Source organism: Homo sapiens, chromosome 11 (assembly GCF_000001405.40).
Source record: "Homo sapiens chromosome 11, GRCh38.p14 Primary Assembly".
NCBI lineage: Eukaryota > Metazoa > Chordata > Mammalia > Primates > Hominidae > Homo > Homo sapiens.
The window spans coordinates 38,577,869-38,722,047 of NC_000011.10; the positions used below are offsets into that span (position 1 = coordinate 38,577,869).

A 144,179-nucleotide genomic window follows, 5' to 3' on the forward strand; every position below is an offset into this window, starting at 1 on the left:
AACTTTCCCTCATCTTTCTGTCTTCTTGTAAGGCCTTTAAGCTCTTCTAACCTCTGCCCATTACCCAGTTCCAAAGTTGCTTCCACATTGTTGGGTAGCTTTATAGCAACATCCCACTCCTGGTACCAATTTTTTATGTTAGTCCATTTGTACACTTTAAAGAAATACCTGAGACTGGGTAATTTATAAAGAAAAGAAGTTTAATTGGACCACTGTTCTGCAGGTTTTAGAGGAAGCATGGTGCTAGTATCTGCTTCAGATGAGACTTCAGGGAGGTTAAAATCATGGTGGAAGTTAACAGGGAGCCAGAATGGTGAGAGTGAGAGCAAGAGAGTGAAATGGAAGTGCCACACACTTTTAAACAACCAGGTCTCATGAGAATTTACTATCGTGAGGACAGCACCAAGCTATTTGTTGGTGATCTGCTCCCATCATCCAACACTCCCACCAGGCCTCACCTCCAACATTGGGGATTGCATATCAACATGAGGTGTTTGGAGGAGACACATATCCAAGCCATATTAACCCTGAAAATACACACCAACAATATTTAATGAAAATATCTATGAGTCTAGAATCCTTCAACTAGTTCTTTAGCCTTTGACTATATTTCTGTTTAGATGTAACTCCTGTCTGCATGTGTTTCCATTTTATTAGAGAGAAGTATTCATGACTCAAGGCCAAGGCTGATATTCAGTTGTATGTGCTAATATGGCCAAATTCTTTTTTAAAATACTAAAAACTGGGGTAAATAACTGTATCCCTGAAGTTCATATGTTGTCCACACAAACACACATGCACGTTCACACGCACTCACACACACACACACACACACACACACACACACACAGTTTTTCTTGTGATCCAGTAAATAACCAATGAATATCTAGCAAATGAGAGGATGTTTAGAAACCAGTAGTCAATTTTACCACAGGTGAAGGTCTAAATTTTATGACTTAAGTTATTACAGAAGATAAATAGTGTTCCTGGCAAGGCCATTTGATTACAGTGTTGTGGCCTGAATATTACCATAAACAATGGAGTTAGGAACTCTAGCACTGAGATTCCAAATTGAATGCAATACATTTTGGACCTAAAGTGATTTAGGATTTTTGAATGTTTCTGTTTCTAATGCCAGGAATATTTGGATTAAATATGCTAGAGAAATAAAAACAAAAGAATTTCTCTGATTACAAACACTATACAGTATAGTAGTGTACAATGAACTACTTACACTTTTTAAAATATGTTTTGCATTACTTAGAAATTAGATAAGTTGAAAGTAAAATTTTGTAAGAAAATTTGGAGATGTTAGTTAAGTACAGGCAGGCTCAGGAGTGTGTGGCATCTGTTAGCTAAGTCAATAAAATGAAGTAGAAAAAATAAGTAAAATAAATAGTAAAGAGAAGAAAAATATATAAATTGAGGGAATACAGTATGAAAAGTTTTAAAAGAGAAAAGTAGGGATAATAGGTCTGATTAAAAGCACAAAAATGGTGCTCAATTTGATTTTCAAATATTTCTTGATGGCATCGTATTAGAAATCTCTCATAGAATTTTTATCAATTGAAAGAGTCACTCTAAAACTCCTAAATTTGACTCTACTAACATTTCCTTTGAAAGGTTTAAATACTCTTTCTGGTAACTTTTGTGCATATATTTCTTTTTCTTTTCATTGTTATACTCTTTTTAAAACAACTTTAGTGTCAGTTTTGAAGTTGAATTCTAAATTATATATTATTACTATTATTTTGATTTTTGTTTTAAATTTTTCTAGCTGTCACAATGAACCTGTAAATTTCTCAAGTTTAGGGGCTCTTTTGAGAATTTAATGTTTTTCCCATAGGAAAACAAAATTAATTTGTCCTGGTTGTTGATAAAAGCACTTAAGTTAAATATGAGTGCAGCCAGTTTTTTTCACTTCTCATTTTTTCTTATTCTTTTTTTTATTTTGCTTTAAATTCTGGGATACATGTACAGAACATGCAGGTTTGTTATGTAAGTATACATGTGCCATGGTGGTTTGCTGCATCCATCAACCAGTCATCTAGGTTTTAATCTTCACATGCATTAGCTTTTGTCCTAATGCTCTCCCTCCCCTTGCTCCCCACTCCCAGACAGATCCCAGTGTGTGATGTTCCCCTCCCTGTGTCCATGTGTTCCCATTGTTCAACTTCCACTTTTGAATGAGAACGTGCAGTGTTTCGTTTTCTGTTCCTGTGTTAGTTTGCTGAGAATGATGGTTTCCAGTTCATCCATGTCCCTGCAAAGGACATGAACTCATCCTTTTTTATGGCTTCATAGTATTCCGTGGTGTATATGTGCCACATTTTCTTTATCCAGTCTATCATTGATGGGCATTTGGGTTGGTTCCAAGTCTTTGCTATTGAAAATAGTGCTGCAATAAACATATATGTGCATGTGTCTTTATTACTTCTCATTTTCAAACTTTATCTAATAATAAAATATTACTTGCAGTTAATATTTAGTTGGCAAACTATTTAATAATAAATCCTTAATAAATACTTTAATAATAAATTCCTTAAAAATTTGAATATTCTAAGTATGTTTTCCCAAATCTCACAATCGTATTTCAAAGCTCAAATATCATTGATATATTTTTCATTGATATAATTTTCAACTATTATTGATATCATGGATATAGATAACACTGTATGTATGGCAGATTACATGAAAAACCTTATGTTTCTGAAAGATAAATTTGCTGTTGACTTTGAGAAACATTGTCTTTTAGGAAATATGTCCTTGTTAGTGACCACTTTATTTTAATTACCATGAAAATATTAAAGTTAATTCAGATTTCCATTTATCTTTCAGATAGCAGAACATATTTTCACTCCCACATCCTATCATTACTTTTTCTAACTTAATATGTGTATAGATAAGTGTATGTGTAATTCATATTTCTTAAGGAGATTGCAAATATGTAATCTATGTAAAACAATTAAAACAGCCAGTTTGAGATTCATCTTAGTCCTTCAAGGTAAATATATAATTCTTTAAAGTACATAAATGCTGAAATATCAATTTTATGTATAGTTAATCCAAGGACCTGAGATGTTGTTTGGGAAGTCAGTGGAAATATTAAATGCAAAAAACTTATGAAGTTTTTAATTCCATTCTTCCTTACCATTTCAAGGTGATGCAGATTCTTTCTCTCACATCAGTGATTCCAAACCTAGAATGTTGAGAAGTTAGAACAGGTAATAAGCAGTGATGTCTAACCAATAATAGTGGCAGCCAATGGATGTTGACACAAATAGGTACTGTGAGGCCAGGAGAGGGTCACCACTTAGCTTTTTCTTTTATTGCTCTAATTTCACATTTAAATGCCCTTAAGGACATTTTTACCCATGGAACTCTGGCAATTTTATTTATAGCATTTAAAACATTTTGCAGTAAGTATGTCTTTCTATTAATCAACCGTTGTTTTTCTTTTCCAGAGGATCTGTGAAAAATACTGGTGCTAATTACTTGCAATTTCACATCAATTAACTAATTTCTAGCCCAACAGGACATCTCCTGTCATAAAAGTGCCAAGAGTATCTTCTAATATCCTTGACCTAACTGGCTGTTCTTGGGATATAATTACATATAATATATTTTAAAAATCTATTCATGTACTTATGCTCAATGCATAAAATTCAATGAAACATTTCATAATGCTACTAACAGGTATATACATTACCCCAGAAAGTGTTACTAGATAATTAAAAAGATGATATTGTTAGAAAGTAAAATGTATGAAATTACCTTAGAACCACTCAAACTTAGAGAATGGAATAAAGAACCAACATAAAGGTCACTGATTTTTCCTAATATTCTTAGAGTATTTTTCAAGAAATTATCTAATTTGTATAATAGTCAAAGAGATGGAGAAATAACAATATCAAAAAAGCTCACACATATGACATTAAACATTTGTACCTTAAAAATGCTTCTGACTTGGTTAACATTTGGGACACTGATTGTGGTAAACCTAATTCAACCTCATGTAAAGTTAACCATGGTAATCAATGGTCAAAGCTTATGGTACAACATTATACTCAAGCATAGAAAATAAGGCAAATAATAAAAGAATACAAATTTATTAAGATATTTTAATTTGGATTTATAGAATACTTATTTGGCATGTGAAATTTTGGAAAAAATATACAGATTACTCATTATTGTATTTTATGATACAGCATAACTCTAAATTCTTTATAACATACCTTTAAAAGTTATAACTAATTTGTCACTGAAAGTATTAAATACATAAATATGTGTAGTTACCACCCCTCAATAACTCTCTAGAACCTTAAAACTGATGCAAATGACTTTTTACAAGGTTTACAAAGGTCTTACTCATAGACAAGGACTTACAATTTATATGAACACTGAATGTTTTTAGACACTGAAAAATATGTTCTCCCAGAAACTATGAATTCTTGTGGTGGGGAAAAATAGTGTTTATCTACTCTATCTCCCTTGAAAGTAATCCAAAAAAATAATCCTACTTGGCAGCAAAAGGGCTTTATGAGATCTGTGCTTTAAACCAATAAGGCAAATTCCCCCAGAGCATCCTTCAATTCCACCTCCAATCCTACAGTGGGGATTAATGTCCTTATCCTCTGATAGACAGATATACCTTTCAGGATGTGGAGACAACATTTAATAAACAGGATCCGTGCAATTGGCTGGAGCTAACATATACTGTCAATTTCTATAGTGAAGAAGAACCGTATGTTTGTAATTTCCTTATAATAAGAGGTTTGTTAAGCATATTATAGTGGATTTACTCTCTCTGTTTATATTTTATGCACCCAGGGGCTGGATTGTATACAGTACCCATAGTTTCACTAGAATGATCTTCATTTAGAGAAACACAAGTTTAAATAAAAAGTAGTGTGATATTAGAGCTATGTATATTTCTGCACTATGGAGGTGGTAGACACTGAGTACCTTCTGGGACAGTCAGAGTGGTTCTTCAGCCATACAGAGGCCTTCAACTAGAAAATCTAACATATGTGGTTTGAAATTTGGAGATCGTGAAAGTGATTCCGTTAATAACAATGCCTGAGCTAATGAAAGTGAAGAATACTTCTAAGATGATGCTATGCAATAAGAAACTAGGTGGAATGTCTTGCAAATTACTGAAAGGCTAACAGCACAGATTTCCCTTTATGTCAGCGATGTCATTCATTGTTATACAGAAATGTAGATGAGAATACCTAATGGCAGTTTATTCTGTCTTGATTGAAGGCAATGAGCTCATTGGTCAGAACCCTACTGTTTGTCCTTTTTGTTTAATAACAATTGAAATTCTGGTTTTGTTCCAGATGCTGGGCTAAGTGCGGAGTCATACTCAGTTGCTCTAGATTCATCCCGTTTGGTGTTGGAGACAAAATATAAATAATCATATCAACAATAAAAACATAATTATCTTTACTTAGCATGTATAGAGCACATCTATTGTGCTGACATTAAAGCTTCACATGAATATTTTCTTAGTCTTCATAGCGACTCATTTAAGTGAAGACAAAATAAATGGACAAAAAAATTGAGGATTTTTGATAGGTTTCAATTATGAAACAGTTTTTACTTCTTAAATAAATTTGAACTAACATTTAACAAACACAAGGCAAATCCATTTTCTTCAGCTATGTTTTAGTAAATTTACTGCACAGAAATATGACCAAAATTCAGGGATTGAAGTAAAATAATGCTCACTTCACCTTGACAAAATGTGTTAGCTTGTGCTACAGTTATGTGATATAGTTGGGTAAAAGGTACTAATAGAGTAGAAATAAAGGGTGAGGTACAAATTCCTGAAATACTAAGAAGGTGCAATTAGAATGATTTAGCAATGAACTAGAGAAGAGAGAGGGAAAACTCCAAGATGAATCTCAAGTGATGGTCTTGCCATAGACAAAGCAATAAAATACAGAAAAAAAAAATGATAAACAGCAAGAGAGCGAAAAAGATGAACTCACTTTTGAAGATGTTGAAAATCAAGTGTCAGGAGCTGGTATATAGTTGCCCCTCAAAAATGGTTGTTGAAAAAATAGCAAACTAATTGACCCTGCCGGGAATTCAAGGTATGACTCTTGACTTTGAAGGTGAAGTAAGGTGAGGGGAAAGGGAATTATATATGGGGCAGTTACATCTAAACAAGTGATGAGAGCAAATAAGTAGTAAATATTTGTCATTTGGGCTTACTCAACATTTATCTACTTTTCTTATTTGGAGGATATCCCATCATATAAAATCGTGAAGGGACATAGTAACATAACTCTATTCATAAAGTAAAGTAGAAAGATCCTCCCATTGTCTATCTTCTGGAGACACCTGGCCAAAATTGAATTACTTGAATTGTCCTACATTAGATTTTATTTATGGAATATTTTTTATTACTGAATTAGTGACACAATAGTGAAGATTTGATTTCTGTAACTACAGGAGTGTACAGAGATGCCTTGTACTGCAGCATCCTGATCACCTGGTTGTTTTTGAAAAGCTATCATTATACCACCTAAGCTTTGGACATGCCCTAGAACTGCCTCCGTTCCTGTTCATTTTCCAAATAGGTTATCTAGACTCTGCTGGATTCCATGAGCTCTTGAGATGCAAAAAACTGCTTTTATTCTTAAAATAGCTCATTTCCTTTTTCTTGCAAGCAAGAACCTTGACTGACATCAGAAGCATACAGAATGAGAGTATCAGCGGGATAAGAACCCTTTGGAAAACTCTACTGACCACAGCCAATTAAAGTGAAATCTCATGAACAAACAGAACAGCAACTGAGAGCTGAACATAGTCAGACCAAAAATATTTTTGTTGTTTTTGGTTTGTCTCAGTCCATATGTTAGCAAGAGATAACCCATATGCAAATGGGTCAGACTACTTTATTGGTCTTGAACTAGGATAAGCATAATTGTACATGTACATATATACATACATAAGTGCATATATGTCCACCAATAAGAAGTGCAATGTCAGATGTGTTAGACTTGTCTTACTATACATATACACAAAAATATCTTTACAATGAATACCTAAATTCAAGTTGCCTTCCCTTTATGCTTCTCCCTAGACCCTGTTTTTCTCTTCCTTGGAATAAATGCAGGTTTCTTATTATTCTGATTCTTTACAAGCCTCATAAAAGCTTTATTACAAATCAAATTTAAATACCAACAAACAAAATGGCTGTTAATTGAAAAATGACAATAATTTCTCAATCATATCTTTCAGCATAAAGCATGCTAAACCATGGTCCTGACTCCTGAATATTAGAATCAATTATTTTCCTCCTAAGATTAAATAGAAATGATTAGACATCAGGAAGAATTCTAATTTTCCTTCAAATGTTATTCAAAATATGTTTCTTCTTATTAACCACATCTCCAGCTATCTAGGTGTAAAATTAGCTTCCTTGAAATGTAAAATTTCATCGCGAATATAAAATAATAAAAAATGGGTTGACACTTTTACCTGGGAGAATCCATCATCTGACTGTTAATAAAGATTAAATTGTGGCTTGGAAATGTTAGGGTGTCTCCTCAAGATCTTGTTTCTCCTATGGCTAAGATGATCATTCTTTTGAGCCTTAATTATAGGACTGATATCTATATCAACTCATCTATTCCTAACAACCCTGATCACATAGCTGTAAACATAAAAAGCTTGCCCAGGCAATGAGCATGAAGCAAGAACAAGCACAGATCAGTGGACAGATAATCAGGACACAGAGGAAAACTGAGAGGCAACAATAAAGCTCTATGAGATAACTCAGTGGGAAATAGTGACTCTCAAATTTCCAGTATAATTAGAATGTTTATTTCACCTATACATACACTTTCTTAAGTTAAAAAAACACAAACAAAAAATCTTAACTAGAACATAGGCTTAGTACCACCTGAACGAGGTGTCCCTGCCCTTTCAGGGACAAGACTTTGGCTTTGTTTTGGTTGTCTTCTACCGTGGTCAAGGAGTCCAAGGAACCACAAGGTTACGGGTACTCAGTGTGCATGCCTGCCTTTCTAGACTATGCTCTGATCACCCAGGTCTGGAATTCTGCCACGTGCTCCAAATACACTTCCAAGTCTGTGAGGTCCTGCTCTGTAGAGCAGATTTCATTGTATATATGGGAAAATTCTAGGACCATGAGGGTGCCAAGTGGAGGCATTTTTCAGCGGTGGGGTGGTGGTGGGTGGATAGTGTCTGTATTGTGCCTAATAGAGCTGGAAAGGACAGGAGATCCCTCTCCCTGTATTGTCACATTTGATACCCTGACAAATCTGAAAATTCAGAATCTGAACTGACTTTTCCTGTTATTAAGTTTATTTGCTTGATGTATAAATTAAATATTTGGACAACGGTATGCAGATCACTTTTTTAAACCTGCACTGCGCTCCACGAGTTTTATAGGCAGACTTTCAGTAGTGTGCATATGACCAAGTGGTAATTTTAAATCAAGATCCTATCTGTTTACTGAATCATGGTGTAGTTATGCTCTGCCATAATCTAATGAGTCAAAATCATTTATTTTGATTTAAACTAATTACCAATTGGTAGGTATTGCTTGATTTAAAATGAACTCTGGAGGATGGCAAAGTCTGATCTAGGCTAACTCAAACAGAAATAACGATCCTCTTGAAAATAAATGAAGAAAATTTAAGAAAGAGACTAGAAAATATCAAGAGAAAGAGAAAAATAAAATATTTACAAATGAGAAGTCATACAGTGAAAGGAACCTCATAAAGCATCATTCTGGGTACCTAGGATGAGTCACATGTCCAGAATGGAAGGTGGGAGATATGAGCGCAAGGTGGGAGAAGGAGGGTAGGACAAAGAAATGCTGGATTTCAAGTAAATAGGGAGGTCTGAATTTTAATGAGGGAATATAATGTCCCACACCCACACATCACAACATATTTTACATAGTAAATTACCACTATAAAGGAATATTTTTAAAGTTTTTGTTTTGTTCTAAGAGAGCTTTGATTTTGTAAACTCTCCTTCAGAACAATTTTATAAATTTATAAATTATATGTATAGAAAATTTTGAACCTACTGAGCTCTATGAAGAAAGTAACCTGTAGTATTTTACAGAAAAAAGTTAGTAGAGAATTACAGTTTTTTTATAGAGAGAGGAAATTATATCACATCTGTATCTTACATTTTACTTATTTTCTGTCATGTGTCATAAATTTTTTCATATTACTTGATGAATTTATAATAAATATCAAAAATTAATTGAGTAGATGAAGATTTCACAGTTTTTATGTTTTATAAAACTTCTGATGAATTGATATTTAGATGATTTATCAAAATTCATGAAAAGGTGAACATATTTGTTCATAAATTTTTAAGTAGGTTTTCTGTTTTATAATTTCCTTAGCAAGGATGTCTGAACTTAGCTCCTTTGATTGAATTTTATAAATATTTTAAAGACTCTTTTTACAAAGTCCTAAATGATGTTCCCCAAATTCCTACCATTTTATGTTCCACACAGTGAATTCTTTTTTTCTTTTTTTTGTTTTTTTTTTGAGACGAATCTCGCTCTGTCGCCCAGGCTGGAGTGCAGTGGCTCTATCTCGGCTCACTGCAACCTCCGCCTTCTGAGCTCAAGCAATTCTCTGCCTCAGTCTCCCAAGTGGGTGGGATTACAGGCACCCACCAACACACCCGGCTAATTTTTTTGTATTTTTAGTAGAGACGGGGTTTCACCATCTTGGCCAGGCTGGTCTTGAACTCCTGACCTCGTGATCCACCAGCCAAAGTGCTGGGATTACAGGCGTGAGCCACCTTGCCCGGCCCACACAGTGAATTCTTGTTGCACTACAAAGTTTGGGAGTAAATTAATAGACAGAAAAGACTGTAGTGTCAACTTTTTTATTAATGAAGTCTCTGCGTCTAGGATGCAAAATAGATACTAGCAAAATTTCAATAGAAAAATGTTTTTCATGATAAAAACTATATTTATCCAATTCAAAAAATGTCCTCATCAGAAATTACTTTCTTATTTTATCCTGATTGTATCTCATAATGCCAACTCATATTTTTTACATAAACCTTAATTTTTTTTTTCGAATTTTTAAGAAGATATAAGAAATTCTGGTATCAGAAATTTCAGAAGGATTCTCAAGAAAAGAATCTACCTTCAGAGCAGGTGTTGAACATAAGCCATTTAAACTGATGTTACAGACTTTGATAAGAACGAAAGAAAGAAACAGAATGAACTCAACCTATCAGCTAAATCTTCTGATACTGACAGGATATGTGAAACTAGTACTGAAGCTCTGATTTTTCCTAAATTCCTTCTAACCCTAACTTTCATAACTTCAAAACTTAAAAAAAAATACACTCAGTGTTTTCAAGTTGTATCACATTACACTTTGCCTCTATTTCTTTGCAAATCTCAGGAATGTTTCAGATCACTTATTTGTTACAGTTTTCAGCACCTTTGAGTAGACAATCCTTGAAAAAATGTCACTAACTCTAGAGTAAGGTGCCAACAGTCTGTTTATTGAAGTTATCTTTCTTGCCTTTGGTGACAGTTTCAAGTTCACTTGGACAGACTTGAGATAGAAAATGTTGCTCTTTAGGATTTTGTTAACTTATGTGTTCCTTCCTCATAAATAATTTTCTGTCTTGAGAATAAACCAGGAACTTGCAGTAGTAGGATTTTGCTTTTGCTTTCTTTTAGAGAGGACATTTTTAGTTTGGAAACCTAGGGCTCTAATGTGACTTGTTCACCAAATGCCCTGCTTCACTGAAGGAAGTGAAGCATCCAAGGGTTTTATTATTCTTACTGTTTTTGCCAAATTAGGACAAGTTAATGTAGGGAATGAGAAAGACTAAAACTTGTATGATGTTTCACAAATTAATCATAACAATTCTAATCAATAGTGTTAATGGGCACCTGATATGTATTGAATGTTGCACTTTATGAATACATTCATTTTATACTCCCAGAATCTTTAGAAGATACATGATATCATTATTATCATTATTCTTCAGATAGAAGTAAGTGTTAGTTAACTAGCTTAATGGACAAGCTATTAAGTGACAGAGCAGGAAACTGAAGCTAATTCTCAAGAATTCAAAAGTCCATGCTCTTAACTACCATGGTGAACTTCATTGTTTAAGAAAATATAATGGTTCCCCATAGTCATTTATTGATTTTTGCAAGTCTTGATGCATGCCTGTTTTGAAGAGTTTATCGCTGTAGGAAGGAAAATTATATATTCAATCCTTAGAATTTCCTGGGAACTGGAAGCACCTAGAATAGCACCTGATCCAACCAATTATATTTAGATAACGAACATATTTCCAGAACATTTAAATTACTTGGTCAGGAGCTGTGGTTAGTGAATGACATGATAAGAATTAACATTTAGACCTCCTGGATTCCATTACAGTGTCTACACATAGTAATACCAGTTTCTAAACAAAATCACATACAAAGTTTGCTTTTCATGTGGCTTAAAAATGAATCACAAATGTAATTTTTGTGCGAGTAAGCAAAATGGTAGATATCTTTCTAATACTCATATAGAAAGAAAGAGTTATGAAATATTCCTGACAAATTCAGCTAAAAATTGAGAGCAGTTTAAACCACTCAGGAGTCAGTAATATAACATTGTGGGTGAATTTTGCTCCAGGAAATGCTGTAATTTGTTTTCTTTTAAATGCAATCCAGTTTCAATTTTAGTTCTTGCTAAAATCTTGCTAAATACAGCAGGAGGACTAAAACAGTAATGGAGGTTTTCACCATCTTTGTGTCAGATCCTCTGCTCTGTAAAGAATCACAAAAATTGTAATTAAAATCTCCCTTTCCAATTAGAAAATCTGATTTGTTGTTGGACATTTGGGTTGGTTCCTGGATCAAGAAAATGTGGCACATATACACCATGGAATACTATGCAGCCATAAAAAATGATGAGTTCATGTCCTTTGTAGGGACATGGATGAAGCTGGAAACCATCATTCTCAGCAAATTATTACAAGGACAAAAAACCAAACACCACATGTTCTCACTCATAGGTGGGAATTGAACAATGAGAACACATGGACACAGGAAGGGGAACATCACACACCAGGGCCTGTTGTAGAGTGGGGGGAGGGGGGAGGGATAGCATTAGGAGATATACCTAATGTTAAATGATGAGTTAATGGGTGCAGCACACCAATATGGCACATGTATGCATATTTCAGTAAAATATAATGGCTGAAGTATTTTTTCAAATGGACAGTTAAGCCAACCAACATCACTCTTAAAGAAAGCTCATCTTACTATTGGCAAAAATAAAACCAGCATTAAACTCTGTTTTCTTACAAATAAAGGGGAGACAATTGTTTCAAAACTGGAGCCAAATATTTTCAAGATGGAACAATTAACTTAAAAACATGAGACATTACATTACAAAATAGAAAATTCTGTATGCAACCTAATTATGAACCCATTATTTTTCAAGGATAAGACTGCATATAATGTTATTTTCTAGATTATATATTTTGAATTGTTATTTTCTAAAAAGGAAAGAAAGATTAAACAAAACCTCAAAATCAGGAAAAAAAAAAGAAAAGTAAATCTGATTTGTTAATTTCTTAATCACCCAGTCAAAATTTGGTCACACTTAGAAGGGCAGAAAAATACATAGCTGAAGTTTCAAAGGACAAGGAGCAAGCATAGATTTTAGGTTTCATTTAGTATTGTTTGTGAAACTTCTGGCCTGGTTATAAAACATGCTGGCAAATACAGTCTGATTTGTAAAGATGTTAATTTTCTTTATGACAATCTACAAATACAGTCTGATTTGTAAAGATGATAATTTTCTTTATGACAATCTAGAAATAGCTATCAAAATTTAAAACATACAAAATTTGATCTGGAACTATATCTTTAAAAATTTATTCTACAGAAGTGTGAATGAAGATGCTTGTATAAAATGCTCACCATAGCACTGTTTGCAATGTAATGTAATATTTTTAAATCATATAACAGTGAATCAATCAGTGAATTACTAAATAAAATATATGACATGTATATTATGAAACATTATAAGCCTTTAGAAAGATGGAAGTAAAACTATGCTAATATAGAAATACCTCCAACATATCAATTTTATGTAAAAAATATATATTCCAGATAAAATATAATTCAATTTAGGTTTTGAGTACATGTAGACATGGACAAATAATACATAGACTGATAAATAGATAGATATGGATAGTTACTTACAAAATTATTTTTTGGTAAATTTATAGGAGAAGGAATGCAATTAGAAGAAATTTCACATTTTAACCTCTCTGTATTTACATTTTGCTTTCCTAAGTAAAATAATTTTATTTGGTTCTTAAAGGATTTTTCAAGGCAGAATTAATACTATGTTTAAGAAATCTTAAACTTTGAAACTTAATTTGAGGGAACCATTATATATGTTATCACCAAAGGAAGTTATGTATTGGAAGTTATGAAAAATAAAACATTATAAATAGCCCTCATTAGTACATACTTCTTTTTGCTGAGAATTCTAGGAGTCCATAATTGCCCTTAGATGACAAAATTAAATACAACCAGCTAAGTAATTGTTTCAAAAACATTGTTTCCGGAAGATAACCTTTGGAAACCCTTTCCTTTTGAAACTTCATTTCAGTAGCTACCCAGTACATGAAGTTCTGCTTCATCTGCTGGAGAGAAGCACTTGTCTTCAGCTTATGTATGAGGTAAAGTTGTGGAACATGAACTTTTTCATTTCTTCTATAGGAGACATAAATCTCAAGGTGCTTGAATGATTCGATTACCTACTTCAACAAAGAGGGTTGATAATCACTGAAGATAGATCTATTGCTGGTGAATGAAGGTCTACCAATGATTTATTAGTGCATTGAAACAGCAGTGAAATAGTTATGGCTGAGTGGGCATTTCCATTAAAAATATCTAGTTTGGAGCTTTCATTTTATGGCAGAAAACATCCATGAGACTAAAGTTTTCACTTTAAGCCCAGTGTATAATTACTTATTCAAAACTATTGGTCAGAAATTCGAATTAAGATCAGTTTGTGTTTTTCATTTTTATTGTGGTTTTTTGATGACATCAAAATCTCATTTTTAAAAACTTCAAGCATTTTATGGCATGTTGTATACCCTGGAATTTCTAAATACTCCAGAATTTTCTCATGCTCTGACTTCACAAAAAAAGTCATGTCTTTTGAAAAATAACACAAAGGAGGCCATTTCAATTTGGGCCAATAAAACTATGACAGAGGAAGGAAAGTCATTTGCTTTAGAAATCATTCTCCATTAATCTAACATCATCTGAGAATGTTTTCTTTTAAAAAATTCTGAAATCATTAGTTCAAGCTGATGGTTCTCAGTGACTCATGTTTAATGTCTGAACTAAACAAGCTTTGTCTCAATTGCTTTCTACAATACTGACTGATTTTGATAAAATTTTATGTAACACTAATGAATATTAAGAATTTTTGGATGCAGACTTTTTAAAGTCTGTGTGGATGCAAGTTTAAGACCAATATATTTCTCAGATGAATGTATCTTTTTTTACTTTAAGGGAATTTGATGCTCAAAGGTAGGTTACAGATATATGTGAAAATACTGATTAAGATATATAATTTGCAGAACCATTTGTGACAAATTATTATGTAATCATGGCCAAAGGATATTAACATTTGGTGAAAATCCTACTTAACATCAGGAAGTTTATAGCATTAACTTATTTATTCTTTACAATAACCTAATGTAATAAGAAACTGAGTCTGACAGATGGTAACTTGTCTAAGATCAGAAACCTATTAAATATGAACGTTAGGAATTCAACAACAGACCATCACAAAACTTGTGCTCTTGTTATGCCATGACTTTCTTTTTCTGTTTTACCTTTTAAAGTAATAATGGCATATTCATGCTTATATATATATTTGTGTTTCAGAGCAGAACTTTTATTAGCTTAGCATATATTCAGCTAGAATGCAAGCTTCTTGAGGGCAACAGCCAAGTCTTTTATGTTCCCCAGTGTATATCCAGCTCCTAACTTAATGCCCTTTGCCAGTATACCACAGTGAACATTTAGTAAATGTGTGAATAGAAATAAAATGTAAATAATATCTACTCAAAAGAATACTAATAACATAAGTTATACATGTGCATAAAATAGATAAATAATTTGCATGCTATGTTTTAATATTTCAGAGGTCTCAGTTTGTCAGCAGTAAGCAGTAAGTCACATGGCAAATACTTAATTACTTATCACTACTCACATTTCATCCCTAAAGTAGATGGTCATACATTCATAACAACACTAGCTGCTGAGCCAGAACATAGCCATGAATTCCTACACAAATAGTACTTTGAAACACAACAGCAAATTGACCCAAATAGGTTTAGTATTGAAAAACATCTGCCACCTCTAGCTTAGTTTAGAATTGGTGATTTTGGTCTGCCTTACATTCTTATATTTATTCATATTTAATCTTTAGCAAAGGACCTTTATAACTATTACCCTTATCTGATCTCACATAACCCTGAAAAACAAGACAGATATATTGTTAACTATTTTAGATATAAGCTTCAAATGATGAATATCTTAGTTTGTTTGGTCTCCTATAACAGAAGACCATAGATTTGGTGGCTTACCAACAGCAGAATTTATTCTCAAATTTATGTAGGCTGGGAAGACCAAGGTTGAGGCACTGACAGATTCGGTGTCTGGTGAGGACCACCTCCTGTTCCATAAATGGCCCCTTCTTGCTGTGTCCTCACAAGGTTAAAGGGGCAAGAGAACTTTCTGTAATTTCTTTACAAGGGTACCAGTCTTATTCCTGAAGGCTCTACCCTCATGATCCGATTAGCTTCCAAAGGCTCTACCTCCAAATAGCATCACAAGGGAGGTTAGGATTTCAACACAGGAATTTGGACAGGCATAAACATTCAGTGAATAGCAATGAGTCAGTATCTTATAGTGTTTAGCTAATTTAGACAAAAGTAGAATTCAGGTCTTTTTACTGTAAGTCCAGTGATCTCTTCTTGGTGACTTGCTGCATCCAGCTCAGGTTTCTAGTTACATAATCTAAAAACTGCTGAATTTTGCCATAGTCAAATGCAAATTTATATGACTCACTTTTCTAAATGCTTAGTTGGAATGTATGAAAGACACTGTAGAATTGCTTATTGTCTAGTATAATGTCAATATTTATTAATTTAGAAAGCAACTTCTATATTGCTGGCATACTTGTAAGAAAAAGTAGTTTCTATACAGTAAAGAAAGTTAAAATATCATGTCTTAGTTGTGTCTAAAAGTGAGTAGAATTATTCATTTAATAACTTTCCTTAAATGAAATACAAAGGAATTTTTCTTTTAGTAAATGCTGTTAGAGTCATAGAGAATAGACTCCTGATGATGTCCTTCATGTTAAGAAACAAAGTATTTTAGCCTAATGAAAACAAACACATAACATAGCTACTTTAAAAGGGCCTACTTGGTTAAACGGTATATCCCAATGTTCATGTCCCATGCAGAACTTCAAAATGTGACCATATTTAAAAATAGGTAGGCTGGGCACAGTGGCTCATGCCTGTAATCCCAACACTTTGGGAGGCCAAGACAGCTGGAGCACTTGATGTCAGGAGTTCAAGACCAGCCTGGGCAACATGGTGAAACCCTGTCTCAACTAAAAATACAAAAAATTAGCCAAATGTTATGGTACTTGCCTGAAATCTCAGCTACTGGGGAAGCTGAGGCAGGAGAATCGCTTAAACCTGTGAGGCAGAGGTTGCAGTGAGCCAAGATCACACCACTGCACCCTAGCCTGGGCGACAGAGCAGAACTCTATCTCAAAAATAAATAAATACATAAATAGATAAAATAAAAATTAAAAAATAGGTTTATTGTAGATATAATTTGCTAAGATGAGGTCCTAATGAAGTAGTATGAGCCCTTAACTGAATATAACTGGTGTCCTCAGAAGAACAGAAGACACACCTACACAAACAGAATACCATGTGACAATGAAGGCAGAGATTGAATCTACTGATGAATCTACAAACTAAGGAACTCCACTGGCTGGCAACACCAGAAGGTAAGGGAAAGGCATGACAGAGACAACATCCCCCAACCCCCACCTGATAAAGGCAGGAGGCAGAGAACTCTCCTAGGCAGATAAAGGAGGGTACCCAGAGAGTCGCTGACCTTTCCCACAAGGGCTTACACCAGATGTTTTGTGCAGTTAAGGGAACTTGCACAGGGGGCTTGCCTGAACATGCCTGCAGCGGACTAAGGGCCCAACATGCACACTGCAGGGAGGGAGTGGAGCCACTGGGAATTTGTGCCTTATACAAATAGGGAACCCAACCCCATCCACTTTTACATAAAAACTTTTATTCAACTGTGACGGGGGCAGCTGGGAACCTGCTTTCAGGACCCCATTCTGCTGAGAACTTTCCTTTCACTTAATAAATTATAATCCACTCACTCTTCGATGTCCACATGCCTAATTTTTTTCCTGGTCTTGAGATGAGAACCTGGATCTAGACTAATTAAGGAGTACAAAATCCTGCATCAACCCCACTTGTAGAGCCTCCAGAAAGAGCATTGTCCTACTAATGTTAGCAGGGAGTCCTTGCTCCCAGAGCTCCCAAGATGGTGGTGGGCCACTTTCCAAGATGGCGGTGGGCCGCTTCCAAGATAGTGGCAAGCCTCTTGTTCTCTGACCTGGGGTTCCAAGGAATGGAATCTTGGGCCATGCGGTGAGTGTTACAGCTCTATCAGAAGCTGTGGGTCATGGAAAAGAATCGTGGAACCCAGCAACTAGTGTTCAGCTCGATTAGGATGAACCCAGGCACTTAGCCATGTGGGAACAATAGCAAGCCTTTAGCCCGACTGGGAGCGGCAATGGTCACCTCACTGGATCAGGAGCACAGCGGACACCCTGCTGGATCCAGAGGGATGGAAGTCAGCAGCGGGCCTGCAATGGCAGCAAATAGCAGTGGTGGATGGCGAGCAAAAGCTCAGCTTGAGCCGTAACAAACACGGACCAGAAGAGTGTGCAGTTGCAAGATTTAATAGAGTGAAAACAGAGCTCCCATACAAAGGGAGGGGACCCAAAGGAGGTAGCCATTGCCAGCTCAATTGCCTGGGTTTATACACTGATCATTTTCCTCCCTCTGTGCTCTCAGGTGATAGATGATTGCCTATTTCTTTACCTCCCATTTTTGCCTAATTAGCATTTTAGTGAGCTGTCTTAACTACTTGATTGGTCGGGTGTGAACTAAGTTGCAAGCCCTGTGTTTAAAGATGGACGCGGTCACCTTCCCAGCTAGGCTTAGGGATTTTTGGTCAGCTTAGGAAATCCACCTCATCCTGTCTCTCACTAACACCTTGATTTCAGACTTCTAGCCACCAGAAACAAGTGAGAGAAAATACTTTTCTCTTGTTTCAAGCCAATCAGTTTGTGACAGTTTGTTATGGCAACCTTGGGAAACCAACACAGATGCTATTGAAAACAGAATATAACTGAGGTATAAAAATAGGTGGCAAAAACCAGAAGCAGAAATCATAAACTCTGTTATTTTTTAGGAGTGGGACTTTGCTTTGTTGAGGTTTCTTATTTGGGAGGGAGAAGAAAATTGAAAAAGAATTGCCTATTACTGTAAGCAAATTTCTGTGTGACAGAAAAGAAAGATGTCAAAGTGAAAAGAAAATTTGTAGTATTTATGGCATGTAGATAAAGTTACCCATCCACAATAAAAGATTTAGTCTCTCTGATTCCTTTTTATCTACATTTGAGAGTTCAATTGAATTGCCCTGATCCTATAGCTCCAACAGACATCCCCCTGTTTTTTCTTGTGTGATTAGTAATGTTTCTTTTTCATAAAACCACTGATGAACATAGTTAAGTGTGATTGAGATCTCACTCAACACTAGGCTCTATTTTAGGTACTTTTGCATTAATTTATTTAATCCTGACCAAAAATGCAGCAGCTTACATCACTCTCTCTATTTTAATGTAAACTTTAGAAACATTAAAAAAAAATTGTCACTACCCCATAGCTAAAAAGTCATGGAACCAGGGATCCAACACAGACACGCCAACTCAGCCGAGCTGTGATCTATTAGGTGATGCTTGTATCACAATGGGCATTTAGTCTACGTCCATTCTGACTTCTAACTAATCTAGAATCTATTGTTTAACATATATAGGAGTTTCCTGCCTTGGAAATGTGGGGAAGTATGACTAGATGATTTGAGTTTTTTGGTTTGGTAATTTTTTTTTAGTAATATTAAGTTCCTTATGATTGGTTGAGTATATTCTTGAATCAAGTTTTTGAAAAGGTGTATTCTCTTGTAACCTGCTTTTGCTCCATCCCTGACTTGGTGTCTACTACCTTATGAATTGCACTGACCTAGTGCATCACAGGTTTGTCCTCTGCTACTGTTTATGGGGAGCTGCCTGTTCCTTTGGCAGAACCTCCTGATGTCTTTCGGCCACTATACCTGTACTGAGCAGGTATACCTGTACTGAGCAGGTATACCTGTACTCCTGAAATTCTCTGGCAGCACCACCCCGCTGGGAACACTAAGAAACCCTTAATATTCTAAAAGGAGTTAATAGATTGCTGTAGGCACCTCATGTCAGCCCGTTGTTCTTATTTATACAAACTGGCCACTTGCAGATGATTTGTGAATGGTACAAAATTATGCAGTGTTTGGGGGCAAATAAGTAAACATCTTTACTATCTGAGAGTCAGGGACATTTTCTACTTTTATCTCAACAACTTCAATGACTTGCACTGAGGTTGGGACAACAATTGAAATAAATTTGGATAATAAGTGAATGCATGAAAGTTAGTAATGAAAGCATCTTGAATGACTTTTCTACTTATGAATTCATTTCTTATATAAAACAATTCCATTGCATTAGTAAATTTATTAATCAAAATCTAAGAAGGATGTAAATGACATGTGATCTGTATTAGCTATGAGATGTTATGTGTATAAGAATGAATTCTAGAGCCAGACTGGTTTTTAATCCAGTGCTTACAAATTATGTGACTTTTGACAAGTGACTTAGTTATCCCTGTCTCTCAGTTAACTCATATATCCTCATAATAAAGAATTTAAAGTTCTAAAAATGTACTTGGCAGAGAGTAAGCATTACTGTATATACTTTTTAACTACTAATGTCAGAGAAAAATAGCAGTAGGTATAATCATTTTTTTCTTATAAATCTAGCTTGAAAACCTGGAGACAAGGGAAATATCTCCAGACTGTAAGTGAAATATTAACTTGAATAGCTGCTTTGCAAAATATGTGTTTGTTAACTGACTGAAGTATAAAGTAACATTTAATCACATAAAAATAAATAAATTATTATTATTATTGTTATTGTTATTATTACTTGCCTATACTTTGTTAGAAATTCTAAGTTTGCAACAGGCATCATGAATCCCTTTCTATCAACTTGAGCTTTAATTCACTTGGGGCTAGTTTTGGGATTTTTAGCCCTGAGCTAGAGATTTTTCATCTAGGTATAGAAAAGTTGTGGAAGCCACAGAGAATGAGGACAGAACACTTCTGAGAATCACCTGAAAGAAAAGGGGGCTTGCAGATTTCATTCAAATGTGACACCAGTTAGGGGGAGCATCCTGCAATCATAACTACACACTGCATCTATTGACTTCAGTTCTCTGACTGTTTCCCTGCGGAACGAATTCAAGCACAAAGCTCCCTCTGTCTTCAAAAGGAAGCTTCGTGCTTGAATGGGCTCGGCAGGAAAAAGATGAGAAACTGACCCTTGAGTCCTGTTCTTTTCTCAGATGCATTTGCCCAGGAGATACTGTGCTAAGATATAAGAATGCCGTACAATTTTTAAGACGTTCATATGCAGGCTTCTTAAGAAATGGCAGTTGATGTGAATTTTAGATTTCATTGTGTGGAACTATATTATGATATACATAGAAATAGTCTTTCAACTGAACCTTCCACTTAGTTACTGTGATAAAAGTTATTGTTAGACTAAGTCAAATATTTTTTCAGAAGTTTTGGAAGCTGTTACACAGAGTTTATTTTCAACTGTATGAAGAAGTGACCTGAATACTCCTGAACTAACCAAGAAGCTTCATGACATTTTGGCTTGACTTTTGAATACATTAAATAAGAATTTTGGATATTGTGCATATTCTTACTCAATTCCTCTTTGATTTCAACTCTACAAGGGAAAACATAATCACATCTCTTAGGTAAAATCCCGTGTTAAGTTTACAGTTTAGCTCACTTTAAGTGCAAACGTTGTAATCAAGATTTTCAAGTATGCATATTGCCCTGAGAAATTCCCTTTTTCCAAAACTTTCTTGTTTGTGTGTGTTTCACATTAGCTCTTTCATGCCATCCTTATATTCCAAAATGATTAATTATTGTTGGTGGTTAGATTGCAAAGCAGAAAAACCAGCTGTAATTGAGAAATTTTAAATTGATTTTGTGTTGTGTATTGGTTCCAAATGCAGTAAGAGACACTGGACCAATTCTATAAAGCAGCAGCATTTCTACATGCCACAGTATTGCATTCTGAGCATGACTACAATAGCATGCTGTAATCATTGAGATAATTCAAACACCCTCACATATTCCATATGCATTGGTGGTATTGGAGGGAGCTAGTACCAACCTGATAGAAAACAACTGGACTGTATATTTAGAACAATGAAGAAAATTTTATCAAAGTTGCTTTAAGCAATGAGTTTGTTTTTGAGGATATATTCAATAACACCTATGGTCTTTTTTTTTTTTTCCTTACAGTTCTTTAAATTACTAAAGACCACCCTCTATGTTTCAAGTCTGACTGAAATTTGTACTTTTTGCCCAAGGTAGTTTTGAAAGGCAATTCAATCTTTGAAGGATTCAAAGAAAAATTTCACACCACACACACACACACACACACACACACACACACACACACACACCACAGGACTTCTAAATTTGAACTTTATATTTGTATATAGTGTATTTTATATCTGAATTATATTTCTCTCAAGCAAAGAAATACATATTTGCATACACTCAACTATACTAATAAACTGGTGGAATTCTGTCAATTAAAATTGCAAAATAGTAGAATGTCTCCAGTATTTATTGAGAACAAACAATAAACACACACACACAACAAACATTGTGTGCCTTGCTGCTCTGTCTCAGAGAAAGTAGGCACAGTTTACTTTAAAAAGTCGGAATATAACCTTCATTCTATTTTCTAAGAAATAAACTCGATGAGACACAGTAGATTTTTGGGATAATAAGGTTAAGAATTGAAAGACGTACTATTAGGAATACTCTGAATAACAGTTACTCATGGAACAGCAGAAGGTTTTCAACAGTTAAATATTTCTCTTCCTTATTCCTTTTTTCGTGATAGGTTTTGTGTTTAATATGTCATAATTAAAAATCCCAAATATACAGAAAATGAGATGATATAGCAAAGCCCATTGTGATTGTCATCAATCAAATCTGTAGCATAATTTTTATCATTACCAACCCCTTTTCTTCTCTTTATCTGTTTGTTTGTCAGTTCATTCTTTCTTTCTTTCCTTTTAACAGGAGATTTCTAAGACAAAACTCAGATGTCATGTAATTTTACCCATAAATAGTTCAGGAAGTATTTAGAAAACATTATGTAAAGTAAAATTTGGAAAAAAGTATAAACCATTATGATAATATAATGCTTTTGAACATCACAATATTTTTTAATATCACCTAATATTCAGTCTTTAATAAAATTTCCTTGTTCATCTAAAAATGGTTTTTGTACAGTGGTTTGTCCTATATATTTTAAAATTTATTTTGGTGTGTTTTAATCTATATAATACAGAAAAAAATATGATGTAATGAGTTTCACAAAAAGCTAGTTTTATGACTAGTTTTGGAAGAAAAACACAATTATTTTACATATTAGTCATTCTAGTCAATTAGTTAAATATGTCCTCTAAATATGAATGTAGTTTCACTCCATGAGCTTTTGTTCATGTGTCTGTATCCTCATGGAATGTTCCTTGCCTTATTTCCTAACTTCTAAATGTTTGCTCGTTTTTTAAGGTCCACTCAGATGTAAACTGTTCTCTGATTTCTTTTCTGGCTCTCACGAATAATTTCAGGTAGAATTTGTCAGTCCTTTTCAATTCTTTCACAGGATTTTGTTGATGTCAACAATAAAAATTAGATAATCTAATTGCATTTAGATAAATGAATGTTATTAATTTTTATGATTTCCTACCAATTAGGTGTCTACTATTTGTGACATACTCGTTTAACCTTATTCAATGTCATAAAGATGTTCTTTTAGAATTTCTTCTAAAAGTTTATTTGTTTTACCTTCATATAGAAATCTACTCTATTTCTGTACTCCAGAAGAACTTTGGGTTGTTTTGTTTATGTTTTTCTTTAGAGACAGGGTCACACTGTGTCACCTGGACCCTAGGCTGACAGGAATGTTTCACCTGCACTGCTGGTTGGAGTGCAGTGGCACAATCACAGCTCACTGCAGCCTCAAACTCCTAACTCAAGCTATCCTCTTGCCTCAATCTCCCAAATAGTGGAACTACAGGCACACACCTCCACACCTGGCTAATTTTTAATTTTTTGTACAGATTGCATCCCATTGTGTTGCCCAGGCTTGTCTCAGACTCCTGGCTTCAAACAATCCTCCTACTGAGAGACAGGACTAGCTGGATTTCCCAGGCCGACTAAGAATTCCTAAGCCTACCTGGGGAAGGTGACCTCACCCACCTTTAAACATGGGGCTTGTAACTCAGCTCACACCCGACCAATCAGGTAGTAAAGAGGGCTCACTAAAATACAAATTAGGCTAAAAGCAGGAGGTAAAAAAAAAAACAGTCAAATCACATATCACCTGGGAGCACAGGGGGAGGGACAATGATTGGGATATATACCCCAGGCATTCGAGCCAGAAGTGGGCAACCCCCTTTGGGTCCCCTCCCATTGTATGGGAGCTCTGTTTTCACTCTATTAAATCTTGCAACTGAACACTCTTCTGGTCCATGTTTGTTCCAGCTCGAGCTGAGCTTTCACTCACTGTCCACTACTGCTGTTCACTGCTGTCACAGACCGGCCATTGACTTCCACCCCTTTGGATCCAGCAGGGTATCCACTTCATTTCTGATCCAGGAAGGCACCCATTGCTGCTCCTGTTCAGACTAGAAGACATTGTTACTGTGCGGCTAAGTGCCTGGGTTTGTCCTAACAAAGCTGAACACCAGTTGCTGGGTTCCATGGTTCTCTTCCATGACCCACAGCTTCTAATAGAGCTATAACACTCACCACATGGCCCAAGGTTTCATTCTTTGGAATCTATGAGGCCAAGAACCTCAGGTCAGAGAACAAAAGGCTTGCTGCCATCTTGGGAGTGGCAACCACCATCTTGGGAGCTCTAAGAACAAAGACCTGCTGGTAACATTTGGTGGCCTGTAAGGGGATTCTCCAAAGCAGTGAGTAATATCACTCCACTTTTGCTTGCTATTCTATCCTGTCCTTCCTTAGAATTGGAGGAAAATATCAGACACCTGTTGGCCAGTTAAGAACAATTAGCGTGGCTGCTGTACTAAAGATTCTGGTATGAGGCTTCCTGGGAAAAGGCTTTCTAACAATGCCCAACCCTTCTGGGTTGGGAGAATTGGTCTGCCTGGAACCAGCTTCTGCTTTCACAATTTTCCTGGGGAAGCCAAGGGTTGACTGGAGGCAGAAAGCTGTCATCCCAAACTTCCGGCATTGGCTGGTCAAGATCATGGCACAGCCAGAAATCTCTACTCAACAGTCGCCCATATGTGCGCCCTTACCTCTCCTTCTGATCCATACCTCCTGGGTTCTGACCATGACTTTCTTGAAAGTGTAGCCCCAAAATTATCCTTACCACTGAATCTACTTCCTCCAATCCCTGCCTCCTGGATGCTAATGCTTCAGACTTTTGCTTCCTCTCCCAAGTATTAGATCAGGTTGTATCTCCAAAGGGATCTAAGGAAGTTCTACGCTGTGTCCTTAGGCACCTAGGCTATGAACCCAGGGAGTCTTGTCCTGGTGTCCCTCCAAATTTAAGTATATAGTTCTCAACATGGGCAGTTATGTGGGACCCATTCCCCACCACCCTTGCCAGGGCCCAAGTTCTATTATAAGCCATGTCCCCAAGTTTGTAAATGGCTAGGAGGATTGCTCCCCCATTGTGTAAGATGCTCTCCTCCCCCAATTTCTACCCAGCTTACCCCTCTGCAGTATAATCTCCAAGCCTTGGCTCCATGGACAGGGCCTTAGAACTGATGACCCAGTACTTTAACAACTGGAACTGGGTCTGCGACAAAATAATACATCAGGATGAAAGCGAATTGAGTAAATTAAAGGGATGGCCCAAATACATTCAATCTGTAGCAGCAACTGCTTTGCTAACAGAAGAAAGTAGAAAAATAACGTTTAGAGGAAACCTCATTGTGAGCACACCTCACCAGTTCAGAACAATCCTAAGTCAAAAAAAAAAAAAAGTAACTTACTAACTCAAAAATCTTAAAGTATGGGGCTATTCCATTTGAAAAATGTGATTTAACATTAACCACTGAAAATTCCCTTAACCCAGCAGGTTTCCTAACGAGGGATTTAGATCTTAATTACCATACAAAGTTTTGACCAGACCTAGGAGGAACTCCCTTCAGGACAGGAGATAGATGGTGTCTTCCAGGTGATTGAGGGAAAAAAACCACGATGGGTATTCAGTAATTGATAGGGAGACTCTTGTGGAAGCAGAGTTAGGAGAATTGCCTAATAATTGGTCTGCTCAAACATGCGAGCTGTTTGCACTCAGCCAAGCCTTAAAGCACTTACAGAATCAAAAAAACTCTATGTCAATCCTGACTCAAAAGGTTACCTACACCCTCTCTGAAACGAATTTGCATAAGAACGGTTGTTTATGGGAATGCATCTTGATGGGGTAGCTGGGTTGTCATGAAATACTCAGGAACCCAGCCCAGCTCTAGGACTCACCCCTGAGCACAAAGGCAATGTTGAGCATGCTGGTAAAGGACCACTAGAATCCAGCAGCTGGGACCCCTTTCTTTGTGGTCAAGAAAGGCAGGAAAAGGGGTGCAGGACTGCTACATTGATGAGTGTAATTAATCCGATAAGCAGAGGTCCATGGGTGGTTACGCACCCTGGAAAGGAATAAGCATTAGGACAATAAAGGATGCTCTAGGATTAATGCTCATCGGAAAATGACTAGAGGTGCTGGCATCCCTATATTCTTTTTTCAGATGGGAAACATTCCCCCTAAGGCAAAAACGCCCCTAAGATGTATTCTGGAGAATTCGGCCCAGTCAGAGTATATGTGCCTTTTTCCCTGTTAGACTTGAAGCAAATTAAAATAGACCTAGGTAAATTATCAGATGATCCTGATGGCTATTTTGATGCTTTTACAAGGGTTAGGACAATCCTTTGATCTGACATGGAGAGATATAATGTTACTGCTAGATCAGACACTAACCCCAAATGAGAGAAGTGCTGCCATAACTGCAGCCTGAGAGTTTGGCAATCTCTGGTATCTCAGTCAGGTCAGTGATAGGACCTGTGGCTTCAAAGAGGACAACAGAGGAAAGAGAACAATTCCCCACAGGCCAGCAGGCAGTTTCCAGTGTAGACCCTCATTGGGACGCAGAATCAGAACATGGAGATTGGTGCTGCCGACATTTGCTAACTTGCGTGCTAAAAGGACTAAGGAAAACTAGGAAGAAGCCTATAAATTATTCAATGATGTCCACTATAACACAGGGAAAGGAAGAAAATCCTACTGCCTCTCTGGAGAGACTAAGGGAGGCATTGAGGAATGATACCTCTCTGTCACCTGACTCTATCGAAGGTCAACTAATCTTAAAGGATAAGTTTATCACTCAGTCAGTTGCAGACATTAGAAAAAACTTTAAAAGTCCACCTTAGGCCCAGAGTAAAACTTAGAAACCCTATGGAAATTGGCAATCTCGGTTTTTTATAATAGAGATCAGGAGGAGCAGGCAGAACGGGACAAATGGGATTAAAAAAAAAGGGGGCACCACCACTTTAGTCATGGCCCTCAGGCAAGAGGACTTTTGAGGCTCTGGAACAGGGAAAGTCTAGGCAAATCAAGTGCCTAATAGGGCTTGCTTCCACCTCGGTCTACAAGGACACTTTAAAAAAGATTGTCCCCTTGTTCGTGCCCCTTTATGTCAAGGGAATCATGGAAGGCCCACTGCCCCAGGAGACGAAGGACTTCTGAGTCAGAAGCCACTAACCGAATGATCCAGCAGCAGGACTGAGGGTACCCGGGGCAAGCGCCAGCCCATGCCATCACCCTCACAGAGGTATGCTTGACCATTGAGGCCTAGGGGGCTAACTGTCTCCTGGACACTGGCACGGCCTTCTCAGTCTTACTCCCCTGTCCTGGACAACTGTCCTCTAGATCTGTCACTATCCGAGGGGTCCTAGGACAGGCATTCACTAGATACTTCTCCCAGACACTAAGTTGTGACTGGGGAACTTTACTCCTTTCACATAACTTTCTAATTATGCCTGAAAGCCCCACTCCTTTGTTAGGAAGAAACATCCTAGCAAAAGCAGGGGCTATTATACACTAGAATTAGGAGAAGGAAAAAAGGTTAAATATATATACAGACTCTAAGTATGCTTACTTAGTCCTCCATGCCCACGCAGCAATATGGAGAGAAAAGGAATTCCTAACTTCTGAGGAAACACCTATCAAACATCAGGAAGCCATTAGGAGAATATTATTGGGTGTAGAGAAACTAAAGAGGTGGCAGTCTTACACTTCCGGGGTCATCAGAAAGGAAAAGAAAGCTAAATAGAAGGGAACCTCTAAGCGGATATTGAAGCCAAAAGAGCCACAAGGTGGGACCCTCCATTAGAAATGCTTATAGAAGGAACCCTAGTATGGGGTAATCCCCTCCAGGAAACCAAGCCCCAGTACTCAGCAGAAGAAATAGAATGGGGAACCTCAAGAGGACATAGTTTCCTCCCCTCAGGATGGCTAGCCACCAAAGAAGGAAAAATACTTTTGCCTGCAGCTAACCATTGGAAATTACTTAAAATCCTTCACCACACCTTTCACTTAGGCATTTGATAGCACCCATCAGATGGCCAAATCATTATTTACTGGATGAGGACTTTTCAAAACTATCAAGTAGATAGTCAGGGCCTGTGAAATGTGGCAAAGAAATATTCACCGTCACTTCAGGCCATACATATCAATCCCTGTATCTTTAACCTCCTTGTTAAGTTTGTCTCTTCCAGAATCAAAGCTGTAAAACTACAAATCATTCTTCAAATGGAGCCCCAGATGCAGTCCATGACCAAGATCTCCCGCCGACCCCTGGACTGGCCAACTAGCCCGTGCTCCAATGTTAATGACATCAAAGGCACCCTTCCTGAGGAAATTTCAACTGCATGACCCCTACTACGCCCCAGTTCAGCAGGAAGCAGTTAAGAACTGTCATCGGCCAACCTCCTCAATAGCACTTGGGTTTTCCTGTTGAGAGGGCGTACTAAGAGACAGGACTAGTTGGATTTCCTAGGCCGACTAAGAATTCCTAAGTCTAGCTGGGGAAGGTGACCTCACCCACCTTTAAACATGGGGCTTGTAACTCAGCTCACACCCGACCAATCAGGTAGTAAAGAGGGCTCACTAAAATACAAATTAGGCCAAGAGCAGGAGATAAAGAAATAGTCAAATAATATATCACCTGAGAGCACAGGGGGAGGGACAATGATTGGGACATATACCTCAGGCATTCGAGCCAGAAGTGGGCAACCCCCTTTGGGTCCCCTCCCATTGTATGGGAGCTCTGTTTTCACTCTATTAAATCTTGCAACTGAACACTCTTCTGGTCCATGTTTGTTCCAGCTCGAGCTGAGCTTTTGCTCACCTTCCACCACTGCTGTTTGCTGCCGTTGCAGACCCACCATTGACTTCCACCACTTTGGATCCAGCAGGGTGTCCACTGCATTTCTGATCCAGGGAGGTGCCCATTGCTGCTCCCATTCAGGCTAGAGGCTCACCTTTTTTCCTGTGTGGCCAAGTACCCGGGTTCATCCTAATCAAGCTGAACATTAGTCGCTGGGTTCCATGGTTCTTTTCCATGACCCACGCCTTCTAATAGAGCTATAACACTCACGGCATGGCCCAAGGTTCCATTCTTTGGAATCTGTGAGGCCAAGAGCCTCAGGTCAGAGAACGAAAGGCTTGCTGCCATCTTGGGAGCCGCCGCCACCATCCTGGGAGCTCTATGTGAGCTCTAAGAACAAAGACCTACCGGTAACACTACCTTGGCCTCCTGGCAGAACTTGTTTTTGTAAGACTTATGCTGTCACTTTCATAAATACTGGGTAGAATTTACTGCCAAAGAATGAATTCTGCAATTCTTGAATGTAAATATTTTAACTCAAGTGGTCCCCAACCTTTCTGGCACCAAGGACTTGTTTTGTGAAAGACAAAATATTTTCCATGGACAGGTTTGGTGGATGGTTTCAGGATGAAACTATTCTCCCTCCGATTATCAAGCATTAATTAGATTCTCATAAGGAGTGCGCAACCTGGGTTCCTCACATACGCAGTTTATAATGGGGTTTGCACTCCTATGAGAATCTAATGCCACTGCCACCCATCTGACAGGATGTGGAGCTCAGGTGCTAATGCTCCTTTGCTGGCCGCTCATCTCCTGCTTTGTTATCCAGATCACAAACAAGTACCTGTCTGCAGCCCGGGGGAGTTGGGGACCCCTGTTTTAACTAATGAATTGAATTGTTTAAACTAAATTTAGTAATGCCCAGATTTTCTATTTTTTATGGGTTAGTTTTGATGTCCTGTTTCTTAAAAAGTTGCCCAGTTTGTCAAATATTGTTCTTAGTATTCTTTCCTTATTTTTAAATATCTGCATGACTTATAGTAATCTCTTGTTTTTTTATTTTTTCTCTGGATAATTTATATTTTCTAAATGTTTTTCTTGATCTTATATTAGTATTATTATTTAAAATTAATAGATATTATTTTATGTATTTATGGTATACAACATGATCTTTTGAAGTTTATGTGCATTTTGAAATGACTGAATCTAGCTCATGTAAATTTAACATTGGTATACTCAGAATCAGATATTGGCATTATTTATTTTCCTTATGATCCCATATTCCATTTCAATAATTTATACTTATACTTAATTATTTCTCATTAATTTTGTTGAGGGTTTCATTTTCTCTTCTTTTTGGAACTTCCTGTGATAGATAGATTGTTTTTAGAGTATTTTCATTTCTGACATATCAACTGAAGGCTACAAATTTCCATCCAATCATTGATGTATATTCATCCACCAAATTTTCATATATCATATCTCCATTATTCAGTTAAATAAATTCCGTGTTTTCCATGGGGTTTCCTTTATCCTATGGCTTATTTAGAAGTGTGTTGCTTAATTTTAAAATAGGAGGGAAGTTTTCTGTTTATCTTTCCTGAGTTTACTTTTAGCTTCATTTCACTGTCATCAGTGAAGATTCTCTGAATGATTTTGGTGTTTTAAAACGTCTTGAAAAGTGCTTTATGAACCACGGTATTAGTCCGTTGTGTGTTACTATAAAGGAATACCTGAGACTGGATAATTTATAAAGAAAAGGGGATTATTTGGCTCATGGTTCTGCAGGCTGTACTGGATTCTGCTTCGATTCTGGTGAGGCATCAGGAAGTTTTTACTCATGGCAGAAGGTGGAGGGGGAACAGGCATGTGACATAGCAAGAGAGATAACAGGAGAGATGTCAGGCTCTTTTGAACAACCATCTCTTTTGTGAACTAAGTGAGTAAGAACTCACTCATTACAGTGGGGAGGGCACCAACCCATTTATGAGGGATCCACCCCGATGACCCAAACACCCCCCACTAGGCTCCACCTCCATCACTGAGGATCACATTTCAACATGAGATTTGGAAGAGATAAACATCCAAACCATATCAAACATCATATTGTTAATATTATTATTATGTTGTTATATTGTTAACAATAACAGATATGCCTTAAATTGTGTCAATACAATAGAGTATTAATTTTTCCTTTCAGTTATTTCAAATTTTATCTTTACATTTCAAATATATATTTTGGGATGCATGTGTATTTAAAAGTGTTATATGGAGTGAATTGGCTCCTTTATTATTTCAAACTTTCAACTTTGACATTAATACTGCATCTTGCCTTAAACTCCTCTTTGGATGATATTGGTATAGAAAGGCCAACTCTTCTAGGAGTGCTGTGGTATGGCATATCATTTTCCTTCTTTTACTTTCAACTAATGTTTCCTTATACTTAATATGCCTCTTATAAATGGCATATGTAGTTTGGTTTTACAAATTTTTTATACTTTTATTCTTTAATGTATAGTATAGTTCATATACATTTATCATAACTAACAATATGGTTGTGCTTATGTCAACATCTCTCTATTTTTTTATTTGACCCAATTTCTATACATTCTTTTTTCCACCATTTGTCCCCTTTTTATTGGTGCATATATATATATATTTTTGTTAATTAACTTCATAGAATACTTTTTCCCCTCTAAGATCTTACCCGAGATAAAAATATGTAGTTCTTATAACATTCTAAATGCAACTTCTGATACTGCTAGTATCTTAGAATACTTTTCCTCCATTTACATCCTTGTGGCATTTTACATTACTGTTATCATGCATTTTGATTTTACATAATTTTTAACGTCATGAGATATAATTAACATTGCTTTCTGTACTCATACAATTATCCTTTCTGATATTTGTTTTTCTTGCTGCACTCACAGGACAAGTAAAATTTGCCTTTAGTTCTGAAGAATGTTTTCACTGGGTATAGAATTTTAGGTTGACAGCTTTTTTTTCCCGTCTTTTCTTCTCTCATCTAAAGTTTAAAGGTATCCTTCCCTTTCCTTGACTTCTGTCACTTCTGTTGAGTCTTTTGCTGTGTTTTTTATGTTGTTATGATGCTCTACCCTGCCCCACTCTGTTTTGAATATTTTCTTTTCACTTTAGCTTTAAGCAGATTGCCTCTGGGGTGCCTATGAATGGCTTCCATTATATTTATTCTGCTTAGAATCCACAAGGTATTTGGCTCTACAGAGTAATGTTTTTCATCAGTTTTTGGAAACTTTCAAAAATATAACTTTAAATATTATATCATCCCCATTCTCTCTCTACATTATTTCTGAAATTCAAATTTCAGTTATTTTAGAAGATTTTATTTCATCCCACATATCTCCTAAACACTCTTTAAAAATACTTTTTATGTTTTATTTTTGAATTTCAGTTTGGAACCTTCCTTCACTAATTCTCTTTGATATGTTAAGTCTGTTAACCCTATATATTGCTAGAGCTACACCCAGCTTCTCCTATCTTCCATAATCATGGGGCACTTATCACAACTAAGAAATTAACATTTGTAACATTAACTAAACTGCAGACTTTAATCAGATTTCTACCGGTTTTATACAAATGTTTATTTTTTCTGTTCCATGATATAATTCACAATATCAGATTGCATTTTGTCCCCATGTCTCCTTTGTTCCCTCTAATCTGTAACCGTTCCTCAATCTTTTCTTGTTTTTAATAAACTTGAGAATCTCAAAGACTACTGGTCAGTTATTTTAAAGAATGTCCCTTTTTTGGATATATCAGATGTGTTCTCATGATTCAACTAAACGTAAGAAGAATAGCACAGAGACAAAGAGTAACTTTCGCAGCATCATGTTGGAAGGGCACACATCAACATGATTTATAACTGGTAATGTTAAAGTTTATTACGTGGTTAAAGCCACAGAAGGGTTCTCCACATAAAAAGTACTATTATCCCTTTTTTATTCTAAGTCTTTTAACTGCAGAATCATTAGCAAAATAAATAATTAGTTCCTTTATGTCTGAGTTTTGAGATGCTTATTTATACAACATTATTGTCACAAGGGATAATTTTTATAAAGACAAATCCTCTTCCTTTATGGCCATAGATTTTGCCCTTCTGGTTTAACATGAGTTCCTGGGGATTTATTTTCTATAAGAGAATATTAGCTTAGGCAATGCTCCTACATATTTTACTTGGCTGCATCAAGCCAAACCCCTAAAGATTATTTTTTTGTATGACATCACTCTTCCATTAGCTACAGGCTTAATATTGTTGCTACTTTTCTATTTTTATTTTTTGAAAATTTTGAACTGTGGTTTTACCCTACCCTCTACCATGCTAAACAAGAAGTCCCACAATTATGTTTATAGTGATAGTATCTGTCTCTTCATACATGTAAAAAATCATAAAAATATTATGAAGCTTTCTCAAATTTTAAGTAAAATCTATTCAACAAATTGTATATTTTGTGCATTTTTAAAATCTGTAGTTTTTAAAACAAAGGTTCATAGGCCAGGCATCTATCCTTCCAAAAATGACAATAGATAAATTCACAGTATATTGGCCATTCTCTTAGCATATGTTTGTAGTTAAATCAAGTAAAATGTAAAACTACAGTTGATTTGCAAAACAGTTCAGTATGTAATGTTTAACTAAATATAATTTTTCTTATAAGTTTTTTATCACAGTTTATTTTAGTAACTATTGTAAATGTTGGTTTAAAAATTCTTGCAGGATTCAGTCTCTCATTTTTCATGTCATGGTCAAACAACATTATTTAAAGCAATCTTACAATGTTTCTTCTACTCCACCACATGCCTCCCACCTTTGAATCACTACCTGTGCAAACTCCAAAGACAATACTCTGTCAAACGACATTTGATTAACTAGAATGACCATCTATCATCAGTGCACCATGATTAAAACGTCCTGTTATCAGCACCATCATCCATTAGCTAAAGGCAGAATTCATTGCAGCAGTGAAAAAATATAAGCAACCAAATGAGGTGCTACAAATTTGATTAATCAGCTTCTAATTACCTGAGACTCATACAGTGTCTCGCAAAGGCAAAAAAAAAACATAGAAAAATATCTAAAGATGAACCAAAATATAATGGCTAACATTTGATGTTATTGAGTGTTCAGAGTGGCTTTTGTAGACTTCGTGAGATGTCAGCAAAGCAATGCAAACCTTTTCTTAGCATTCTGCATTTGACTTAAACCTGTTTCAATCAAGATAAAAAAAATCCCTTTTGCTTAGAGAAATAATGTTTAGGATAGAAAAAAAAAAGATTAATATTAGAATGAAATCTTATAAACCTTCTAGAGTTTGATATCATGTGATTACACACTTCTGAAAAGTTCTGAGTTGTGGAAAAACAGGTATATTATTACATGCTGAAGAGGGATTCATGAACTGAAGAAGAGGTTTTGATATGTTTTCATTATTCCTCACCCTATTTCTTCCCCTACCATAAGAACAAGGAGAATAACAGTGTATATTTAGTATAAATATAAATTGATTTCTTATGAAGATTAACTTAAGTTAAATTTTAAAAATAATAATTAAAAGACCTAATTATACATTTTTAAATTTCTTGGAAATTAATGTCAACTACCAAATTTGTGCACGTCAGGCATCTGGATTCACAAATATATAAATTTTAAGGCTATGTGTTCCTAATGCAAAGCTGTAAATATGTTGTCTGCAGAATATAATCCAACCCTTCTCTCATAGTATGAACTGCAAATAATTTACATTCACAGTGCTTACTCCATGCTGCCATACATTGAATATTTAGTATCACCATTCGAGACTCATTATTTACCAAACGTAGTTGGCAGTTTTCAAATGCAATGCTTTGTTCATCATGTTTTTTCTTGCCTGGAGCTCTTTCTTCTGTATATGCTGTGTTCCACAGAACAACTTATTTTTAATATTTCCATACTATTTCTTCCAGGCAGCCTTTCCAAATCCACTTGAAATCACACTATCAGTCACTTCATTTTGTACCTCAATTAACCTTCTGATTTGCCACTTTCTTTCTCCACTGTGCTTTGTCAGCATTTGTGATAAAACTTATGTTTGTCAAGAAGCTCTCTTAAATGTTTGAACAAGGCAGCTAGCATCTTTTCTTTTTGCTAAAAGCTCACACACACAAACACCCACACAAAAGCTCTCATTGTTTAAAACTAGTGAATTTACTTTATTTTTCTAAAATTCTAGCAATTTTCTCTAACTGGGATAGAAAACAAAATAGCTAAAATGTAAGTTTCATGATAATTATTGAGTTCATGAAGATATGCTACCGGGCTGGAGATGGTTTTTGACCTGGAGCTATTGGTTAAGAGGTTGCCTATGAAAATTTACACAATAGTAGGCTCCAAGCAAAGTATTTAACTTGTTTCTAAAAATTTGGGGCTGAGAGGCACAGGATCAGGTATTACTCAGTGACTTTCTTATCAGAATAGTTTCTCTGGTGTTTTAATAAAAGTCAACATTTGATTCACTGAGACATGTATTTTCTTTTGCTTTTGTACAATGGCAATAGTAGTATTGGTGGATTACTGAAATGGCAGAAGATGAATGATAAGCCTGAAAATTTCCAACCCTCAAGAAAAACTGTTCTAGAGCATAAGGAAGACACTTTATGCCATGTTAGGACACTTTTTACAATTTAACTTAAATTATAAATAGCTATGTCAAAGTTATCTTACTGAATAAACATTAAGCAACTTAAATGAACATATCGTATGGTCTTTTATGTAGATAAACACATGGTATAATATTTTACATATGCCAGGTGCTTAAGTGTTTGAGTTGCATGTCTTCCTAGGATTATTGTGTAGCCATGAATTAACTGATTAATTAGCTCACCAGATCAAATATTCGTATACTTATGATATTTATTTTGGCTGTGGGTTTGTAGGCCATGTACTTTGTTTTTTCAATGGTTGTTATCAAATAGGCCGAGTATTGGCATAGTATTGTACAAATGTGGCCAAAGGATAAAGAAAGTTGAATTAAGTACTATGAGTTTGCAAATGTTAGGAATACAACACAATGGAGATGAACTAGTTCCTCTCTCTCAAAACACAATTTTCCTTAACCTTAGCACATGTTACTGAATCCTTTACCTAAACATGATGTTACCATGATTATGTTGACTTTTTCAAACCCAATTGGATACCATAACTCATTTTTTTTGTATACACCACAGCAGCAGTTAGGGACTTCTCTTCAGTAAGTATTTAATAGTACATTGATAGTCAGCTTTATGATGATGAACAAAAGCAAAACAAATAAGCAAAAATCTTATAATATTCTTACCTCCCTATTCTTGGTTTTTGGTTTAATGGAAGATCACAAAGACAAAGATGCATAAAATGTGGTGAACACTAATGCAGATATACAGATAGGATACCCAAAGGGAAGCCCCCACAAAAGTAAAATTATAACCCTGTAAGAAATAGGAGTGCAAGAATCTTGCATTGGTAACATTTTATACAAAATTTATCCTAGTCAGAGGAAATGTGAATTTTTCTTGAGGAAGTAAGATATAAAAAAGAGATATGATGTTAATTAACTGAGAAAACATGAAATAAATTAGTAATATGGTTAGAAGGATAGCTAAATCTCCATGTGCACAAGATTATGGCAAACCAAAAAACCTAAATGGTTCTGTGTATGTCTGAAAACATAGAGACAGGGGAATATCACAAGAGTTGTAGCTGGTGAAGTAGGAAAATGCCAAACCTATAATAAAGCAAACATTGCAGTAAAGTGAGTAAAAAAAAACTTTTGGATTCCCCAGCAAAGTGAGTAACAAATCTGTGGGTTCCCCAGTGTATATAAAAGTTATGTTCACACTATACTGTAGTTTATTGTGTGCAATATCATTATATCTAAAAAAAGTACACTTTTATTAAAAATGCTTTCTTACTAAAAATTGCAAATGATCATCTCAGCTTTCAGCAAGTCACAATCTTTTTGCTGGAGAAAGGTCTTGACTTGTTGTTGATGGCCGGTGACTGATCAGGGTGATGATTGTTGAAGGTTAAAGTGGCTGTAGCAATTTCTTAAAATAAAACAATGATAAAGTTTATCACATCAATTGACTTACTTTCAAGGAAGGTTTCTCTGTAGCATGCAATGATGTTTGATAGTGTTTTATCCACAGTAGAACTTCTTTCAAAATTGGAATAAATCCTCTCTAACCCTGCCTCTGCTTTATCAACTAAGTTTAGGTAATATTCTAAATTATTTGTTGTTATTTCAACAATGTTCACAGCATCCTCACCAGGAGTAGATTCCATCTCAAAAAACCACTTCCTTTCCTCATCCATGAGAAGCAATTTCTCATCTGTTTAAGTTTGATCATAGGATTGCAGCAATTCAGTCACATATTCAGAATCCACTTCTAATTCTAATTTCCTTGCTATTTCCACCACATCTACAGATATTTTCTCCATCATCATGGAGAAACCCCTCAAAGTCATTCATGAGGGTAGAAATGGACTTCTTCAAAACTCCTCTTCATGTTATTTTGACCTCTTCCCATGAACTACAAATGTTTTTAATGACATCTAGAAAAGGGAATTACTTCCAGAAAGTTTTCAATTTCCTTTGCCCAGATCCATAAGCAGAATCCCCATCTATGGCAGCTACAGCCTTATGGAATGCATTTCTTAAATAATAAGACTTAACATTTGAAACTGCTTCTTAATCCAAGGGCTGCAGTTTGAATATTGTATTAGCAGGCATGAAACCAACATTAATCTCCTTGTACATCTTTACCAGAACTCTTGGGTGACTAGGAGCATTGTCAATGAGAGATAATATTTTGAAACAAATCATTTTTTTCTGAACAGTAGGTCTCAATAATGAGCTTGAAATATTCAGTAAACTTCACTGTAACGAGATATGCTATCATCCATCCTTTATTGTTCCCCTTATAGAGCACAGGCAGAATAAATTTAGCATAATTTATTAGGACCCTAGGATTTTCAGAATGGCAAATAAGGATTGGCTTCAACTGAAAGTCGCCAGCTGCGTTAGTCCCCGACAAGACAGTCAGCCTGTCCTTTGAAGCTAGGCTTGACTTCTCTTACCTAGCTATAAAAGTCCTAGATGGGATCTTCTTCCAATAAAAGGCTATTTCATCTACATTGAAAATCTTTTGTTTAATGTACCCACCTCCATCAGTGATCTTAGCTAGGTCTTCTGGATAACTTGCCGCAGCTTCTTCATCAGCACTTGCTGCTTCACCTTGTATTTTTGTGTCATGGAGATGGCTTCTTTCCTTAAACCTCATGAACAAAACTGCTAGCTTCAGACTTTTCTTCTGCAGCTTCCTTGTCTTTCTCAGCCATCATACAATTGAATAGAGTTAGGGCCTTGCTCTGGGTTAGGCTTTAGCTTAAAATAATACTGTGGCTGGTTTGATCTTCTATCCAGATCTTCAAGACTTTCTCCATATCAGCAATAGGGCAGTTTCACTTTCATTTTTCTTTTTTATTGGGGCTGGGGTGGGGGGTGGGGGGGGAGGGGAAGGAGTCTCACTTTGTCACCTGGGCTGGAATGCAGTGGCGCAATATTGGATCACTGCAACCTCTGCCTCTCAGGTTCAAGTGATTCTCCTGCCTCAGCCTCCCAAGTAGCTGGGATTACAGTTGCCTGCCACCATGCCCAGCTAATTTTTTTTTTTTTTCATTTTTAGTAGAGACAGGGTTTCACCATGTTGGCCAGGCTGGTCTTCAACTCCTGACCTCGTGATCCGCCCGCCTCAGCCTTTCAAAGCCCTGGGATTACAAGCATGAGGCACCACACCCGGTCAGCTGTTTCACTTTCTTACCGTCTGCGTGTTCACTGAAGTGGCACTTTTAATTTCCTTCAATAACTTTTCCTTTGCACTCACAACTTGGGTAAGTAACTGGCACAGAGGCCTAGCTTTCCGCTTGTCTTTGCTTTTGACATGCCATCTCACTAAGCTTAATCATTTCTAGCTATTGATTTAAAGTAAGAGACTTGTGACTCTTCCTTTTTACTTGAACACGTAGAGGACATTGTAGAGTTTTTAATTGGCCTAATTTCAATACTTTTGTGTCTCAGGGAATAAGGAGGCCTTAGGATAGGGAGAGACAGGGCAGAGTCTGGTTGGTGGAACAGTCAGAACATACACAACATGTGTCGATTAAGTTTGCCATTATATATACACAGAGTTCCTGGTGCCCCCAAACAATTACAGTGTTAACATCAAAGATCACTGATCACAGATCACCATAATAAATTTAATAATAATGATAAAGTTTAAAATATTGTAAGAATTACCAAAATGTGACACAAAGACATGAAGTGAGCATATGTTGTTGGAAAAATGGCTCTGATAGATTTATTCAATGCAGGATTGCCAAAAACTTTCAATTTGCAAAAAAAAAATACAACATCTGTAAAGTGCAATAAAGTGAGGCCCAAAAACTGAGGTATGCATGTATATTTTCAGTTGGCATGTGGCACAATGTATTTTGTGTTTTAAAAAGTTTACTTTAACTGCAGTGCTAGTAAATGACTTCAGGCAAATAAAAACACCTGCAATTGGAAATATCTGGGCTAAGGTGGTATCAGTAACATCCATAAATTAGTAGATTTGAAACATCTGAGTCTAGGAATGATGGCTCAACTCCTGTTATTCCAGCATTTTGGGAGGTTGAGGCAGGAAGATTGTTTGAAGCCAGGAGTTCCAGACCAGCCTGGGAAACATATTGAGACTCCATCTCTAAAAAAAAAAAAAATTAGCCAGGATGTTAGCATGTGCCTGCAGTCCTAACTACTCTGGAGGCTGAAGTGGGAGGATAGTTTACGCCCAGGATTTTGAAGCTGCAGTGAATGATGATTGCACAACTGCACTCCAGCCTGAGCATCAGAATGAGACCCTGTCTCTAGAAAAATAAAAAGAGAAATAAAATAAAAGTAAACATAATTGAAGAGGCAAAAAATACAGGGATAAGCAATAAAGTGAATATGAAATATTAAAGGGGAGGGAGCTTTCAAGAATGACTCTTAGATTATTAGCTTGCCAAACTATTTTCACCAAAAGTATAGAAAAATATAAGCATATGCAGTATGGAAGTGAGGTTTCAAGATGGCTCCAATAATCCTCACTATTTTAGTGCGGTGACTTCTTGTGCCCTGCCAATTATCCTCACATTCTGGAGACCTGCCTTCTCCTTCTGCATCATGACTGACCTGGGTAACCAATAGAATTCTGTGTAGATAATTTTGCAGCATCCAGCTTTGTCTCTTGGATTTCTCACTCTGGAAGAAGTCACCCGTTGTTATGAGGATACTTAACCCTCAAGAAACGTACTTGTGGAGAGTATCTGAGGACTTCTGATAACTGCCGGCACCGATTAGTCCATCATGTAATTAAGGCACTTTGGAAGAGTATTCTCTATCTGCAATAAAGCCTTCAAATGGTTGCAGTAATGAACAAAATCTGAAGTGAATCTCCTGAGAGTCCTCAAGCCAAAATAATCTAGTCAGGCCATTTTCAAATTTCTTAACTAGAGAAACTGTGAGAGAAAATAAATACATAAAGATTTTTACTAATCCACCCAGTTTGGTGGTAATTTGTTGCATAGCGATAGATAACTAACAAATGAATAAAGTCTGAAACCTTGGCTTCTGGCATATTAAGTTTCAGCTGCTGTCAGGCATCTAAGAGGAAATTGTAAACTGGCAGTTAGATAAATTGAGAGAAGTCTATATTCGTTATGCAAAATAAGGAGTAGTCATCTGCTTATAATTGGTAGTTGAGATCGTCTACAGGGAAAATACAGAATAAGAAATTAGACCTATGAGAGAACTTTGAGGACTCCAACATTTCATGACTGGGAAGAAGAGGATGGGAACAAATAGGAATATGGGCAAGAAATGATGGAGAGAGTAGGAAGAACACAAACTAAGATATTCAGAGGTAAGGGTGATTTAAGGAGGGAATAGCCAATATTATCAGATGTTGATAGGTTATGTGATAAGGAATTTAAAAAGTATTTTGCATTTAGAAACAGATTTGTGATCTTACTGAAAATTGCTTAACTGTAATATCATGGAAGGAAGACAAAGAAAAATGAAGATAGTGGAGAGAGTGAGTGAAAAATAACTTATCTGTTTTATTCAGAAGCTTCAACTCTAATAATTCAAAGTGTTTTCTAATCTGGCCATCCGCAAATCATGCTGGATCATTTTCATGGTTCATTTGTACAATCAAGTAGAGATCAAGTCACATTTATTACTCTTGAATCATGATTTAAAATGATGATCACTTAATATTAAAGCCATCAAAATAAGTAACCCTAATATAAATAGGCAGAGTTGATATTTTGTATTCTTCAGTGTGATCATATAGAAAAAAATACATGCCCAACAGATTCAAAAAGCTTCATAATACTGGGAGAAAAAAATGTAAAAAAAAACCGTAAAAGAATGAGAAAGGAAAATCAAGGAATTATTATTTTCCACAAATTTGGGAGACAGACACATTTGACTAGAAATGAGTGGCAAAATAATCACAAGAGAGAGACAAAAATACATGGGAAATGCAACGTGAATATTCATGAATAGCCATGAATAAGCAAAATGGAGATGTGCCATGATTCAAAGTTAATTTAAAAGAGAGATGCTTAGGAAGAGTGCAATAATATAGCCAAAATGCCACAATGGAATGTTGGGCAATGACAGGCCACAATGATGGTGGTTCCATAAAATTATAATGGAGCTAAAAGATTCCTATCACCTAGTGACATTGTAGCTATAGAAAAGAAATGAGCAGGAGGGCACAGCACAATGAGTTACTCACATCTAGAAATTCCACATGTTGATTCCAAATATAAGAGTAATTATGCCATATAAGAATTGAGTGACTTCATTTCCTTCCTTCTTCATCTGCTACTCATATCACAGCACACTGCTGCTTCACAAAAATCTATACTGCCACCTGCCACAGTGCACCCGGGATCAGCCTCCCTTAAAAATAGAGATGAATATTTGTTATTTCTTTTAATCACTTTTGCAATAAAATGACCTTTATTTTTATTTATTTCCTTATAAAGAGGAAATTTCTTAAATATTTAAGTCCTTATTAAGAGAAATCTTAGCATGAGGCAACTGTAGATCAAAAGTACCATTCTTTTTCTCATATGTAAGTGCAAATAAATTAGATACTTAATAAATAATATGATGGTAATTTAAAGAAAATATAAACTCAGAATTTATATTTAGCCACATGTTGCATTTTGTCATATATTGATAAGCCTGACTACATAAGTCAAATATATTTTTTTGAAATACTCTCTCAGTTTAATACTTAATATGCAAAATAAAGATATATGTGTAGTCATGTGTTACTTAATGCCAAGGATACAGTCTAAAAAATGTACCATAAGGTGATTTTGTCTTGGTGCAAACATCACCAAGTGTACCTACATGAACCTCGATGGTACAGCCCACTACACACCTAGGCTACATGGTACAACCAGTTGCTCCTGTGCTGTAAAGCTATACAGCATGTTACTGTCCTGCATACTGTTGGCAATTATAAAGGTAAGTATTTGTGTATCTAAACATATCTAAATGTAGAAAAGGTACAGTAAAAATACAATATAAAATATATTTTTTAAAAAAGCTATACCGTATAGACCCCGTGAATGGAGCTTGCAGAACTGCTAGCTGCTCTGGGTGAGCCAGTGAGTGAGTGTTTAGTGAATGTGAAGATCTAGGACATTACTGTGCACTACTATATAGTAGATGTATAAAAAAAGTTTCTTTTTCAATAATGTATTAACCTTAGCTTACTGTAAATGTCTAACTTTATAAACTTGATTTATTTAACTTATTTACTCTTTTGTAATAAGAGCTCAAAACACAAACACATTGTACAGCTGTACAAAATATTTTATTTATGTCCTTATTCTATAAGCGTTTTCCTATTTAAAATTCATATATATATACATATATATCTTTTTAAATATTTTTTTAAGAACGAAGACACAAACACATACAGGGTCAGGATCATTCAAATCACTGTCTTTCACCTCCACATTTTGCTTCACTGGAAAGTCTTCAGGGACAATAATCCACATGGAGCTGTCATCTCCTATGACAACAATGCCTTCTTCTGCAATATGTGCTGAAAGTCCTGCCTAAGGTTGTTTTACACTTATGTTCTTTTGTTTATAAGTAGAAGGGGTACACACTAAAATAATGATAAAAGGTAGAGCATAGTAAATACCTAAACCAGTAACATAGTCATTTATTGTAATTATCAAGTATTATATGCTGCACATAATCGTATGTGCTAGACATTTCTACGACCAGCAGAGCAGCAGGGTGTTTACATTAGAAAAAAGTGAGTAATGCATTGTGCCGCGACCTCACAACAGCTACAGTGTCACTAGGTGATAGGAATCTTTGAGCTCCATTATAATTTTATGGAACCACCATCATTGTGGCCTGTCGTTGACCAAAAATGTCATTATGGCATTTTGGCTATATTATTGCACTCTTCCTAAGCATCTCTCTTTTAAATTAACTTTGAATCATGGCACATCTTCATTTTGCTTATTCACAGCTATTCATATTTTATATTTAAAATGATATTTAAAAGTCCATAATGTAGGCATTTAACACATGGCAAGTGTTTGATTTTTGAGCTTTAATAAAACCAATAATTTTTTCTCTAACGTTATTTTTTCAAAGTCAGAGTTCCATAAGTCTAAAGTCTAGAGGTGGGCTTGCCTAAGTTCTATGTTCAGGGTCTTACAAGTTCAAACTCAAGTTGTTCGTCACATGGATTCTCATGGGAGAATTGTTCAAGTTCATTCCATTATTGGCATAATTTAGTTCGTTGCAGGGTATGGCTGAGGTTCTCCTTTGCTTGCTGGCTTTTAGCCAGTGATCCTTCTCAGTTCCTAAAGCCACCAAATTTCTTTTCACGTGGTCCATTGAATCATCAGTTCATCAGCTGTACATCTAGTCCTTCTCATGCCTTAAATCTCTCTGACTTCTGCCATCAGATGAAGAAAGTTCTCTGCTTTTAAGGGCTCATGTAATTATATACAAAAGACCAGGAAGATAATCTCTCTATCTTAACATCAACTGCGACATAAAAACTAATACAATCATGGGAGTTATAGCTCACCATATTCACAGAGAATTGAGTTATTTTTTGGAATCCACTTTAGGAACTCAATTTACCATGCCAGGAAAATACCATGCCAGGAAAAATATATTTTGGATTCCTTCAAAAATAAAAAGCAAATCTACAACAGTTCTTCACCTGAGGCATCTCACCACAGCTGTTTTCCTTACCTATGTTGTCCAAAATATAAGGCCAAGTTATACAGTTGTCCTCTATGTCATTCTCACCACAAATATCTGTCTTTGGGTAGCATTTAATGTTAATCACATTTTGTTGCTTTCCATTAGAGTAATTGTTTACCTCTCTCTCTCCTGTGGAAGATTATTATGTCTACAATCTATCTACATAAGAGTTATGGGCTGTAAATGTATATCTTCTCCCCGGGTGACTATTATATACATAATCTGTTACCTTTTTCCATTAAGCTAATGAATGGTTGACACTTGTGATTAGAACAATCAGGCATCTTTAAATGTTGTCTTAAAAGTAAAAAATTAAAATGGTCCAGAGTCAAACTCACTGAACAACATCTGTTTTGCATTTAGCTTATAAGGTAAGATGTGCCTCTTGCTTTTTACTGAGAGCAGAAGACATTAAATTGATTATAACTTCATTCTTCTTTTATTTTAGTCAAAGCAAACTTCCTGATTCCACAAATTAGACTACAAGCTTTATTTCCTTAATAACTAAAGACAATTTACAAAACAGAGATTTTGGATAGCTTAAATTCTTAGGTACCATTGATTTGTACAAAACAACAAATTTAATCTAAATAAAGACAACACAATTATATATAAATAATAAGTTGGATTCCAGTCATTGGAATCACTCTGTGAAAATGCATTTTTATTCTTTTCAGCAGAATTGGTAGAATTAATGAAAGTGGCAGAATTGATAAAAGGAGATCTAACTAAAGGAGATATTTTAAATGAGCATTCCTTGACTTGAAATTCAGAAGTCTAGTGTAATTTTCAGGTTTGGCATTGAAATATATGAAATACGGGGGATTTCATTGAGATGCTCTAGGTTTGACCTCTCACATGGGCCTCACTCCTATATACATAATCTCCTATGTATATAAATCTCAGCTTTTGCTGAAATTTCTCCATTTTAAACTTCTTCATTCAAGAATCACAAGTTCAGCAATTAAAATTGGCATTCACTCTATAATATTAGCTTTTCTCTCCCTGCACCCGTCTATATTAGTACTACCATAAATTTTTACATACTAAACTAGAAATCTCAGAAAAATGATTGTCTGGATATTTTCCCTCCATCTTCTAAATTCAGTTTCCCATGAAAGCCTGTCCTTGATTGTTTCTGCTTGTACCACTGCACTACCTCAGTCCACTGCTCTATCACCCCAACCCTAAATTACTATAACCATCTGGCAACCAATTCTTTTAACTTCTGCAGTCTCTGTCCATTTAAGCCAGACCAATCCTTATAAAATTCTGATTATATCATATCAGTAGAGGACTCAAGGATTTATTTGGCTCCCCTCTTGGAATCAAGTCCAATTTTCTTCTCTTAACCGTGATGCCCATCTTTCCTTCAATTTCATTATCTACTACTTTTAAAGCATATTACAAATTGTAGTTTTGTTATGTTCTCACTATTCCCATATAAACTTTTTTGTCAGTTTATTGCACCAAACTGCAAAGTTCCATGCTGCTTAATATTCTTTAATTTAAATTATCCCATTTCTTACCTACTGAAATCCTGTTGTTTCAATTTTCCCTACTATATAAAAACTTCAAATTAAAAAAATTGCCTTCTCTTCCCACATACACACATTTTGGCTGTAAGTGTGTATATCCAAACACACACTTACACACACATATTTATCTATATTTATCTAATAGGTTAATAAATGTTAGACTATCTAATGGAACATAACACTACATTCAGCACACCACACATGTATTGTATATATAGTAAGCCCCCAGATACTGATTCAAATATTGGAGTGTGCTAATGCATACATAAACATATTTGAGGCTGGGCACCGTGGCTCACACCTGTAATCCTAGCACTTTGGGAGGCCGAGGCTGGTGTATCACGAGGTCAGGAAATCGAGACCATCCTGGCTAACACGGTGAAACCCCGTTTCTACTAAAAATACAAAAAATTAGCCAGGTGTGGTGGCGGGCACCTGTAGTCCCAGCTACTCGGGAGGCTGAGGCAGGAGAATGGCGTGAACCCGGGAGGCGGAGCTTCCAGTGAGCCCAGATCGCACCACTGCACTCCAGCCTGGGCACAGAACGAGACTCGGTCTCAAAAAAAAAAAAAAAAAAAAAAAAATTTTGAAATTCGATGTGAACATGTTTTGGTTCAGTTAGGATTGACCCCACTTACAACTCTAGGAATGGGCTGTGATACATTTTTTCATCCTAGTCAGTGATTCAAATGTTTATACTTACAGTAGTTAGTTAGGGATCATTACAAAGATTTGTTTAGCACAGTAAAGAGTACATTTTACAATTTAATGTTAATTTAAATTTAAAGTTAAGTTTCTGCCATTTATGAGAAGAAAACTGCAGTCTTATCTGCTAGAAGGTATTGTAGGAAGATGTGAAGTCCCAAGTCATTAGTCATTGTCAGGATCATGATAACAATTGAGAATCATATTTTATTCTTCTATGGAACTTACATTATGTCAGACATTGAGAACTTTGTATTTGTTACTAACTAAATTTTTATAATTATGTGAGGTAGATGCTAGTATTCCACTCCCTTTTGGATAAGGATCCTGGGGCCCAGATAAGGAAACTAAGGCAGTTATAAGAAAGTCAAGGCTGCATAGTGACTCAAATGTAGTAGTTGATTCTAGTCTCAATTACTAAGTGTACTCAATATGGGATGTGTCATCATATGGACTTGTAGTCCTAATGTAAGGATCAGAGGAAAACATAGAGAAGGATTCCTGTAAGACATTAATTTATTGCCTCAAATCTTCCCTGAACCTCCAACCAGTTAAGGCACAAGAACCAGCAGACATCTTATTGTTTATGATTTTTATTTTATTCTGTGTCCTGTTACCTTTACCTGTTCTATTCTGTTTGTTTATGTGTTTGGCAGGTGGAACTCATTATCTTAATATTATCACAGTGTATTCTTCAAGAGAATAGAATATATCTACTATGATCATCAAAAGTTAGGACCTTGGAGGCTCATTGGAAAATAAAAGCATAACCCACAACTGTACCTTCAACAAATGCAATTTTTACGCTTCATGATGATTGTCATTTTTGTGTTTTGATTCAAAGAAGTAGCTGATTGCTCATGATTTTCAAACTCACAACATGATAAATCTTATTTCTATTTTCTTTATATCACCTATTCATAGAGTATTGATAATATAATTAGTACACAGATATTGCAAGGTAAATCATTTAAATACTATTTGCTTTACAACATCATTAGTGATTCAACACCACACAGTATATTTTTCTTACTTAAACACATCAATCCCAGAGGGTTGGATGGCTTGAAAGACTGTTATTGGCAGCTGATTTATCTATCTGCTGTTTGGTTTGTTGGCTTAGGCATTTATTACCTTTAGGTCACTGAGCCTGATCAAATTGTGGTGGGAAGTTGTTATTATAAGATGGGAGTCTCCTTATTTGCATGAGTGACCTGGTTATACTAATAGTGTTCTTTCAAATAAGATATGAACATTAATATTGTGAATGTAGATAGTCGCACTGAGACACTATTTTAGGGTAGTCCATTAAATTAAATTTTCACATCTTTTTCAAGCACACCACCTTTCCCAGGCTGATGAGGGTATTTTAACTGTAGATTAAAATGCTTTCTTGCATATCTGGAGTAGGTCTAAGAAAAAATCATAAAAATATGAGTAATGTCCTTTTTTTAACCACTGCTTTCCAAGCCATTTTCTGCCCTTGTGATAACCTGAGTAATTCCACTACAATTTATTATGATTAAAATAGAATCATTATGTACAATTTTACTCTTTAGTGCACTCTTTTCTGTTACACAGCTTTCTAAATTTGTACAGATGTGTTCTTTTCAAATTATCTTACTAAAGTCACTTAAATACAGTGATACATATTTGGGGCTGTTAATGTTCTGGACAGACATGAAGCATCTAGCTACCTATATATTTAGTTATATTCATTATATTCAGTAAGATATGAGTTCCAGTGCTTGTCATGTAGTGGAAGGTCAGACATATAGCTTTTTATATAATAGAAGTCAATAAATATTTGTTAAAACAATTTCTTATATTGGGCATACATTTGAATGTCATTATTATGAAGTCTATATAATATACTATTATAAATTTTCCTAAACTTTTACTATTTTAAAAACAATAATATATTGAGATAGTTTTAAGTTTTTGCATGTGCTAATTGTACTACTTGACAATTATCCTTTTATGTGACAAGCATCGATCCCTTTTACTTCAGAGTTAAAGAAGCTTCTATTTGGATTAAACTGATAAAGAGATAATTATTTTGTTTTCATTACAGTTTTGTGGTAGGGTGATAAAGCATGGCTTTTTCCCTACATTCTAAAATAATATCACAGACATGGTCGTCTTCCTCTTTGCTTAAAAGAAGCTTTAATATCTATTGTTCCAGATACGAATGCTTCATAATGCACTCATTCAAAGTTTAGTGACATAAATACATGTTCCTTTTATCTCCCAATTAAGTGGGTGAAGAATTCAAGTTGTGCTTACTTGGACAATTCAATTGCTCACTTGGGATTAACTGGGGTGATTTGGAGAAGTTCAGCTAATAATTTTTCTGGTCTGGAATGTCCAAGATGACTTTACACAAATGTGTGGGATCTTGGAGGAGAGAGCTAGCAGGCAGGGCTATCCTTTCCCTGTAATCTTAGTGCCTTTCCATGAAATCTCCAGCAATATAGTCAAACTTATATTTTAGCTCAAGGCTCCACTTAGACCAAGGAAGAAACTATAGGTCCCTTTGAATTCTAAGCCCAAAACTTGTATGGCATCATTTCTTCCACACTGTATTTGTCAAAGCAGTCAGAGACCAATCCAGACTTAAGGGGAGAGGACATAAAACTCACTTTTTGATGCTATTTGTAGTCATCTGTAAGTTACCAGAGTTATAATAACTAAATCTAACATTTTTGTTTTATACTAAGAAAAAAGAATATAAACATTACCTGGAAATGAGACATGTGATATGAACTTCTCAATTTTTAAACTTTGGTCTCATGCAGAGTACAGAAATAGATTGTGTTAAAGAAAGAAGCTCTAGATTTCACCTTTGTGATGGTTACTACTGAGTATTAACTGGATTGGATTGAAGGATGCAAAGTATTGATCCTGGGTGTGTCTGTGAGGGTGTTGCCAAAGGAGATTAACATTTGAGTCAGTGGACTGGTAAGGGAAGACCCACCCTTAATCTGGCTGGGCACCATCTAATCAGCTGCCAGTGTGGCCAGAGTATAAAGCAGGCAGGAAAATGTGAAAAGGCTAGACTGGCTTACCCTCCCAGCCTACATCTTTCTCCCATGCTGGATGCTTCCTGCCCTCGAACATCGGACTCTAAGTTCTTCAGCTTTGGAACTCAGACTGGTTTCCTTGCTCCTCAGCTTGCAGGTGGACTATTGTGGGACCTCGTGATCGTGTGAGTTAACACTACTTAATAAACTTTCCTTTATTTACTTATATATATGTGTTATTAAAATCACTTAAATAATATATATGAAAATATATATACCCTGTTACTTATTTTATATATATATATCCTGTTAGTTCTATTCCTCTACAGAATCCTAATACAAATTTTGGTACCAGGAGTGGTTCTAGAGGAACGGAATATTAAGGATGGAGTTCTTTTTTTGTTTTGGGTGTTTCTGGAGTTGGCTGCTTAATATGACTAGACCCAAAAATGCTAAGGACTGTACTTCTAATAGTATGGAGAACACTGATGGCCCTTGGTGTGACCTGTGTGGAGAGTTATGCAAAATAAATGCATTTGACATTCATGATTCACCGCTCATGAGAGGCAAGAAATTTAGTGACTCTATACATAATACCTTTGACTGTATGTGGAGAACCAAGGAACATATGAAGCTTGTTGGTTGCTCCTAAGTTCATTGGACAAAGTGACAAAAGAAAATGATGAACTCAGGGATTCTAACTCCTGCCTTCAGAAGCAGATACTGAGCCTCAAATCTGCTAAGATTGCCCCGAGTGAGAGTCTTATCTCCTGTAGAGAAAGAGCTGAAGAGCTGAAATTGTAGAAAAGCAGACACAAGCTCTTATCGTGTGAGTGGCTGATCTGCAATGAAAGATGCATGCACAGCTTCACTAGGTGCCTACTGTTAAAGTGAGGGCATTGATTGGAAAAGAATGGGATCCTGCAACTTGGAATGGGGAAATGTGGGTGTATTCTGATGAAGCTGGGGACACTGAGCTTGTAAACTCTGATGAACCTTTTTTGCCAGAAGAAACAGCTTCCCTATCTCCAGTAGTGGCAACATCCCCTCCCCAACCCATGCTGCCATCAGCCTTTCTACCTTTGTCTGAGGAGATAAACCCCGCACTGCCTGAGGTAACAGTAATGGCCTCCCCTGAGGCAGTTGCCTGGCAAAATAATGTTGATTCTCCTCAGGAGCCACCCCCAACACCTCTGTTTGCTTCTAGACCTATATCTAGACTAAAGTCCTGGTGGACCCCTAGAGGTGAGATTGAAAGTGTGACCCATGAGGAGGTGTGCTACACTCAAAAAGAACTGTTTGAGTTTTCTAATTTACATAAACAGAAATCTGGAGAGCAGGCATGAGAATGGATATTAAGGGTATGGGATAATGGTGGAAGGAACATAGACTTGGATCAGGCTGAATTTATTTATTTGGGCCCACTAAATAGGGACTCTGCTTTTAATGTTGCATCTTGGAGAATTAAAAAAGGTTCTAATAGTTTATTGGTTGGGTTAGCTGAAATATGGATTAAAGGATGGCCCACTGTGAGCAAGCTGGAAACACCTGATCTCTCTTGGTTTAATATAAAGGAAGGGATCCAAAGGCTTAGGGATATTGGGATAGTGGAGTGGATTAGTCACTTTAGACCTACTCATCCCAGCTGGTAGAGTCCCTTGACCAATGCCTTGTGAAACAGATTTGTGAGGGCAGCACCTGCATCTTTGAAGAGCCCTGTAATTGCTCTTCTCTGTATGTCAGATCTAATAGTGGGAACCTCAGTCACTCAACTACAAAATTTAAATTCAATGGGAATAATTGGGGAATAATTGGATCCCAAGGTGGCAGGGGCAAAGTAGTGGCACTCAATCATCCAAGGCAAAGTTAGTGTTGCTACTGTAATGAACAGCAGAGCCAAAGCGGCAATCAGAATAGTCTTACTCTTATAGAGCTTTGGCATCGGCTGATTAATCACAGTCTTCCTAGAAGTGAAATTGATACAAAGCCTACTGCATTTCTACTTAATTTACATGAGCAGAAAACTTCCAGGTCGAATAGACAAAAGACTAATTTGAATTATTAAAAAAGAGAATTATGGCTCCTCAATCAATTTCCAGACTTGAGCCCGTTTACACACCCAGAGCCCCTTTAATGCAGGGAAGGCCGAGTCCCATTGAGGAAGGACCCCACTATGCTATCCATAATTTATATGCTGTTAATCTTTCTCCCAACCTTCTCCAGGGAGACCTCTGGCCTTTTGACAGGGTAACTGTGCACTGGGAAAAGGGAAATGATCAGAGATTTCAGGGACTACTAGACACTGGCTCTGAGCTGTTGATTCCAGGGTACTCAAAATGTCATTGTGGCCCTCCAGTTAAAGTAGGAACTTATGGAGGTCAGGTAATTAATGGACTTTTAGCTCAGGTTCAATTCACAGTGAGTCCAATGGTTCCCTAGACACTCCCTGTGGTCATTTCCCCAGTGCCAGCATACATAATTGGCATAGATCTAATTAGCAGTTGGCAGAACCCCCACATTGTCTCCCTGACTGGCAAGGTGAAGGCTATTATTGTTGGAAAGGCCAAATGGAAGCCATGGGAGCTGATTCTACCTAGAAAAATAGTAAATCAATAATAATATCCCATCCCTGGATAGATTGTGGAGATTACTTTCACCGTTAAGAACTTGAAAGATGCAGAGGTGGTGATTCCCACCACATCTCCATTCAATTCTAGTATCTGGCCTGTGCAGAAGACAGATGGATCAGAGAACAATAGTGGATTATTGTAAGCTTAACCAAGTGGTGATTCCAATTGCAGCTGCTGTACCAGATGTGGTTTCATCACTTGAGCAAATTAACACATTTCCTGGTAACTGGTATGCAGCCATTGACTGGGAAATGCCTTTTTCTCCATTCCTGTCCATAAAGCCCACCAGAAACAATTTGCCTTCAGCTGACAAGGCCAGCAATATACCTTTACTGTCCTACCTCAGGGATATATCAACTCTCCAGCTTTGTGTCATAATCTCATTCCGAGATATTTGATTGCTTTTCGCTTCCACAAGACATCACACTGGTCCATTACATTGATGGCATAATGCTGATTGGATCCAGTGAGCAAGAAGCAGAAAACAAACTGGGCTTAATGGTGAGATATTTGCTTGACAGAGGATGGGAAATAAATCCGACTAAAATTCAGGAACCCTCTATCTCAGTAAAATTTCTAGAGGTCCAGTGGTGTGGGGCCTGTCGAGGTATTCCATCTAAGGTGAAAGATAAGTTGCTGCATTTGGCCCCTCCTACAACCAAGAAAGAGTTACAACGTCTAGTGGGCCTATTTGGATTTTGGAGGCAACACATTCCTCATTTGGGTGTGTTACTCTGGCCTATTTATCAAGTGAACCAAAATGCTGCCAGTTTTGAGAGGGGTCCGGAACAGGAGAAGGCTCTGTAACAGGCCCAGGCTGCTGTGCAAGTTTTTCTGACACTTGGGCCATATGACCCAGCAGATCCAATGGTGCTGGAGGTATCAGTGACAGATACAGATGCTGTTTGAAGCCTTTGGCAGGTCGTGATACGTGAGTCTCAGTGGAGGCCTCTAGGATTATGAAGCAAGGCCCTGCCATCTTCTGCAGACATCTACTCTCCTTTTGAGAGACATTTCTTGGCCTGTTACTGGGCTTTGGTGGAAACTGAACATTTGACCATGGGTCATCAAATCACCATGTGACCTGAACTGCCTATCATGAACTGGGTGCTTTCTGACCCATCTAGCCATAAAGTTGGGCATGCCCAGCAGCATTCCATCATCAAATGGAAGTGGTATATATGTGATCAGGCTCGAGTAGGTCCTGAAAGCACAAGTAAGTTACATAAGGAAGTGGCTAAAATAACTATGGCCTCTTGGCTGCCACCCTGCTTCTCTCTCCCAGTCTGCACTGATGTTACATGAGGAAGTAACTCAAATGCCCATGGTCTCCACTCCTGCCATTCTGCCTTCTTTCCCAGCCTGCACCAGTGGCCTCATGGGGAGGTTCCTATGATCAGTTGAGAGAGAAAAAGAAAACAAGGGCCTGGTTCACAGATGGTTCTGCATGATAGGCAGGCAGCATCCCAAAGTGGACAGATGCAGCACCACAGCCCCTTCCTAGGACATCCCTGAAGGACAGTAGTTAAGGGAAATCTTCCCATTGGGCAGAACTTCGAGCAGTGCACCTGGTTGTGCACTTTGCATGGAAGGACAAATGGCCAGATGTGTGATTATATACTGATTCATTGGCTGTAGCCAATGGTTTGGCTGGATGGTCAGGAACTTGGAAGAAGCATGATTGGAAAATTGGTGACAAATAAATTTGGGGATGAGTTATGTGGATGGACCTCTCTGAGTGGTCTAAAACTGTGAAGATATTTGTATCCTATGTGAGTGCTTACCAATAGGTGACCTCAGCAGAGGAGGATTTTAATAATCAAGTGGATAGGACGACCTGTTCTGTGGACACCACTCAGCCTCTTTTTCCATCCACCCCTGTCATCACCCAATGGGCCCATGAACAAAGTGGCCACGGTGGCAGGGATGGAGGTTACACATAGGCTCAGCAACATGGACTTCCACTCACCAAGGATGTCCTCAGCACATCTCTATATTATGGATGTTTTGACTCTTTGGCAACTGTAATTTTGTAGTTCAGATTCTCATAGATAGATTAATTTAATTTTCTTAAGTCTATCTGCTGTTTAATAAAAGATTGGTTTTAATTAAAATAATACAGAAACCTACACATCATCATCATCATCTTCCTCAACATCAATTGTGATATTTGATAAATGTAGCAAAAGCTAAAAGGAAATAAGCTGATATGAAAGTAGAAAGGGCACTGCAGCACACAGACACGTACAACAGGGAAAAATATTCAACATATTTATTGAAAGGCCTAGTAAAAACTGCAATTGCATCAAAGAGAAATCCCATTATTGAGATAAGTAGGCACTAGTGTCTCCTCAGTTGTGGAAAAAAAGAAGAAAAAACAGAGGAGACCCTCTATTTCAGGATATACCCAGAATTAACTTCAAGGAGCCTTTATGAATTATCCCACGGGAATCTGATATGCAGACTTCAGTTGAATGGGAGACTCTTTTCTGAGGGCTGGAGCAGTTGTTTCAGGCATGGAGCATAGCGTTCATTCGAGCTGGGCAGTATTTGGCCTCAGAGAGATTTGGATCCACCACATCGCAGCTGTGAGTCAGACATGTGACCTATGCCTTAAAAGCATTTATTTACTATGCAGATAATTACAAGTGTGTGACATAGGTAAAATAACTCTTGTTAAAATGTCTAGCAAGAGACATGGCACATATTAATTGCTTGATTAAGGTCTGTTGTTGCTGTTGCTGCTATTACTTGGGTTGCCCTCAAATTGCCAGGTTTACTACTGCTGACCACGCTGAATGTTGAGAATTCAAAGGCAGTAGCCATGTTCTTTTGTAATTAAAAACAAATCTGTACTGTCACCATGTGTAAACTCAATATACTTTCATCTGCCCAAAAGAGAGATCCACATCTAGAAACACAGGTTTAGAAAATATTAGTCAGTTTTTAATTTTTTCTTTTTTTCCCTCGTGGTGGTAGGCTAAATGGAAGGTAACTATTGAGGCTAAGAAAAGTAAGAACAGCCAAAGGAAAGGCAATGGAAAGGGTCTAGTGAAAAAGAGCATAAGGAAAAAATTTCAAGAGTTTGATCCTTGATGTAAAAAGCAACTGTATGTTTCATGGTTACATTTCAGGCATATACAGAGGAGTTATGTTAAGCAGTGCTTTCCCAGACCAAATAAATAATGTCCAGTCTGTCTACTCATTATTATGGTTCTAGTTATTGTTATTGTAAAAGCGGGAACTTCCTCAAAGGAAACATCACTGGTGTCAAAAATAATTTCATTACATTGGTGAAAAAGTCTCACACTGTTGCCAGGGCTGGAGTTCAGTGGTGTGATCTCGGCTCACTGCAACCTCTGCCACCCAGGTTCAAGTGATTCTCCTGCCTCAGCCTCTCGAGTAGCTGGCATTACAGGTGCATGCCACCATGCCTGGCTAATTTTTTGTATTTTTAGTAGAGATGGGTTTCACTATGTTGGCCAGGCTGGTCTCGAACTCCTGACTTTGTGATCCACCCGCCTCGGCCTCCCAAAGTGTTGGGATTACAGGCGTGAGCCAGGACTTTTTTAAAAAATCAGGATAGAGCATTGAATAAAAACATTTAACATTTTGTAGAAATTACCTTCTGTATATTTTCTCATCAAATGTTGGGATCTTCTTTCTACTTTAGCAAGTAAAAATCCACTGCAATAAAAATAGCATGGGATTAAAATATGTGAGCAAAGTAAAACTGCTAGTATATTTGCTCTTATAAAAGAATCAGATTAAAGAGGAAGTTTGATACAAGTCAAAGTCCACAAGTGCTTAATATGCTTTGCACGTGAATTTAGTTGGTTCACCATTAATCATGTTTAGTTGCACCTGATTATTTTGGAGATTTTAATGTATCAGTTTTATTAGAGTGACTTCTCAGGATGTTTATAACAATGATTACAGCTCTGTTAATTATTCCACCTATTTTGGGATTGTTTCAAAGTCAATCTAATTTTTTTAAATCTAAGGTTATAATGGGTAAAGACTAGATGACTTGTTTAGACAGTTTCCATTGTGTTAAGAAAACTTAAATATGATTTGGCTATTTTAATGTTTATAATATATAGTTCATTGCTACTTATGATTTTCTAAAAAGAAATATTTTTATATGATAATGTTTTCTATAACTTCCGCTTTATTTGAACATGAAAAACAATTCTTTTTTTTTTTTTGAGATGGAGTCTCGCTGTCGCCCAGGCCGGAGTGCAGTGGCGCCATCTCGGCTCACTGCAAGCTCCGCCTCCCGGGTTCACGCCATTCTCCTGCCTCAGCCTCCCGCATAGCTGGGACTACAGGCGCCAGACACCTCGCCCGGCTAATTTTTTGTATTTTTAGTAGAAACGGGGTTTCACCGTGTTAGCCAGGATGGTCTCGATCTCCTGACCTCATGATCCGCCCGCCTCGGCCTCCCAAAGTGCTGGGATTACAGGCGTGAGCCACCGCGCCCGGCCGAAAAATAATGCTTTATTAATACAATTGTCCTCCTTCATCCTTCCAAAGAGTGAGCCTCCTTAATAGAACCAAGGGCATGAGTAATAAAACCCATTTCAAACCTCCAGACTAATAAAGGTGCAAATTGTAACATGCTGGGTTCTTGTATACAAAGTAATTTATGCAAAAATAGTAATTTCCAGATGTTTATATGAGTGAGAAATTAAAAGTCAAATGTATGGGTACAGTGAAAACTATCTCTCAAAACCTCAATAAACTTCCAAATACTCTATCTTGTTGCTAACCATCAAATTTAAACTATGATCGTTATAACAAAATATTTATGTTCATAGACATTCAAAGATCACATTTATGGACTGACCAGGGTGCATTAAAAATAATTGAATCAGGCAGCAGACAAGAATTGATTCCGAAGTTTGGCCCAGAATAACATCATTGCAGTAGTATGGTCAGTGGAAAGTCATCACAGCTCAGGAATCAACTGTGCTATTATAGATTGAAAAGAAGCCAAAAGTCTGGGTCAATTTTTTTTTATAATTAATTTTTCACTTGGTGAGTACATAGTAGGTGTATATATTTATGGGGTACATGAGATATTTTGACACAGGCAAACTGTGTGATAATCAAATCAGGGTAAATGGGATATTCATCACTTCAAGCATGTATCCTTTCTTTGTGTTATGAAAAATCAAATTATATACTTTTTGTTATTTCTAAATATAGAATAAATTATTTTTGACTGTAGTCACCCTGTTATAGTCAAATACTAGATCTTATTTATTCTATTTAACTATTTTTGTACCCAATAACTATCCCGTCTCTCCCTGCAACTACCCTTCCCAGCCTGTGGTAACCATTATTCTACTCTCTATCTCTATGAGTTCAATTATTTTAATTTTAGCTTCCAAAATCAGCTATCTTCCTTTGCCTGGCTTATATTGCTTAACATAATGACTTCCAATTCCATCCTTGTTGTTGCAAATGCGGGGTCTCATTCTTTATAGCTGAATACTGCTCCATCGTGTATATGTACCACATTTTCTTTATCCATTCATCTGTTGATGACAATTAGGCTGGTTCCAAATTTTGACTGTTGTGAATAGCGCTGCAATAAACATGGGAGTAAGGATATCTTCTCAATGTATTGATTTGCTTTCTTTTGGGTATATACCTAGTAGTTGGATTGCTGGATCTTATGTTGGTTCCACTCTTTGTTTTTTTGAGGAAACTCCCAACTGTTTTCTATAATGGTTGTGCTAATTTACATTCCCAGCAACAGTGTACCAACGTTGTCTTTTCTCCACATCCTCACCAGCATTTGTTACTGTCTGTCTTTTGTATAAAAGCCATTTTAACTGGGGTGGGATGCTATCTCACTGTGGTTTTGGTTTGCATTTCTCTGATGATCAGTGATGTTAAGCACCTGATCACATACCTGTTTGCCATTTGTATGGCTCCTTTTAGAAATGTCTGTTCAGATCATTTGCCCATTACTAAATCAAATTGTTAGATTTATTTCCTGAGTTGTTTGGGCTCCTTATATATTCTGGTTATTAATCCCTTGTCAGATGAATAGTTTGAACATATTTTCTCCCATTCTGTTTGTCTTTTCTTTACTTTGTTGATTGTTTACTTTCCTGTACGGAAGCTTTTTAACTTGATGTGAACCTATTTGTTTATTTGTGCTTTGATTGCCTGTGCTGGTGGGGTATTACTCATGGAATTTTGCCCAGTCCAATGTCCTGGAAAATTTTACCCAATGTTTCCTTTTACTAGTTTTACATTTACAGGTATTAGATTTAAGGCTTTAATCCATTTTGATTTGATTTTTTTAACTGTGAGACATAAGGGTCTAGGTTCATTCTTCTGCATGTGGATATCCAGTGTTGCCAGTATCATTTATTGAAGAGACTGTCCTTTTCCCAATGTATGTTCTTGGCACCTTTGTTGAAAATTAGGTCACTGTAGATGTATGGATTTGTTTCTGGATTCTCTATTCTGTTGCCTTGGTCTATGCATCTGTTTTTATGCCAGGACCATGTTATTTTGGTTACTAAAGCTTTGTAATATAATTTAAAGTCAGGTAATATAATTCCTCCAGTTTAGTTATTTTTGCTAGGATAACTTTGGCTATTGTGGCTTTTTGTGGTTCCATATAAATTTTAGCATTGTTTTTTCTACTTCTGTGAAGACTGTCATTGGTATTTTGATAGATATTGCATTGAATCTCTAGATTGCTTTAGGTAGTAAGAACATTTTAATAATATTGATTCTTCTAATTGATGAATATGGAATATCTTTCCAGGTTTGTGTTACCACTTCAATTTCTTTCATTATTTTTAAAATAGTTTTCATTATAGAGATATTTTATTTCATTGGTGAAGCTTATTCCTATGAATTTATTTTATTTGTAGTATTATAATGGGATTACTTTCTGGATTTCTTTTTCAGATTGTTCACTGTTGGTATATAGAAATGCTACTAATTTTTGTATGTTGATTTTTGTATCCTGCAACTTTACTCTGTTTATTTATCAGTTCTAATAGGTTTTTTGATGGGGTCTTCAAGATTTTCAAAATAGAAGATCATATCGCCTGTAAACAAGAATAATTTGACTTCTTCCACTCCAATTTGAATGCCCTTTATTTCTTTCTTTTGTCTGATTGTTGTAGCCAGGACTTTCAGTACTATGTTGAATAACAGTGGTGAAAGTGAGCATCCTTGTCATCTTACAGATATTAGAGAAAAGGTTTTCAATTGTTCCCCATGCAGTATACTAGCTGTGAGTCTGTCATATATAACTTTTATTATGTTAAGGTATGTTCCTTCTGTATCCAGTTTTTTCCTGTTATTAATCCCTTGTCAGATGAATAGTTTGCACATATTTTCTCCCATTCTGTGTGTTTTCTCTTTACTTTGTTGATTGTTTACTTTCATTTATTTATCATGAATTTCATTTATCAGGACATTTATCATGAAAGGATGTGGGATTTCAAAAAATGCATTTTCAGCATCAATTTAAATGATTTTTTCCTTCATTCTGTTGATATGATGTATTATATTGATTGATTTGCATATGTTGAACCATCTTTGCATCCCTAGAGTAAATCCAACTTCATCATGACAAATGATCTTTTTAATGTGTTATTGATTTGGTTTGCTAGTATTTAGTAGAGGATTGTTGCATCAATGTTTATCATGGATATTTGCCTGCAGTTTCTTTCTTTCTTTCTTTCTTTCTTTCTTTCTTTCTTTCTTTCTTTCTTTCTTTCTTTCTTTCTTTCTCTTTCTTTCTTTCTTTCTTTTCTTTCTTTCTTTCTTTTTTCTTCTTTCTTTCTTCTTTCTTTCTTCTTTTTCTTCTTTCTTTTTTCTTTTTCTTCTTTCTTTCTTTCCTTCCTTCCTTCTTTTCTTCCTTCCTTCCTTCTTTCCTTTCTTCTTCCCTCTCCCCTCTCCTGCCTTCCCCTCCCCTCCCCTCCCCTCCCCTCTCCTCTCCTCTCCTCTCCTTTCCTTTCCTGTCTAGCTTTAGTATTGGTGTGATACTGGCCTCTTACAATAAATTTGGAAGTATTCTCTCCATCTCTATTTTTTGAAACAGTTTGAGTAGAATTGATATTCATTCTTCTTTAAATGTTTGGAAAAATTGAGTAGTGAAGACATCAAGTCCCAGGCTTTGCTTTGCTATAAGACATTTTATTATGGCTTTGATCTCATTACTTGTAATTGGTCTGCTTAGGTTTTGAATTTCTTCATGGTTCAATCTTGGTAGGTCATATTTGTCAAGGAATTTATCCATTTATTCTAAGTTTTCCAATTCATTGGCATGTAGAGGCTCAGTAGTCTAGTGATCCTTTGGATTTCTGTGGTATTGGTTGCAATGTCTTCTTTTTCATTTCTGAATTTACTTATTTGAGTCTTCTTTGTTCTTACTTAAAGTAAGGTTCATCAATTTTGTTTGTCTTTTCAAAATCTACTTTTGGTTTCACTTATCTTTTCTATTTTTTTGTTTCAATTTTATTTATTTCTGCTCTGATCTTTATTATTCTTTTATTCTACTAGTTTGAGGTTTTATTTGCTTTTGCTTTTCTAGTTAAGATGTATCATTATGTTGTTTAGTTGAAGTTTTTCTACTTTTTAAATATAGGAACTTACAGCTATAAATCTTCTCTTAGTACTTCTTTTACTACATCTCATAAGTTTGCTAAGTTTGTTACCATTTTTACTTGTTTCAAGAAATTTTTAATTTCCTTCTTAATTTCTTTGTCGACCCACTGGTCATTCAGGAGCATATTGTTTAATTTTCATGTGCTTGTATAGTTGCCAAAATCCATCTTGTTATTGGTTTCTAGTTTTAATCCACAATGTTTAGAGACGATACTTGACATAATTTCAGTTTTTTGAACTGATTTGTGGCCTAACATATGGTCTAACCTTGAGAATAATTTATGTGCTGAGGAAAATAACTTTTATTCCACAGCTGATGGGTGAAATGTTCTGTAAATGTGTATTATGTTCATTTGGTCCGTAGTGCAGATAAAGTCTGATGTTTCTTTGTTCTTTTCCTGTCTGGATGATCTGTCTAATGATGAAAGTGAAGTGTTAAATCCTCCAGCTATTATTGTATTGGATTCTATCTCTCTCTTTAGCACTAATAATATTTGCTTTATATATTTGGTTGCTCCAGTGCTGAGTGCATATATGTTTACTATTATTATAACTACTTGCTGAATTAACAACTTTATCATTATATAATAACCTTCTTTGTCTCTTTTTATGATTTTTGTGTTAAAATATATTTTGCCTGATATAAGTATAGCTACTCTTCCTCTTTTTTGATTTCCATTTGCATAAGAATATCTTTTTTCTATCCCTATATTTTGCATATTTTTGTGTCTTTATAGGTGAAGTGTGTTTCTTATGGTTATCAGATTTTTAGATCTTATTTTTTTTCTTTTTATCCATTCAGCCACTCCATCTCTTTTGATAGGAGGGTGCAGTCCATTTACATTCAAGGTTATTATTGATAACTAAGGACTTACTGCTATCATTTTGCTATCTGTTTTCCAACTGTTTTGGTCTTCTCTTCCTTCTTTCCTTCCTTTATGACTTCCTTTTAATTAAGATAACTTTATCTGGTGGCATGTTTTAATTTCTTGCTTTTTATTTTTTTGTGTATTTGATACATGTTTTATGACTTGAGGTTACCATGTAGCATGCAAATAATATTTTATAACCAATTATTTTCAACGGATGACAACTTAAACTGGTTTCATAAACTAACAAACTAATAAATAAAGATAAAATGAGTACAATCTCTACATTTGAATTTTATCCTCCTGCTTTTTAACTTTTTGTTGTTTCCGTTTATATCTTATTGTACTGTCTATATATTGAAAAGTTGCTGAAGTTATTATTTTGATCAACTTATCTTTTCCTCTTCTCAAGATATGAATAATTTACAAACCAATTGTACAAATACAATTACAATATTATAATATTTTGTGTTCTTCTGTGTACTTACTATTATTGCATGAGTTTTGCACCTCTAAATATTTTGTTGCTCATTAACATCCTTTTCTTTCAGATCAAGGAACTCCTTTTAGCATCTCTTGTAAGACAAGTCTAGTGTTGATAAAATCCCTCAGCTTTTGTTTTTCTGAAAGAATCTTTATTTCTCCATATTTAAAGGATATTTTTACTAGGCATACTGTTCTAGAAGAAAAGTTTGTTTGCTTTATTTTAGCACTTTGAATATACCACTTCCTCTTGACATGTAATGTTTCCATTGAGAAGTCTGCTGCCAGATCTCTTGGAGCTCCATTATATGTTATTTGTTTCTTTTTTCATGCTACTTTTGGAATCATTTCTTTATCCTTGACTTTAGGAGTTTGATTATTAAATGTCTTGAGGTACACTTGCTTGAGTTAAATCTGCTTGGTATTCTGTAACCTTCTTTTATTAATGCTTGAGTATTGATATCTTTCTCTATGTTTGGGAAGTTTTCTGTTATTATCCCTTTGAATAAACTTTCTACCTCAATCTTTCTCTCTCTATCTCCTCTCTAAGGCCAGTAACGCTTAGAATTGCCCCTTTCAGGCTGTTTTTTAGTTATTGTAGGCATGCTTCATTCATTTTTATTCTTTTTTAAAATGTCCTCTGACTGTGTATTTTCAAAGAGCCTGTCTTTAAGCTCACTAATACTTTCTTTTGCTTGATCAATTCTGCTGGTAAGAGACTCCGATGCATCCTTTAGTATGCAAATGCATTTTTCAACTCCAGAGTTTCTGCTTAGTTCTTTTCATTTATTTCAATTTTTTGTTAAATTTATTCAATAGAATTCTGAATTCCTTTTCTGTGTTATCTTTAATTCCACTGAGCTTCCTCAACACAGCTATTTTGAATTCTCTGTCTGGAAGTGCACGTATCTCTGTTCTGTGCCTTATTTAGTTCATGATGAGGTCATGTTTCCTAAATGGTTTTGATGGCTGTGGATGTTTATTAGGCACTGAGGTGTGAGGTATTTTTTTCTTCACAGTTTGAGTTTGTTTGTGCTGATTCTTCTTGGGAAGGCTTTCTGAGTATTCTAAGGAACTTTGGTTTTGTAATCTACATATTTCATCACTGTAGTTGTATCTGCATTAGGAGGCACCCCAACTTCAGTAATCCGTGGCTTTACAGACTTGTAGAGGTGGTCTTGGTGGTCTTGGATAAGATGTGGAGGAATTCTCTAGATTACCAGGCAGAGACTGCTTTTCCCTTCCATTACTTTTTTTTTTTTTTTTTTTTTGAGACGGAGTCTCACTCTGTCACCCAGGCTGGAGTGCAGTGGCACAATCTCGGCTCACTGCAAGCTCTGCCTCCCAGGTTCACGCCATTCTCCTGCCTCAGCCTCCCGAGTAGCTGGGACTACAGGCACCTGCCACCACACCCAGCTAATTTTTTTGCATTTTTAGTACAGACAGGGTTTCACCATGTTAGCCAGGATGGTCTTGATCTCTCTTGACCTCGTGATCCATCTGCCTTGGCCTCGCAAAGTGCTGGGATTACAGGCGTGAGCCACCGCCCCCGGCCCCTTTCTTCCATTAGTTTTTCCCAAACAAATGAAGTATCTCTCTCTGTTCCAAGCTGCCTGGATCTGGGGGAGGGTTGACACAAGTACCCTTGTGGCCACTACCACTGGGACTGTGCTGAATCGGACCTGAAGCCAGCATGGTACTGGGTTTTACCCAAGGCCTGCTGTAACCACTGCCTGGCTGCCATCTATGTTCACTCAAGGAACTGACACTCTACAATCAGCAGGGGACAAAGCCAGCCAGTCTTGTGTCTTTCCCTTCAGGGTAGTGAGTTTGTCTGAACCCAGGCATGTCTAGAGATGCTGTCAGGAAGGCAAAGTCTTCAATGAGAAACCTTAAGAATCCCCCTGATGCTCTATTGTTCTGCAGCTGAGCTGGCACCCAAGCCACAAGACAACATCCTTTCCACTCTTTCCTCCCTTTTCCACAAGCAAAGGAGTCTTTCTTGATGGCCACCAAAGGCCCAGGCCTATGGCAAGTATTGACCAGCAACTGCTGATGCTCACTCAAAGCCCAACCATTCTTTTTTTAAGCTCGTGGTAAGTGCTGCCATGCCTAGGACCTCTCCCTTCAGGGCAATGGGCCTCCCAGTAGCCCAGGGCAGGTTCAGAAATGCCTTCCAAGAGCCAAGGCCTGCAACTGGGGACCCCAAGAACCTGCTTAGTGCTCTACCCCACTGTGGCCAAGCTGGTACCTAAGCTTCAAGGCAAAGTCCTCTTTATTCTTCTCTCTCCTTTTCTCAAGCAGAAGGAATCTCTCCCCATAGTCACCACAGCTAGGAATGTGCTAGATCACATCTGGAGCCAGCATGTCTCAGAGTGTCACCTAAAACCCATAGGAAGTACTGCCTGGGTATTTCTACTGATTATTCAGGTCCCAAGGGCTCTCTAGTCAGCAGGTGATGAATCCTGCCTTATTCTTCCTTTCAGAGAGTAGGTTTCCTCTGGCCCAGGGTGTGTCTAGAAATATCATCCAGGAGCTACGGCCCAGAATGTGGGCCTTGCAACTTTGTTTCATGCCCAGTCCTATTGTGGCTGAGCTGGTATCCATGTTGTAAGACAGAGTCTTTCTTACTCCCCCTTCTCGTCTCCTTAAACAGAGGGAAAGTGTCTCTCCCAGAGCTGTGAGCTGTGCTGCCTGGCACTGGGGAAGGGGTAGCACAAATACTCACTTGAACACCCTAGCTGGTGTCTCACTAGGTTGCTTGTCCCCCAAGTCCACTGGCTCCAAGCATCATGGCTTTCCCAGGAAGTGCAGTCCTTGTGACCTAGATTGCCTTTGAAGCTTATTTTAGATCACAGAGTTGTTTAGCCCACAGTAGCGAGGCTTGCCAGACCTCAAGTTCCAATTCCTGGGGTCAACAGATCCCTTCTGGCTAGGGCTGGTCTAAATGCTCCCTCTGTGGATGTCAACGGAGTTCTGCCTGGTGTTCCTTTCCACATTGATACAGCAGCACTGAGTTCCAATGCAAAGCACCACATTTGCTTTGTTCTCCTTCCACCAAGTGCACAGATTCTCTCTCTGCCTTATGGTGCCACTGCCAGGAGATTGGGGAGGGGTGGTGTTGACATTAAAGATGGTCTTTCCTACCCTCTTGGTGCCTCTTTCAGTAATATGAAGTTAAAACCAGGTACTGTGATTGTTCACCTGATTTTTTGTTCTTATGAAGGTGTTTTTTGTATAAATAGTTTTTCAATTTGGTATTCCTGTAGGAGAACTATTGGTGGAGGTTTCTATTTGGCTATATTGCTCCACCTCCCCATTTTCCTAATAATGTCAGTTATTAAGGAAAAAGAATGTTTTATAGAGTAAGAGCAAGGCATTCTCCGGGGGAGTTAAGATATACAGACAGAACTTGCAAGTAGCTTTTTAATATGCCACTTTCTGATTTATTCCTAAGGAGCTATTCTGTTGGGTAGTTCACCTCAAACTTAATGGTTCACTATGTCCTTCAGCTAAACAGTTTCATCCCTTGAGGGCTTAAAAGTTATTGTTACCTTTTTTTTCCACAAAATTAAAACACTCAGACATATAGAAATTAAATTCAACAAAAAACAAATTATTGTTATAGATCTTATATCAGAATCATGGGTTTTGGTTTGATTTTTGTTTTACTACATAGTATTGGTCTCTGACTTCCTTCTGTATTGATGGAATCTTTGTTTTCTAAAGCTTATATCCCTATTATAAATGGTGAGAATAAAGCAAATTATAGAAATATGCTTTCCTCAGTTTCTCAACAAACTATGAGATAGACATGCAAGGCTATGTCTATGTAGGATGGTTTTCAAGAACTGGAAAATTATCCCAGTATTCCATTATATTTTTAATTTATTCCTAATATATTCTCAACTCCATCATAGATGAGTCTTTAGGTTCCTTCCAATGAATCTTATTTAGAAAACAACGTTTGGTGTCTCTATGTAGGTAAAGGTTTGGGATGCTTCTGCTGAGTGAGAATATTGATGAGATCTACTCTAAGAAAATTTAATATATGAAAATGAAGTTTTACAAACCAGCAAATTAAGCAATGTTTATTCAAAACTCAATGACTCGCCATAGATTGACAAATTATCGCTACCTGAATTGTAAACCTGATGTTATATATGTGTGAGAACACCTAATAATTTTAAGTATTTAATTATGACAAATTACAGAACTATAGCACTTTATCTATTTTTAAATTAGAGTTTGTTTGTATACATATAAATATTTCCAGCTAATAGAAGATATAAATGAAGTATTCTCTATTCTAGTTTTAATATTTAGCTGTTAATTCTCTAATTTTAATCTGTATTGATTACTGTATAGCTTTCAAAAACTCTCCTTTTTACTGTGGACATTTGCCTATATGCATATGATCTCCATTATAATGCAATATTCATTCCAGCTCAAAATTCACAAACCTGAGAACAAATGCTAAGCCTGTACTCCTGTACTTGGTAGTCTTTGTATGCAATGTATTGTAAAGCTCTCTATATGCAATGCTGTATGTTTTCTTTTGAACAATTTTTTATTAAAGATTTTACCATTGCTAAGTCTATGAAAAATAACAATTGTTATTTATTTTCATTTTGGTAAGTGAAAAGAGGGGGCACAAAGCCTTCAAGTGACTCATTTTCTACTCTAAAATCTTTAGAAAGCTCCCTCCAGAGTTTTTACATACAAGTGTTTGTGTTCACTGAGATGATTTATGTACTCAACTCATTAAAGTATTTTAAAAGGATCCTCAGCAAGGTTAGCATTAAAAAAGAAATTAATTCAGTGCTGAGAATATAAATAGAATACTGTAATCATACCAAATAATAGAAATCAGCTCTTTCTTATCCAACATAAACTTCTTTCAAGGAAAAAAAATCAACCAGCTTCCATAATTACATTTTTATTGTGTTTTTCATTTACACCATATTTCTCTGTTAGGTAAGCTTGTCATTGCAGGCAGCTCTACCTTATGTATTGAAATTAAAATCAAATAGACTCAAGGTTCTATGATTTTTTTTTGTTCTGTAACTAAACAAAAAAATATTTAAAATCTGTTTCTTAAGAAAAAATAAAATTATTTGATAGTCTAGGAATATTGCCATACTTCAAATAATGAGTAAAATTTTTAAAAAGTGTTTATATGCCAGACATGGTACAGGATGTTTTATAATAATTATCAAATTTAATTTTCAAAACAATTCTGTGATGTATACATATTTTAAGTATCTTAATTTTGCTACAATCAAAAATTCTAACATAAAGAGATTTATAGCAAAAGGTTCACCATTAGCTCTCAAATGTAGACTTCTGAGAAGAAAATGTAGCTGCAGTTTGAAGCAGTAAATTCATCTTTCTTCTCTAAATGCCATATTGCCAATCTCATGATAAAACAGTTCTTCTCTACTCAATAACTTTTGATAACAACTCCTAGTGCTGCATACTTTGTTTGTGTACAGAGAAAGAAATTTTTTCCAACATTCCAATTGTTTTTACATTTATTCTATTTGAATTGGTTTGATGGGGTCCCAACCCTAACACCATCATTTTACCCAAAAGAATGGAATATGATAATTGGTTAAGTCAATAAGGGCTTAGATTAGGCGGTTTGAAGAATGGGATGTTACCTAAACAAAATTCAGGTACTATTAGTTGAGGAGAATTATAAAATAGCTGATAGATTAGTAGATAAGAAATGCCCACTAGAATATTATAATCTACATTTAATAAATGAAAAAAGTCAGGTTCAAAAAATTAATTTACTTAACAATTATTGCCCAGAATGAAGCTACCTCCACTTTGATGTTTTGCGTAACCTCAAGCCCATAACCCCCAATCCCATGAAAAAAGACTGGATTTAAACACTGCTGTGAATAGTACATGCCATATCATTGTATAGGTACTTGGTTTGTCCATTATAACATACCAGATTTGTTAACTGACTTTATATGAAATATGTATCTATCTTTAAAAAAATCAATGGAATTATTTTAATTTTGGATTTTCTAATGAAAACAAAAATAATTTGACAAGTAAAAAAATATGCATCTATGGTATGCAATGGATTACATCCAGATTATTAAACTGTTAACCTAAAGATAGGCATATATAAAGTAATGCGGTAGCTGGTTTCCAATGACAGTGTCTAAAAATTTTTCTCTTACCTTTATGTTCATACTACATGTCAAGAGGTAGAACATATCTACCCTCCCCTTGATTGTGGGCTGTCCTCGGATGTAACCAATAAGATGAGGCAAAAGTGACATTCTAGAACCCCAGGCTTTAAGATAACAGACAGCATCCACTTTCTGTTCTTTAATGAGTAGTCATAATATGAGAAGCCCAAGCCACATGGGGAGACCACATGGAGAACTAACTTGCCTCTGTCAATCCCATATGATCTCCCTGCCAAGTGCCAGCATCAAATGCCAACCATGTGAGTGAGCCAAGTCGGACATTCCAGGCCAATTTTAGATTGGCCCAATAGCCTGACATTTACAGCCATTCAACAATGGCCCAGCAAGTATCACGTAGAGAGAAAAAAACTGAGCCCAATCATTTCATGGAAAAATAAGAGATAATCAGATAGCTGTTTTAGGTGTTTAAATTTTGATATGGCTTATAATGCAGCAATATAAAAGAAAAAAGGTCAATATCTGTAAAGGTTTCTTAAGTTACAATCCCTGCTCATTAGTCCATCAGTAAAGCCCTCAGGTAAAATTCACATCTTTGTGTCTGGACCCCATTCTTTTATCCGAGGAGTACTGTTCTGCTTCCTACTGTATTAATCCACAGCCTAGTTTGGCCTGCACTTTCTAGACCCAGAATCAGCGTGAAAATTATAAAAAGTCCTCAGTCTCTTAGAGCTGGACAAAGTTCAGAGTTTAAAGGACAACTACATTTATATTATTGTATTCATAGCTATCTTTATCTCTTTTGTTACCTGGACAGATTCATGCAGAACTTATTCAAGAAAAGCAAACCCTTCTCCATATGCATTTTGGAAAATCACTTGCAGCCATTGCTTAGAATTTTTAATTTATTTTGAGCTCGGGTTTCTCTCTGATTGAAAGTTTATATAACAAACTCGACTTCTGAGATTAAGAGATGAGATTCTAAGGCAAGAATCATTTAGAAGATACTCCTTTATTCAAGAAAAACAACTGATTGTTACTTTTTATATAATACTATAATCACTCTCCCTTTCCCTCTCTTCACCACTTTATATTCAGAAAGTTTGCTTATAACTATGTTATATCCATTTTGGGGAGGTCTATACTAGCAGAGAGAGTTTTCCCAAAATTTTTGACTGAGTAAATTCATTAATATCAAGTACTTACAGATTATATGATTTCACTTTTTTCATCTTTAGTTTTTCTGACCTATATGAGGCCAATAAAGAGCCTAGAACTCAGAACTGAATTTGGAGAAAAGACGTTAGGTATGATGGTCTGAAAGACATCAGCAGTAGCTGACGTGGGATTTACCATTTTTAGTATTCAATATATATTTTAATGTAATGTGCCATCTGTAGTGCACCATAGAAATGCAAATCTCAAATCATATTTTTCCAGTAAGTTTGCTTTTTTTCATTGCATGGACAGAGAAAACTTTTAAGAAATTTACCATAGCTAAGTTAGATTAGAATGAGTAAGTGTTGGACACTTACAATTAGTCTGTTGGACAGACTAATTTTTCAACAGGCATATGATACTCTACTGTCTTATACAGTGCCCATCTTTTCTCTAGGCCAAACATAATTTTGGACTCCCATTGATTAAGATCCTCTGATTCAATTTAAGGCAAATTTATTGATTGGCATAGTCAACAAGTTTTCATATGAACAAAATGTATACAGCAAATAATAGGGGACCCCAAACTGGCATAAAGCATTTCAAATGTTATTGAATTTTGATTTAAATATAAAATTAAATAAAGAAATTTAAGATTTTTTCTATCTTGCTGCTCATGGTTATTTTATAATATTTACACTGAAATTTATCCAAATTTAGCCTTTAGAATATACAATGCTCTAATATTGATGTTATTAGCTACTCATAGGAAGTGTTAAATATATTGTATTCTAACAAATAATAAAGGCAAAAAATCAATACCTGCTTCAGGAAGCATTTTGTTTTTAACATGATATGTTTGAAAATAAATAGCATAGAGGGCATCTGACTGTATGTTAGCCCGAGGGGTAATTTGCTTTAACTTGCTGAGCCTGTTATCATTTGCTAACAACTCCCAGTTTCTATTTCATAGGATTGTTTTAAGTCCTCATTGGGCATTTTAAGTTCTGTTTGAAAGAGCTGCATCACAATTCTTATAAAGGACTTGTTGAATCATAAGCTGTTTCCTTAAGCACCAGTTATGTGGGGGACCTTGTGCCAGGCACTGGGCCACATAAATGAGAATCACAAGGACCAGGATTAAGAAAAGACAGGTAAGTCCTCTTCTAGAACGTAGCAGTAAGGAAGCACCAACAAAATAAAATCGTACTCAATATAATTAATGGTTAAATGCAGTATTTTTACAAAATATAAACGTAAATGTAAAATATTACATAAATAGAAGGTGAGTATGACTGATTTACTCTTTTTGTGTCAGGCTCCAGTGTGACTCAGCACAGTGTTCACAGCCCATGCTCTCAAGAATCTCAGCTTAGGAGGAGGCAAAGAGGTAAAGCACAGGTCAACATGCAGTGTTGGACTACATAGAAAGTACATATCCTTCATTAGTGCTGGCAAGACAGATGAATTAATGCCTTTCAGGGGTAAACATCCTATCTATTGATATTGATATTGATATTGTTACTGCTGATGTTGTTAAATTACTTTTATGGAAAGAAATACGTGATGCCCAGGTCTGCCCAAAAGAGACCTCCTAAATATTATTTGTTTCTTTAAATATCTTCTCTCTCTTATTATTAATTGGTAAGGAGAAAAAGAGCTAAATGTTTCCAATTTGAATGTGATGTGCTCCCATCTAATTAGCAATTAAAGAGTTTTTACAAACTTAATGAATCTTCATTCCCTTCATCTGACTATCTCTGTTGCATTTTTGCAAATCAGCATGCACACAAAAATACAGTTTCATTGACTTGCCTGACCTAACAAGCACTGAACATTTTTTATCACATTTCTCTGAAAGCTTCAGCATTTTAGTACTGACATATTGCTAATGTGAGGAAATATGACTTTATTCTGCTGACTACTAATTAATCTTTATAATTATATCATCTCTCAAGCATAATCAAAATCAGATGCAAGAAATAGTGGCTCTAAGAAACATCTTTATCTGCATAATTGTCTTACTATAAGAAAAGACTTCAACTGAAGCCTCACTTTGAGATAAGTGATTGACTTGGTAATTATTGTTCTCAAATTAAGAAGAGTTTAAAAGAAAGAAAAATAAATTTCATGTGCATGTTATGCACTGAGTTTCAATGAGACATTGAAAAGTTCTGAGAATATGTTTTTAATAATAGGAAGAAGGCTAGGCATGGTGGCTCACGCCTGTAATCTCAGCACCTTGGGAGGCCGAGACAGGCAAATCACAAAGTCAAGAGATTGAGACCATCCTGGCCAACATGGTGAAACCCCGTCTTTACTAAAAATACAAAAATTAGCTGGGTGTGGTGGCACATGCCACCTGTAGTCCCAGCTACTCGGGAGGCTGAAGCAGGAGAATCACTTGAACCCAGGAGGCAGAGGTTGCAGTGAGCCGAGGTCACACCACTGCACTCCAGCCTGGCAACAGAGCGAGACTCCATCTCAAAATAAGAAGAAGAAGAAGAGGAGGAGGAGGAGGAGGAGGAGGAAGAGGAAGAGGAAGAAGAAGAAGAAGAGGAAGAAGAAGAATGATAATAATAATAATAATAATAATAATAATAATAATTTAGGGCCTACTCTAAATCCAAGATGATTTCATCTCAAATTATTTAGCTTAATTACACATGCAAAGACCATATTTCCAAATAAGATCACATTCACAGCTACCGTAAATGAGGACTTGGACATATGTTTTAGGGAGCACTGTTCAACCCACTAGATATATTTCAAATTTTTTGCTAATAATGACAAAAAATGAATATTAATATATCAAGAATTATAGAAAGACAAATAGAAATCAACATATTTATAAGGGTTAATTTGTATCATAAAATAATTCTTTTCCTGCAAGAGATTAAAATACCAGAGAGACAAGTACTTAAAGGAGCTGCATTAAAGGAGAAAAATAACATCTTGGTTGGGTTTAGTATGTATTTTACTTCAATTACCTATTGCTGGTGAGAGTGAGATCATTGTTAAATGTCAGAATGCAGACAGCAATAAACTATACTGGATGCTAACTGTAGGAATTTTTTTTTTTTTTTTTCGGCATTACCTACAAAATGCAAAGAGGTCCTTGCAGGGCATCAAGACTTGCAATTAACAAACAAAAGGTACATATTCTACTGGATGAAATAATAAACTAACAGGAAGAGTGAATTTGCTGCCTTATTTTGGAAACATGACTCATACCTTTTAGATAGGTTTTTCCAATATCATCACCTTATCTCTTTCCAATCATGTTTGATATTTAGGTTCAGACATGCAGAACTAACAGTTATTAAAAGGAGTGTATGCCAGCCATATTTCCAGTTAAAAAGGAACATGACAAGTATACCTGAAAAATAAGATGAATGGCAGAAAAGAGAAATGTATTGAATGCTAAAAAAATGTTTGAAGTCAATTTCCATGGTGACTTCAGAGGTTTACTGGAACATATTTATTTTGGCATACTTTGTGACTCAGACAATCTCTCAATTTATTGGGTTCTGACCACTTGCTTTCAGAATCTAGGTATAGTCTGGATTACTCAATATCTCATCTGGTTAAGAACCTGAAGTTCAAAATAATGGAAGGCATACTTGCTTATAGGAGCAGGGTATATTATTGAAATATTTGAAAAGTAGATCTGTATAAGCAAAGTTATGAAAGGACTGTTTATTTATTTGAAGAAGTAAAAATGATACTTCTGACATTTTCTAGTTGGAGGAGAATTACTAAAGGAAGAACCATGAAAAATCTAACAATTATGAGGAAAGGAAATAATAGTAACAACTAATTGTTTAATCATAGAAAAAAGGTAAAATTTTTAGGGAACTATTTACTAGATTGATTCAGCTTTGACGGTTATTTGAGTATTACACAACGTCAGGAATCAGAGATCAGAGATGGAAAGGTCACTATAGAACATGAATAACTTTCAAATCTACTTTAGAGAAAACTTACAAGCTAACTTCAAAAAGTATTTGTCAGTCCTAGACAAGTTAGTATGTCCTAGCATAATAATTGGGTCATCTTGGGATTGATAACAGGAGTACTATTAAAGTCAACTCAAGTGTACTCAGAAGTCGTTGAAAACGTGCTAATTATGCTTAGAAGTGTGGTGACTATCCAGTATTAACCCCTTTCCTTATCTACCAATCATTTCACTTACCTCCAGTCCCTAGGACTCCATTTGAAGGACTAGTAATGAACTTAGCAATTATTCATTGAGTAGCAACTATGTGGGTGGAGGTTCTAAGGAGCTGTGAAGTTGCAAAGATTAGTAAGCTATAAATCAATTCTTTAAGTGTTTATAATTTAGAGACAGAATTAAGATACCTACAAAAATAAATATAATGCAATATCTAGAATACCAAATATCATGAGGAATCACAGAAAACAATTAGTAGTGAGTTTCAACAAGCGAGAGATTATATTCTGTTTTCAGGAAATGGAATTGAGGGAACTATTCGTAAAGGTCTTGGCATTTTTAGCAGAGCCTAGAATAAAATAGTTTGGATCTGGACATATAAAGAGTGGACTGGGAAAGGGAATTCCAGGCAGAATGTACACTGTGGGTAAATGCAGAGGCAAAGAAATAAAAGAAATGTAGAAGAAGTGATGAATGGATTGATAAGAAAATGCTGGGAGGATGTTAATAGGCAACAAATATTCAAGTGCAGATTAGGAAAACCTTGAATATCAGTTTAAGGAATTTGCACTTTGTTTTATAAGTCCTAAGGATTCAGTGATAAATTCAGGGAAGTAAATTAAATTATCAGACAGAGATTTTAAGAAACCAATTGCTTCTGTGATGCCCTCCAATTGATGTATACTGAATATTCTTTTCTGCTTTTTGTAGTTTTTTTCTTACCACTCAGCACCAAATATATATATTTGTTCATGTGATATAAATAATCATTGCTTAACAGGCATGGAAAAGAACTAACAGAATCCAACAACTATCAATGTGTTTTGAGTGGAACTTTCCTTAAAAAAGTCCCCCAAAATGTGTTTAGCTATTTTTAAATAAGATCACTACTGGCATGGGGGAGGAGAGGCAGTAGTTCTTTAACGTGTGGAACTGCAAAACATTTAGCATCTGTGTCTTGGAACACTATATATATCCTTGCCCACCACCCTCCACAAGTCCTTGTGCCAACCACAAAATTCCCACTCACATTTCCAGATGCCCCTAAGTATGTGTGGGAACATGAGCCAGAACATCCCTTAATTGAGAACCACAGGATCCAGCATATAATAATTACACATAATATTTGTAAATAAAAGGTCTAATACACATGTTCCACCATGTATTCTTTTATGTTTCCTTCATAAGGAACACTGTAGTGAAGGAATTCTGTTCTGAATAAACTAAGAAACCCATATACCAGATATCTATTTTGGATTTAATAATGGATAATACTATAGTTAAGGCCCTTAGTAATTATGCTATGAAGAAATCCTTTTAACATTATACAACTTTTTTTATTTTTTTTTGATACAGAACTTCCCTATTTGTTTAATATCTAACTAGCCCTAAGGTTAATATTCAAAATTATTGATAAAATGCATTAGGAGATCTGATGATAGATGTCTTAAGAAGAAGATCAGAGTTTCGGAAGGACATTCTCACACAGATCTCAGTGAGTCTTTGCCCACCTAGTCTATTCAACTTTGCTGATCTCCTTCTTTTCTTTACTCTCTCCACTGCCAATGATTTGTCTCCATACGTGTGAATTTATTCAATCCTCAATTTCCAACTAAACATTTTCAACAATTGTTCTTGAATAACACCAACAAGAATATAAAATGTTATGTCTATACTTCATTTGAAACATGTATACCGTATTTTTAGTTTAACTATAGAAATGTACTTTTTATTTTACCAATAGAATTTTGGAAATTCTAGCCACTTTTGCTAATCTATTATCTCTTCTTCTTCTTCTTTTTTTTTTTTTTACTTTCTGTTTCTTCTTTTGTCCGTATCTTTTTCACAGAATGAGAATGCAACACCTGTAAGGCATTTAGTTCTAGTGACATTTTTCTCCCATGCATAACTTAGCTGTTAAGCACACACACATATATATACACATGTATATATATATATGTATATTTCTTACCTTTTTATACATTAAACATACATATCAAACACTTGGAAACAAAAAGTGTTTCTATAATATATGGGTATATTATTCCAAATGGCTAGTATTTTGCTAATCATGCCCCTCTAATTAGCATTGCCATTGGAAGTAAAAGTGTTTGGATGACACATAAGCATATTAGTCATATGAAGGTGTAATTTGTTGTTTCGCCTGCCAAGAGAAAAAAATCACATTCCTAGAATCCAAAAGAAAGGAAAAACTTGACAAAATATTAAGAATGAATAAAAGAAATACTATAATTTAAACACCTACACTGTGCCACGAATTGTGTAAGGCATGGTAAATGTCTCTTACTTCTCAAACTCCCCGGGAGACACGTATCAATAATTCTTATTGACATTCTTATTGACGTTGTCCTTCCATTTTAAATATTAGAAAAGAAAAACAGAATGAAATTAACTCACTTGCCCAAGGACACATAATGCATTAGTGGCATGAGTTCATGTTTGTTTAACTCAATATCCTGGCTCTCTTCACTACCTCTTATTTCTTGTCTATGACAGGCCACAGCCAATCTTTGGCATGTTTCAATTTGTTAGCTAGGTTACAAATCCCTAGTCAGCTTATTCAAGGAATCATTGCAACAAATTAATCAGTAGTAAAAAGCCAGATAGAACAGTATTAATTTACTTTCTTATTTTCTTTCTACGTAACATGTCTTCGACCTATTTCTCTTCTTAAGATCAAGGCCAGGTAAAGCCTTAAGTGATATAAAGTGATATCACATAACAAGTGATATGAAGTCACTTGAAAAATGCGCATTTTAATCTTCTCTACTTCTTACTATCTATATGACCTTGGGTCCTTTACTTAATTCCTCTGAATCTGCTTTCTTTTATCTATATATAGAGTGATGAATGATGATATATAGCTAATACAAGAGTTCTTCAAAATATAAGATGTAATAATATGTAGATATTTTCTACTCAAACCCTACACTCAGTTGGCATTTAACCTTCTTTCCCAGCCCTCTAAATTCAATTATTGTATCTCTGGAAATATATGAATTCCAAAGTGATAATATAAATAAGTATACAGGAGAATGTTGGTGGATTTCTTTGATGGCAGAATTAAAACAATCAGTAATTGATGCTATATCAGCTAAAAAAGTAGAAGCTGATTTTTTAGGATACTCTATGAAAACAAAATGTTGAGTTTAATTGCCAGAACTGAAATTCCCAGCATTAATACTGACAGCATTTATTTTCACCCTTTCTAAACTCAAAGGTAATAAGGCTGAAATATGCAGTTCCCACATGTAAGATGAATTCTTGTGTATCTGTGTGTACAGTTATTTTTAATACCTATATATTGATTTCAGGTTTACCTCTTATTCCAGAGGGCATAAATATGCAATGGCACTATTCATAAACTCAACCAATGGCACAATCATTTTAATACTGACATGCTTCAGTACAAATAAATATAATTCAGAGAAAATCTTCCATGAATATTCCTTACGGAGCTGGAAAAAACGTTATCTGAAGCAAGATGTTACTATGGGAGGATTATATTACGTGCACTGTGTTTTGGCAATGCTTTGGGATACAGTCATTAAATAGGTTGGCTGAAAATTCATTTTACTGGTTAATTAAATCCAAGAGTTTGCAAGAAAGGTGGTCATATTATTTTGGATTTTATTTCTTAAAACATTAAAATTGAAATTTTTAAAAGTTATGAAGGGGTAGTTGGGAGTACTGACAAATTTTACATAATCTCTTTTTTAATGCAAGATTTTTGCTCTGTACTAGTTTAAATTTTTATGTTTGAAAGGGAGTATATTGTTCTTATTCTTGTTGCTTTGTTTTGTTTTGCATTACAAAGCAATACATTAAAAACACCCTTTCTATTCTGTTAGCATAAAATCATCCAGAAAATGGGTGAGGTAATAGCATTAATGGGACCTTTTTTTAAAAAACAGGGGATTATGCAAGGGACTGTGTAAATAATGTCACTGAATTCTACTATGGCCTTCCAATGTGAAGATAATTAGCCTCCCATACCACTGCCCTTCTGTACAGTTAATAAAACTAAAGGTCAGGGAGAATAAGCAATTGGTTCAAGATGATACACATTAGCATTTGTGATGTTAAAATTTGAATTCAAGTTCCTTTAAAACCAAAGATATAATTTGTGTTTTCCGATTTCATTGCTACCTTCCCCAAAATTGCCTTTCTTTAAACAGGGAATTTTTTTGCCCTTAGGGGAGAAGATACAGTTGATTAAACGAAATATAGAATATTGAAGAGCCAAATACATCCACCTATACCACACTGTTTCATTAGCCACCAGCTCACCAAATTCTATTTAAAAAGGATTTCGAGGAATTATAGATTTAAGTAACATAAATATCTTCCCACTTAAATATTTTTCAAAATATGGAACCATTCAGAAGATATACAATACAGTTGATAAAGATTTTCTATCATATCTAAAAGTAATGTATCCATTTGGAAAAACCACCTACTGAAATGTAGAATAAAAATAAAACTTAGCACTGGCTTGTCAACTATTTGAATTTATTTTATCCAAAAAATACTATGTTATCTCAATCATATTCTTTGAAAATGTATGCAAGTATATTTCAAAGTAAGTCCATACAGACAACTTGTATGGGAAAAGTAGAAAAATAGATATATGAAAAGGGAACAATGTATTAATAAATACAATACTGGTAGCATTGCAAAAACTGAAAAACACATGACACTCTTCTTTGTATCATACAAGTTTGTTATTATTCCCAGTCTTGAAAATTTCAATTCAATTCTAGTACTTAATCTTTCACATGTCTGAAAAAGTTGCACTAGATATATGTAAAAGGAGCAGAACAGTCTACTTTTTGCTTTCTCAATATACATCAGGCAAATGGGATGTTGCCAAATGTCATTTCTGCAGCAAATACTCTCTACACTCTAGAGTAGGATTCACATTGTGGAATTTCAAAAAAACGGTTGGTGGTGTTGGGGGCGGTATATATTTTTCTTAGAAAACTGCTCACATTAATTACCTTGTGAACATTTCACTATGAGTTTCAGATTGTTTACTGACAAACTACAAGGGGATGGTAAAAATAGATGGGCTAAGCAATCCAAGACTTCCAGCAGTGAAATTCCTCTTTGGAAATTTATATTATGTTTTAGATTTGCAAAATGATATTTTTCGTAACAATAAAATAAGTACTGACATTAATTTTAAAGGGGAAAAATTTCAAAAGGTGTAAGCTATACTTGGGTAGATAAAATGAAATATAAGCTAAAATTTATTCAACAGTTACTTTGTTCCAAGAACCACACAGAAAACTTTATATTAATTAACTTATTTAGTTTTCATGATGGTCCTATAAAAAAGCATGGTTGGTTCTATTTGCCTGTGAGGACATTTTATTTTCATTTCTGAGAGGTAATAACAATACAAATAAATAATTAGCTCAAGTTACGTATACTCAGTCAATAGTCAGAGACATGATACAACTTTCCCAGGTAGTAGAAGCCAGAGCTGAAATTAGAAACCAGGTCTGCATCCCCACAAAGTCATGCTGCTTCTAGGCCAGCACACTTACTACTTATCAATATTTCTGATCATTTTGATTGACATATTCTGGTATCTAATAGCTAATATGGAATGTATATTTGAAAATGTGATGATAGCTTAATAGGACCCTAAATAAAGTTTCCAAAAATAATTCTATGCTGCATATTTGGGATTTGATGGTATGCATAATGATATGGAAAGTATAAGAAGGATAAAGGCAACTTAGTCAATGTTCTAAAAACATCTACAATGGTTTAGTTTCTTAAGGATGTTATTGTTGAATGATAAATGTCAACATTACTCCTTTGCAATGGCAAAATTTTGTAAAATCAGTAAGAATAGTTGTCCTTTATATTTGCATTGACATTTACTGAATGAACCACAAATTGTATAGATGGGAAAGGAGCTACATCTGAAGGAAAGAGCTATTTCTGAATGGATTTGTCATCCCAATTTTAGACCATTCTGACCAAATGCTTTGAAAAGTTGTTCTCATTTCAACAGTGTTTGTTGAATTACTCAGTTAGGGCTTTACAATCCTTAGCACCTGTATTTTATATATTTTCACTAGATTTACATGATTTGAAAATATTTTCAACTTCTGAGAATATTGTATTTGTCACACAAAAATAAAGTGAAGCAGAGCTAAGAAGCAGAACTATTTCACCAACCCTTAGGATTGTTGTTTTCATTAGGAAATAAAATCAAAATGGGAAATGCACCTTGCATAGCTTCTTTTTTCCCAAAAAGCCATTTTTATGCAATTTATTTTTAGTTTTGACAAGTGTAATATTACCTATCGATACATTTCCATAAATATCTTTGATGAAAAATTAAATCTCTTCAAATAGTAAATCACTATATAAGATAAATAAAAAAGTAACTGGATCAAATGCAATAGTTATTTCAATACAAAATATCTTGCTTATAAATGGGTAAAAATGTTACTGCTAGCATGACTTTCTGTGAACAGTTAAATAAAGCAGCTGCTCAAGAATTTGAAATGCCCTCAGGAGCCAACATCTTGATTACAAGCACTCATAATACCAACCTTATTATGCCCAAGAGCATAGTCACGAGAGCGAACTAGAGTTTACAATACATGAGGGTTCTAAAACCTTCTGATAACCTAACACCCATGGTAGGAAGACACAAGAAAAGAAGTCAACACCATCTAAGAAGATTCCAGGAGCAACTCTTCAAATAAATGATTGGCTCTTTGTAAAACCATTTGACTGTATGATACAGAGATAGATCTTTTTTTGAGGTCTTACGATAAGAAAATAACAACCTAGGGTTTGGGTTTGATTAGGCAAGGTATTTTGGTTGTTTGTCTCAAAACAATATAATTGATTTTCCAGTATACCTAAGCTGTACATGTTGTGCCAGGAATATGAGGCAAATAAGAGGGGTATAACAAAGAAAACATGTTTCTTATTCAGAAGCCAGAAAAATTAAGAATAGGCAAAGAAGCAGAATGTTTGACAGATCAGGATGGGTGCATCATGACTGAGTCTTTTTAAGGAAATAAAATATCTGAACATAAAAATGACAAAATTATAGCTAAATGTTAGAAAAACTAAATAAAGATGGAGTTAGAGGAACAATTTTAGCTACGATTTATTAAACATTTTCTATATGCTATATATTGTGCTAAGCATTTTATCTATGTAACCAATTTTAATCCTCTCTATATTAGTTTTCTAGTCAAGTAAGTCTTATTTAGTTTTAAGAAACACAAGTTCATTTATAATAGTTTAAATAAAAAAGGAGAATTTATTTTAAAGGTACAAAGGACATTTCTCAGGAACTACATCTGGATTCAGGAGCCAAAGCATTGGGATCTATATATATTTACCCATCTTTCATTACTGCATATTCTATTTCATGCCAATTCTCCTTGTTATCCTCTACTTTCTCATTATGTACATTTTTATATTTTCATTTTGCAAACACTTATGTAACACTTGCTTTTAGTCCCTATTCAATCCTCATAATAAAACTATGAAGCAGAGACCATTATCTTCACTTTATAAATGTAAATACATCACAGAAAGGTTACGTAGTTTGCCCAAGTTGGTCTAGCTAGCATAAGACATGCTGTGATTCAAGCCAAGCTGTCTGGCTTTATGTTCTTATTCTCCCTGCCTGCCCAGTACCATTGCATTGGCCAACGGGAACACCAGGCCAAATCCACTTTAAAACTGGACAGTCCTCCCATATAGACTTTACACTCTGGGACTTCCAGCTCAAATACTTGAAAGAAAAGAATACTAACAAAAGATTACTGGACTTTAACTTTGGAATGGAGGTGAGACACAAATACATAAAAAGGGGATGACAGAGTCTGTAACTTCTAATAGTCTTTGCCAGTTTGGGGAAACACCAAACCGATATGGTCCACATTAACTCAGCCTGGGATCTGTTTGTAGTTAAAATATTTTAAAATTCCAATTAATGATATAATTCAAAATAAATAGCATAAATTGTGCAGAAGGTAGAACCCTTTGTAAAGTCACATTTGTTCATTACTGGCCTTAACATAGAATATGAAATAATCGGGAAAAAAAGGTAAAATATGACATGCTTACAAAGTTTATAGACAACAGAGGAAGGCAGAGAGGGAGAATTCACAATAAAAATATTTTAAAAAATCAGTGTTCATTGTGTAAATACTATAGAGTATGACATGAAGCTGAGATGTGTGGGCTATGAGACCAGATTGTCTGTGTAAGAATTTAGCCTTGGCTATTTAGCCTTGCAAAGTTATCTACCCTCTGTATTCTTATATATGCCAAATTTACACATAAATGGATATGAATGATGATGCTTACTTTAGACGGTTGCTGAGAGGGTTAATGTGGAGACTCTGCATAAAAATACATTAATGTTAAGTAGTCACGACAAAAATTAAGATATTTAAGGCTATGTGGAATTCCAAAGTGAAACAAACAATCTGTTGAAGCTTTTGTTAAAATGCCTATTGTGGCAAGTTAGATTGGTAAGGGAAATGGCAAAGAAATAGTGTTGGGGATGTGAAATTGGATTAGATAACCCCATAAAATATAAAATCTCATTGACTGTTTATATAGTTTTCTATAATAAGTTTTTAAAATAAAAAAACGATCTACTGCAAAAGAGAGAAAAAATATTCATATAATCAAATATTTAACTTACTTCAATTTTTCTATGACAAAGCAAATGTCTTTTGTCATGCACTTCCTCAATTATGCACTAACACAATAAGATTTAACATAATTGTCTATTGTTCAAAAGTAATTTTTCAATTAACTCTACAAAAAGAATGTGTTCCAAAATTAGTAATTTAATTTGACTCAAAATTTTATTTTATAATAAACTCTATTTATAATTTATGATAAAATTATATTTGAAAAAACTCCAAGTACTAGGGTTAGTGTTTCTACCACTACAGGCCATAACACTGGATATTCTTTCTTTGAATTCATGCTTTCACATTTTATTTGAGTTTTCAATCTGCTTCCTTTGCACAGGTTCTCTGGGCTTTCTCCAAGTTAGACTGCAAAATGGAAATGAACAAAAAGAAATATTATGTTTCTAAGATGCATGTAAAAAGAGTTGACAGTGGTTTACAACAGCTATTGAGTCCACATCAGGTTGTAGGGATGGCTGAGATTGGAAGGGATATAAAATCAATGCAAAAAATACAACGAGTTATCAGCCAATTCTTCTGTATTCGTTATCTATTGCTGCATAACAAATTACCCCAAATTCAGTGGCTTAACACAACACTAATTTATTATCTCCATGTTTGTATGAGTTAGGAACCTGGGCATGGCTTATTTGGATTCTCTGATTCATATTCTTTCAGAAGTCTGTAATGAATCAATGTGTCAGCTCAGGGTCTACAGTCCCAGCTGAAGGCTCAGCTGTAGAAACATAGAGTTCCAAATTTAATCGACAGAATTGAATTCCTAAAGGGCTGTTGGACAAAGGGCCTCAGTTCTCGATGGATTTTGGCTGGAAACCACCCCCAGTTTTTTGACGTGTTGACTTCTCTTGTGGTAGCTTGCTTTTTCAAAGCATGCTAGCAAAAATGGCAATAAAGAGAGAATGTGCCATTCAGAAAGAAGTTGCAGTCTTTTGTAATTTAGTCATACAAATTAAATCTCAGCACTATTGTTGTCTTTTATTGGTAGCATCAAGTCACTATGTCCAGCCCACACTCAAATGAACAGATTCTATAAGGGCATTAACACCAAATGGAAAATATCTTTGGCAGCCATCCTGGAAGTCTGCATACAACAACTTCCTTCACATTATTACATTGTTATTGTTGTGTCTCTCATTATGAAAATATTACCAATCCCATACCATTAGCTCACCTACTCCAGCCCCCATTCCATCATAAACTGAAGATGAGAGCCACATCCAATGGCATTCACCTGTAGTCCCAGCTGCTTAGGAGGCTGAGGTGGGTGGACTGCTTGACACCAAAAGTTCAAGGCTGCAGCCCACGATGATTGTGCCTGTGAACAGCCACTTCACTCCAGTCTCCTGGGCAACATAGCAAGACCCCACCTCACAAAATATTTCATATATATAAAATACATATGTATATAAAATACATGTGTATATATTTATATGTGTGTGTATAAATATATACCAGAGAAGGGAATATATTTTTCTAAAATTGTTACATTTTATATATTTCTACACTTTATTTCTATTTATGCATGAGGGCCTCAGAAATAGTAATTTAACTAATTTTATTTTAATTCTGTGTTTGATCAGTCTTTATCTTATTGATACCCTCAGCCATATGTAATTCAGACCTTCTAATATTCTCCTGCGTTGCTCAAATGAAAGTAAGATTCTATTTTGGTAAGATTCTATTTACCTATGTGAAAGTAAGATTCTATTTACCTATGTGAAAGTAAGATTCTATTTTGGTTTTGAGTTATAATACATTCAGCTTGCTGCCTGGGTTGCTAATGAGAAGCTGACTCCTTCTGGAACAAAGCACTTCGATAACACAGAATTCATATATTATACACAACTAGTATTTAGCAGCAAGAGACACAGTTTCCCAGTGAGTTACATAGTCCACATATGCCAAATGGCACTCCCCAACTTGGATTGAAACCGCAGATCTCCTTTTCCAGATTACTAAACTCTGACCTGTTACGGAATGAGACAGATCTGAATTAAATCTCTGAGTCAACAACTTTCTAGCTTTGTGACCATGCCCTGTAATCTAATCTCAAAACCTCAATTTTCTAACATGCAAATAAAAATATTACCTGCTTTTTAATAAAACTTTTAATTTTTGTTGGATTAAAAGGTATAATTTATATAATGTGCTTAGCACATTATTCAGTAATTTAGTTATCATCTTTTTAACTTGATTGTGCCATATGCATGATTTCTCTCCTTTTATTTCTGACCGATTTGTTTTATTTTGTTTCATAATATTATTGTAGTAATTACTATTCAGAGATGTACCTTGGACTTTTGTTTTATTTATTTAGATTTTCTGAAGGCTCAGATTCCTCAGAATTAAATAAAGCTGATTATTATATTTATCAAAGTTTGCTTAGTATTCATATTGAGCATTTACTGTGCATTAAGTTCTTTCCTGGCTTCTTAGATACACAAATAAATAAGACATAACTTCCGCACCACCCACTATTGCAGATATCAGTAGACATTAATCTCTAGGGCCATTTCTGGCCTTAGAAAGAAAGCATGTTAGAAGCTCTTTTTAACTATTCAGAAATTCAGCATCAGATTAACTCTCCTTCTGCCCTAAATTTATGTAATATATATAGTCATATATTACAATACATGTTTTATTTATATCTTAGCCTAGTAACTTCATCTTAATATTTCTATGCCTATAACTGTGTTATGATAATGTCTCCTAAAACTCAGTTTCCTAGTTTTGTAAACTCCTTTCCCACACAATACATTTTGACTTGGTGCTGTGTTGTCATCTAACAGGCCTCTTTGAAACCCATAATCCATTGGAAACTATAAATGCTATTTGCATGTTCTTCTTACTCCCTAGATAATCTTTACTTATTGCAGAAAATCATGTCGGCCAAATTGCAAAATAGAATCAGGAATTTATTTATAAAATTCTAATGCTCTCTTTCAATTTCCAGCTGAATTCCATGTGAATCAAGTTCTCTTATGTTTTACCACTATATAAGTGGAATATTCATGTATCATATATCGCCAAAAAGTATGGTTAACAGTTATCTTTGATGGAACCATTATTCAGGACAAACATTAATTTCTAGATATATAATATAAATATCAAGCTGACATTGAACAGTTTTAGTCCAACACATAGAGACCTTTATGTTGACAAGTTGAGAAGAGGGAAGTTTGTACTAAGAAGGTATAGTGTTATGGCACAAGTTTATCATTACTGTTAAAAAATCAAATGCCTTTCTTAAGGATTCGGCATTCAGACAATTACAAGTCACAAAATTCAGAAACTCGTTTTTGTGGGTCTTCATGAATGAAAAGGAATACTTTATTAAAACCTGAGCAGGGGCTGTGTCGGTACTCACAATCTGATGCTCTAACATGTTTGCTGAAATCATCATGTTATGTATTATCAGTTTCAACATGCAGAAAGGGAAACACTTTGTACATAACATGCATGCTTGTATTGTTAATTTGCATTTTGTCTTTTTCCACAGCCGCTCTACAGTAAGGTAAATAAGTCATTTAGTCAGGAACTCTGCACATTTACCTCTGCATTTATCAAATATTTGTTGAAGGAAATAATAAAAGAAGTGAGGAGGAAGAAGAGGTTTCCTGGGTAAGAACTGAAGGAGGTGAAATCTAGATGTTCTGTATTTTTTAGCCTGCAATTTAACCTTATGATTCTTATGCTCTCTTTTGCCTTAGATATGCATTTCTTGCCTTCTCTTCTTTGATTTCACTGTCAAGGTATAGTCTTGCCTTGAATACCATTTAAAATATCAGAATTATAAAAAAACTGTAGAAAGTTTTCTTTCTACATTCTAAAGACTCTCACAGTCTAACAATTATTAGCTCAAAGAGTCAGTAATACGACTGTATTTTGCTGAGCTTCTTCTGATTTCTCAGTCTTATAATGAACAATGTCACTGAACAGTCCCTTGGATTTCTTCCTAAGCACCCATTTGCTCTTCAATAATCATAGGAACCTTAGTTTTGTAAACACTGCCATGTAGATAATTTGAGGAAAGCAATGGAAGGCCAATAATATGAGTCAAACTAACGACAGGAGAAAAACAAACTTGTTCTGAGAGTCAAGACTCTGGAGTTCTTTTTGCTGTCTTTTTCCAATCTGTATGCCTTGAATATGGCACTTCACTCATTGGATTCAATTCTGTAATCATTAAGGGGCTAAAACGGTCAACCACCTTGCATCAAGTTTTATAATGAGGAGGTAGTTAAGATCACCAGCTCTTTGACCAGAGGGCTTTAGTTCAAATTCTGGCTCTAATGTATATTATATAAAACAAGTTTCTGTCTTTTAAAAGAAAATACTTCTGTTTAATTTCAGTTTTGTCACATGTGTCATGGCATAAATAATAGTTTCTAAATAACAAGCTGATGTGTCATTTAAATGGATAAATATATTGGAAGCTTATACAATGGTGCCCGCAACAATGCAAATTCTCAATAGTGATTAGCTAATGCTTCATTAAAGACATTTATTTCTCTTATATTTTTGACAAGACTTACTTTTTACAATTTCTACTATTTTCAGTAGTAAGACGTTACACAGAAAACATAGTTTCTATTCAAAATGGCAGCCCTAACACTTTTTGAATGCAAGAATCATTTTTTTAGAAAAAGTATACTTGCTTAGTGTAAATTTCATTAGCTTTTTCACATGTAATGTACAATTGTGCCAAATCACTTCATCCTGGTTATTGTCCTCTGAAATACAGTTCAGGTTATCAATGTTTTCACAAAATTGTGACACAGATCTTTTTGAATATGGACACTCTGTTGCACAAAATGATAACAGTTAAATTGCATATTATTTTTTTGAACATCATTCTTCTACTTCAAAATTTACCAAACACCCTTTAGACAGCTACTTAGGACTTTTTTTTTACATTGAGCAGCACTTTCACTTATCTTTGCTGTCTTGCCACAGAATTTTCCCTGACTGACCTCACAACACTGAATTTTTTTTTTTTTTGCATTATGTCTAGAATTGCGGTTTACTTTCCCTTTTTTATTACTTCAACTCTTAAAAAAGAAAGTCTTTCTACATGGTTCTTTATATATATATGTATATATATATATACATACATATATATGCATATATATATACATACATATATATGCATATATATATATATACATACATATATATGCATATATATATGCACATACATATATATATATGCTCTGAAATTCCTTGATTGGCTATCTTTGTATTTATTCTTATTTTAATTTATAGTATTTGTTCTGGTCCTCAATCCCAGCAGGCGGAGGTACAGAACATGAATTTATTCATGCAACCTATTACACTGATTGTCCTTTTAAGTCCTATGCTATATGAAATTTAATAAATGAGCCATCTATATATTAAGAAAAACCAAAAATTTGTAAATATTATTGGTGATACCAAAAGCAGAAACCTAAAGCAGTCAAATTACCTTGACTAATTATTAACTATCATTATCTGCCATTTAATAACTTGGGAATATCTGCTGTGTGTTATAGGTTATAAAAATTATTATTATTATTATTATTATTATTATTTGAGACTGACTCTTGCTCTGTTGCCCAGACTGGAGTGCAATGGTGCGATCTCAGCTCACTGCACCCTCTGCCTCTGGGGTTCAAGCAATTCTCCTGTCTCAGCCTCCCGACTAGCTGGGACTACAGGTGCACACCACCACGCCCGGCTAATTTTTGTATTTTTAGTAGAGATGGGATTTCACCATACTGGTGATGCTGGTCTCAAACTCCTGACCTCAGGTGATCCACCCACCTTGGCCTGCTGGGATTACAGGCGTGAGCCACCACACCCAGACAAATAATTATTTTTGTTTTGTTTTGAGATTTTTCCTGATTCAGTGTTTAGATGAAACTCTTATGCTGTTTTACCCTTAAAAGTATGCATAAGCTTGTTTTTTAAAAATCATTTTCAGAAGTAATTGTAAAAATGTGTTGTATTTGTAAGGAAAATATTCCTCATAAATGTGGGGTCAAAGAGTAAGTATGTAAAATTCAAGTTGAACACTTTTAGTTTTTAAAGTCTCTGCTGGGTTTTATCTACTTTTTTTTTGAAATTATTCTTGAGGTAACGAGAAAAAGGCCTTGTCACAAACAAAGGCAAAGGTAAAAGAATGCAATTTTCATTGGGGGGAAAGAAAAAAAAGAAAAAAAGCTTCTCTGAATTCTGTGTCCTTGCCTGTTTTAGGAGAAAGCACTCGAGGAGCAATAGGTGTCCTCTTTCATTTCCACTAAATATGCTGCTCAATGCCTTGTGGCATAACAGAATCAAAACTTTTCAGATGCCCTGCCGCTTTAACAAGACCCAGGATATGTCAAAATGGCTCCCACAGAACTTTCATTTGATCTTATCTTTCGCTGTCACACACATCGACCTGCATTTTCTTTTTTCTTTTTGATTCTTTATGTCTGCAAATGAACTGATGTAATTAAAAAGGTGAAGAAATAACTCTATCTGGCAGGGATGTTTATTGCTGGGTAGCCTGACTTTTTCTTGCCAAGGTAATTGACTTTGCTTGTGATATCATTTATTTTCTCTTTCTTTTTGAAATCTGCAACTAAGTATTATATTTCTCTTAATTCTGACACGAAAGTTACATTTATATTTATGGATATAAAATTTATTAGGGTCATGAGGCATGGAAGAAAGATGGGGGTTCAGAGTAATACACTGTTTCTTGAGTCCTTTCTATGAACTTGCCAATGTACTTGGTGCATTATATACATTATCTCACATAATTGTAAGAGATACGCAACATCATGGTATGTATTACTGGTGGATAAACAGGCTTAGAGGAATTAAATCTTGGCCCAGTGTGGTTAACAGGTTAACTTGGGATTTGAACATAGATTTAGGGGACTCTATAATCCATTCATTTTTTTTTTTACTTCTTTTACTATGTTTTCACCTTAAAATAATCCATACATATGCAATACATTTAACTTACAACAAACTTATCATTGATAATTATTAGATAGCGAAACAGGAAAGTTCCCTGATTCCCATCCCAGGGCATGCGACAGAGGTGTGGCTTGCCTGCTTGGTCACCCTTTAGCTCAAACCCCTATGGGGAGCATACAGATGGGCAGATGCAGAGGCCGGGTCGGCACGAGCGCTTTTGGGCTCCAGCCTCATGGCAGCATCTAGGGCTGTATGTCTGCGACTCCCGAAGCACGAGTGGGCATGTGTTACAAAGCTCTTTCAGATATGCCATCTGCAGATGGCTTGTGTGTTAATCAGCTCAATTGACCCTCTGCCTTATCTCAAGGGCAGAGGGTCAGTGTGACAGCCTTCTGTATCCTGAGCTTTTGCCCAGTATCCTGAAAGAATCAGATCACACGCTGGCTTAAAGGATGAGTGCAAATTTGTATTGAGGGGTGGAGGTGGCTGTCAGCGAGGTGGATGGGGAGTTGGAAGGAGTGATGCGGGGATAAGGTCGTCTCCCCCTGGAGTCGGGTCTCCCAGCAGCCGGACTCTTCTCCAACTGCCCCCGGCTGAATTCCCCTCAGTGTCTAAACGTCCCTCCTCTTCTCTCTTTCTCTGCCGCTTTTTTCCACCATTGCTGGTCTGTTGGTCTGCTGGTCTCGATGTTCAGCTGCTTGTGTGTTTGTCTGCTAAGGTCTGGGGTTTATATGGGCACAAGGTGGAGGGCGTGGTGGGCCAGAGATGTCTGGGAAAAATGCAACATTCGGGCACGAAAACAGGAGTGCTTGTTCTCACTTAGGTCCATGCGCACAGGGCCTGAGGTTGGAGCCCTGGCCAGGAACCCAACTCTCCTCTACCCAGCACTTCCCTGCCCCCTCCTGTATCAATAGTATGTCAAAAAGGAATAACACCTAATGACATTTATTTATTTATTTTTTCACCAATAGATCATCAGGTGCTGTGATAATTTATGTCCCTAAATAAATTTCTGATTATTTTAATGTAAAGATATAAAGCATGTAGATCTAAATATGTGACTCTTTCCTTTGCTATTCTTTATACATAGGAAGAGTATTGCCATTGTGATTGCCACTGGAGCTGCTTACCAAATATATCTGGCTCTTCATATTCCAATCATATAATGAATTCAAAGTCTTTGGGGGTTAGGTTGCTTTTGGCCATATGAGATTAAGTGATAAACGCCATTTCTAGTTCTAAAGCTTTAAAAAAAAATAGACCCCATTTCACTCACTCCATCCCTTTCTACTTTTGTATGATTATTGGCAGTCAGGTTGAGATAAAGTGTTTTTTAGCCTGGGCTGCTGGGTAACTCCAATGAGCAGACATCCCTTTTAAGTTGGGATAGCTTACATTTTGCTGTAGTAATTAAAACCTTCCAGATGAGACCATCCATGGCTTAATCCAATAAAGGATTATTTCTCACTCATGCAAAATACTCATGGGCTCTCTAAGGACTCTGCTCCATGTTTTAATTATTCTCCATCTGCTTGGACAAAGAGATAACACCAAATATCTATGAAAAGCCCTAATGCCAGTCACAGCCTCAGGCCCATCTCCTTGTATTAGACATATAGCATAAGAAGAAATAATCTTCTATAGTGTTAATCCAGGGAGGTGTTGGGGTTGTTTGTTAGTGCAGCAAAATCTAGCTTAGTGGGATCCAAACATTCATCAATAAATAATTGGTTAAGAAATCACGGTTCACATTAAGTGGCAGTTACCAATCCTAGGTACACATTTGAATTACCTAAAATGTTTGTAAGAATACCAGTGCTGGGTGCACCACTCACCAAAATCATCAGAAACTTACAGGCGGCCTAATCAGGGTCTAGGCCTTGGTGAGAACCACTGAAATATGCTATTGAATATTTGGCATACGACACAAAACTGTAAGCAATGGTTTACAGTCACACCTATTATCCTTAAAAATCTATTTCAAATGTAAAAGCAAGTTCCAAAATGCTTTGATATTTACTCTACAGCTATGTACCTATATTTACTTAAACATGCAGAAAAGTTAAAAATACTACACTACAAAATGTTACACATGTTTACTTCTGAGAAGTGGGTAGGACTTTCCATGACTTATTAAGAGTAAAGAAAAAGATTGTATATTACACTAAGTTTTACTTTTTTCTAAGATTTTGCTGCTTATTTTCTGTTTCCATAATCATAACCTTGTATATACAAGTAAACATTTTATGTTAAATTTAAATTTAAAGGACAAAACGTCACCTTAAAATAGAAAAACATGTCATATTGCTGTACAAACAAACAAACAAAAAGTAATGCTTAAAAGATGTTGACTTTCATCAGAGTAATTAAGAAATGAAAACATCAATATTCCTAGATTTTTCTGGGGATAAGCTGGGGAGCATTTAATTATTTTAAATTTTGTCTAGAAGTATTGAACAAGGATGTTTAAAGTAAATTTGAGAAAGGAAGATGACAAGAGGGAATGTATTCATCCTAAGTTAATAAAACTTTATACGTTTAGAATATTGAAAAGTTAGGCTCAGCTGCAGGAATAAAAAGATCATCAAAAAGAATATACCAGGAATGTCTGTAACAGACTCAAAAGTATATAGGAATATGGAATGTGGCAAAAGTGGCATAAGAAACTTAGTTTTTACTCTATACCATAAACCAAAATAAAATTCATGAATATTCAACATAAATGTGAAGTAAAACATATACAATATAATAAATAACAAATAGAAATAGTGCTCTCATTTGGAAAAAGAAAAAGGCTTTCTAAAAATGGAATCACAGAGAGAATCACAGAGAGAAGTAGACAGTTTACAAACTTATATAAATACAAATCCAAAATATCTGTCATTCTATATCAGAAATAATAAAGACTACCAGAACCCTGGGAAATTTAACACATTTAAGGAAAGCTTTATAATTTCAATGCATAAAAACTCCAGATAAATTTATTAGAAAAGTTTAATGGATCAAAAAATAAATCAAAAAGAAAGAAAAGGCAAATAGTTGAATAGACAACTGACCAAAAAAAGGCAAGTTAATTTTTTTAGTATACGTAATGCATTACTTTGTATGGTTTAGGTTCCAAATATAGCAATAAACTAATGAACATAAAAGAATCTATGTGTTTCAAGAGTATGAAATTCTAGTAGTAGGAAATAAAATCAATAACCAAGTCCATTATGGGATAAATGTAATGCTGAATAATAAAGTGGAGTAAGAGAATTAGGCCATATGGTTTGCAGTTTCAGAGCTGCTCGTTAACATGGGATGCTCAGAGAAATATATGTGAATGAAATAAGGCCATGAATCATGTGGACAAAGCATTTTCCAGACAGAAGACAAAAACACAACATTAAATGTGTTTAGTAAGTTTCAGGGACAATAAGAGGATGCCCGTGTGATGGAGCTGAGTTTAGGGAAACAGCAAATGGTAAAAGTTTTGGAGAGTTGAGAAGAGAGAAGCTGTGAAAGAGTCATCCAGGACAGAAAAAGCATGAGTGAACTTGGAACTATAGTGAGATTGCCAGGCTATACTAAAGAATGGCAGTACTTAGCGGTCACACTTCAAAAGTGAGACGGTATTTTCTTTTTTCACCTATGTTCACCTGGAGACCTAGAGAAGGTAGGGTTCAATTAAATGAGCTTTGAGGTTTTCTAAGCCAGAAAAATAGCAAGAAAAAAAACAAAAGATGAGCGAAGTACTTGAGATTGGAGAGGTACTGGACTTGCAAATGACCAATAAATAAGAGGAAGTATTGGATACAAGTAAAAATCATAATATAAATTACCAAAATATTGATATCAACTTTTCACTGAGTCATCTGGGATATCATCATATTTGAAAATATTAGCAAAAGATTTACAGAGTAGAAGAAAGGAACACTTTCATAAACTACAACTGGTTTGATCTTATTATATAACATTTTATAATCTATATCTAAATTTTTAAAATGTTACTCAGTTATTTCACTGCATTTAGTGTATTGTTATTTTACCAAAGGAATGTTTATTTTAATATTCCATGTATGTGGAAAAATATTAAAATACAACAATAATAATTTTCAAATGGGGTACCCTAAATGTCCAAAAATAGGTGATTGAATACATGACTTCGTATGAATTTATCCCTAGTTGATGACTTAGAAATAAGTTCATATTTGTGTGTGTGAGTGTATGAAAAAAATATATACACATACAGCTTATGCTCATAGATAAAAACACACAAGGGTTTTAAATATTTATTGATGAAATGAAAATAGAGCATAATAATATGATTATATTTTTGCAATTATTTCTATGTATGTTATTCATACATATATGTGTATGTTATATTTATATATTTTTGTGTATATATGTGCATGAAGCTACATGTATGGTTATATAAACATTTTATATGTAAATTTGTTTCCATATACATGTATATAAATCCATACATAAATTACATATACATAAATACACAAATTTACATATATATATTTGACACTATTAAGAATATTTATCATGATTCAAGAATGGTAAAGGGGAGGGTCTACTGCAATGGAGTTTTTTAGTAGGAGAGAGAGAGAGATGAGGCTCAATTCTGAATACAGCAAGGAAAATTAGCAGTTACAGCCAAAGAGTAGGGTGAGGGTCAATGGATTGAAAATTACTAACAGGAAAATTCAGGGACAAGACGAGATTCTGGGCTAAAATGACCTAACAAGACTCTTGCTGAAAGCAGGCCAGAGTGATCAAACATCACCAAGGGAATGGTGGAACATGAGGAACCTGATCATATATCAAGGGTGATTGTATATTGAGGGTATGGGATTCTGGCTAACCTGACTTAGCATGATTCTTATTAAAATTTGATAAATAAAACCACCTTTGCAAAAATTATAACAGAAAATTACGATAGTGAAGTGATCTGACCTAACTGATTCCATCTTTCTTCTAACCTCCAAGCTGTCCTAGTTCATTCCTGGGCATAGGCTGAACTAACTGTGGAAGGACCTTACTTTAATAGGTTAACTTTGAAACCAAGATGGTAACAGCCCTTTCCCAAAACAGAACCCCTTCCTACACGGGGACTAGACTGTCTTTGCAGGACTAACAAGTTAACTATAAGATTAGAAATTATGATTTAGGAGTCATGCAGCTGGAGGCTAAAAGATTCTGAACCTCCCTAAATTGCTCCTAGGGATAACATCACTATTGCAAAACCTAAGATCAGTGCTTGAGATATTTTGCAGACCCTGTCCTCAATGGATTACCTGACACCACCCAGAATGATAAAGCTATCCTCTTGCACTGAGTCAGTTCCTGGGTGAGTAAAACTGGCCCCCACCCAGGAGCTTACTTAGCTCAAGAGGACAGCTTCCACTCTCTGTGATTTTATCTCTGGCCCAAACAATCAGGACTCCCCACTTTCTGACCCCCCTACCCAGCAATTACCCTTAAAAACCCCAGTCCTTGAGTTTTCAGGGAGACTGATTTCAGTAAAAGTAAAATTCCAATCTCCTGTACAGCCAATTCTGTGTGAATCAAACTCTCTCTATTGCAATTTCTCTGTCTTGACAAGTTGGCTCTGTCTGGGCAGCAGGCAAGGAGTAGCCATTGGGCGGTTACATAAACAGAGATGAACACAGAAACCTCAAAGTCAGAGCCTAAAGTTCAGAAAAGCCTGACTAAAGTTTGGTTAATGAGAGACTCTTTGTCAATACCTATATTACCAGGGTGATCCAAAAGTTTCAATGCAAATAATGTGCTGCTTTGATGGTTTTAGAAGGCTTAAATTCTCTGGCTGGAGTTTTATGATTGGTAAAATGAAAGTGAAAAATATCTTATAGATTTGTGGAAATGATTAAATAGATACGTTACTTAAAGAAAGCTCCTGTCATCCTGGCTCAGCCAGTTACTAATAGTGTGACTTCAATCAGTCTTTGAGAATCAGTCATCACTGTAAAATCCAGACTTATCATCTATTCTGTGAAACTGTTAATAGGAATGAGATAAAATATATCATCTGTTATAGTGTTATGGAGTAATTCTTAAGTAGTGATTTTCTAATCAGCTTTATCAATTTCCAATATTAGGTAGTTTCTTTTGAATTTCATGATGGTTTTCTGAAGTTTCAAAGTGTAATGCATATAATATACACCCATTCCTTATCTCACTCTTTTACCTTTTTCTTTTACTTAGACTCCAATTTCCAATTTGCTAATAATGGCATACGTTCTTGGATCCCTATTTTTCTTAGTATATAAACTGTAACTAGGTGAATAATTTGATTGACCACAAAGTCTAAGAAGGAATTTTGTTTCAAAAAAGCATACTGAGCAAAAGTGCAGGACTTCCAAATGGACTATGTGAATGTTTTTTCTTTCTCTCCTTCTCTCTTGTCTTTCTCTCTCTCCCTCCCTCCATCCCACCTTCTCTCCTTCTCAACTTTCCTCTCTCCCTGTCTTGTCTTTTCCTTCCTTCCTTCCTTTTCTTTCCTTCCTTCCTCCATCCCTCTCTTCCTTTCTTTCTTTTTCATAAATTAACATAAGTGAATATGAAGAAGCATAGACCTCCTAGACCCTTCAAATACCCAAAACAACAGGGCATGGCCAATTGTAGCAGCAGAAAATCTATTGCCATGTATGGCAGGAGGAAGTATTAACATTGAGAAAAGGAAAAGTTAAAAAAGAAAAGTCATTTAAGTAGAGAACACAGAGAATTTTAATTTTATTTGTTTATTTGTTTTTATTTTTAGGTTTTTTTAATGTGTGAGATTGGAAGAAATCTTGTGAGTAATCATGAATTTTAGGAATCCCAGAAGGGAGCAAAGAAGATTCTGAAAAAAAGAGAAATACTTCTCTGAGTTGGAAATTGGTTAAATTTAGTGATGTTTGAGCCTCAGCTTACATTGGAAATCACTAACTACTTTTAAATTACTTTTGGTTTTGGACCCTGTTTCTTGCTCTGGGACTACACAAAAGGACTGAGCCAAGACAGGAGCAGGAATTTGGCTTGCCATTTATTTAATTTATATTTTATTGTCTGCTAAAAATTGAATGCGTAAGTTCTAGTACCTTGCCGACTCATTCTAACAAGGCTGCTATATTACTGCAATTAGAATATAAATAACCAATTTTATATGAGTCATCATTCTTGAAGTAAAATCTCAAACTCAAAAATTATTGAAGAGGCAATTTCTAGGTAAAAATTGGAATAATGTTTAAAATGTATATTTTGCAACTAGATGGTAAATGTGAAAAATAAAAATTAAGCAAGTTAATTTAATTAAGGAATTTTTTAGTTTTTTTATTTTTTAAGAAAAAAATTAAATGACCATGAGAAGTTGTAAAGAGATGAACTCTTTCATGCAAACACACAGTTTCTTAACAAGTCATGTTCTTTTTGGATGGCATGAGGAAAAAAATAACAAATTTACTCAGATTAGTTCAAGTCCACTCTACCCTTTTGCAAAGACTAACTCCACTAGAAAATTGGATATTACAATAGAAATTGTGATTACAGAATTTTGGAAATGTGAATCAGTACATCGCATTTTTTCTTATACCATGGGTCAAATAGGAAATAATAATTTTTATACAGTCCATTAGAGTATATGGGCAAAGTGGCTTCAGCCTGAGGCAACAAGGCTGCCTATAGCTAAGAGCTACCTCAGAGTTGCTCAGCTCTTTCTGAGGGCTGAAGGGAGCAATGTTTTGGCATATACTAATCCCTTCACAATAATGGTTCAGAAAGTTTTCTTAGGGTAGGTCCTAGAGGTATTTGAAGAAAATAACATGCCCAAGTTGAGGAAAATAAGATTTTGAATTATGTTAAATTTTGCTACTAGCATCATTCATCATTAAAAATTTATAGCATGGTATCTAAAGAGACACCTACAAAAATCATCCATGGACTCAAAGTCATAATGATATAATGATTTCTGATATAGTTTGGCTGTGTCCTCACCCAAATCTCTGCTTGAATTGTAGTTCCTATAATTCCCACACATCATGGGAGGGACCCAGTGGGAGGTAATTGAATCATGGGAGTGGTTACCCCCATGCTGTTCTTGTGACAGTGATTTCTCATGAGATCTGATGGTTTTATAAGGGGCTTCTCCCCCTTTGTTCGACACTCATTCTCTCTCTCCTGCCACCCTGTGAAGAGATGCCTTCTGCCATGATTATAAGTTTCCTGAGGCCCCTCCACCCATGTGGAGCTGTGAGTCAATTAAACCTCTTTTCTTTATAAGCTACCCAGTCTCAGGTATGTCCTTATATCAGTGTGAGAACGGACTAATATAATTTCCATTTTTATGAGGACTTTTTTCCTTGTCTCCCATTTATGTTTTTACTTTGTAGTTGTTCAGGAAAAGAAAAGAAAAGTTGTTTTTCTGTCCAGTTCAGATCAAGAAAATTTTATGGCAATATTTTTAGAGGGTGAGAAAGAGGAAAGCTTGATGAATGAGAAACAGGTTAAGTCCATGCAGAACTTCTGTAGCAAGATTTGCTATACAATCATGTATTTTTTTAAAGAGAAGGATAACATTGGAGGGAAATGTGAAGGATAACATTGGAGGGAAATGTGAATTACAGTTATTTGTGAACTTATCTGAATAAAGACAGAATATCAGGCAATGAAGATTATGAATGATTAATTTCACATCTACATCATTGGGCCAGGTTTCAGAGCAAGATAGAAGAGGAGTACATCTCAAATGCTTTTGAAGTTACATTTCCAAAGTGAGGTCCCAGCTGGAAGTATAAATGGTTCTCCAATTTTGCAGATGGAATTTTATCCAATATTCAGATGTATAATCTGCTTCAAGTATGTACACAGGGGAAGTAATAAGAGTACTGTGAATTCTCAACTGACCATTTTCTGACACATTAAAGAAATAGCAAAGGTAGGGCAAATTCGATAATCTACCTGAACTTCCCAGAAATTGGGGAATGTAAGATAATCTCATGGAAGTGATCACTAATTAAAAAATGACTGTTCTAGGATACCATCTTGTTTTATTTTTTCAGTTGCTTTATTCAATGGCTGTCAAGTGAGAAGGGATTAAACTCTCACTGACATGTCTCCTTTCTCCCTTTCCCAAGTTTACAAGAGCGTTATCTGATAGATACAGCAAACCTGAGCTTGATAATACTCCAAGAAATGCTTAAAGGAAATTAGCCTTATCCCAGTAGTACAAAGAAATAAACAGGAGAGGATTTGCCATGCAGTATAGAAACCCATGAGTCAGATGAGTAGAAAAAATTCCTTCTCACGAGGTTGTGTGCACAACTATCCATGAGGAACACAGGAAGACCAGGAAGTAGAGGGTCATCCTGGAGAAGCCAGGCAGTATCCTTAGGCAGGGGTGGGAATACTTGTAGACAATCCTATTAGGGACATAGCACAGCTGCAGCACGTCATAGGGGGATAAAGAAAGAGGAAAGTCAGGCAGGTTACACTAGATGCATTTTGTTGTGAGAGAATCTCTGGAGCAACCATGGACTATGGCAGACCAGGGATTGAGAAATAAGATTTTAAGAATTGAGTCTGGGTGCAGTGACTTATGCCTGTAATACCAACACTTTGGGAGGCCGAGGAGGGAGGATCATTTGAGGTCAGTGTCTCTGTTTTTAACAAAAATTAGACAGGTGTAGTGGCAGACATCTATAATCCCAACTACTCGGGAGGCTGAGGCAGGAGAATCACTTGAGCCTGGGAGGTGGAAGTTGCAGTGTGCCAAGATCGTGCCACTGCACTCCAGCCAGGGTGACAGAGCGAGACTCTGTCTCTAAATAAATAAATAAATTAGAATTGTTGCTCTGGTTTACTATTGTAGAGGAGAAAGGTAATATCTTTTTCCCCATCCATCACGAAGTTTATGGCTGCAACCTCTATGTCAAACGACAAATTAATAAGAAAACAACACACAAATTGTTTTAATATATATTTTACATAATACGGGATCCTTCAGAAAGAAAGACCCAAAGAAACATAGAAAAATGAGTATTTTTATGGACATTCATGATTGGAAGACAAAAGGGTAGGATCTAATGATAATAAATGGGTGGGAATTTAGCAAGGTCTTTTGGTCAGATTCTTATTGATGTCTCTGTGTCTTCACAGATGAGGACACTCCTTTCCTCTGGGCATAGGGAGGAATGCTCTGGAATGAGTTTTATGAGCAACTTCCAGGGGAAGGTCAGCTAGGACTTATGACACACTTCAGGGAAGAAGGGGTCTCAGAGAGATCTTCCTGCCTCTGCTATTTTCTCAGATGCCAAGGTGGTGTATTTTGGCAGCACTTGTCTTGAACCTCATTACTTGAACCTCTTTAAAGGCTCTTAAAGATCTAAATAATAAGTGCCTTATTATTATTTTTGTTTACTGTAATGTGTATTTTTTAAATGATTCCATGAGGGACCAGGTCCAGTGCAGTTCTAGTGTTTTCAAGTTATACAAACACCCCTTCTAAAGATATTCAAATACTGACCATTACTCAGTCAGCAAGGAAGGGCCATTCAGAGGTTTGATAAAAATTTCTTCTAAACAAAACCACAACCAGAAATGTTATCTAGGTAATCTCCAAACCAAATCAAATTAAATTAATGTTAGTGCTCAATAATTGTTAAACTTAGAAAACAAGATATATGCCTTTATAAATCCTTACATTAGATATGGTCTATTCCTATACTTCAATGTGTAAATGTAAAAACTCAGATATAAAGAAGTAAATTATTTTTACATATTTAATGGTCAATGTCTTGACATAGTCATAAATCAGAGTCTTTATGGAAGTCTTTTTACTTTTAGCAAAATTTTTAAATAAAACTTCTCTACTTCTCTCCTATAGCTATTTTTCCTGTTAGCCTTTCATTTTTCTAGAAAGCTAAACATTCTGATTCTTCTTTCTAGGATTAATGAACCTTCAAAAAGTTTGTTTGTACTGTTTACATTTCAATTTATCAACAAAACTTTAAGCAAGTTTAAAACATAATCAAATATGTCCTTTCATTTTCAGCACTTATCTCTGAAGTCTCACTTTTTAAATATGTTACAATGAATTGTGATCCTGTTTTATGTATCTGACTGACAGCACTGGGAATTAAGTTCCTCAGCCAATGAAATAATAAACCCAATGCCACGATAAAACCTACGGTAGAGACTGATAAGGACTCCAGATCCAGGCTGCTAATACTCTTCAAAGTCATTCAGCTGTGGCTACTACATGATGTCTGAGTGTTTCCACAAGGTATAAATCATATGGTAGCATATCGAAGTTATCCAGTTTAGCCATAATTAAAATTTCTTCTTGCTGGCAGTAGAGGAATTCCCAAGAGCAAGGTATGCGTATACCCCTAGATAACTTTTAATCTTATTGGGCAATATTTTAGACAGACAAATAGAATATGTTTTAAAAAGTTCTAAAAGTTAATGTTCTGATTAAATTTAGAGTAAATCAAGATAGACTTCATGATGAAATCACCATCTGCTTTGTAAATTGCTGTGTAACCTGGTTCATATGCAACTCTCTAGACTCTTCCATATTTCCACTCTGTGTTTGACATTTCAAAAATGCTAGACTCCATGTTGCTCCAAGAACTCAGTATACTATTTTACACCTTCTTGGCCCTGCTCTTCCTATTCCCTCACCTGGACAGTTCTAGAACTTGTAGAGGTTTAAAATAATCACTCATGTTTAGTTTTATTTTCTTCTGGACACAGAGGAAGATTTGATGTTGCTACATTCTAATATGGTGGGATGGGGCCATGCAACTAGTTCTGGTCAATGGGTCATGGTTCAATTCTGGACATTTAAGTGACAAGAGGGGGTTATACATCTCTGCGTAACATGTTTAGTTCTATTCAGTGCATTATGAACAGAAATGACATAATCGAGTAGCGATGAAATGGCATTTTTAATTGACAACCCCATACATCCAGCTTTCTTGAGAATGTGTATGTTAAAATGGAGGTTCAACAAGATCAATGAAGCCTGGAATCTGAACAACCACATGATATACCACTGCTCTGGAGAATTTACCAGACCCATGGCAGATGTTGTGTAAGCAAGAAATAAACATCTTTTTATGCCATTAAGATGCGGGAGTAGTTTTTTTGTTGCAGAATAGTAAATCCTTTCCTTTGTTTTATGCACCTCAAAAGGTTTCAAAAATTATCTCTGTCGTTCCCCGTCAGAGGCAGAGTTAGGAACCTGTCCTATGATCTCTTTAGAATGCATTCCTCCTTTTAAATGCTAACATTTGTACTTTTGGCCTGGGGATATACGGCAACATCTTTTCATTCTACAAGATCTATCTGTGGACCTATCCCAGCTCAATGATTGGAACAAATTATCCACACCAAACTTAATCAATGTAACATATCCCCAGTGATTAATTCAAATCTGGGTACCTGACTAAATAATTCTAAACACATGAATCTGAAGACTCTAATTATTCTGAGATTAAAATACTTTCATTTTATTGAATGATTTGAAGCTGAAAGGAAATAGCTCTAGAAATACCGGAAGCCAATCCATTTTAAAATCAGAGGCAACATAGGTAACCTCAAACCACATTACAAAGAGAATTATATGCCCTAGTATATCACATGACCTTCTCACACAACATGCCTAAAACTAAACTCACTCTTAAAATTTTCTGTAATTAATAAATTTCCCTTAGGTCAATTTAGGCTTAGTTTTCCTACCATTTTTCTGCTATTACAGGATTTAAGATGTCATTTATTATATATTTGGATACGTGTATCACTCTCTGAACTGCATTTCTTGAAGCCAGAGTCTCTGTCTCATTTGTTTTGTATAGCTTTGTTTCTTTGAGTACTGATTTTGTAGCTAATTCCTGGCTTGCAGTCAATGTTAAATTAATGCTTATCTAATTTAACTGAACCAAATAGGGGATAGAAAATGTTTTGGAAATATTAGGAGATATTGGGCTCTAGTTGACTCAGCAGGCATTCAGAGGTTTTCTACCAAGGTCACACACACAAAAAAGGAATGTTTAAAGCAAACATCACAAATTTTCCAACATTGCTTGGGGCCATTTTGATATTCTAGCAAAAACTGGAGTCATCTCGCAATTTTTAGACGGTTTAAAAATATTAGAAAGGCCTTGCTAGAATTCTGCCACTTCATGTTGGAAGAGGCTACCTCAAGTCTTAAAAAATCATGGCTTGCCAGTAAAACATGAGAATACAGAAAAAATAACAGGAAGATACGTTAAAAGAATAGAGACAGCAACCTCAGAATTGTTTTTTTCTGAGAGGACAAGACAAAAATTTGGACATAATTTATATTTAAGAAAACGTCTTAAATACTCTTCAGTAGGAAATGCTTCAATATCTTTAATCTTCTCAGGTGTTTCTCATAGATGAAACTAATCCCCATTGGGGGCTTGGTAACACACTGTGAATGATGCTCTCTCATTACCTGTCTCCTCAGGGACAAGGCTGCTTGGAGCATGACAGAATACATCCTCCTATTCTCAACCTGAGTCAGTGTCACCTTTCTCTCTTTGACCTTTTTCAGGAACTGCGGGGCTATCATTCTTAACTGACACTAATGCTCTCAGGCACCTTACTCCCCAGGACAACACCCATTGCTCTTTGGCTGTGACTAATGCTGAGAACTTCCTTCTAACAGGAAAAAATACTGTAAAAGAAAATGCTGACAATTACTGTAGTAGAATAAATAATGATGATATAATGCCATCAATATACTTCTGCTCAACGGCATTCTTCCAATTTTCTCTCAGTGCTTTCTCCTTTTTCCTTTAAATAATCATTGCATTTTGTCCTCAAGTTGTCTTATTTGAAACTTTTATGTCTTCCGCAAAACATAGGACTTATTTCCTGAGCTTTCATTGGCCATTTGATAAACTCTATTACAACCAGGCATTTGCTAATTTATTAAACCATTTCTGAAAGTATGGTCCATGGACCATGAGCATCAGAGTTACCCGTACCACCTGTTTCACAATGCAAATACAAGTGCCTCACAAAAACCACTGACTTTCTGGGAATCTCTTTCTTAACCAGTAATCCAGATGATTCTTTTAGGTATCAAAAAAGGCTGAGAACTACTGATTTATTGTCTCTTTTGTATCAGGCACTGTTTTGGACATTGGGAACATCGAAGTAGAGTGAGCATCATCATGAATGGAAACACTTTCTCTGAAAAAAGACATAAAACAATTGAAAGTCAGCAGTGTCTTTCTTGCAAAATATTATGAAGATCAGGACAATTAGAATTAGGTATACTCCAATTCCATTTTAGAATTTGCAATAGAGAAGGTATTAAAATGTTTTATTTTATTACTTAGAATTGAAATCTATGTTTTAGGATCTTAGCCTACTGATTACTTTTAAGTAGCTTGTTTAGATTTTATGTTGTTATGTCAAGATCATTTGCTATCATTAGTACTTTATAAACATTTGAGTTAATTTTTACTTAGAACTTTTAAAATAAAGATAAAAGATGGATTCATTTCCCTAGCTTTCTCACACAATCATGCAAACCTTTCTTGCAATAAGTGTCTAAATTGTGTAATCGACATGAAAAGATCTGGAATTAGTAATTCCAGTGAGTATTTAGACGTAGTTCTTGCTCCCACTTAAGTTTTAAAGACATGTTAAAACCATATGAAATAACTGAAGAATTCACTCATACAAAAAAAAGTTTATACATAAAACTTCAGAGGTTTCACAATCAGTTTTTAAGTATGAGAAGTATAAAGTACAGTAGAACTGAATCATAAGGTATTTGTGGAAAAAATGGGGGGCAAAACAAGAGCATTCCGAGTGGATGGATTGATAAGAACAAATAAATTATTTACCAACAGGGAAAAAAACGAGATTGACAGGTATTATTCTATTTTGTAAAGTCAGATTCATAACGACCTGTGAAATGGCAGGCTGAGCAACTGGGTTGATATTTACAACAAGTAGTGAACTTTTCTGTGGAGCATTAAAGGCAAAACAAAACCAACTATAAATTATAAAATGATAGAGGCTAGTCAAGGTATCTGGCTTAAAGGTGAATTCTCCAGATAAAGAATGAAATTCCCAAATTCATATCGGCAGCACAGTTTGTAATGCCATCAGTTCAAAAAGGTCACCTAAAATCAGATTTTACAATTCTCAAAAGAGTAGAAATTTAGAGAGTGGCTTAAAACATGTAGACATATTTCCTAATTACTCTAAATATTTATCATAATTCTGAGTATAATGTTGTTAAACTCATAATATGTTACCTTGGAGAAGTTCCAAACTGTGTTTTGCCATACTGAAAACAAAAAACAAAAATCTTGTAACTTTCTACTGTTGGAATTTAGTAATTGTGAATACATCTGTCTAGTACCATCCCAAACTCATAAGACACTCAGATCCATTTAAGTTGCCTTGCCCAAAATAACTATGTAATTTTTATACCTAGTCATAAATGTATAATTTTTTTTACTTACTATTTTTAATAACATCATTCCTTAACCTACTCCTATGCTCCACAGAGATCACCTTTATAAACAGGGACATATAGTTTGGTGATGGAGACTTAGGTCTTTAACTTCAGGAGTGGCTTAAGTCTTGCATTTATTACTTACTAGCTATGCGCCTTGAAGTCACTTGACTATTCTATAAATTAGTTCATCCGTGAAATGCAAAAAGTAGTCCGTATAGGGTATTTTGAAAATTAAATTATCAACTGAAAAGTATTTTTCATATAGGACACCCTCAATAAAAGTATAAATATTGGCCGGGTGCAGTGGCTCACACCTGCAATCCCAGCACTTTGGGAGGCTGAGGCGGGTGGATCACGAGGTCAGGAGATCATCCTGGCTAACACGATGAAACCCTGTCTCTAATAAAAATTCAAAGTAATTAGCTGGGCGTGGTGGCAGGCGCCTGTCGTCCCAGCTACTTGGGAGGCTGAGGCAGGAGAATGGAGCGAACCTGGGAGGAGGAGCTTGCAGTGAGCCGAGTTCGCGCCACTGCACTCCAGCCTGGGCGACAGAGCGAGACTCCGTCTCAGAAAAAAAAGGTATAAATATTATTATTTATTAGAAGCAAATGTAATTAGCCTGGTAGTTTTCAGAAAAACAATAATTTATATATACAGACTCTGATAAAAGTTTTTATTTTCATTAGTTTCATTCAAATAATTAAATCTGTCCCAGGAATAGCTTACAGATATTGTCAGATGCATTTGATATCTGAATTCAAATACTGGCCTGAATTTCTCTGAATACTGATTGATTTCAGTTTGTAATGTTCTTTGCGGTTTGACATGTATTAACTCTGAAAGGCTCTGGTGGAGGATCCGCAATTATGTTTTCAGTTTCTCCTTTTATTATGTAGCTTAAATAGCTATTGACTATGTTCTTTCAAGTACTGCTTTTGTTGCTAATAAAAGACTCTACAGAACTTTTCAGTTCATTCAACTTCTTCATATACTATTTCAGGTACTAGGAAAAGCTAGAGATTTTACTTCTCCTGAGGAGATGTGCAAGAAAGAACTGCACACTGATATATTGTGGAAAATAAAAGTTGCAACAATACAACTTAAAACAAATTGGCCGCCATGCCTGACTTTTGTAGCTGTGTAATCATAAAGAAGTAATTTATGCCCCTAGTCTTAGTTTTCTTATGTAGCTTATGGAGGTCGTAATATTTGCTCTACTTATTTCATAGAGATTTTCATAAGGAACAGATAAGACCATGCACATTTAAAATTGAATAGCTGAAATCAAATGTAAATTGGCCTTATTATAACTAATATGTTTATCATTTATCCTGGCATCTTTTAATTTCTTAGCTCATGTTATACTTGTTAAATCAACCCTATAAGGTTTTTAAAATTATATCTATTTCTTGATGAAAAAGAAAAGATTGAAGAAATTAAGCCACTTGATAATACGTATTAGAGCACAATTTCAGACCTAGGTTTGTCTAACTTTGAGGTTTGAGCAATTTTCTTCAAAACTACCTCTAAACAATAGCTATTATAAGGAAAATATACTTGATTTTCATGAAGTAAAAAAACAAAATTCAGCAATTCTGTTGAAAATTTTAATTACATTATGTAACATTAGTTTTGATGGTTAGGTTTAAAAATATAGTTCTTTTAATAAGAAATATATTGCAATATTTTTATATATTATCCTAACAACCTTGTTAGGGAGACATCATGAAGTCAGACTGTGTGATTTCACAACCTAGTTTAGTTCCTACCTGCAAGACATTTTTAGGCTAATTATTCTCATCTTAAAATAGGTGCTTTGGGAATGGAATTAAATGAGCTGATTCATGTAAAGGGATTTAACTGGGTGCCGGACCTGTCATAAACTCTTAACGTAAGTTCGCTAACATTTTAATATGTATAGTAATGTTCTATTGAATTGAGAAAAATATTTTACTTAAGAAAAACAATGAAAAAGGCAGTGGTAGATACGTGTTTACCATTTTACTAGTTTTCTTTGGCATCCAGAAAGACTGCATTTTCAATCTTCCTTCTCAGTGTTTGAGGACAATGTAACTGTGTCCTCACCAATGAATAGGAGGTAGAAGTAACCTAAGCCACCTTCGGACCTGAAGGTTTAAAACTTCTGCATGATTTCCTGCATTTTTAAGGCAGTCAATATAAAAGCATGGAAGGATTTCTACTTGATCATGCCACCTTACTCCTACAATCTGTTGTTTTGTCATCTCTAAAAATATGGATTTTTATAAAAATAATAAACTGTAATTATCCACAGAAAATTTAATACAAATTCTTGGGTATCAAATAATACTACATTATTCACATAAATACATAAAAGTGTTTTCCAAATTGCAAGAATTACTTTTACAAAATTTACCGGATTTTTGATCCAATAACAAAATCCATTTAATATAAAGTTATGTTTTGTAACTCTTGTTAAATTTCAAACACATTCTTTATGCCACTGAGAATGGCAGAAATAGGTCAGAATCTCATTGTCAGTGTTTTGCCGTTTGAATATGGCAATGTTTGCTTCATTGTGCTTTTAGTTAACTTGTTCTTCTATGCTTAATATTCCCTGTGAATGAAAGTTATTTAAAAAGACTGATTAGATCTAGACTCTGATTTTGACTAGACTACTTTAGTTGTTTCTATGCGTTTCATATGCATTCCATCAGGAGACCCCCAATATGTAGGGGCATTGATTTAGATCAGATGGTGACAGCCTCGTTCCTTCTGTTGTTGGTTTCATCCACTGATGATTGTTGACTAATCTGTACATTTTATAATGCACAATAGGAATGTTCTAATTTTAATCATCCTTTCCACATTTAAAAACTGGAATTCTATCTTTCATCAATTGAAAAACAGTTAGATATAGGACAAATTCATTTAATTATTTTCCAAATTTATCTTTGCAATGTATTATATATTTAATTATTTATATATTGTAATATATATATGATATTGTTAAGTAAAAATGAAGATGAGATGATATTGTTAGTAAAATAGTCCATGTACAGTTGACATTTTAAAAGGTAACATGAAACTAAAATTAGCTTTATTTTAGAGAGTTAGATTTTGGTAAAACAGGGATTTTTTAAATTCAAAATTGTTATTAAGGAGACATTTTATTCTTTAAAATAAAAAAAACTGATTGTAAATTATCAGTGACTGAAACCTACATCTCTTAAGAAATGTATTAATATAAATTTCTCTACATTTTTGACACAGGTGAACAGGAGAGTTACTGTAAAAACTGAGACAACAAAACAGCCGGAGGCATGAAAAGAAAAAGAATCCCGCATGAATAGCTTGCTATATGTAATTTGGTTAGGAACAATTCACAGGTTTTGACAGCTTTATTAGAGTTCCATTTTAGTAAGATTCAGGTGAAAGTGAGGTCATCACTTTAAAACAAAAATCCTGAGAACATACCCAGATGGACTCACATAAATGATGTATACTAATGTCGTCAAGTAAATATTTTAAAGAGTTAATTGCTTTCTTTATTAAAAACTGGATTTAAATACTCCATTATTTCATAAGAATAAAACAACTACAACACCGCCACAACATAAAAAGTGTTTACCTTAATGTATTATGAACACCAGCAGTGAGTTCCAGTAATATCTTGCACTTCTGAAGATGTGTAAGTATACTAAGGAACATGCTTAACTTAGAACTCACTAATGGAAGTTACAGAGATTTATTCAGATCCATGTTAGCATGCTTGATACCCTTAAGCACACTAACAATATACAGCATCTGCTTTCAGGGATGTTTTTACCTCTTGTACTAGTTTCAGAAAGCCCATGTCTGAATAATTCCTAAGTAATGGTTTTTTAGCTTACTCTATAATTTTGATTTTGAGCCTGACTAAATAAAACCTTTTTAAATAGACAGTGGTTTTATTATTATTCTTATTTTACTGATGCAAACAATCAAGGTATGTGCAGTAAGATGTCTTACCAAATGTCACCCATTTAGTATGAGGCTAAGCTGGATTTCAAATGCTAAATTTATTCCTCTTACCATCTTCTGCCTCCCATAATGAAGACTAATTATCTTTGTGTTGCAAATGTAGATTTATAAGTGCCAATTAATAGAAATTAAATCCTGGTCAAAATCCCACTAGAGAATAGACTTTCCTGCGTTTATCAATTCAGCTTCATTCTCTCTCACTAAAGACTGACTGGTTTAAAGGTTAAAGCCCGTCAGCCCCTGAAACTAAGTGATAACCAATCCGTAGATCAGTGTCAGCTTTATTATTATTCTTCACCAGACACCCCTAATCATTTTCTGTGTCTGACATTTGAATCCCTGCACAAAAACAATTTGCACAACTTTAATCCCCCCTCCCATTTAATCCATCACATACTGTGACACCTGATAGTCCCACTGTGAGCAGCCTGTGAAATATGTCAGCTTTATCTCTGATTTACACTGGATTCTGCTAACAATAAATGCCATTGCTGAATGTATTCTAACCTCTCTAGACTTGCAAGATTGAAGTAAGTGTCATTTTCTTTTCGTAATCAGTGCCTTTTTCTTAGATGAACACAGAGAACAGTGAGTATGGAAGTATCCAACAGTTCAGAGATGATTTTAACAATTTATGCTACCAAAATCTGTAGTTTGATGAGTACATAAGAGGTATGATAAAATATTGTTTTCCTGTTTCAACCACATGTTGGTCTTACCTAGGCTTCATCTATATCCTTTTGTTATTGGCTTTCTTTGGAAAATTAGTATCAACTTTAAACTTTTTGCTACAATAATTCACAAAAGATCCTATAGGTAGATGTTATTTCAGGAACATAAATATCCTGTTGAAGCTAAAAGTGGTGGTAATATCTGAAGACTGATAGCATTAGGATAATATAGAGTAGTGGTAGGCTTGGGAGAAAGACTTATATGGGGATTTCAGCAGCATACAGTAGTAATTTACAATATATATTATTCAATATATGTAGAACATACAAACATATGTTAATAATTTTACTCTATAACTGAGAAACAGAGAAAGCCTCAAAAAAATAAGCAACACGATGTAATGCCAATGGTAGATATTAGGGCACCCAATTAATTCTGAAACATTGGCAATTAAAAATAAAGAATTTGGAGTTTCTATAAAACAACATGTATATTAACAATATTATACATATACACATAAAGTTTATAAAGCCAAATTTGGTAAATAATTAGATGAGTCTTATGAATAAAAAGCATAAATGCTAGTATATTAATAATAAAGACAATTAGAAAATTCATTGAGATAATTGGATTGATCTATATGCACTAAAATGGAAAACTAATGTATACTAAGTAAACAACGTCATTTAATTTATATAAATAAATGCATATAATTTCAGTTTTTCATATATGCAAAATATGATTCTAAATATGTAAAAAATCATATGAATAGGAAGGCACAGAAAGAGGAGTGAAGTATAAATATAGCAAACTAATAGCGTTGCTTACATTTGGAAGGGTATATATAGAAAGCAAAATAGTCCAGAGATAGAACACAAAATGAAATTTTTGTGTTTTACTCCATAAGTGTTTTATTACCTGATTATTATACAATAACTATTTTATTTTGCAATTAAAAATAAAAATGTATTTTTCTTCCACAAATAGTTAATGTAATTTCAAAACGTGGTTATATATGACTTTATAGTTTAGAGACAAAAGCACAAGTGCATATTATTCTTAGATATCTGATATTATATTAAGAAAGATTTAATGATATATAGCATTTATAGAACTTTTATTAGGATGTCAGCTGTTCTCCAGTAATTGACATGAGAGTAGGTAATTTCTTATCACTGTCTCCCTCTCTTTTTATTTTTTATTATTTTTGAAATATTTTTCACAATTGTTATTGACTTTATTTTTCCCTTTTTAGTAATATTCTATTTATTTGCCTTTACAAACTTTAACACTTCTCTGATAGTTGTTAATCATAGTTTTTTTTGCATGTTAATAATTTTCACTCTGTATTCTAGTGGTGTGTTATTGTCTAAAACATGAATAAAATTCCTAGAATCCTTTAATTCTCTCTCCTCAATCTTCTTTCTTAACTCTGAAGAGAACTTACGATTAATTTTAAAAGTAATTTGACTTTCAAAATGGAATGTATAGATGATTTGGGAATAAGAACAAGTTCCCACTTTAAAGCACTCAAGGTAAAAAAACAAAAACAAAAACAAAAACAAACTGGTGTTAAACCAACATTAAATCTTCATGAAAAATACCCCTTTGAAAGAAAGCTACAAGTGCATCAGAGTGATGGGTTTTTGACATAAGATAATATTGCTTTTAATTTTAGTTACATTCACTGACATGTAGGTTTCTGTGACACAGAGATGGAAGCTAACTAAAAACAGAGGCTTGATAGAAAATTCCTTAATGATGATTCATCACAATCAATGATCTGAGTTGAATATTCACCAATAAAAAAAGAATACAAATGAATGTGTGATTGTTCTAAAATTAAAAACTTTTACCTTTATTGAATGTTTTAAACACCTAATAATAATAATTTTTTCTGATTTACAAAATATCAACTATTTTAACTTTTCAACCTAATAGCTTTGTGAAACAGGGAGGAAATTTCATGGTATATTTCAGAGATAAGGAAAATTAGCCTCAGAGAAATTTACTGACTGGCTAAGTAACAGAGTTAGAAAAGGTAGAAGCTATATTTCAAATTGAGACTCCATAGTGTTACATTTTATATCAAAAAGAATTAACTGATTGTATTTTTCAATCCTTAATACATTAAATTATTTGAAATAATTGGCTAAACTAGAAGATAAATATTTTAGTGTTTCACCTCATTGATTATGTAAGGGTGAAAAACAAAACGCATTCTAAAAAATATTAATAGACTTGCACTGTTGTGTTAAATATACTATGCACAAAGATATTTGTATTCACAGATAGATAAAGATTTAAGCAATGCTTTAACTGGTAAGTTAACTTAATTAAACACTTTTAAATAAAATTTGTAAGAAATGGAAGTGATTAGATGGTAATTTTATAAATATGAATTTATGTAATTTAAATATGTATGTTCTCTATTCATCAAATTTCTTATCTATATGAATAGGGTAATATTAGTGCTAACTCACTGGATTATTGGAAAGAATACATAAAATAATGCATGTAAATATACTTGAAAGATCCAATAAATATTAATTATTAACACTATTTTTCTTCTTTTACTGCTGCTTACTAGCCTAGTTGATCAAATTAAGCATTATATAAATGTTGTGTATGAGAGAACTAGTATGTAGCTAGAGCCAATAATGGATATTTGGGTTTTTTGTTTTGTTTTGTTTTGTTTTGCTTGAATGCCACTAAAGAAAATGAGATACAGGTAAGGGCAAATGACAAATAGAAATCATCATTTTGGTCTACTGTAAAAGCTATTTATTGATGAACTCATAATACCATTGTAATGGTTAATACCGAGTGTCAAGTTGATTGGATTGGAGGATGCAAAGTATTGTTCCTGGGTGTGTCTGTGAGAGTGCTGCCAAAGGAGATTAACATCTGAGTCAGTGGACTGGCAGAGGCAGACCCACCTTCAATCTAGGATGGGTACCATCGAATCAGCTGCCAGTGTGGCTAGAGTGGCAGAAGCAGGCAGAAGAAAGTGGAATGAGGAGGCTTGCTGAGTCTTCTGGTCTTCATCTTTCTCCTGTGCTGGATGCTTCTTGCCCTTGAACATCAGACTCCAAGTTCTTCAGCTTTTGGACTCTTGGACTTACATCAGTGATTTGCCAGGGGCTCTCAGGCCTCCAGCCACAGACTGAAGGCTGAACTGTTAGCTTCCCTACTTTTGAGGGTTTGGGACTCAGATTGGCTTCCTTGCTCCTCAGTTTGCAGACGGCCTATTGTTGGACTTCACCTTGTGACTGTGTGATTCAGTTCTCCTAATAAATTCCCCTTTATACATGCATATATCCTATTAGTTTTGTCCCTTCAGAGAACCCTGACTAATACAACCATGTAGAGCTTTAAACCTTTAATGCCATGCAAATTCTTTTTCCTGAGCATTTCTTTTTGACTAGAAAGTAGTTCAAAGTGAAAATAAATATTGTATCAAAGACAGAGTTCCCTAAAATGTAGTTAATCATGATGTGGCACTTTGCACATACATGAAATGCCATTCAGATGTCTAAAATTTATTTCCATTTTAGGAACATAGTTTTGAGATAGTTTAATGAATAATCATTCTCATTTTAACTTGACACATTTGTTACAACCAAAACTTAGGATTCCAACTGTAGTTGTATGTCTACATATTTATCAATTTTTCTAGGTTGTTTCTAGTTTGAAAGCATTCCACACTAACACAGAGATGTTGTTTGTGTCCAGACATTGTGTCCTAATTTGCTATATTCTGGAAATTTTGTAAGCCAAACAGAGGTGGTCAAAGAATAAATTATAATTTTTCTCTGTCATGAAGGAATCCACAGAAAACAGGCATACATACCAATTACTGTCATATAAATAATAAAGCAATGATAATGATATTTAATATTTATTGAGAATCTGTGAAGATTTAAGTTGCAAATTATATATTAATTGAAATATTCATTGTTTTAATTAAGATTTACAACTATTAATTGGTAAATATTCTTATATTAACATATATATATATATAGTTGTACAGGTTATTCTAATTGGGCTTTTAATCTTGAAAGCCTTACATAATTTAACCAAAGTAATACAGCTAGAGAATTTCAAAATCAATGTCTTTCAAAGTAGGTACATTTGACTACAATTTTCCTACTCTTTATCAGTTCCAAGCATTGTCGCTTTATTATAATATAATAATGATACTAAAGAAAAAATGTAAACTAGTTTAATATAGTTCGGAGATAGAATAGCAAAGTGCTATTGTGTAGTGGGAGAAGAAAAAAAAAAAAGCCTAGTGGAATTGAGAGAGATTTCAAAAAGTGGTAATACCAATCCTGAACCTTGAGGATGTTAAACTTAGGATTTTTTGTTTGTTTGTTTGTTTGTTTTGTTTTTTTGGCGGGAGAGGTGAGTAAGTGTAGAAGTGCCCCATACTGGAGGGAAGTGAGTTAGAAATATTTTTTGACATTAGGCACATGGAATGATATTCTCCTTGGTGTGTAAGGATATTAGATTAGTGAGACAATAAAAAGGGATTAGCAAAACTTAAAAATATATATAAGCAAAAAAAGGATAATTTGTGTTAGCATAGATCTAGCAAATCAGTTACTCTCACATCTATTTTTTTTTCTGGTTTAAATTAGTATACACATTCTACACAGCCATTTATACAGTAAGAAATTAACCATAAATTGAGGAAAATATCTTCCAAAGTGTAAAGAATTTTAATTTTTGTTTTATTTTTAATTTATTTCAGGAAGATGCACTTGCAATCTGTTTAATGGTCAGTAAAATATATTGGATAAATACCAGAAAACATAATGTTTTTTAAAGTATGGTTAAAATATTTACTAACTTATTATTATTTAAGTAGATATTTTTGTTATGTAATATTTTTAGTTCCCTGGCCTATGGAACAATATATTAATTTAAGGCCAGGCGCAGTGGCTTACACCTGTAATCTCAGCATTTTGGGAGGCTGAGGAAGGGGGATCATCTGAGGTCTGGAGTTTGAGACTAGACTGGCCAACATGGTGAAACACTGTCTCTACTAAAAATACAAAAAATTAGCCAGTTGTGGTGGTGGGCGCCTGTGATCCCAGCTACTTGGGAGGCTGAGGCAGGAGAATCACTTGAACCTGGGAGGCAGAGGTTGCAGTGAGCCAAGATCACATCACTACCCTCCAGCCTGGGCGACAGAGAGAGATTCTGTCTCAAAAAAATATATATCTATATTTGTTTATTTAATATGAAATAGATTTTTTCAGGGCTGGACAAGATGGCTGACTAGAAGCAGCCAGGTGGAATAGCTGCCACTGGGGGACCGAGAAGACTGGTGCACTCCTCTTCAGAGGAAAGACGCAGAAACTGGGCTGAAGGGAAGAAAGCTGTAAACTCTGTATAGGGCTACCTTGCACTGGGACTCATTCCTGGTCCCCTATGACCCCAGGATAACTGGTGAGTTGAAGTAGCAAGGAGCAACCCGCTCTTGCCATGAGCCTCTGGAATCCAGGCAGGAGGTGACCCCTCGACCACCACAGACAGTAGAGTTAGCAGGAAGCACTGTTTGGAGAAGTGGTAGGAGCAGCAAGCCAGCTGACGTGAGCTCAGAAGATTTGGTACAGGAACTTCTATAGCGGGGCACAGCCAGTGACATTTATCCTCCTAAGCTCGACTTCTTCCATAGGAAACTGGCCCTAGGGGAACTGTCAGACCTGAACTCTGCAAGGTGATCTTCCCCTTGACCAGATGGGGCTGTTCTGACCTGAGTACTGCTTGGTCTGCTGGCTTCTCACAGGGTTCCAGCCTGGCTGCACCTGCTTGCAGGGTAGCCTCAGCTGCCCTTGGGGCCCGCATCATAGTTCCAGTACTGGTGGACTGTGCATGACTGGTGGAGAGCTCCAGTAGGCTGAACCCCCTGGCCATGCACCAGCCCACTAGCTCCCTCCTGTTACTGCAACTTCCCCAGGGACAATGGCCACTCCAGATATCACTTTGCTGGTTTGTGGGCCAGGCAGGTTTTGCCTTCCTTGCACAGCCAATGCATGTGTATATGTTCACCATGCCCAGTCACTGCTGAAGGGGGAGCCACTCTGCCCTCTCTTGGCCTGCCATACTGCCATTGCAGTCAGAACCTTGGCAAACACAGAGCCAGCCAGCCCCACCCCCACCAGTGCTGGCCTCTGCACCAAAACTGCCATGGGAGTAAAACTAGGGCAGAAAATGCTGGACCCTCCCCTGCGCTAAGTGACCACCTGTACAGGCAAAAACAGAACTACCATTTGACTCAGTAATCCCATTACTGGGTATATACCCAAAGGGATGAAAATTGTTCAATTATAAAGACACAGGCACTCATATGTTCATTGCAGCACTATTCAAAATAGCAAAGACATGGATTCAAATTAAATGCCCAACCGTGGTAGACTGGATAAAGAAAATATACCCCATGGAATACTATGCAGCCATAAAAAAGAATGAAATTATGTCCTCTGCAGGAACAAGGATGAAGCTGGAGGCCATTGCCCTTAGCAAACTAACACAGGAACAGAAAACCAAACACCACGTGTTATCACTTATAAGTGGGAGCTAAATCATGAGAATACATGAACACAAAGTGGGGAATATTTTACACTGGAGCCTATCAAAGGGTGGAGGATGAGAGGATAGTTAGGAGAAGAAAAAACTAATGGGTACTTGGATTACTGCCTGGGTGATGAAATAATGTGTACAACAAACCCCATGACATAGTTTACTTGTACAACAAACCTGCACATGTACAACTGAACTTAAAACAAAAGTTTTTTTTTTTTAAGATGTAGCTTTATTCACAGGGCACTATTTAGTTATGTATTAATTCATATGCCAAATATATAGAGAACATTTTCTAGACTTCAGGCACCGATCTAGGTACTAGGGATAGAGCATTGTAAATGTCAGGGAAGACAGTTCCAATATGCAACTAAAATTCTCTTAGGGGAAATCAAAAAAGAGTGAAACAATAAACACATAGCAGAATTCAGGTTGTGATTAGATTGCAATATGAATAAAATAAATAAAGTGACACTGTAAAGATATATTTTTGGAGGCCAGTGACTAGCAGAAATGGGAATAAAAGGCATATATAATACAATTTTAGTATAATTTAGAAGTAGACCCATAAGAATTCAGTGACTAATAAAATATGAGGGTTGAAAGAATAAGAGCGTTTATGTGTATCTCTCAGTATATGTATGGGCTTTGCTTGAAAGGGAAGATACTGCAGCTTTACTGTTTAAAGAGGTGAGAAAGACAATGAGAGGAAATTGAGCAGTGAGTAGAAATTGAGAATTCTTTGAATTTCAGATGTCCAGTACACATCCAAGTTGAGATTTTGAGTAAAGCTATATAAGACTGAAACTGAAGGGACATACCAAGACTAAATGGTAAGTATGGAGTTTATATTCAGATAAATGGCATTTAAAGAGATTTCTTCAGATGAGATGAACTAAAAGAAGTATAGCTAAGCCCTGTGTGGAGACACAGACTTAGAAGCTGCTAAAACAAACACTTTTATTTACCTCTGATATATAAAGAATTTATCTAAGTATGCTCCTGGATTCTCTCCATCCTTTGATCATTGCTTCTCAGAGAAATGTGAAATGATACATCAGAATTATGAATTTGGAAAGATTGGACATATTCAATTCAACTCCAGCACCTATATTCTCTTGAGAGTTTGGCTATCAACACAGAAAATGATTTTTTCCTGCTTCTTCATTTTAAAATCATTTTCTGGACAAGACTCCCCGTCACTGGCAAATTTGTCAAATTCTGTTGATAAATATTGACAACTCCATTCATTTAACAAACTAAATTTATGCTGCCAAATTAGACTCTATTGGCAGTCAACATTATATAGTGGCCTCTATGCTTACTTTCTATTGTATTTCAATTTCACTACGTGTTCAGATCCACTTGGAGAAGAGGTGGCCTATTTATTGATGGACATCTGTATTAGTTCGTTTTCACGCTGCTGATAAAGACACACCCGAAACTAGGAACAAAAAGAGGTTGAATTGGACTTATAGTTCCACATGTCTGGGGAGGCCTCAGAATTGTGGTGGGAGGTGAAAGCCACTTCTTACATGACAGTGGCAAGAGAAAAATGAGGAAGAAGCAAAAGCAGAAATCCCTGATAAACCCATCAGATCTCGTGAGATTTATTCACTATCATGAGAATAGCACTGGAAAGATCGGCCCCCAAGATTCAGTTACCTCCCCCAGGGTCCTTCCTAAACTACGTGGGAATTCTGGGAGATACAATTCAAGTTGAGATTTGGATGGGGACACAGCCAAACCATGTTATTCCACCTCTGGCCCCTCCAAATCTCATGTCCTCACATTTCAAAACCAATCATGCTTTCCCAACAATCCCCAAAGTCTTAACTCATTTCAGCATTAACTTCGAAGTCCACAGTCCAAAGTCTCATCTGAGACAAGGCAAGTCCCTTCTACCTATGAACCTGTAAAATCAAAAACAAGCTAGTTACTTCCTAGATATAGTGGGGGGTACAGGTATTGGGTAAATACAGCCATTCCAAATGGGATAAATTGGCCAAAACAAGGGGATTACAGGCCCCACGCAAGTCTGAAATAGAGCAGGGCAGTCAAATGTTAAAGCTCCAAAATGATCTCCTTTGACTCCAGGTCTCATATCCAGGTTACACTGATGCAAGAGGTGGGTTCCCATGGTGTTCAGCATCTCCGTATCTGTGGCTTTGCAGGGTACAGACTCCCTCCTGGCTGCTTTCATGGGCTGGTGTTGAGTGTCTGCAGCTTTTCCAGGCTCACAGTGCAAGCTGTCGGTGGATCTACAATTCTGGGGTCTGAAAGACAGTGGCTGTCTTCTCACAGCTCCACTAGGCAGTGCCCCAGTAGGGATTCTGTGTGGGGGCTCTGACCCCACATTTCCTTTCTGACCTGCTCTAGCAGAGGTTCTCCATGAGGGTCCCACCCTTGCAGGAAACCTTTGCCTGGACATCCAGGCATTTCCATACATCTTCTAAAATTTAGGCAGAGGTTCCCAAACTTCAATTCTTGACTTCTGTGGACCCACAGGCTCAACACCACATGGAAACTGCCAACGCTTGGGGCTTCCACCTTCTGAAGCCACAGCCTGAGCTCTATGTTGGCCCCTTTCAGCCACAGCTGGAGGGCTAGGACACAGGGCACCAAAACCCTAGGGTGCACACAGCACAGGGACCCTGGGCCTGCCCATGAAATCACTTTTCCTCCTGGGCCTCCAGGGCCTGTGATGGGAGGGGTTGCCATGAAGGCCTCTGGCATGGCCTGGAGACATTTTCCCCATAGTCTTGGGGATTAACATTAGGATCCTTGCTACTTATGCAAATTTCCGCAGCCAGTTTAAATTTGTCCTCAAAAAATGGGTTCTTCTTTTCTTTTTCTTTTCTTTTTTTCTTTTTTTTTTTTTTTTTTTTCGGAGTCTAGCTCTGTTGCCCATGATGGAGTGCAGTGGTGCAATCTCAGCTGACCCCAACCTCTGCCTCCTGGGTTCAAGCGATTCTCCTGTCTCAGCCTCCCAAGTAGCTGGGATTATAGGCACCTGCCACCACGCCCAGCTAATTTTTGTATTTTTTAGTAGAGACCGGGTTTCACTGTGTTGGCCAGGCTGGTCTCCGATTCCTGACCTCGTGATCCACCCCCCACCCCCCCGGCCTTGGCCTCTCAAAGTGCTGGGATTACAAGCATAATCCACCGCACCCGGGCCAGATTTTTCTTTTCTACTTCATCATCATGCTGCTAATTTTCTGAGCTTTTACGCTCTGCTTTCCTTTAAAAATGGAATGCTTTTAACAGCACTCAAGTCAACTTTTGAATGCTTTGCTGCTTTTAAATTTATTCCTCCAGATACCCTAAATAATCTTTCTCAAGTTCAAAGTTCCACAGATCTCTAGGGCAGGGACAAAATGCCACCAGTCTCTTTGCTAAAACATAACAAGAGTCATCTTTGCTCCAGTTCCCGACAAGTCCCTCATCTCCATCTGAGACCACTTCATCCTGGACTTTATTGGTCATATCACTATCAGCAATTTTGTCAAAGCCATTCAACAAGTCTCTAGGAAGTTCCAAACCTTCCCACATTTTCCTGTCTTCTGAACCCTCCAAACTGTTCCAACCTCTGTCTGTTACCCAGTTCCAAAGTCGCTTCCACATTTTTGGGTATATTTTCAGCAATGCCCCACTCTACTGGTCCCAATTTACTGTATTAGTTCATTTTCACACTGCTGATAAACACATACCCCAAATTGGAAACAAAAAGAGCTTTAATTGGACTTACAGTTTCACATGGCTGGGAAAGCCTCAAAATTATGGTGGGAGGTACAAGGCACTTCTTACATTGCAGCGGCAAGAGAAAAATAAGGAAGAAGCAGAAGCAGAAACCCCTGATAAACCCATCAAATCTTGTGAGACTTATTCACTATCATGAGAATAGCACAGGAAAGACTGGCCCCCTTGATTCAATTACCTCCTTAAGTCCCTCCCATAACAGGTGGGAATTGTGGGAAATACAATTCAAGATGATATTTGGATGGGAACACAGCCAAACCATATCAACATCTTTAGAAGTTCTAACAGACTAACTAAATCTAAGAAACTGATAATATAGTTGAAGAGATGAAGCGTGGACAAAGGAGAAGATACAAGGATATGCCCAAGACTTCTCCCAAAAAAGAAGTACCGGATATATATACACACACACATATATATATATACACACCCACACACACACACACACACACATATATATACATGCATATATATGATAGTAAGTGCTAGAAAAGTCTCCATCTGGAAAACCCCATAGTTGACTAGGTTAACCACACTGGGAATAAAAGAGTGAGATGGGCCTAGAAGAAGAGAAAGTATCTGCAATGGCAAAATGAAGTAAAGTGAGATAAATTTTTAAAAAGATATTTCAGGAAAACCCAAAATCAGAATCTTCACCTCTGATTTTGGCCTTTGTTCATTCTTCATTCACTTCTTCATCTCACCACTGAAAGGAACAAAAATTCATTCAATCATTATTGAACATCAGCTATCTCTTTGGGCTCTGATGACAACACTGTTAAGAAGCTGGATTCAGGCGATGCCCTTGTGAAATCATAGTCAATCAGAGAAGACACACATAGAACAAACTATTTAAAATAATAATAGTTGTGCTATCTAGTTACAAAGGAGAAATGAAGGGATAGGTTTGAAATGTAGAAGATTGCTCAGTTCAGCTGAACACAAGATAATTTATTCAATTTTTTATTCATAAAATATTATGTTCATTTTTAAAATGTGCCAAATACTGTGCTCAATAAAAAACAAAAACAGATAAACAACAACAAAAGCAGAAATTCTTAGATGATAAAAATTTTAAACACAATTAAATACCACCAAGCTTCTGATTCTCAGGCTTCTACACAAAGATCATGTAAGTTTTAGACACTGGTTTGTTATATTTACATTAGCCATATTGAGATATACACATAGTAAGGAATTTAAATGTGTAATCTATTTGGGTTTATGTCCTTATTTTCACTGACCAAGAATATATCCTATCATTTTCTCCCTGAAGAAAAATAAAAGAAACATAAGAGTCATTTAAAAAACACAAAATCACAGGGTAAGCATATTTTTCTTTCATCTCTTGAGCCATTTCAAAAATAAGGTTGGAAAGAGTCATGTTATTACTGTGAACTATGTGAACATATGGTATCGAGATGAAGGAACACTTGTCTTCTGACAGAGAATCCTGAGGTGTCCCACTTCTGAAGACTTATTTGTATTTGTTAAAAAAGGACAGAAAAATTCAAGATAAGAATAAAGGCCCCCAGCTATGAATTATTGTGGAAATACTGTCCAATTAGTGAACATCTTACTCAGATCACTTCAAACAGAAAAGTCCTCCATCCAAAGTTGTTTGACAGAGGAAACTACTTTTATTTTAGGAGAGGAAGATAGGAGACCCTGAATAGAATAATTTTATTAATCTATATATCTAGTTCTTTTTTTCTCCTTTCTTCCTTCCTTTCTGTTTTTCTTTCTTCCCTTCTTTCTCCTTTCCTCTATTCCTTGCATCCCCTTTTCCATTAGGCTGTAGGACACACACACAGACACACACACACACACACACACACACACACACATATACACACACCACAGTGGCAAGGGATCATTTACTGATTTATTATTATGTATTTATTTTCATCTGGTATTGATGAATGGGGAAAATAATTTTACTTTCCCTTGTTTAATGTCTGCCTCCATTTGCCACCAACACACCTAACCAGAAGGCAAGCAAGATTCTCAGAGTTCATTGTTTAGGAATATTAACATGCTTAGAGTCGGAATGAAACCACTTAAAGTGTACATTTGTTGTTTGCTAAGTGGGCAAACTACAGTTGCCCCAGTATGCAGGGAGTTTCTCCTTGAGAGTTATAGAAGAAATCATTGTGTTGGGGGAACTATCAGCAATTAACAATAAACTGTAACCTATGTCCATAAAGCTGCACCTGAGGCTACAGACTTCTGATGTGGAGGTACTTTGACACAGAATCTAAACAGGAGGCATGTTCCTTGGAGCCACAGAAAGGAAGCCTGGGTTGTCATTTGACCACAGGGATATAGAAGGCTGATTTGGGGTACTTGGTCGAGTGAGTATCCAGTTGGAAACATAATGTTCAGATATCTCTAGCTTCTTATTTTGTTTCTGCTCAGACAGCATGAAAGCTCTCCAAATGTTTGTGGCACTGTAGTTAAGTGTAATGGCTGCATATAACATAAGGTTGAATTTCTCAGAATTCTGTATAGTGAGTATACAGAGTCAATTTTCATGGGATTCCAAGTATTTAGGAATGTGACTGGTACATACTCAGAATTGTGAAATACATTTCTATTTTCAGTAGACTTAAATTTTCCATAAGACTGTATAATCCACGGGATTTTACACATAGATGATCCTGAGGTTGTTGAAAATTTGAGCTTCAGAAGTCTTCCTTAATAAGTATAGTCTGATAAATGCAACCAAAAAAGCAGAACAGTCTAAAGGGAGACGTTAAATTCAGTCTTGCTGTTTACATTTGTCATATACTTGCAAGTAAAAAGTTAAAGTCTGCAAGTTATTCTATTTATCTTTAGGTGAATTTAAAAGAAAAGAGAAATTATAAGTACAATGACTTAAGGTTTACAATGAATAATCTTACTGAAGAAAGAACTTGGAAATTTATACTACTAAAATATAGGTGAGACAATTATGTAATATTTACATTCCAGTGACCTCTGCGGTTCAAGAAATAAACATTATTAATTAGATTGGGCAAAGTTTTTTACTTGAGTTTAAATTCATACTCCCACTTTGTAATTATGTTTACAATTCTTTCAATATTTCTTAAATAATAAATGAACCTTTCTGATAAAGGAAACAGTTTATTAAGATTACCATTTAAACTCTAAAAAGCTTTTTTGTTTCAATCTTCTTTTACCCACAAAATATGTAAAGAACATTTATTTTAGAAATTGAAGTTGTTACCTTATATTTAGTCCAGAAAGTTTTATTTGTTTAAATGTAATGAGAATTTGATTATACTCAATCAAGCTGTAAAATGAACCCATTTGGCTTATGGAAATTAATATTTAAAACTTCAATAGCTTTATATGTATTAATGTCACCTGTATAAATATGATGTTAGATCTCTTACTAGTAAGAAAGCAGTCTTGGTTCTCTCCTTAAAAGCCCGTTTGTTCCAAATATTAACTTTGGAAAATGTAATTACCCCTAAAAGGCAAAATTATGTTTCTTTCACAATGTCAAGCCAAAACTAAAATTGATCTCATCCTTAGTATCTGTACCTTACTTGGTCCAATCCCAAACTGTTTTCAGTTACTGCAACTATTGTGAATGCTTGAATTTCCAAAGCAGAGGGATTTATATTGCACAATGAGTCTTCTAGTCCTGTGGTTTTCAAAATGTGGTGCCCAGAGCAGCAGCAGCAGCAGGAACCTATGCTGAATTGTCAGAAATGCAAATTTTAGAGCTTCTCTCTGGTCCTACTGAGTCAGAACATGATTCTGACTCGCATTAGTGTTTGATAACCACTTCTCCACTTCATTTAGCAAATCAATGTCCTAACCCATCATGAGCTTCTGGACTTTCATGACTTTTTCCTCATTTTGTCTAACTTCTTTAAAACATTCATAGCCACTCACATAACCCATACTGTGATCTCTCAAGATTTAAGGGAATAAGAAGTGGCTTCTCTACAAAAAACATCTTTGACACCACTTCCACCTTCATTTTATAAAGACAAGGTGGCTGCATCATATATATGCACATAAAAATCTCAAGGATTAAAAAAAACGATCTAAAGACATTTTTATTTCAGCATCTTATTAGTGTTATATGCCAAAAGATCTGGCAATGAAACAAATTCATTTCCCTGAGTGTATCCATTTGATACACTTAAAAAGCGACAGAGGTAAAGAGCAGAAGTGCCTATGTGAGCACATTTCCTCAGTAGCTAATGTTAATGTTTAATTCACTTCTGGGGAAAAATGATGACAAATATGAGGCCCTAATTGAGTAGACACACAGCTGCTTTTAATATTGTACAATTAAGATCCTGTCAACAAAATATGATTAGTGCAGTCTCTTTCTGAGAAAAAAAATAGCAAAAAAATGTAGAGAACAATGAATGCATCTGAAGCATGTGATACAGTGTGATATGGTTGGAATAACTGAACCTGACATTACATTATATTATGTATTTATTTCTCTGAAAAGAATGTTAGATTCATGACAGTAGGAACCTTGTTGCTCTTGTTCAGCCTACATATGTGTTTAGCCTTTGTAACTGGATAACAATTCTTACATGAATAAATAAAACAAACACAAAATGGAATTAAGGATCTATGTAAATCTTAAATAATATTTCTTTTGAGGGCCTCAGTTTCTTCATCTGTGAAGAAAGGCAAAGAAAAGTGAGAGTTTAAATATACAAATGGACAATGGCGAGAGTGCATTTAAAAATAGGATTCCCACCCACAATGCGTAGCAAGCAGTACAGAAGATCAAACCACAGTCCATGTAGCAGTCAGATCAGGTCAGAATTTAGTCAGCTTGTCAGGACATAATCAACTTCCAGCTCTCCTAATGTGTGCCTGACGTCCCAACTAAAAAACAACAGAAACCTAAATATATTCCCATAACCAATTACACAAGATGCCTTGCTTCTAATCAGCTCACCTCTGGCTTTTGCATGGCAACAACTTCCAATGAGAATATCTAAAATCTTCCTTTTTCTCCACTTTAAAACTTTTATACTACCTGCTATGGTCTGAATGTTTGAGTGTTCCAAAGATTCATGTGTTGAAACTTAATTCCCAATGTGATCATATTGAGATATGGTGCCTTTGGGAACTGATGTGGTAATGAGGACTCCACCCTCATGAATGGAATTAGAGTCTTTGTAAAAAAGGCTTTAGGAGTTATCTAGTCCCATTTGTTTCTTTCACCATGTGAGAAGACACCATCTTTGAAGCAAAGAGCAAGTCCTCATCAGACATCAAATCTACTGGAGCCTTGATCTTGGACTTCCCAGCCTCCAGAACTGTGAATAATAAATTTCTGCTGTTTATAAATTGCCCAGTCTGATGTATTTTGTTATAGCATCCCAAACAGACTGAGACACTCCTCTGTTTGCCTTTGAGTCTCTGCCAAATGTAAGGGATGGTGGCTGACTCCCCTGGTAGAGCAACCTATGAATAAATGGCATTTGTTTGTTTTAATTAGGGTGATCTTCATTTATTTCCACACAAGCAAGTCTGTAATATTCAAAACGTTCTCAGCACTACATTTCTATGAAATTTTAGAAATGGTAACCTCTGGGAAAGAATTTATATCAACGTAAAAGCAAATTTTCAACTCCAGATGATTAAAATGTAAATTCTCTTAGAGGCAAAGCTATGACAGTAAAATTAAAAAGTACTAACATGTTAGTGGAATATGTAAAGCGGAGACTGTTTCAGTTACACAAAACAGAGAATCGCAAATTTCAAATGGGATTTCTTAACAGGAAATTGTCACATACTCAAAATTGTTTTCAAGTGGCCATTTTTACTGCAATAAACCAACAAACCAGTTCCAATGTAAAGTACACACTAGGACACTTTTTATTAATTAACTAGCAAAATTGAATTCTACGTAACAAGTTACTTTAGATAACTCTCAGTTATACAGTTGGCCCTTTAACAAACAAAGGCTCAACCAGACCCATTTCTTTTGAGAACATGACCACAGCTGTTAAGTCTTTCAAGCTCACTTTTCACATAATTTTATGTCTTGAACCCCATGCTTCTACATACCTTTATATTTAAACAGGAGATTTTAAATAAGCAAAGCTAGTGCAATAATTTTGAAGATAAATCTTTATAACTTGATTTATTTCTATTCTGTCATTTCACGTTACCATTTGGTGTTTTCATTTATGTGAAAAATTTAAAATACTGAACTGCAATATGAATAGTAAGATAAAATATTTTTGTTTGGTAAAGTGTCTAAGGATTGACAGATAAAATGCAGAATGCCCAGTTAAATTTGAATTCAGATACACAATGATTTTCGTTTGTAAGTATGTTTCATGCAATTTTGGAACATCTTATACTATATAGTTTAAGTTTAATTTATAGTTTAATTTCTGACAAACTATAGTTTATCAGAAATTAAAATTCAACTAGGTATACTGTATATTTACTAAATCTTCAGCATTATTAAGATTTCAGTTCATAAATGACATAGTTTATTGAATTTTAAAATCTTTGAAGTTGAAATAATTGGGAAATTCTCAAATAGTAAAGAAAATAAAATGTTACATAAATCATAAAATAACTTGCTTACTAACATTGTATCTACTGAAGAAATTTTAGTTTTATCAAAATGCAGTTACAACTAGGCAACTATTTCATAAATTATTATTATATAAGAGTACAAGCAAAGTATCAAAGTTCAAAATCTTATGCAGACACACACACACACATATAACTATTACCCAGAACAATACTGAAATGAATACACTTAACTGACCTTTGATTAAAAAAAAGGCAAAACAGTGAAACAAACGTAGTCATTTTGAAAGACCATGCTGTAAAAATTAAACATCCAAATTCAAAAAAATAAATTCAGCCACGTGCCTTATAACCTTCACAAAATGAATAATAGACCTAATTATAAAACACAAAACTATAAAAATTCTAGAAAATAATATAGGATAAAACCTAGGTGATCTTCAGCATGGTGATAACGTTTTAGTTAAATCAAAAATGGTTCAATCCATGAAGGAAACAATTGAGCTGGACTTCACTGAAATTTAAAATTTATGCTTTGCAAAAGAAAAACAATGTCAAGAAAATGAGAAAACAAGCCACAGACTGGGAGAAAATAGTTGCAAAAGACATGACTTATAAAGGACTATTAACCAAAATACACAAAGAACACTTAAAACTCAATGAAAAGACAATGAACAACCTGATTTAAAAATGAGCAATAGATCTGAACAGACACCTGTAACAAAGATATACAGATGGCCAGAAAGCATATCAAAAGATGTTCAACATCATATGTCATTAGGGAACTGCAAATTAAAACAACTATTAGATACAACTACATTCCTACTAGAATGGCCCAAATCCAAAACAATGACAACACCAAACAATGAGGGTGTAAAGCAGACAAATTATCATTTATTGTCAGTAGAAAGGCAAAACGGTACAGCCACTTGGAAGACAGTTTGACAGTTTCTTACAAAACTAAACGTACTCTTACCACAAGATCCAGGAATCTCACTTTTTGGTATTTACCCATATGCAGTGAAAACTTCTCTCCACACACAAACCTGCCCATGGGCAATTGCCATAACTTGGAAGCAACAAAGATGTGCTTAAGTAGGTAAGTGGGTAAACTGTGGTACATTTAAACAATGGAATATTTTTCATTACTAACAAGAAATGAGCTATCAAACAATAAAAAAATGGAGAAAACTTAAATGTATACTACTAAGTGAAAAGGAAATCTGAAAAGGCTACTGACTATATGATTCCAACTATATAACTTTCTGGATAAGGCAAAACTATGGAACCATCAAAAAGATCAGTGACTGACAGGGGTTAGAAGAGAGGGAGGGATGAATTAGGCAACACATAAAAGTTTTTAGGACAGTGAAACTATTCTGTAGGTGGTAAATACATGGTACATAACTTTGCCAAAACCCATAAAACATAAAATGTAGAACACAAGTGGTAAACTTAATGTAAACTTCGGACTTTGAGCGACAGTGATGTGTCACTGTAGATTCATAGATTGTTACAAATGTATTATTCTGTTGTGTAAATCCACACTGAGGAAAATTGAAAACTTTCCACTTTCCATTCAATTTTGCTGCAAACCTAAAACTATTCTAAAAAATAAAGTTTATTAAATAAAAAGAAAATTGTCAAATATTAAAGAGTGATACTTTCTTTTGTCTTTTTTTTGTGTGTTTTTAATGACTTTGTTTCAGAATAGAAATGGCTTTGAAAATTTTTTATAACATTCTTACTTTACTGTTTGCCTATCTCACAATAAATGATTCCCAAGAGATCAGAGAAGAAAATTTGCTGAATTTAAATTTTTTCAATCTGAAACAATGTACCAGAGTTGGACTATATTTACTTTTTGATTAGAAAACATATAAAAGATTTCTGAAAAAAATGTTTTTAAAATTATTATACGCTCTAATTCTAGATGACCTCTTCCTCAAAGCATTTCCTGTCCTTAGAAAATCAACTATTTATTCTCTCTGCACTCTTTATACCTGGTATTTCATGGTTATTGGCATCATATTATGTTACAATCATTTGTTTCTATCTCTGCCTTGTGGAGAAGACTGACAGCATCTCAAGCTAAAGCATGGGTGTATGTATCTGTATATACCTAGACCAAATGTGTTCCTAACAGAAATCTAAACTCTCAAATATATATATATATATTTTTCTTTTACCATAAATATATTACCATATATTTTCCAGATAAATGACTAGATAATTTTAACACAGTAGATTAATGTCCAAATAAAGAATTAGGTAAAATTCGAAGCAACAATTCACAACCAGGGCTCAAATAGCACCTCAGGAAAACTTTTTCTACCTCTGGCATTTGTAACTTTTTGAAATGTTGACACTTTGTCATTAACCTTTGGGGCACATTTTTCTTTGCATTTGTGTTCCAAAAGTGTTTCCATTGTTCTCCAGCCCTTCCATTTGTATGCCGACTTACGCTTCATATCTCATTGTTTATATTATTTTGCATTATTCAATTTGTTAATTATAGTTTTAAAAACTAAAAAAATCAAAAGTTGAGATATTGAAAGTAATAATATCTAAATGTGTAGCATTCGCTCATTGCAATGAAATAAATGAAATTGAGTATGAATCATACTTTCTAGTTCATTTTTATTTTGAATAAGCAATAAACTATGTGCTTGTGTTAGTCAGCCAAGGCTGGGGAGGGAAATAGAAAAGGCTTAATCATTATCAGTGGCCTTGTCTTCTAAAATACTTAATAGGTTATGTAAAATCTATATAAACCACTCACTCTACCTTTTACCTACATTTATTAATTTGTTTAAAAACCTCAGCTTTCCCAATTTCTCTTCATTGGCAACTAAAATAAATATATACTGAACATATTTAATATATCTGAAAATATGGTTTTTTTGGTATACAAAGAAGAAAAGAAAACTAACTTTTAGTAGCTATGCAGCTACCAGACACTATGAAAATCTCTTTATATAGTTACCTCATTTAAATTGCATATCAACACTGTAAGGGATGTATTTTAAATCTACTTTGTAGATAAGGAATTTGCGAATATTAATTAATTAGGCCATGGATTAACACAAAGAGTGGCTACACAGGAATCCAGACAATTAAAGTATAATTTGTTTAAAGAAGGTACAATTATGATTCTCATATAAATATAAAATGGATGTGTATGAATGATTTAATATATTTAATTAATTCTTTAATTAAAGTGAAATCCAGTAAGATGCTACAATGGATTCAAAGGAGAAATTAAAGAACCAAATATATACAGGCTATAGGGAGTGCTGAAATGAATTTACAAAGAAAGGCTAAACTATCCAATACCCATTGAACAGTGATCAATTGCATTCCACCAAACACATTTTGTTTGCATTTATACAAACAAGAATACTTTGCATTATTTTCAGCTTTCTACAACTTACAAAATAAAAAATATAGCTCAATAACGATGAAAGTTGCAATCCTAAACAAGTTTCAGGAACCCTGGAAAAATAATTAAAATATGATTTGTGTTTTATTGAAAAGATAACCAGTACATTCTGGCAACTTTAAATATTTTATATTTGTCTGAAACCACTCAACAGCTATTGACGAGCTCATGATCTATCCAATTGTGGTGCAGGTCTAGTCCTTAATAAGTTGATAGAATTTATGGTATTCGAGTTCTTCTTGTGACCTACTTCCAAAAATACATTGCAAAAAATACCTAACTATGGGATTTTTAGTTAATTCAGCCTAGCTAATTGAGGAGATAGAAATTATTACCATATTATGAAAGTCCCTGTGTCAGTTTTGCGTCCCCCAGAATAACTGATATATTTCTAAATTTATGTATTCATATTTCTCACACCATACAAGGTCTGTACCAACATCACTCTGACAGAGACTAGCTTTTTGTCTTTGATAATTACTAGGTTAAAAGGTCATACTCTATCATAAACCAGTCACAAAAACTATATAAATCTCTTGACTGTTTTTGATCAAATTAATTATGGTATTTTTAAAAAGTAAATATAAGACGATATTTGTTTACTCATGATTATAGATTTTTGCTAAGTTTACATAATGGGCTCTCAAAACAAAGGAAGTTTTGATAGAAGTGTGTCCACTTCTCTGCTGCAATTCCCCATATATTCAACCACTTCATGGTTGAATATATTTTTCCACCTTTATTTTTCCTCATGAATCATCTAAAATATTGATAATAGCTCATTTGAAATCCCTGTATGGTATTCACAACATATGGAGCAACAGTGGAGCTACTCCTATTGAATGTTTCTGCTCCTATGTATTATTTTTCCATATTTTAATTGCCTATGGGATAGTGTTGAACTATTCTGAATTCTTACATAAGATGCTGGTTTTTATTCCAGAAGGAAGTTAAAGTACTGGTAAATTATCTCATTCTTTGAAGTAATGGTTGTTGCCTTTAATGTAATAGGTTTACTTCAGTTATACTCCTTTGTCCTGGACTTATTGGAAAATTCTGGCACTGCTGAGTCAATGACGAGCCCAACGGTTTTTCCAAGCCCTTCTAACTTAACATAGTAGCAGCTAAACTACAAATATATCTAGCATCAAGCAGCTGCAGAAATCTTCATCTTCCATCTGCGCTTTCTTTTGGGGCCTTTGTACATCCTATGCATGTATAATGTAAGAGTCAGTGAAGATTTGAGGGTAAACTGTACATAGTTCCTGTGTTTTTTCCTGTGTTATGTTTCCTGTCTGGGATTTCTCCCTAACTTCCAGCTTCTCTGGCATCACAATGTCTACATTTTAAGTTCCATAAGACTTTCACTTTCTCATTAAGCCTTTCTCTCTCATGTGCCCCTTGCAAACTGGGAAGTGTCTTCAAAGAAAAACCATTCAATATCAAGACTCCTAGTTTCTTTCCTTTCAACCAAGTCTACTTGCCAGCATCTGCCTAGTTTCATTGTTCTCTAGGGCCTCAAATATTATTTTTTAAATTTCTAACTTCCAAGCTTTCATAATTGTTATGTTTCTAAAGGTTAACAGCTCAATAGAAGCAACTAGCCATTCTCAAGAATAATTTTTCATTTATTCTTGTAGCATATTTTTACTGAAAGTAGAATTGTACATTGACAGTCTTTTATTTTTAGTCTTTAAAAATGTCATTCTATTGCTTCTGTTATACTTTTGAGACTTTAGGTTGTCAGTTTTATTGTTGCTTCAACAAAGGTAAGTTTATTTTCCTAGTTATTTTAGATTCTTTACTGACTTTGAATCATCTTTGATCTGCTTATTTCTTTCTCTAAGTTCTCATGTTTAAAAAAGTTTTTTCTAATGTGCTGCAGATTGTATATTTTTAAAAATGTACACAGGCAACAGATGATGTATTTATTATCCAGAAGCAGAATACACTTCCCCCACTAGGTAAATAAAGTAGGAAGTTCATCATCTTCATCCCTCAGGGATTGAGTAGGAATGGAAATGGATTTCAGTTTTGATAAAGGAGTATGTGTGTTTGAGGAACATGACAGGTATCTGGGGACCATATTCCTCAACTGCATATTTGATTGTATGTAGTTTTATCAGTTTTAAAAAGACAGTAACCTTAACTGTGCTTAAGGCAATACTGTTGTTAAGGTCTCGCCAATGCACTACAGTGTAGCAGACTCTCCTTGTTTGAGGTATTACCTGGAGTTATTTTTCTCATGATCAGGAAACTTAAGGAGCGTGGACAGAAAGGGTGAAGCTGGAGCGAAAGTTGGTAAAGAACCAATTGGAGGCAGCGGTGAAGGCTTGACCTGGGACCAATTAGGGGCTGAAATAAAAGCTTAGCCCAGGACCTTGGCCCAGGATCAATCAGGGGCTGCAGTGACGATTCGCCTTGTTTAAATGAAGACTTAGCCCACGGACAATTACAGAAAGGTAGGCGTATGTCAAATGGTGAAAAGTAAGAGGCCAATAGATGAAAAGTAAGAGACTTAGGCATGTCAAGGAAAGAGAAATGTCTCCAAAGAGAGAGTGGAATTTTTTCTTCTAGGTTCACAGAGTAAGCATTTCCATTCAAGGACGTGGGCTCTTTCCTATCAGGGGCCAGCAGTTTGATTTTCAGGATGTTCTTTGAAGGAGTTTTACCAAGGATCCACCCTAACTGTGACGGGTTTCTTACTTTCTCCTCTAACATTGTCATAACTATTGAAATCAGCTCTTGTAATCTTGCGTAGCTCATATGTACGTACAATAATTTATTTGAAATCCCATATCAATAGATGTTTATCATGTTGCCATATTTTCTATAAATGATAATATTTTGATAAATTTCCTTGCCCATGAATATGCATTTCATTTTTGTAATGCTATCTTTACAGTAAAGTGGAATTTCTGAGAAAAGTGGTACATACTTAAAATCTAATAGTGAGAGTCTAGTAAACTTTTATAAATGTGCCTTCTTACTAGTACTAAATATTGTCAATTTTTAGTATTTGCCAATACCACATGAGAAGCTTAATATTTTGCTGTTATCTTTATGCCTTTGACTTAATGAAGATGAATATTTTTTCATGGTTTAATTGGAAAATTTGACTATTTCATTGTGAATGTTACTTGTAAGTTTTGCTTTATCTTCTACTAAGTTACTGTCTTTATTCTTATTGAATTAAAAGTTTTCAGTAAGACCACTAATTCTGCTTTGCATGTGTTTTTCCTCCTTATTTAAAATACACTATTCTATCCTGTAGACATATTTTAAACTTATATTCAGTCAAATTTAATTTATTTTTAATATTTAAGAATTTTAATAATATGTTTAATATGTTAGAAACCCTTTACCTTAGCCAACTTAATAGAAGTATTCACTTATGTTTACTTGTTTTTAAATTTAAGTTCTTGTTTATAAGGATGTTTTTCTTCAAATACTCATCTACATATTTCATCATCACTTATTAAACATTTTTATGTGTATTGTTCAATACTTTTTATCATATGCAACAAATTCTCATGTGGACTTTTTTCTCCTTCTTTCATCAAGTCCACTAATTTATGTTTATATCCACAGGAACTACTACATTTTCCAAAAATGTTAGGTTTGTGTTTTATTTTTATTTATGGTATATTGCTCCAAATTCTTCTTAAATTAAAAAATTCCAGGTGGTAAAATTATATAAGATTTTAAGATGAGTCAGAAAATACAGAATAATAAAATAGCATTTTGTTTTAAGTAATAAAATTCAATAATAAAATATGATAATGTAATGATACAATAAATTAATATATTTATATAATCACACTCAGCAGTTTTTCTTTGTAGGCTTTGTTGAATGTTCTTAGGTTTCATAGGCTCATATTTTTGCCATATTTAAAAAAATTTCTTTCTTTTACCTTGAACACAAGAAACATAATTATTTTAACATCTGTGGCTGATGTTTCTAATAACTAGATTACCTGTGGGTCTCTGTGTCTTTTTATTTTTCCTTTCTCATTTTCTCTCATTTCTCTCCTTTTTTGTGTGTACTGAGAATTATTTTAAAAGCTGCTTATAGAAACAAATACTTAATACATATAAGGCTTAAAACATAGATGACAGGTTGATAGGTGCAGCAAACCACCATGGCACATGTATACCTATGTAACTAACATGCGTATTCTGCACATTATACCAGAAGTTAAAGTAAAATTTAAAAAAAGAAAATGTATTTGATGCTCAAGATGGAGCTATCATCCTCCAGTGTGGATTTATATTTGCTTCCGCCAAAGTCTTTTAGCTTTCCAATCCCAAAGGAACTTTATTAAAGCCCACCCTCCTGCAGGTACTGGACCACAGCAGGAGTTCTCTCAGCTCTTTGAGGTTTTAAAAGTGGTGGTCAGACTCTCAGAACATCCTTCTGAAAATTAGCAAGTGTTCCCAGAGTAAAGTAGCCTCCCTAGGCCTCTGATATAGAGACACTGGCTCAGTTAATATTTATTACCTTGTGAACTCTGATACAGTCAAGCACATTTTATTTAATATTTTGTCCAAGGTTTCTAGTCATTACCAGTGAAAGAGTCACGTCCAAAATAGCTATTCTGCCAATATTAGTTGTAGAAATACTTCTACAATTAACTTTGGCTATGCAGGTGACAGAAGAGGGAGGTAATATTGCCAGATTTAGCAAATAAAAATACAGAACACTCAGTTAAATTTCACTTTCAAACAAAGAATGAATAATATTTTAGTATAAGTATGTCTGATGCAATATTTGAGATACATTTAAAATAATTTTGTGGCTTAGGTGCAATTAAATTTAACTGGCTATCTTGCATCTGATCTGGCAACCCTAAAGGGACATAATTGGGAGAGCTATAATAAGCATACAGAAGAGGGAATCAAAAATCAACTTTGATAATCAACTTTCTTTGAAGAAATGGAACATGATAAAATATAAATTTTTCTATTTTATTCCTAATTCTGCTATAGCTAGTTTGTTGACCCTGCAGGTTATTTAGCAAATGCTTTTCTTATGTCCTAAACCCTGCCTTATGTAGCTGACAGTTTTCAATGTGTACCATTCAAAAGAACATAGTTAAAAGATGAAATTATTATGGAAGAATACACAAGAGAAATGAAATCATAGAAACATAAGTAATTCACTCCTTAATTCTCACTGCTTGAGCCCAATCAATTATCATGTCCTATAGATACATCTTAGTCTCTTATTTTTTTCATCTCTTTCCATTGCTACTGATTTAATTGAGGGCCTCATTTTTTTCTCTTGTACCATAATGCAATGTTCTCTTTTCTGCTACTATTTTCTTATTTTTCCCTTTTTCCCAATACATCACCTGCACTGCCACCAGGATAAACTCTTGCATGCAAGCATTATTCCACCACTTATCTCATCAATGGTCTTCATAGCTTTCCTCCAAAAAAAAAAAGGTAAGAAAAAAAATCCAAACTCATTGTAATATCCTAAAAAACTCATTAATATTAGGCTCACACCTATAATCCCAGCACTTTGGAAGGCCGAGGCAGGCAGATCATAAGGTCAGGAGTTCAAGACCAGCCTGGCCAACATAGTGAATCCCCATCTCTACTAAAGATATAAAAAATTAGCCAGGCGTGGTGGCATCCACCTGTAATCCCAGCTACTCGGGAGGCTGAAGCAGGAGAATCACTTGAACCTAGGAGGCGGAGGTTGCAGTGAGCCGAGATCACGCCATTATACTCCAGCCTGGGTGACAGTGCGAGACTCTGTCTCAAAAAAAAAAAAAAAAAAAAAAAAAATTGTAGGTCTCTACTCACCTCTACAGCCCCTTTTCACAATACACAATCACCATGAATTCACAGTTTTCAGAATGCATCTGTCTTTCTCATGTTGCTTTGACTTTAGTGATAAAACTTCTTCCTTCTGGAACGCCCCTTTTATCCTAACATTACACTAGTTGAATTGTGTACTCCCAAAATTCATATGTTGAAATCCTGAACAACAGTACCTCAGAATATGACTGTATTTGGAGATAGGGTATTTAAAGAGCAATTAAGTTAAAATGAAGTCATTAAGATTAGCCCTAATACAAAATGACTGGTGTCCTTATAAGACTATGCTATTAGAACACATATCTTTACAGAGGGAAGATCACGTAAAGACACAAGAAGATACCAGTGATCTACAAAACAAAGAAACAGATTGCTGAAGAAATCCACTCTCTGAACACCTTGCTCTCAGACCTATAGACTCCAGAGTGATGAGAAAATACATGACTGTTGCGTAAGCCACCAGTCCATGGTATTTTGATATGGCAGCCAGAACAAGCTCTTCACATTTGATTGTGAGTTCCACAGATTCTGACTTCCAGTATATATAAATATGTTTTACTTTTATATTGAAAATTATTGAGACACCCAAGCAGACCTAGGTGTTTCTTCTATAATCTGTAGAGTTTTAAACACATTTGTTTTATACAAAATTACCTGTGTTGGTGCATTCATCTGCTCTCTTTAAATTAGTCTCCTGTTATATCTCTATTTACTTTCCTCTAAGGTTGTAAATTATTTTTGGCTGGAATCATTGCATAGAATTAGAAACACATCAGCCTGAGTTTGACTGACAAATTGTGACACATTGGGGGTGTGCCTTTAATCTCTCTAAGCCTTAGTTTTATTATTAACAAACAGGTAGAAAGTAATACCCATCTCATAGATTTTTGTGTGGGTGAGGCTGGTGCCTAGATAAAGTATCAAATGCTATCATATTTCTACTTCCTTTTGGTTAATTGTTGTTATACAACTACCATCATGCTTGGGTGAGAATATTTCACCTACAGTACTCCCCTTTTAGAACCTCTAGATTTTCCTTGGACATGTAAATATATTGAAACTGTATTTATATATCTCAACCTCTTGCATTAGACTAGAAGTTAGGTCAGTAACTATTCCTCACTCATGTTTTTATTCCAGAGTGTCAGACATATAGTAGGAATAACATATGTTAAATTGCAGAATATTTTCAACATACTATATAATGTATTCATGATAATATCCCTCTAAATTTGATAGTGAGGGATTATCCTGTTTTTCAAAGTTGAAAAATTTGAAAATATTTGAAATGTCATTTAATATGACCTACTTCAAAACCTCACAGTGATGGGCTCTTCTTCCATCATTTTTTTCTTTCCTTCCTTCCTTCTATTCCCCATGACAGCAAAGACTTTCATTTATGTGGTTTGGACTCAAATTAGGAATGATAGAATTGAGCATCCTAAAATACAGTACAGAAAATTACACAGTGCTGTTATGCACATTATCCTCCAATAGGAACTGTAAATACCAATGCCCATAAATAAATGTTACAAATGTAGCAATTGCAGTGTGTGATGAGTGATTTTTGTTTGCTCTTCTGCAAAATTGGCAAGAGAAGAAACTTAAAAAAAAACAGCTACTGCTTTGCTCATGACAGATTCTCCCATGTACTTTTTTAAAAGCCCAGTTGTTATAAGGCCACTTGGTATTCATGTCCATGTCAAGTAATGGCATTCTTGTTTTGAAAGATCTTTGACATAGCCTTTTGGAATGTGGAAGAAACTTATTAGAAATTTGCCTTGAAAACCAGACCGAAGAAGACTTCAGGTATGAGACACGTGTCTCCCAGATCTGCATTTTAGCTATAGTGAAAAATAAATCAATCAATTTAAATATTTCTAAGAACTATAGACTCTATATAAATGTTCTATATTTTTAAAATTAAAAATGAAAACTGACATTGGTAAACACGCATAATTTCTGACTTTTTATTAAAGTAAAATGTACCTGTAGAAAAATGCCCAGGTGGGTAACTTTAAATTTTCATAAACATGAACATACTTCTGTAACTACCACCCAAATAAGGAGACAAAATATCCAAAACCCCAAAAGCCCTCTTCATATTTCCTTCCAATCACCATGCCCCAGCCCCATTAAAGGTAACCACTGCTTCAATTTCTAAAAACATTAATTCATTTACCCTGGCTTTGTAGTTTGCAGTAATGACATTGTAGGTGAAGAAAAATATTACATTTACCTTCTTAGGACTTTCCACTGGGCCTGAGAATTAAACTGATATGAAACATAGCAACAGCGTAAAATCACGCAAATTTATTTAATATAAATTTTATGTGATACAGGAGCCCTCCTAAGCAAATAAAGACACAAAGAAGCAATTAGAGTCAAATGCTGTTATAGTATATCCACATTTTACAGTTTTACACTATAAAGTGTAATGAATTGTAAAAGCTTGAAAAGGCAAAGATGCAGAGGCCAGGGTAGTCAGTTAAGTAAAGTTAGGATAGCTAATTGAGCTACTAGGGAGATAAAAATTAGTTTAACAGGATTTGTTTGCAGAAACTTCTCTAGGTTTTCACTTCCTATTCTTGACAATGAGAATATTACTTTCTTCCTGGTATAGGGAGACTATCTTTGACATAGCGGGGGTTATATCTCCTGCTTTCACTAAATGTTGTTTCTGAGATTCATTTATTTTATTGTGTCGTAAATCATTCATTCATATTTTTGCATAGCATTTTCTTGTGTGAACAGTTATTCAACCAATGATGGGCACTAAGGTAGTTTCTGGGTTTGATCCACTATGAAGAGTGCTGATATAATCATCCTAGAACATATCTTCTAGTGAACTTGCATGCAGTGCAATTTACATGCCATGTGACATGCATATAATCAGTTTTAGAAGATGTTCCCAAAACATTTCCAGAATAGATGTACTAAACTATGCTCTTACTAGTAGGCTAAGAGATTTCTGATTGTTCCATCGAATTGTAATTTCTCATATCTATCAACTTTGAGCACTTATAATAGTTACTGTTCAGTGAGTAAGCAATTTGCATAGATTATCAATTATCCTTATAACAATCTTACAAAGTAGAATGAAACTTTCACTCTGCAGGAGAAGAAATTTATGTCAAAAAGGGTAATATATTTTTCAAGGTCAAATAGCCAATAATATCAGTTCAGGGACTTTAATTGTGGTCTTCCTGACCATATTGCTTTATAATCCGAATATTATCGTAATCCTATTAGTACATTAAATTAGAATTTAACAAGATAATATCTGTGGCAGCCTGCTGTACAGCTTACAATTCAACAGCCATTGTTTCTTCAAGTTTTATAGTTTCCTACATCTTTTATATACTATATGCACAGAAGCTTTGTGAGGAAGTTTTATTCTCTCCATTTTACAAATGGGGAAAATGAGATTCACAAGAGATAAGCAACATTCATGAATTTATATTGAATTAAATGTTTAGGTCAGAGTACACGAATTGAAGAATATGAGTAATTTGAGGACAGGGACTCTTTTTTTTTCACCACTGCATCCTGAGTCCCTGTAAGAGATCTGGCACATAGGAAGCCCTCAATAAATGCCTGATGAATAATTGAATAACTGAATAAAAATAGCCAAGAAAAGGATTATATGAATAGAAGTAAGTATGTAGACAGGTCTCTCAACCTTAGTTGTCTGCCTCCAATCCTTCATGATAAGGAAATATTCTTTCTTGAGAAACTGTTATTATTTTTTAACTGAGTTTTAATTTAAATAGAATTGCCTATAAAACCAAAAGAATCTGTTGCTTTCCTTCTGTTAGAAATGTGGACTGTGAAGTTAGAGATTTATTTGAATCTAACATAACAAGCTAGTCATCCATCAAGTTTGTTCTCTTATCCACCCATTTAACAATTATCTTCTAAGTGCCTTCCAGGGACTAAAGAAAATAACATGTGCTGGGGATAATTGATGCAAGAGGAAACATGATTTATCTTTACAAACATTATAGTTAAAGCTACATATACTGCTTGGGACTCAGTTTCCTAATTTATAAAATGAAATAGGTTTAATATTTTCTCAGAGTATTTTCATGATTAAATGACAGGGCATCTGAGATGAAACATAGACAAGTAGCTACTTACAATGGCCAATATTGTGAATCTTCTTTAATTATCTATAACATAGTGAACACCAATATATGAAACCATGAAAAATAGTCGTTTTGTTTGGGCATAGCATTACATTTCCATTTCGTTTTGTGACCCTAGCATATTGAGAAATAAATAGGCATTGATTTCCTCTATCACTGACTTATTAATGTAAACAATTATTTTTTTTTTACCAAATAAAAACCCAAAGTCCTGTTTGTTTGTTTGTTTGTTTTTGGCTTTACTAATCACTTGTTTATTTATTTACTTTACAAAAGGGAATGGCAAGAAACAAAGCCAACCAAAACAAACAAACGAACACTTTAGACAGATTAGCTTTAAAAGAGCTTAACTGAGCAAAGAATGATTCATAAGTCAGCCAGCGTCCTGAACCAGTAGAAGTTCAAAGAGCTCTACCCAGCAGTGCAAGCAGCAAGCTTATATAGGCCAGACACAGAGGCAAAGTAGAAAAATTACTTGATTGGCTATAGCTAGGCATCTGCCTTTTTTGGACATGGTGTGATGAATTGACTGCCTGTGAAAGACTGAAACCCAGCTACTTGTGATTGGCTAAAACCCCATTGTTTGTTTCAAGGACATACTCTTAGGCTTTCAGTTTGTTTACATAGTAAGTTAGGTTGCAATTCACTACACAGGGACTCAAAGTATGCAGCCTGCCTCAGGCCAAATTTAATTTAACAAGAAGTTGGTCATCTGTGGAATAAAATGTAACTTTCTAACACCATATGGGTACAAATACATCATATTTGCATGAAAACCACCTAAAATTACTATTTAGTAAGGCCCCACCTTCTTCGCTTTTCAGGTAGTCCCACTTTACTTTCTTTAGGAGTCCCTGCTGGGTGATCTTTCTTTCATATAAGAAGAAACTTACCAAACCTAGAGTTTTCTCAAGGAGAATTTTAGGACCACTAGATAAATCACTTTTTCCCCCACGTGCAAAGTAAATGCTGATTGTCTCCTCAGGGAGCACAAGTGTTCAGGGTAGTGAACAGTAGCAGAGGGGCTGAGGCATGGTTCTGTACAGCCTCATGTAGGAAGCCCTGCTCCCCTCTGCTGACCTGCTGAGTCATGGAATGTCTACCTTGCCTTGGAAGTCTTACCACTTAGAAGCTAGTCTGCTAGGAGAACACTCATGATTTTTAGGGCAGAGTGGAGCCACTTTCCACTAGCCAAGGATCTGTGGCAATACTAGCTTCAATATGATTAAATAATGCCCAATTTATTTATTCATTAGTCATTTAGGGAGGTGGTTGTTTGTGCCAGCCTTTGTACTAAACCTTGGCATTGAAATGAAAAATACAGCATACTTCATATCTCTGAGACTACAAAATACTGTACCTATTGGTGATGCTACCGAGATATATCTATGTACTTTTATTGACAGGTTGTGAAAGGCCATCTTATCTTAATTTTGCATTTCTTAACCTCACAAAGGCAGTAATCAGAACATTCTCTTTCTGAAAGAAAACGTTTTAAGATCTGTTCATTGTTCCCTTAACTGATTTCTTGTCCATCTTTAAATCTCATTTAAATGATTTTCCTTTAGTTTAAAACCTCTAATTGGTACAACTCTCTTAAATTTGCTATTGTGTTTCTTAAAGTTTTCTTTACAACATGGAATGCTTGTCGAATCACAATGAAATTACTAAGTAATTTCTCATTAAGGTTTTATTTCTCTTGACACTTTTTTCAGGTGAGCTGTCATCACCATTGTCAGCAATAAAAAAAATCAGAAGTTTAGCTAACAATGCTGCCCCACTGAGTTTTGCTTGCTTACTTGCTTGCTTTCTTCCCATTTGTGTTAATTTTTCCCCAATACATTTTTGATAACAGGAATAAGGGTATGCAAGCCACATTCTATGCATTAAAACATATTGTCTTTTTGTATGAAAAAGCATTTTCCTGATTTTTTTGTAAAAATACAAGTTGTTAAGTGTTTTAAAGTTTAATATGAATATGTAATAATAAAATCCTACCTTTGTGGTCATTTATCTTTTTCAAAGCCAATATAAAAATTTTATTTCATCTACAGTTTCTAACATGTCCACAACGTAATAACTTACACATAAGTAGACAGAAAATAAGGGGCTTACAAAATTTAAGTATGATTTCTGAAAATACAGTAAAAACCAGTTTTGAAATTTCTTCTTCTGATTCCACACTAGGTATAATTTAAATTAGACTATAAGATAGGGGAGTGTAAAGGATTTTTTTAAACTTGTTCCTTTTTGTAAAAGCAATTTTAAACTAATATTTGCCTACCTCTTAGCTCAACAGCCATGATATAGAAATGTTTTTATTTCTGTTTGTCTAACCTATTTCCCCAATAATTCTAAAAGTGGACCCTTCTTCCAGTTTACTAAACATTGGGAAATGTTCAGTACATAAATTTTATCATAGGCATAAGAAATATTATCTCCAGAAAAAATTCTGATATAAAACTCCAGACATTTGAAAAAAGGAATTAATGTTTCACTAATGGTTTTGGTATCAATAATAATAAAAGTTTTGCTAATAGGACACATGGGCAATTAGCACTTAGATGTGGCTTATAAAATATTAATGCTGTCAGGCATGCATTAAAATATTTTTGTTAATAATAGGGGCTGTGCTTTGTAGGATTTCACATGTGAAATAAACCAAAGACTCAAAGAGCTTAACTCAACTATTCAATGCCATGCAACCTGGAATTAAATTGAAATGTTCTAACTGGCTGCAAGTTCAGTAATGCTTTTCAGCAATACTGTTGCCCTTAGAAGAGAGTTAAAACATAATTTAGTCTACCAAGAAAAGTAAAAACAAAAACAACTGCTTTTCCACTTTTGTTAAGAGAAATGAAATGATACTCATTATTATCATTTAGAACTTTTTATATTCCTTAATATTTTAAGCATTTGTATTAAATATCTGGCTTGGCCCTTTTAGTGGCTAAGGTACAGCAGCACAAAATCTATATTAAATCTCCTGAAATCTACTCAGGTTTTGGAATCACTGGATTCAGCACAATGATAACCTCAGCAGCTGAATAGCAAGGGTCTCAACCCCAGTTTATAAAAAACAAAACAAAACACTGAGCTACTTATTTAGTTTAGCAGTTTGGAATATTCAATGCTGTTGCATAAGAAATGGGTAAGCATTTCAAACTTAATACTTAAAATTCTTAATATATGATTTCAGTGATAATTGATGTGTATGGCACTAACTTTGGAATTCCAAAAAATGTACAATTTAGACTGATTTTCTAGATTGATGAATATAAAAAAATATGATGAATATAAAAATATGAAAAATACAAAAATTATGTAATCATTTTAAATAATATTTTTCCACTTGTAATAATTAAAATTTAAATGATAATTTTAAAATTTCTTCTCAAATATATATATACTTTTTTTCTTAAGAATACATGCAATTTGGGGGAATATATGAGAAGAAAAAGTTATGATACATATGTGGGAATACATTCTTACTTGAGAAGAAACTGACTTCCAGCTAAACTAGTTAATGATGAAATTGGAAGGCTTGAGAAAATTTGTGTCTATGGGCATGGCATTTTCATTCACCATAAATGGCATACTCCCCTTTGATAAAGAATCTCTTGACAATTTTATTGAAATAAAATCAGTAAGTACCTAAACTGAGATTAATCAGAATTAAGATTGTCTCATGAACTCTATTTAGTTGTTTATGATAGAAGTCACTTGAAACAAATTATTTTTAAAAGTACATAATAAAATGAATAGAAAATTACCTCAAATTTATTAACAGTCATATGATTTTCATCATCCATTTCAAGTAGAAGTAAGTGGCAAAGACTATAATTGAAATACAGAAAAAATGTAAACTTTCCTATTCAGTTTTAGTTTTGGCCAGAACGTCTGAACTTGTAGCCAAGAAGTCTTCAAGTGAACTTGGGAAGAATCTGACTTCTAGCTAAACTAGCTCATGATTGAAATTGGAATGCTTGAGAAAATTCAAGGGATCTGGCAGTGATTTCCTTTAAATTTTGGAAATCATTTGGATCATAGCCACCAAGCTCAAAGAAAGTTTAGCCATCCAATTTGTGCACTGGGCTCATTTTGTGGTTTTGTGTGAGAATTCATTTTACCTTCCAGAAATAACATTTGAATTTTATTTCTGATTTTTTTCTTTTGTCATTTGTGTTGCTCTGCCTTTGATCAGAGCCTTTCTGTGTGGGATATCAGATAATGTAACTTTAGCTACTAGCATCATGAT

At 35.1% G+C, this 144,179-nt stretch overlaps 3 long non-coding RNA genes across 8 annotated transcripts, besides 1 other annotated feature; 2 read left to right on the top strand and 1 right to left on the bottom strand.

Annotated features, from left to right (window-relative positions):
- Nucleotides 16,401-17,600: an enhancer, noted in NCBI's record as "MED14-independent group 3 enhancer chr11:38615819-38617018 (GRCh37/hg19 assembly coordinates)". NCBI's record gives its function as "activates an origin of replication core promoter dependent on BRD2, BRD4, P300/CBP and CDK7 cofactors, and independent of MED14, by STARR-seq in HCT116 cells {active_cell/tissue: HCT116}" and the evidence as "EXISTENCE:reporter gene assay evidence [ECO:0000049][PMID:35650434]".
- LINC02759 (long intergenic non-protein coding RNA 2759) lies at nt 40,396-68,488 on the bottom strand. 2 transcript variants are annotated; one of them, NR_120555.1, is made up of 5 exons: nt 68,455-68,488; nt 57,103-57,227; nt 55,879-55,940; nt 41,836-42,002; nt 40,396-40,444 (listed from the first exon to the last, which is right to left on the bottom strand). It is a non-coding gene; the product is annotated as a long intergenic non-protein coding RNA 2759 (long non-coding RNA). The 2 variants fall into 2 exon arrangements; NR_120554.1 differs by lacking the exon at nt 40,396-40,444 and adding an exon at nt 40,461-40,549.
- Nucleotides 68,489-68,607: 119 nt separating this feature from the next.
- LOC105376635 (uncharacterized) lies at nt 68,608-109,880 on the top strand. Of its 5 annotated transcripts, none has more exons than NR_188550.1 (7): nt 68,608-68,726; nt 70,901-71,066; nt 98,142-98,365; nt 100,481-100,711; nt 103,589-103,734; nt 106,750-106,829; nt 108,191-109,880. It is a non-coding gene; the product is annotated as an uncharacterized LOC105376635 (long non-coding RNA). The 5 variants fall into 5 exon arrangements; NR_188551.1 differs by having other exon boundaries at nt 70,901-70,972; nt 103,589-103,773; NR_188554.1 differs by lacking the exons at nt 98,142-98,365; nt 100,481-100,711; nt 103,589-103,734; nt 106,750-106,829; nt 108,191-109,880 and adding exons at nt 70,556-70,736; nt 85,994-86,115; nt 88,729-88,989.
- On the top strand, nt 70,990-77,381 carry LINC01493 (long intergenic non-protein coding RNA 1493). Its single transcript, NR_120553.1, has 3 exons — nt 70,990-71,066; nt 75,113-75,251; nt 77,092-77,381. It is a non-coding gene; the product is annotated as a long intergenic non-protein coding RNA 1493 (long non-coding RNA).
- Nucleotides 109,881-144,179: the final 34,299 nt, after the last annotated feature.